Source organism: Anolis carolinensis, chromosome 2 (genome assembly GCF_035594765.1).
Source record: "Anolis carolinensis isolate JA03-04 chromosome 2, rAnoCar3.1.pri, whole genome shotgun sequence".
NCBI classification, from domain to species: Eukaryota; Metazoa; Chordata; class Lepidosauria; order Squamata; family Dactyloidae; genus Anolis; species Anolis carolinensis.
In genome coordinates, this window is record NC_085842.1 from 170,819,114 (window position 1) to 170,946,653 (window position 127,540).

At 41.4% G+C, this 127,540-nt stretch overlaps 6 protein-coding genes and 1 non-coding gene across 11 annotated transcripts; 2 read left to right on the forward strand and 5 right to left on the reverse strand.

Moving 5' to 3' along the window:
• Positions 1–240: 240 nt before the first annotated feature.
• Positions 241–1,342, reverse strand: LOC100559606 (olfactory receptor 1361-like). Its single transcript, XM_008116421.3, is given in 2 exon segments — positions 241–636; positions 638–1,342. Coding segments are annotated over 2 exon segments (927 nt in total). The 5' UTR covers positions 1,169–1,342.
• An 8,459-nt stretch (positions 1,343–9,801) lies between these two features.
• On the reverse strand, positions 9,802–12,412 carry LOC100559409 (olfactory receptor 1361). The gene has a single exon (XM_003224486.4). It carries the CDS (start codon positions 11,775–11,777, stop codon positions 10,830–10,832), a length of 948 nt encoding a protein of 315 aa, XP_003224534.1. The 5' UTR covers positions 11,778–12,412; the 3' UTR covers positions 9,802–10,829.
• An 8,385-nt stretch (positions 12,413–20,797) lies between these two features.
• Positions 20,798–23,997, reverse strand: LOC100559208 (olfactory receptor 1361-like). The gene has a single exon (XM_003224485.4). The coding sequence runs from the start codon at positions 23,769–23,771 to the stop codon at positions 22,731–22,733; it is 1,041 nt and encodes a 346-aa protein (XP_003224533.2). The 5' UTR covers positions 23,772–23,997; the 3' UTR covers positions 20,798–22,730.
• Positions 23,998–31,171: 7,174 nt separating this feature from the next.
• LOC100559013 (olfactory receptor 1L4) lies at positions 31,172–64,050 on the reverse strand. Of its 4 annotated transcripts, XM_062971074.1 has the most exons (5): positions 63,785–64,050; positions 53,379–53,420; positions 50,180–50,259; positions 35,124–35,168; positions 31,172–33,140 (listed from the first exon to the last, which is right to left on the reverse strand). In XM_062971074.1, exon 5 carries the CDS (start codon positions 32,494–32,496, stop codon positions 31,507–31,509), a length of 990 nt encoding a protein of 329 aa, XP_062827144.1. In that variant the 5' UTR covers positions 32,497–33,140; positions 35,124–35,168; positions 50,180–50,259; positions 53,379–53,420; positions 63,785–64,050; the 3' UTR covers positions 31,172–31,506. The 4 variants fall into 4 exon arrangements, with proteins under 4 accessions (XP_062827144.1, XP_062827146.1, XP_062827145.1 ...); XM_062971076.1 differs by lacking the exon at positions 53,379–53,420; XM_062971075.1 differs by lacking the exon at positions 35,124–35,168.
• On the forward strand, positions 47,099–48,141 carry LOC100558816 (olfactory receptor 1J1). The gene has a single exon (XM_003224483.4). The coding sequence runs from the start codon at positions 47,203–47,205 to the stop codon at positions 48,139–48,141; it is 939 nt and encodes a 312-aa protein (XP_003224531.1). The 5' UTR covers positions 47,099–47,202.
• A 39,618-nt stretch (positions 64,051–103,668) lies between the features above and the next one.
• mir5420 (microRNA mir-5420) lies at positions 103,669–103,735 on the forward strand. Its single transcript, NR_130020.1, has one exon. It is a non-coding gene; the product is annotated as a microRNA mir-5420 (primary transcript).
• A 7,390-nt stretch (positions 103,736–111,125) lies between these two features.
• On the reverse strand, positions 111,126–122,974 carry LOC100555286 (sperm acrosome membrane-associated protein 3). Of its 2 annotated transcripts, none has more exons than XM_016995775.2 (5): positions 122,865–122,974; positions 120,326–120,551; positions 117,577–117,735; positions 116,025–116,103; positions 111,126–111,415 (listed from the first exon to the last, which is right to left on the reverse strand). In XM_016995775.2, the coding sequence occupies exons 2-5, from the start codon at positions 120,465–120,467 to the stop codon at positions 111,349–111,351; spliced, it is 447 nt and encodes a 148-aa protein (XP_016851264.1). In that variant the 5' UTR covers positions 120,468–120,551; positions 122,865–122,974; the 3' UTR covers positions 111,126–111,348. The 2 variants fall into 2 exon arrangements, with proteins under 2 accessions (XP_016851264.1, XP_062827147.1); XM_062971077.1 differs by having other exon boundaries at positions 122,751–122,883.
• Positions 122,975–127,540: the final 4,566 nt, after the last annotated feature.

The window sequence follows — 127,540 nt, forward strand, 5'->3', positions numbered from 1 at the left end:
AAAGCAGTGGTTCCCAACCTTTAGGTTTCCAGATGTTAAATCCCAGCCAGTTTACCAATTGTTAGGAGCTGTGGGAGCTGAAGTCCAAAACACCTGGAGGCCCAAAGGTTGGAAACCACAGATATAAAGAATCCACAAATATGCCTTAAGGAAAGACCATGATGCTTGACTGATCACGTTTTCATTCTAGAAGAATTGGCTATCACTAAGGTACAATATCTAAAGTTTTCCCTATTTCCTTCATCTCTTTGTAATCTTCTTCATTGCTCCCATCACATCCTCATTCCTCAGGCTGTAGATGACAGGGTTCAGCATGGGTGTGACCATTGTGTAGAGGACAGCCACAACCCGGTCCTTTGTGATACAGTAGGATGAGGAAGGCCGGATATAGACTGCAATTACAGTACCATAGAACAGGGAGACGACCCCTAAGTGAGAGCCACATGTTGAGAAAGCCTTACGCTTCCCAGTAGCTGATGGCATCTTCAAGATGGCTACCAGGATGAGTATATATGAAACCACAATAAGGAAGAAAGGACCCATAATGATCAAGGAGCCCTCTGTGAAAGCCAGGAGTTCATTGGGCAGAGTAGAGGAACAAGAGAGACGCAAGAGGGGCTGGACATCACAAAAAAAAGTGTGGGATCTCCCTGGAGGCACAAAAGGAGAGCCGGGCCATCAAGAGAACGTGGACCAGTGAGTGGAGATGAGCCAGCAGCCAGGAACTCATTACCAGCATGAGGCAGCGCTTGTTACTCATGAGGACAGAATAACGCAATGGGTGGCAGATGGCTACATAGCGGTCATATGCCATGGAAGCAAGTAGAAAGCTGTCTGTGTGGCCAAGGGCCACAAAGAAGTACATTTGAGTGAGACAGCCCCAGTAGGTGATGGCCTTTGTGGGTGATAATAAGTTCTCCAAAGCTTTGGGCACAGTGGTAGAAGCAAAGCCAAGATCTGCCAGGGAAAGGTGACTGAGAAAGAAGTACATGGGGGTATTGAAGAGGCGAGAGTCAGTTCTGATGAGCAAGATGATAATCAAATTTCCCAGGAGGGTGAGTATATAAATGGAGAGAGAAAAAGCAAAGAGAACCCCTTGATTTCCTGTTTTGGTGGACAATCCAAGGAGGACAAATCCAGATGTTCTGGTTTGGTTCACATTGTCCATGTGTCATCTATAAATCCTGTGAGGAAAAGAAGATAAGTCTGAGATGGTCAGTAGGAACATGACATGGCCTGATTTCATTGAGGCTTCAGAAATTATGGAAAAGTTGATTTGGATCATGTCATCAGCCCTAACTAATACTACTAATAATAATTTTTATTTCTTACCCACCTCTACCCAAGACTCGAAGAGAAATTAGAGCAGATCCTTAGAATCAGTTGCATTTACCTATATGTCAACTCATCACTGAGCAATTGATTCAATAGGTTTTCTCTAACTAATAGAATTTTGTTCTTTGTCTCAGCATAGCACATTAGGAACCTTTGGTCCACTGGATGTTTTAGACATCAGATCTCAGAAACCAACAAGATCTGTGGTAAGAGATTAGGACAGTGGATCTCAACCTGTGAGTCCCCAGATGTTTTAGTCGTTGACTCCCAGAAATCCTAACAGCTGGTAAACTGGCTGGGATTTCTGGGAGTTATGGGCCAAAACACCTGGGGATCCACAGGTTGGGAATCACTGGATTAGAAGAATGGTAGTCTAAAAGAGAGGTGTCAAACTAAACGCAAAATTTAAACCAGAAGCAAACTTGGTGTAGCAGTTTAAATGTTGGACTATATTGGAGACCTGAGTTCGAATCCATACTGGCCTATGGGAATTCATTGTGTGACCTTGGGCAAGTCATATCATATCAACCCCAGAGAAAAGCAAACACAACTCCCTTCTAAATAAATCTTGCCAAGAAAGCCCTGTGATGGGGCCTCCATAAACTGGAAACTACTTTAGGGCATAAAACAACAAAATCAACAGTGCCAATTGGTATTAAGAGATGAATCCAAATCCCTAGTATCACTTTATTTATTAATTAGAACAGTTCTATCCCACCCTGTATCATCAAACCTCACTGAAGAATCATAGAATCATAGAATAGTAGAGTTGGAAGAGACCACATGGGCCGTCTAGTCCAACCCCCTGCTAAGAAGCAGGAAATCGCATTCAAAGCACCCCCGACAGATGGCCATCCAGCCTCTGCTTAAAAGCCTCCAAGGAAGGAGCCTCCACCACGGCCCCGGGGAGAGAGTTCCACTGTCGAACAGCTCTCACAGTGAGGAAGTTCTTCCTGATGTTCAGGTGGAATCTCCTTTCCTGTAGTTTGAAGCCATTGTTCCGTGTCCTAGTCTGCAGGGCAGCAGAAAACAAGCTTGCTCCCTCCTCCCTATGACTTCCCCTCACGTATTTGTACATGGCTATCATGTCTCCTCTCAGCCTTCTCTTCTGCAGGCTAAACATGCCCAGCTCTTTAAGCCGCTCCTCATAGGGCTTGTTCTCCAGACCCTTAATCATTTTAGTCGCCCTCCTCTGGACGCTTTCCAGTTTGTCAACATCTCCCTTCAACTGTGGTGCCCAAAGTTGGACACAGTATTCCAGGTGTGGTCTGACCAAGGCAGAATAGAGGGGGAGCAGGACTTCCCTGGATCTAGACGCTATTCCCCTATTGATGCAGGCCAGAATCCCGTTGGCTTTTTTAGCAGCCGCATCACATTGTTGGCTCATGTTTAACTTGTTGTCCACGAGGACTCCAAGGTCTTTTTCGCACACACTGCTGTCAAGCCAGGCGTCCCCCATTCTGTATCTTTGATTTCCATTTTTTCTGCCGAAGTGAAGTATCTTGCATTTGTCCCTGTTGAACTTCATTTTGTTAGTTTTGGCCCATTTCTCTAGTCTGTCAAGATCGTTTTGAATTCTGCTCCTGTCTTCTGGAGTGTTAGCTATCCCTCCCAGTTTTGTGTCGTCTGCAAACTTGATGATCGTGCCTTCTAACCCTTCGTCTAAGTCGTTAATAAAGATGTTGAACAGAACCGGGCCCAGGACGGAGCCCTGCGGCACTCCACTTGTCACTTCTTTCCATGATGAAGACGACGCATTGGTGAGCACCCTTTGGGTTCGTTCGCTTAGCCAATTACAGATCCACCTAACCGTAGTTTTGTCTAGCCCACATTTTACTAGTTTGTTTGCCAGAAGGTCGTGGGGGACTTTGTCGAAGGCCTTACTGAAATCCAGGTACGCTACATCCACAGCATTCCCTGTATCGACCCAACTCGTAACTCTATCGAAAAAAGAGATCAGATTAGTCTGGCATGACTTGTTTAAACATAAAATCAATTGGGAGTATTTTTCCCCCATTTGAGAGAGAATGGGGAAAAAAATACTCCAAATGGATTTTATCTGTATCTGTAGTCATCCATAGGAGCCAGTTTGTTGTACTTTTTGGACACTCAGAAGGAACTTCTTACAATTTACTGTGAAAAAGCTGTGCAATGTCAATGATCAGGGGTAATATGCCTTAAAATAGCAGTGGCAGGTGTGACAACAGTATAGGAGGGTTGTTAATATTCCTGCTTGTTTTTTGAATATCTTGACAGCCCAGGTTATTTGGATCAGTTGGACCCTGTTTCAATCCTCCTTTTGTTTGTGCCATTTATATTACTATAATCAGGAAGTGACATAATAACCTGAAAGAGACCCAAAACCAACTTAAGATAATAAAGCTTCATAGATAACACTATGCAACAAAATTTGAAAAAAAAAGATGTTCCTATTTTGAAAGTGTTATTCCTGTTTAATTGCATGGTACATACTTTGAAAATAGTTGTTAAACTCCAGAAACTTCGTTTTTGTGGCTGCCCCAAACTATGTTGAATTGGTTGAGACTCGATGAGGTATTCATTGAAAAGCTATAGCAAAATGTGCTGCAGGATTTCCTGCAGAAACAAAGTTTTTGCAGTTTAATAAACTTTTCCCGTGTTTTTATGGTAGCCGCATTAGTAAATGACATTTATAACCCCAGAACAAACATTGTATTACATAGTACAGTAGAGTCTCACTTATCCAAGCCCCGCTTATCCAAGCCTCTGGATAATCCAAGCCATTTTTTTGGTCAATGTTTTCAATATATCGTGATATTTTGGTGCTAAATTTGTAAATACAGTAATTACAACATAACATTACTGTGTATTGAACTACTTTTTTGTCAAATTTGTTGTATAACATGAAGTTTTGGTGCTTAATTTGTAAAATCATAACCTAATTTGATGTTTAATAGGTTTTTCCTTAATCCCTCCTTATTATCCAATATATTCGCTTATCCAAGCTTCTGCCAGCCCATTTAGCTTGGATAAGTGAGACTCTACTGTATAATGAAAGGCAACTCTGAGCATGGGATGAGGAATCATTGGCCCTCCAGATATTTTTTTACCATAGCTCTCTTTAGGTCCACTCAACATAGCCCATGATAAGGGATCGTGGGAGTTGTGGAAGGCCAAAATTTCTCCAATTTTAAAAGGTGAAGTGGAATCTGAGCTCAGAGCACTTTGGAGAAATAAATCACCAAGAACAGATGACACACCAATAGAGCTGCTTCAAACTATAGAATGGGAAATGCCAAGAAATCCAAGCTGAGCTCAAAAAAGAACTGGGATCATATTGCAAACATAGGTTGGATAATGCTGAGCACCAAATAATTTAAGAGGAAAATCAGTCTTTGCTATATAGATTTTACAAAAGCAAAGCTTTTGATATATGATAAAAAAACTATGAATTGCTCTATAAAATGGGTGTTGTCGAATTGCTTTCATGGCCGGAATTACTGGGTTGCTGTGAGTTTTCCAGGCTGTATGGCCATGTTCCAGAAGCATTCTCTTCTGACGTTTCACCCACATCTATGGCAGGTATCCTCAGAGATTGTGAAGTCTGTTAGAAACTAGGCAAGTGGGGTTTATATATCTATGGAATGTTCAGAGTGGGAGAAAGAACTCTTGTCTGTTTGAGGCAAGTGTGAATGTTGTGATTGGCCACCTTGATTAGCATTGAATGGCCTTGCAAAAAATGCCATGTTATTTGATTGTCCTGATGTCTAACTTGCACTCAGGACAAGAGGCTAGTTTTAGGACAGAATACAGAGATGGAATGGTTTACAATTGAAAAGGAGGGCAGGCAAGATTGCATTTTATCTCCTATCTATATAAGCTGTACATTGGACATATCACACATAAGGTAGTATAGATTCAAGAGAAAGGAGTCATGACAATGGTGCTGGAGAAGAGTTCTGTGGAAATCGTGGACTGATAAAAATACCAATAAATGAGTCGTAGAACAAATCAAGCCAAGATGACTAAATTGAGACTATCATTCTTTCACCATATCATGAGAAGACATGACTCACTAGAAAAGATAATCATGATTGCTAAGTTAGATGGCAGTAAGAAAAAAGGAAACCTGCATTCTTGGTGAATAGATGTAATCAAGTAGCCCTAAGTCTGCAAAACATGAGCAGGCTATTGTAGATAGGGTGACTTGGAAGTCACTGGATTGTCATAGGTCTTACATTGATTTGATTTTTTATCATGTTAGAAGCAACTTGAGAACACACTGCAAGTCGCTTCTGGTGTGAAAGAATGGGCCATCTACAGAGACGTTGCCAAGGAGATGCCTGGATGTGTTAGCTAGGAGGCATCTCTCATGTCTCCACAAGCTAGATCTGACCCCGTCTTGAAGATTCGAACCGGCAACCTTCAGGTCAGCAACCCAACCTTGAGGTCAGCAGTTCAGCCAACACAAGGGTTTAACCCATTGCACCACCTCCGCTCCATACATTGATTTGATGGCAGTTAACAAGAACAATAAAGCTCATCCATGCTTAAAGACCCTGTAAACAGATTAAATCTGATTTTGGAAGCTGAACAGGACATTTGAATGGGAAAATTCTATGGAATACTAGAAACTGTAGGCAACAATTCAGAGGAGGGCAACGGCACACCATCTCTGAGTAGTCATTGTCTAAGAAAACCCTATTAAATTCATGGGTTTTATTAAGGCAATGGGTGAAATGAAGGCACATACATACATACAAAAATCCCCACCCTTATGTACACAACGCTTGCTCTATTCTAAATATAATGAAATTGTACCCCACTTTCCTATCCTTCCCAGTTATTTTCAGAACAGTGTCTTTCTGTTCCAATTTACAAGGCTACTAACTACGTACCTGAAAAGAAGATGGTTCCTTTGTCTTTTCTGTCAGTCAAAGCAGATAACTTTCCTCATCCAAAGTGAAGAAAGGAAGAAGACTGGAGCATATCTAAAAGTTCAGCAGAGAGTGGATAGACAAATATCCCAATCTCTGGTGAGATTAAAGGGCAGGAAGCATGGAAAGTAAATAGTGTGTTTTTATGAGGGGAGAGGGCTAAGAGAAGGAACAAACGGCATGATCTTAGTGGATCATTGAAAGAGAATTACATAAAAGAGTCAGAAAATGAGGACCTAATGGAAATACATATGGGGGAGAAATGGATGGGTGGAGGCAGTACAACTTGGTTTTGGGTTGTAAAAAAAGCAGCAAAGGGCTGAACCTTGTGTCGTTCCCGCTACATTCTGGTCTGGTAGAAAGAAATGCAAGAGAGACCTCTGCCTCTCTGGAGCTTACCTGAGACTTGAACCAATGGGATAAGACACCACAGGGATTCCAATAGCTTCAGTCAACAGTTCCAAACTGCTGCAAAGGAGTTCATTACATCAGTACTGCTTTGTTAGCCAGGCAGATTTGCTTTGGGGAAATGAGGTGAAAGAGGCCAGGTTTTGAAGGTAAATATTGTCCTGAATTATTTAAAGTTGCATAGACTGCAGGTGCATCTACAGCTCTACACTGTAGAATTAATGAAGTTTGACACCAATTTGTCTACCACGGCTCAATGCAGTGAAATCCTAGAATTTTGAGAATGGTGAGGCGCCAAACTTTTGCAGAGAAGACTAAGTACCTTGTAAAGCTACAGCTCTCATGATTCCATAGCATTAAACCATGACAGTTAAAGAGGTGTCATGTAGATGGAACATGACTCTCGTTTCAGGGGTGAAAGTTAGGTAGAATTGAAATCAATGATGACTGAGAGCTCTCATGTCAGTGGGTCATTGAATCCATGTCCAGTTTTGACTAGTTTCCTGTAAGAGTTCTCCAATGTTCCTGACCTATTTAGAAGTTTGGTTTAGCACCTTGGGTGCCTCCTTCAAATCCTGGGATGTATTCTCTGACCTGCTAGCACTCAATCACATGAATGAATAATGATTTTTTATATCTGAGGTAGGAATCATGTGGCCCTCCGTATGTTGTAGGATTGCAGCTTTCACCATTCTTCAACATTGGCTACGCTAGCTAAGAAAACTGGAACTTGCAGTCTAAATGCATCTTGAGCATGATTCCCAGTCACGGTTTAAGTATTGCCTTTTAAGACTTGTCACATTTCAATGAGAGCCAAAGCAAGATTCATGGCATTTTCCTCTCAGATGTAGTAGTCCTACCGTGCCTTCCCCAACCCAATGCTCTTTATATGTGCTAGACTTAATCCCCCACTATTCATAGCCAACTGGCTGGAAATGATGGGAATGGTAGTCCAGCATCTCTGCAAGCCACTGTATTGGGTAAGGCTGATCTAGGAACTGTACATATTCAACTTTATGTTTCTTTAATTCAGTGGGATATAGATATCAGTAATCCTTTGGAAATCTACACTGTCAGAAAAACATATTCTGTCCTCATTGGTCAAGATTGGAAAATGTTCCCTCCAAATTCTTCTCCATCTGTTCTGATGCAAGTCAGTTTTCCCTTTCATTTGTTGAGTTGTAGATAGGGTTCAGTACCTTGGAGAGCTCAACTAAAGGTCACAGAGATATGTTTGATGCGGAATATGAAGTATAATAGAGTCTCACTTATCCAACATAAATGGGCTGGAGGAACATTTGATAAACAAATATGTAGGATAATAAGGAGGGATTAAGGAAAAGCCTATTAAACTTCAAATTATGTTATGATTTTACAAATTAAGCACCAAAACATCATGTTTTACAAGTCTGTCACTTGTTTGGGAGCGTTGGCTGCACTTGTGTTGTTGTTGGGCGTGTTGGCCCGCTGTGCATTGCTGCTTAGAGAAACTGCTGTGAATCCAGGCAGGAGACAGACTGCGTTGGATAATACAAAACACTGAATAAGTGAGACTCTACTGTCATAAGTTCTGAATGAATTCTAGTAAAAACAGATTTGATGTTTGTTCCCCATGTGTTGCATGAATGTGGAGTTGTTGATAGAGAAAACATTGAGAAGAATTAAAATAGCATGCATAACATTATGTTTTCTAAGGAAAATCATCTTCTTTTGCTAGTGGCACATAAAAGACAAATGAACCAGTGTTTCTTTAATCCTTTTTGTAATGTTTGAGTGTTGCTACCACAAAATGCCTCCTTGTCTTTCTTCCTTCTTAATTTTAAATAAAGATTCTTTCAGTTACTCACAGATGGATATTTAGGAAGTTTCCATTAGGAATTTATTAGCCTTGAAAATTTTGTCTTTTTGATTTCCTTAATAATTATTTGGATGTGGCACCTTCCATATCTCTTCAAATTTATAATTAGGCAAAATCACATGCTATAGGGGAAGAAAAAGGCACATAATTTTATTTGGAATTCTTCTTGAGTGAACTTGATTCTTATGCTTGTGCTAAATTGACCTTATGGGAGAATTTGGATTTGAAGGTTGGGAAGAAAATGTTTGATGTGGGCAGGTAATAGGATTGCTGCCCAAAATCAAATACTTGAGGGGGAGTGATTAGTTTATGTCCTTCTCAATTCTGCAAGAGCAGTTTAACTTACTTTTATCAGCAAAATGACAATATTTTGAATTAAAACATTTGCTACAATTCAGCACAAAGTACTTCTGAGGTTCTCTTGATGTTGGAAACATTGATACTGACCAAGTATCTAAAGTTTCTAAACCAATATGTGTGTATGTTTATTATCAATCAATCAATACAACAGACATGCAAAGTTTACAACATGAACTGGAATGTACATTTCTAGCTAATTAAAGATTAACTATTTTAACATCTACAGTAGAGTCTCACTTATCCAACCTTCGTTCATCCAATGTTCTGTATTATCCAGCACAGTCTGCCTCCTGCCCAGATCCACAGCTGTTTCTCTAGGCAGCAATGCACAGCGGGCTAACATGCTCAACAACAACACAGGTGCAGCCACACTCCCAAACAAGTGGCAGACTTGTTGTAAAACATAATGTTTTGGTGCTTAATTTGTAGAATCATAACGTAACTTGATGTTTAATAGGCTTCTCCTTAATCCCTCCTTATTATCCAACACTTTTGCTTATCCAACGTTCTGCTGGCTTATTTATGTTGGATAAGGGAGACTTTACTGTATAACCAGTACAGATCTTCAACTTTAAATCTAATCTCAGAATTGATTCTGAAGAAAGCACACATCATTTGATATCCTCAGTATTGTTTTAGTTGCTGCTGTTTTTATAGTCCCTGATTTTGACAATGTTTCTGTACCTTGAACATGTCCTTTCATGCTAGGCCAAACTTGTATGGATTCACAGCCCAATGATAGCACCCTTGAAACTGAGAGAAAAAGAAATGTTGGCATAAGCTTTTGTAGACATCCTCAGATGAATGCAATGCTTAGGAGCAGACCTTTATGGGCTGACTGTATGTATGAATAACAATAAATACAAAACTTGTGGGTATGGTGATGACGTGGCAAGTTCAATTTTAATGATGATCATTAAAAGGCAAGATGTTGCTGAAAGCCATGGAGGGAGTTCTTGGAATGTAGTATGAGGCTGGCTGGGAATCAGAAAGGAGATGCTGTAAACAAGCCAAGAGAATCAACACCCCAACCCCAAGAGGGCTCCCTTGGCCAAGATTTCCTGGACACTGATCCAAACGTACATACTATGTCTTTGAATGTTTTCAGTCTAGCACAATTAATAATTTGAATGCAACAGCAAGAGTAAGAATAGATACAAATGAAACATAAATTGTGATAATTTTAAAGACAGTTAAACTAATGTTAAAACACGAGATGTACAACACATCAATTAAAAAACACAATATTCACCATTTGAAAGTCCTTTTTAATCAGCCAGTCAATTGTCCAAATGTGTGCCTAAATAAAAAGGTCTTTGCCCACCATCAGAAGGAGGACCAAAGAAGAAACCAGCCATTTGTCCTTACAAAGAGAACTCCACAATTTTTATGATGACCAGTCATCAAGAAAGTAACCCCCTCCTTTTCTTCTGCTATCTTTACCAGCACCACCTCTTCACTTTTCTCCATCATCCTCATTCCTCTACAGCAGTGGTTCTCAACCTGTGGGCTGCGGCCCAGCAGTGTGTTGTGAGAATGAAAATCTGGTCTGTGAACCTCCTTCCTCTTTATTTATTTATTTATTTTATTTCCTCTCCTTTCTGCAGAGCTGACCACATTGGATAGACCGCATCAGCTCTAGATTTTCTGTGGGCAAGCAGATGGCGACTACTGGATGGCATATGTTCTGTATCAGAAACTAGAGCGGATGTGGTCTATCCAATGCAGTTCTCTGAATCAGCACCCCAAATAACCAAACCAAATCTAAAGTTGACCAAAAACTGTTTCCTAACCCTTTTGGTACTAATGTTGGAGAGTGGTCCCTGGTCAAAATGGTCCCCAGTCAAGTGGTCCCTGGTCAAAGTGGGCCCTGATCAAGTGGCCCTGGTTCAATTGGACCCTGATCAAGTAGGCCCTGGTCAAAAAAGGTTGTGAACCACTGTACTAGATCATCACTTCCTCAAAACAGCCCTGGACTTGACTAGTAGCCTTGCCATGGAGACCTTGATGTCATTGTTCCTCAGGCTGTAGATGAAGGGGTTAAGGGTCGGGGTGAGCACTGCATACAGGAGAGAGATGAAAGTTCCTTTCTGGGCTGAGTAAGCAGAGGTAGGCTGGAAATAGAGGCAGCTGATAGTGCCGTAGAACAAGACCACGACAGCCAGGTGAGGGCCACAGGTTGAGAAGGCCTTGCGCTGACCACCAGCCATTGGGACTTTCATTATGGTATGAAATATGCATGCATAGGAGATAACAATGAGGGCAAAAGGTCCTAGAATATCCACCATGCCTTCTGTCAGTGCCAGGATCTTAATGAGCCTTGTGTCAGAGCAGGAAATATCCAGGAAGGGGTAGATGTCACAGAAGAGGAATGGAATCTCCGAAGAGTTGCAGAAAGAAAGCCGTGAGATCAGAAGTGTGTAGAGCAAGGAGTGGAGAGACGAAAAGATCCAAGAGCCAGATACTAGAAAGACACAAACCTTGTGACTCATCACTGTGGTATAGTGTAATGGGTGGCAAATAGCCACGTAGCGGTCGTATGCCATGCAAGCCAGGAGGACATTATCTGTATTGCCAAAAGCCACATAGAAATACATTTGGGTCAAACACCCTCTGTAGGAGATGGTCTTAGTCTGGGATATCAAATTTGACAGTATCTTTGGTACAGTGGTGGAAACAAAGAAGGAGTCAACTAGGGAGAGATGACTGAGAAAGAAGTACATTGGAGTATGGAGAAGGTGGTCATCAAAATGAACGAGTACAACAATCAGAAGATTCCCCACAAGGCACAACATGTAGACCAAGAGAAATATTAGGAAAAACAGACCCTGTTGTTCAAACTGGCTGGAGAGGGTTAATAGGACAAAGTCAGGGTGGTGTGTTTGATTCATCCAAACCATTTTGCATCTGTCAAATGAGAGAGAAAAAAGAGATAAAAATGCAATCTACTAGTGAGGTAAACATTTCATTTGTCCACTAGAGGAGAGCAGAAAAAACATAGGTGAAGATAGTTAGTTTATTTCCCACGATAGTTCCAGGAGCTACTTCAAACTCCACAGTTACAGTGTGATCATTACAAGTTAGCTACTAAAGCAATGTTCAGTGGAATCTGGAGATTTTCAGTTTAGGGAGGGCTTTTTAGATTCTCATCCAGAGAGCACCTCCTGAGCAAGCTACAAGCCTAGAATATCACAGTATGGAACCATGGCAGTTAAAGTGGATTAATAATGCTATCATTTGATTGCACAAAATGGCCACAGGTTCATTATTTTTTTCTTATCAGTGGCTCCTATTTTCAGGATTGTTTTGTGCTGAAGGTGGCAGCTGAACAGAGATGTATATGAAGAGAGAAAGAGAGAGAGAGAGAGACAGAGGCAAGGAGACTGAGAGAGAATCACAATATAGCTCCTTTCATGCCCATCTGCAGCAACTCCCTGCTGAGTAAACTAAGTCCAAGATCCATTTGCAGTTCGATTTCACTTGGCAACAATTGAAATAAACATAAGATAAGCAGCCCCCTTATGTCAGGTTAGAAAAAACCTGGTTTACTCATGAATTGGTTAACCAGGTTTTTTTTAATCTGACACATTTCAGGGGGGTTGAACCCTTAACCCCCCCCCCCCCCCCCCCAAGCAATGGGCCTGCAAACAGCTATTCAAACAGCTGAACCCTAGCTCCAGAATAGCCATTTACCTCCATTGATAGTGTTGCCTTGGGTCGCCATAAATTGGAAACAACTTGAAGGCACACAGGAACAAGGTCCATCCATTGTTTTTATAAGTGCCCTTCACCATGAAACTAAACTAGACATATAAGAGAAGAGTTCTATTCTAGCAGTCTACTATATATGCTCCTTTTCCATTGTAATAATAATAAATAATACATCTTTGTTTGTACCTCGCCTCCCTCTCCCCAAGGGGACTCGGGGCGGCTCACAGAAGTACTACAGTGCCGCATCTGAACCACAATATACAGTATACAAATACATAAAAATAAAATATATAACATAGATATAAAAACAACAATGTATGTAAAATCCCATTAAAATATAAGAGTTATATAATTCTAAAATGCAATAAAACCTGTGAATAAGTTTACTATCAGCAATAAAATGCAGAGTGGCACAATCGGGTCATTGGGCTGGCCAGAATTACACAGGCTCAAAGGCGTGTCGGAAGAGCCATGTTTTTAAACTTGTCAGAAATGCTTGAAGAATGGGGGCAAGTCTAATTTCTTTAGGTAGGGAATTCCAGAGCCGGGGAGCCACTATCAAGAAGGCCCTCTCTCTCGTCTCCGTCAACCGTATTTGAGACGGTGGTTGGACCGAGAGAAGGGCCTCTCCAGTAGATCTCAATGCTTGTGCCAGTTCATAGAAGGAGATGCAGTCTCGAAGATAGGTTAGACCTGAAGCATGTACACCCAATCGTGATGATTGTATAGTTAAGTTACAACTTATGTATTTCAGCCTATAGTTTGTAATATTGAGGCTGATGATTTAGTACTTATTTAGTCAAACATGGAGACCAAGCTCTGTTACAAAGCATCTAAATAAAAGGGAGAGTTTGGAGATGGACCTTCTTCTCAAACATTCAATCATCCTCCCTTTGCCTGATCCTAAAGGCAAAAGGCAAAGAGTAGACAAGTGGGCTCTCTGGATATTTTAAGATCCAGTAGATCACTTCCCAAAACCAGCATATAGCATAAAAGTATACGTGTTTATATGGGACATATTACTCCATCTGGGTTTCCAGCTGCATTTATAAGAACATCAAATACTATCTCCAGTTCATCAAGCAGCTGGGACTCACTAGAGCAAGAGGTACCTTTCTTTCCGCACAGCTACAGCCATTGTCAAAACTGGAATTTTTTTTTGGTAATAGGTAATATTTTCAATTCAATCTATGAATGACATATTTTAATTAACTTGGAAACTGATTCAGGGAGATTCTCCTTTCTTTAAGTTCCAGGAGATCTACATTATTTGGATAGAGGACTGAAGCATTACCAGCCTTACCAAGCTGCTGATTTCAAGACACAAGGGACTTTTTCCAGATTGGCAATTCCATCAGTGCCCTTTGCCATTCTGCTTAGTGAAGAAGAATTTCAGGCTGATATGGAATCATTAGTGATGGCGCTACCAGCTTTGTTCTCTAGCCTTTGAAATAACATAAGACATCAGCTGAGCATTTAGAAATAGAGTTTAGGCAAAGGGAAAAGTTCATGGGGAGCAGAATTCTTATTTGGCGAAGCTCTGCCCTGCTTTTCAAGGGACATGCATCTTGTAGCTACATCCCTGGTGGTCACTAAGGAACAAAAAAGCCCCTTAAACTATTTCTCCATATGTATATGCAATAGGAAAGACAGTTTTATCAACACATGTCTGAAAAATGAAACACATTTTCACCAGAAACTATAGAATCATAGATATAAAATGTATTCCAGTAGTCATTTGGATCAATCTTCCGCTATAGCAGGAATCCCCTGTCAAATCAACTTTTAAGAGTGCCAACCTAAGCTCTGTTTGCAAGACTCTAATAATCATATTATCAAAAAGTTTGTTCAATTTCAAAACAGATCTTACCATCAGAAGTTCTTCCTAATGATTATTTGGAATCTCCATCCCTGCCATTTGAATTCATTGCTTTTCAATCATAGCCTCCAACATAGTAGGAAACGAGCTTGCTTCATCTGCCTCATGACATCTTTTCAAATCATAGAATCATAGAATAGTAGAGTTGGAAGAGACCACATGGGCCATCTAGTTCAACCACCTGCTAAGAAGCAGGAAATCGCATTCAAAGCACCCCCGACAGATGGCCATCCAGCCTCTGCTTAAAAGCCTCCAAGGAAGGAGCCTCCACCACAGCCCCGGGTATGTATGAAGATGCCTAACAAGTCACGTCTCTGTTTTCTTTTCCACTGGTGAAACATACCCATCATTTTGAAATAATCGTGAGATCTCTAAGGAGCCAAGAATTCCCTTTAATTGTTGGAAGTTCACCAGGGATGAAGCAGCCACACATAACTGTTGGCACAGAAATGAATTTGCAAAGTTGCATTTGGCTGGGAAATAGACCTCTGGGGAAAAGCTAGTAGTATAGATAGCCCCAGAAGAGCTTGTTAGCTGAAGCCCTGTGCCGTCATCGCCAGCTGCATGCCTTGGTAGATGGTCCATCTGGATCAGCTTGAGGCCCAGAGATCAGAAGAAGAAGCAAAGACATGAAATCTAACCCTTTGGGGATGATCCAAAAGTTTGAATCCTAGAATCACCAAGTTGGGTAGGATGAGCTGCATTTCAGTGGAATAGAGAAGAGGTGGTAATAGCATACTGTAATGAAGTATGAGTTTTGTATTCATGTTTGTTGTGTTTAACTATGTGCTTGTGGTTTGGTTGGGTAGGTGTGAGACAGCGGCAGCCATTTAGTGGCTCTCATCTGAGGCAGTTGCCATGGAGATGTGGGTGGAGCCATCTGCCGAGGGGAGGAGAAGTGAAGAGGTTTTTAAAAGTGAAGCCTCAGTCTGTGCTCTGATGAGGCACAGGGAAGATTGATTCCAGGTTGATGGGATCAAGGAGACTCAATTGTTTATTTTGAGTCAGTTTCAAATAAATTTGGTGGCTTATTTAATGTAGTCTGTGTCCTGGAAAGGCACAGAGAATCTGTGATAGTATATTACAGAGGTGACTGGTTTGAAGTCACTGGATAGTCCAAGTTTCAGACTTTGGGAACCAATCCCAGCTGGACTCACAGAGATCCATTGAAGTAACAGTTTAAAAGGAGCAGAGGAAGAAGTTTTAACTACTTTAAGTAAAAGAAGTGATACTTTAGAGAGTTTGATTCATCTCATTCTAGTATTGTAACTGTTAATAAGAATACCTCTAAGTGAAACATCTTTTGTAGCCACCAAGCTTGTGCCTGAATAAACTTGATATTGTTCTTTTTACATCAAAGCATCTGTCGTCTATAGACTCCCTCAGCACAGTTGCACTACCATTTTAACACCAAATAAAGTAAAAGGCTTCTTCTGAGCTATTGGGTGGTTGAGCACTTTTATAATCTAAAGTGTCTCTCCACACAGTGGTGGCTGCATTTCCACTAATCGGTGGCAGTTACCTTTTATTATTTGGGACATCAATTCATTATTAATTGGGTCTTCTATGCTACCCTCTTTTACACATACCTTTCAACATTTCAGAGGGTCACATGGGGTCACATGGGGTCGTGTTGTTCTTATGCACAGCCTTTCCAGCTCATAACAGAAAGAGCTAGAATTTCAATGGAAGAGATGGGATGGACTTTATTTTGCAGTCTGTGCCCCTGTTCAGAAGATTCCACCTCACTTTCTATTTCTGTGAAAATTGGATTTAGAAAACCTTGGGTTGTTGTGGAAACAAGGATTGGCTATAAAGCTTCAGTGGAGATGCCTTTTCCTATGAAACTCATACAGGGGTAAATTTCTTTTCACCGCAATCCTTCTATAGTGTAGACATAATCTAAAAATATATTAAGCTATTAAACAAGTTAAAACAATGTATGTCCTCAGATTTGGATATAATGATTCAGGCTGAAAGAGCTTAAATAAACAGCCATTTAAAAATGGTGACAGAATGAAGCCAGCATAGGTACCATTCAAGCATCCAAGCAGAGGTCCTTCCAAAACCCAGTGATCCTGGTGAAGAAGATTCCAATCCACATCATCCCATAATGTATTGCTCCCACTGATGGGACATATTAGGACTTCTTCAGATATCAAGTTCCCAAGCCATTTCAGGCTTTAAATACCATCAGACCAGCATCTTGAATTCAGATTAGAAGTACTGTATATTGGTAGCCAACTGGCTACCAATATACAGTACTTCTAATCTGAATTCAAGATGCTGGTGTGATGGTATTGAACTCAATTCCTTTTAATATGATGATTTATGATTTGCATGGAGCCCTCGGTGTCACAGTGGGCAAAACCGCTGAGCTGCTGAACTTCTTGACCATAAGGTCGGCGGTTCAAATCCAGGGAACGGGGTGAGCTCCCGCTATTAGCCCCAGCTTCTGCCAATGCAAATGTGAGTAAATCAATAGGTACCGCTCCAGCAGAAAGGTAACAGCATTCCATGCAGTCATGCTGGCCACATGACCTAGGAGATGTCTTTGGACAATGCCAGATCTTCGGCTTAGAAATGGAGATGAGCACCACCCCCCAGAGTCAGACACGACTTGACTTAATGTCAGGGGAAAACCTTTACCTACCTATGATTTACATATTATATTGTATTCAGATATCTAGCTGTTACAATTTACACTAGCTGAGGCTTCTGAATCATCTTCAAGAGTAGCTCCATATAGTCTAAGCAGCAGGTGAATGAATTATTGTGGTCAAGTTAGGAAATTGACATGAAAAGCCGTAACAGGCTTTGCAATTGATATTGGCCCCAAGGACGCCAAGCCACAAGGTCCTCTTGGAGCTCCAGTGACAGAGATGGATCCAGATGTGCTCCCAAGCTGCACTGTTCATTTCTCAGCAGCCAAGACAGATCATTATACAGCTCTTGGAACCAAAAGCCCCCAGTGCACAGGACTTCTTGCAGGATTTAAATTTGGCTGAAAAGAAATGTCTACTATTAATGGCAGCTTGTGGCATGATTTCTATACTATGTTCCAGTAGCAGTGTAGCTATTCCAGCCAGCAATCTAGCTGCTTTACTTGGAACTAGTTATGACTTTGCAGTCATTTTCAAGGGCAATCCCAGGTACATAGTATTGCAGTAATAAAATCATGAACTATTGAATTGCAATTGAGGTTAGGGATCATCCCGGAAAGGCCTATCCCGCTTACATGGTCACTCCCATGTCATGATTCATCCAGACTGATGGAAAAGACAGAATGCCCTAGATTTTGTTCCTGTTCTGTGCTATTTTATTTTGGAGAACAAAATATGTTTTATTTGTTCCAGATATTCTCTGCTGGCTCTTGGTTCCATAAAAAAAAGTATACCAACTCCCCTGGTCATGAAGAACAGGAACAAAATCTATACTTTTCTATCTATCTGGACATGCCTTCGGTGAGATATTGAACTCACAGTTTTAGCCTGAACCTTAAAGGAGCTATCCAGAGTACTGGATAAGGTTCATGGATAGCTCCTTATTTGAAATAGATTTACACATAAATACACACACATATTGACATTTAAGTTACAATTTATGAGTTTCACATTTATGAATATGACTTTTAATGCAAAACAGTTATGATTATTAACCTCTACATCTAAATGTACTTATTAGCTGATTAAAAAAAAAACTATTGTAAGGTCTGAAGTCTGGAAAAAGGCTAGAGCACAATTGAAAGTTTTCAGAAGCACATGAGCAAAGCTTGAATCAGCTACTTTTTTGGACTTTAAATTCCAGAATCCCCCAACACAGACCTTGCTTTCCCAAGTTTCCCAGGACAGGTTTGAATAAAACAGTTGAGTCTGGATCCATGGGGTACAGCACCTTAGGCTCAAAGGGGAGGAGACATTAAGCATGAGAAGATGAATCTGGAAAGTTTATTAGCATTAGTCCATCATGTCTGCTTCTTCTTTGGATCTGACAATTGACTCACCCACCTGTTCTGTCTCCAGTGTGAGCATTGCTAGACATTTCTCGGCTTGGTAAGAAGGTTCCCCCTTTTCCATAGAGTTTTTGTTGCCATCTCTACGCAGATGACACGCAAATCCACTACTCGTTCCCATCTGACTCCAAGGAAGCCCCTCGGATGCTGAACCAGTGCCTGGCCGCTGTGGCGGACTGGATGAGGAGGAACAAGCTGAGGATCAATCCCGACAAGACAGAGGCCCTCCTGGTCAGTCGCTCGTCGGATCGGGGTATTGGGTGGCAACCTGTGCTGGACGGGGTTGCACTCCCCCTGAAATCACAGGTCCGCAGTTTGGGGGTCCTCCTGGATTCAGCGTTGACGCTTGAGGCTCAGGTGTCGGCGGTGGCCGGGAGGGCTTTTGCACAACTCAAACTTGTGCGCCAACCGCGACCATACCTCGTGAAGTCTGACTTGACCACGGTGGTGCACGCCTTAGTTACCTCTAGACTGGACTACTGTAATGCACTCTACGTGGGGCTTCCCTTGAAGACGGCCCGGAAATTACAACTAGTCCAACGCTCGGCGGCCAGATTAATAACGGGAGCGAGTTTCAGGGAGAGATCTACTCCCTTGTTTAAGGAGCTCCACTGGCTGCCGTTCATTTTCCGGTCCCAATTCAAGGTGCAGACCATCATTTATAAAGCCCTAAACGGTTTGGGACCCGCCTACCTTCGTGACCGCATCTCCTACTATAAACCTGCCCGAGCCCTTCGTTCATCTGGGGAGGCCCTCCTGTCTCCACTGCCTTTATCACAGGCCCGCCTTGTGGGAACAAGGGAGAGGGCCTTTTCTGCTGTGGCCCCCCGTTTGTGGAACTCACTGCCCATTGAGATCAGGCTAGCCCCCACTCTTTTAGCCTTTAGGAAAGTTTTAAAAACATGGCTCTTCCGGTGTGCTTTCGGAGAGTAATTGTATATACCTCCTGTGTTTCTCTCCCCAACATGTATTCTGTAGACCCTGTTCCCATGGTTTTATTCTTATCTCTTCTTACCCCGAGTTTTTAACCTTGTGTCCATGCGGCCCGCCCTTGTTATGTTATGCTACGTTCTGCTTTTTTGTTCTGTATTGTGTAGTGTTATTGTTGCATTGTTTAATTGCATTCTGATATGTTGTTTTTATATTTTGTCTATTGTATTGTCTTGGGCATGGCCCCATGTGAGCCGCCCCGAGTCCCCGTTGGGGAGATGGTGGCGGGGTATAAATAAAGTTTTATTATTATTATTATTATTATTTTGTCTGCCTTAAACTGTATCTTTGAGAATTGGCAAATAGGCGGCCCCTTTGCAAATGCAGGGGAAATAAAATTACAATGAACGTATCTGACACCCATTTGCTGAAAATATTTTTCTTTCTCACCAGGTCACTCATACTATTTCTGATTGTTTAATAGGTAAATAAAGCAGCCTTTATTCAACCCAATCTCTTGAGTCAGATTTCTTTATTCCCATTATGTATTAGCAAAACACACAAAACTACATCAAAACGTCATGTGCTTTCTTTCACCCCCCCCCCACGAAAAATATAGAAGAAAGTGGATGAAAAACAAGTCAATTATATGTCACATAACAACAACAACAACACTTTATTTATATTTGCAACACTTGTATGTTTTTGCTTTATGATGTTTAACTTTGTTGTGTGGTTTCCTTTTGGCAATTAAATGTTTTGCCTTGTTGGAAACCACCCTGAGTCCTTTAGGTGAGATAAGGCGGTATATAAATGAAGTATTTTTATTTTTATTTTTATTAAGCCCTATCTCCCCAAGGGGACTCAGGGCAGATCACAGTACACATGCATGGCAAACATTCACTGTCGTTTGGACAGACAGAACAGAACAGACAAAAAGGACGTATGTTGCATCAGTCCAACTTCAGTGCCTTGGAGGTTATGCTTGGATTCAGCCACAAGGGGTGCTGTTGCTCCATTCACTATGACGAAGAGCCATCAGGACTTGCTCCTTCCTTTTGATCACCAGTATTTCTGGTCTTTTTCTTTTATGGTGTCGTTTATTAGCAGTAACTAATTTCTTTATTTACAGCACTAAGCTGTTTTAGAACTGCTTAAGTAAACAGTGAGCTGGTTTTGACAGTCAGGTGCTCACCCCAACTGGGCTTCGAACTGGCCACCTTTCAATTGGTAAATCTTATTACTGCTGGTGATTTACCAGCTGTGCTAAAGCCCAGCCCATGTTCAAATGATAAGATTTATCCATTTATATTTACAATGGAATATGCTGTTTCAGAGTTACCTTCTCTGGAAGTTTTTAAGTAGAGGCTGGATGGCCATCTGTGGGGAGTGCTTAGATTATGTGTCTTACATGGCAGGAGGTTGGACTGGATATCCTTATAGTCTCTTCCAGCTCTGTGACACTATTCTATAATTCTAGGTAATACAGCATAGAAACCCATTGCTAAAGTGACAGATTTCGTCTTTACGTATGGACTATTAAAACAAAATCTTGATGAAAACAGTGTAAAAGCTAATCGTTTAAAAACCCAACAGTGAAGGGGAGTAGTGCACCTAAACACTTAAACACTCTTCAACATCAGCCAGCTGGCATACATGAAAATGAGTAAAGTTGTGTTAAAATACTCACACAATATAAGAACATACCCTGTAACAAGTTGTAATTTATTGGGTGCAATTCTGTATCTATTCCATATTTCAGAGCAGCTCTGAGAGACCTGACAATTTTAAGTTTAACTGCATTTGACTGCATTACGTAGATCTTCACTGATCATACAATGCAAATTCAAAGTGCATTACATGTCAGTGTAAATCCAGCCACTTACTACTACCAAGTTGTCCATCCACATTTGTGATTTTGACTTTTGTTGATATGATTATGCACTGATTTTATTATAATGTTCTCTCTAGGGATCTCTAACTTCCCCAGTGTAACACTACAGTCACTTCCTCTGGGCATCCTGGAAGATTTATGACCTTATCACATTGAGCTCATGAAGCGTAGGAGACTGTCCTTGTAGCATGAGGAATCAACCCTCTCAATCATTCAGCCTCCATTTGGAGTGCTGTCTCCCCATCACATGTGTCTCCCTTTTCAACTGTTCACTGAATTGCCATCACACAGAGAAGTCTTTTCATTGTTGCCCATGTTCACTTCACTCCATCAACCATAAAAGCCAAGCTTTTGCTAAAAGCCATGGAGGGAGTTATTGGAATGTGGTATGAGGTTGGCTGGGAAGCAGAAAGCAGATGCTGTATTTATTTATTATTTATTTACATCACTTTTACCCCGCCTTTCTCTCCGAGGAGACTCAAAGCGGTTTACAGTAAATGGCAAAAATTCAATGCCTAAAAACAATGTAAAAACAACAATTCATATAAAACAATCTACAAAACAACAGTTTATATAAAACAGATACCATTACAAAATAAAATCACATTATATAAAATTTTAAGAATGTCCAAGATTAAAATCCATTCATCCAGAATCCTCAAGTCTTCGTACAGGTCATGTAAAGTCCATGTTCTCATTCATTAAAAGCTTGTATGCACAACCATGTCTTTAAGGCTTTCCTGAAGCCTAGGAGAGTTGGTATCTGCCGTATGTTGCTGGGGAGGGTGTTCCACAGCCGAGGAGCCACCACCGAGAAGGCCCTGTCCCTCGTTCCCACCAGCCTTACCTGCGAGGCTGGTGGGACCGAGAGCAGGGCCTCCCCCGATGATCTAAGAGTTCTAGAAGGCTCATAGGGGGAGATACGTTCGGACAGGTAAGATGGGCCAGAACCAGCCAAGAGAACCAACACCCCAACTTCAAGAGGGCTCCCTTGGCCAAGATCCCTTGGACATAGATCCAAACGTACATAGCTATGTGTTTGAATTTCTTCAGTCTAGCACAGATGATACTTTAAATGCTACAGCAAGAGTAAGAATAGGTACAGGAAACATAAATGGTGATAATTTTAAAAGACAATGAAACTAATGTTAACACTAAATGTACAACACATCAATTAAAAACACAACATTCATCATTTGAAAGTCCTTTTTAATAAGCCAGGCCATTGTCCAAATGTGTGCCTAAATAAAAAGGTCTTTGCCCATCATCAGAAGGAGGAGCAAAGAAGAAACCAGCCTTTCTTCCTGACGAAGGGGACTATGCAACTTAAGAGCAGTCATCAAGATGGTAACCACCTCTTCCTCTTCTGCTATCTTCGCCAGCACCACCTCTTCTCCTCTCTCCATCATCCTTACTGCTCTAGAGCCTCACTTCCTCAAAACAGCCCTGGACTTGACTAGTAGCCTTGCCATGGAGGCCATGATGTCATTGTTCCTCAGGCTGTAGATGAAGGGGTTAAGGGTCGGGGTGAGCACTGCATACAGGAGAGAGATGAAAGTTCCTTTCTGGGCTGAGTAAGCAGAGGTAGGCTGGAAATAGAGGCAGCTGACAGTGCCATAGAACAAGACCACGACAGCCAGGTGAGGGCCACAGGTTGAGAAGGCTTTGCGCTGACAGCCAGCCATTGGGACTTTCATTGCGGTATGAAATATGCATGCATAGGAGATAACAATGAGGGCAAAAGGTCCTAGAATATCCACCATGCCTTCTGTCAGTGCCAGGATCTTAATGAGCCTTGTGTCAGAGCAGGAAATATCCAGGAGGGGATAAACATCACAGAAGAGGTAGGGAATTTCCCAAGAGTTACAAAAAGAAAGCCGTGAGATCAGAAGTGTGTAGAGCAAGGAGTGGAGAGACGAAAAGATCCAAGAGCCAGATACTAGAAAGACACAAACCTTGTGACTCATCACTGTGGTATAATGTAATGGATGGCAAATAGCCACGTAGCGGTCGTATGCCATACAAGCCAGGAGGAAGTTATCCGTATTGCCCAAAGTCAAAAAGAAATACATTTGGGTCAAACACCCTCTGTAGGAGATGGTCTTAGTCTGGGATATCAAATTTGACAGTATCTTTGGTACAGTGGTGGAAACAAAGAAGGAGTCAACTAGGGAGAGATGACTGAGAAAGAAGTACATTGGAGTATGGAGAAGGTGGTCATCAAAATGAACGAGTACAACAATCAGAAGATTCCCCAGAAGACACAACATGTAGACCAAGAGAAATATTAGGAAAAATAGACCCTGTTGTTCAAACTGGCTGGAGAGGCTTAAAAGGACAATGTCAGGGTGGTTTGTTTGGTTCATCCAGACCATTTTGTACCTGAAAAAGGAGATAGAAAGGCAATCTAACTGGTGAGGACAGCTTCTCATTTGTTCACAGGAGGAGGGCAAAAAAAAAAAAAACATAGGTGAAGAGAGTTAGTTTATTTCCCATGATAGTTCCAGGAGCTATTTCAAACTCCACAATTACAGTGTGATTGTTCCACTTTAACTGCTAAGGCAACATTCAGTAGAATCTGATATGGGGTTTTTTTTAGGCCCTCAGCCAGCGTGCACTTCCTGACAAAACTGCAAGCCTAGAATGCCATAATACACAGCTATTATTATTATTATTACTACTACTACTACTACTACTACTACTACTATTACCGCCATGCTTTATCTCTTCCAACAGAGACTCAAAGATGCTTACAATTAAAAGCATGACGACATAGTTTAAAATATGCAAACATGAAAACAAAATTAAACATAACAGTATTAAAAATCACTTTTAAAATCAATTAAAACATATTCAAAGCTATAGCAGTCAAGGTGGATTAATACTGGTTGCATGAAAGTGCCACAGGTTCATTATTGGGAGGCTTTTCTTAGCAGTGGCTCCCATTTTTAGGATTGTTTCGTGCTGCACACAGAGGCCCCATCCACACTGCTGAATAAAATCCCATATGATCTGCTTTGAACTGGGATATAAATAAATAATAATAAAACTTTATTTATACCCCGCCACCATCTCCCCAATGGGGACTCGGGGCGGCTTACATGGGGCCATGCCCGGGAAAAATACAATATAACACAATATAAAAACAACATATCATAATACAATTACAACAATACAATAAGGATATATGACAGTGTGGACTCAGATATTCCAATTCAAAGCAAACATTGTGGGTTATTCTGCCTTGATATTCTGGGTTGTATGGCTGTGTGGAAGGACCCAGAGAGAGATAAAACTATAATATATGTAGCTCCTTTAATGCTTATCTGCAGCAACCCGCTGCTGAATAAACTAAGTCCAAGATATATTTGTAGTTCAACCTCACTTGGCAACAACTGAAATAAACGAAGGACAAATATGGAGAAAGAAAGAACAAATGGGACATTTAAGAAACAGCGGAAAAATTGGGATGGTCATAGCTACTTGGTACTGTCTCTGCCAAACTGAGACAATTGGGTGTTAAGATAAAAAGTACTTTGGCTGTATCAGGTGACTGAGGGCCTTTCCATACAGGCATATAACCCAGAACATCAAAACAGAAAATCCCACAATATGTGCTTTGAACTGGGTTATTTGAGTCCACACTGCCATATATTCCAGTTCAATGCAGATAATGTGAGATTTTATTCAGCTGTGTGGAAGCGGCTTTATATTGCCAGCCAATGCCTTCCTACCTGCAGGGGAAGCTGGTGGCTCCAGTGGCCTTTGAGCTTTTACTTCAATCAGCTATTCAAAGAGCTGAACTGTGGCTCCAGAATAGCCATTCATCTTCACTGCTTATGACCGTCTTCCACCTCGAAACCTACGTTCTCATTGTGAAAGACCATGTGGAGTCAGAATAGGTCTGTTCAGTCAGTTATGGACCTACTGCCAAGACTCCACCTTTCGAAGACAATCATCCTTGACCACTATAAAATCCTATAGTAAACACCATACAGTAGAGGTGAGCGAAGTGCAACCTTGGGGCTACTAGGATCTCCGTATTCTTTTAATTTTCCTGCCCCTCAGCATCTCAGATTCAGCAGGTGTTAAAAATGATGAGCTGTACTTCCTGGCAGCTTCGAGAGATAGAAAATAACCTTTAAAATACGTTAGAAGACTCCCTTGCACTTTTTAATTTTTCAAAAGCAGAAATGGACTTCTGGACATTTCCAGTTTTGCTATATTTTTGCTATTTTTGCCAACCTCCACAGTCTCCCCACCCCAACAAAAAAAAAAAAAAAAACAGTTCCATGAGCAGAAAATTAGTTCTCTGAATCTGATAGTGTTGTCTTGGGGTCCCCATAAATTGGAAAGTCCTTGAAGGCACAGAAGAACAAGGTCTTTCATTATAGCTAATCTCTGTGGCATAATACAGGGTGTTTGAAAAAGAACTCCCTATTCACCATTTAAATTAAATGGTGAATAGGGAGTTCTTTTTTCAAACACCCTGTATAACACTTAAATGTCCACAAGTGTCCTTCACTGTGAAACTAAACTAGACATGTGAGAGAAGAGCTCTATCCTAGCAGTCTCCTTTATATGCTGCTTTCCTATTTGTGCACCTAACTGTGATGGTTGTATAATTAAGGTACAACTGACATACTACAGTTTACTGTTTGTAAGATTGAGGCTGATGTTCTAGCTCTCCTAGTGGGGATTGTATGGCTCTCCGGATATTCTTGCTTTATAAGTCCCAGAAACTCAGCCCAAATCAGCATGTGTGTCCATGTATGATATATGAAAACGTCTGCATTTCCACCTGCATTTATGGGAACAGCACATGTAATTAATCCCCATTACATCAAGTAGTTGGGACCCACTAGACCAGGAAGGTACTTTCGTTTCTGCATACGTACAGCCATTACAAAAACTGGAATTTTTGTTTTTGGTATTAACTTTTAATTATCTTGGAAACTGCTTCAGAGAGAATCTCCTTTCTTTAAGTTCTAGAAGATTAGATTATTTGTACTGAAGCATTACCAACCTTACCAAGCTGCTGATTTCAAGACACTGTATTGGCAATTCCATCAGTGCTTTTTGTCATTCTGCTCAATGAAGACGAATTTCAGAATATTATGGAGTCATCAGTGACAGCGCTACCAGATTTGCTCTCTAGCCTTTGAAATAATGTAAAACATCAGCTGAGCATTTAGAAATAGAGTTTAGGCAAAGGGAAAAGTTCATGGGGAGCAGAATTCTTCTTTGGTGAGCCACTGCCCTGTTTTTCAAGGGACATACATCTTGTAGTTACAACCATGGTGGTCACCAAGAAACAAAAAGCCCCTTAAATTATTTGTCCATATGGATATGCAATAGGAAATACAGTTTTATCAACACATATCTGAAAGATGAAACACATTTTCACCAGAAACTATAGAATCATTGATATGAAATGTATTCCAGTAGTCATCTGGGTCAATCCTCTGCTATAGCAGGAATTCCCTGCCAAAGCAACTTTTGAGGGTACCAACCTAAGCTCTATTTGAAAGACTCCAGTCACCATCTTATCAGAAAGTTTCTTCAATTTCAAAACAGATCTTACCATTAGAAAGGTCTTCTTAATGATTATTTGGAATCTCCATCCCTGTCATTTGAATTCATTGGTTTGCAATCATAGCCTCCAACAGAGCAGGAAACAAGCTTGCTTCATCTGCCTCATGACATTTTTTCAAATGTATAAAGTTGACTATCAAGTTACGTCTCGGTTTTCTCTTCCACTGGCTAAGCATAGCCATCATTTTGAAATGATTGTGATATTTCTAAGGAGCCAAGAAGTCCCTTTAATTGTTGGAAGTTCACCAGGGATGTAGCAGCCACACATAATTGTTGACACAGAGATGAAATTGCAAAGTTGCATTTGGCTGGGAAATCGACCTCTGGGGCAAAGCTGGTAGTAGAGAGAGCCCCAAAAGAGCTTGTTAGCTGAAGCACTGTGCTGTCATCGCCAGCTGCATGCCTTGGTAGATGGACCATCTGGATCAGCTTGAGGCCCAGAGGTCAGAAGAAGAAGCAAAGACATGAAATGTAACCCTTTGGGGATGATGCAAAAGTTTGAATCCTAGAATCATCAAGTTGGGTAGGATAAGCTGCATTTCAGTGGAATAAAGAAGAGATGGTAATAGCATACCTTTCAACATTTCAGAGATGAAAATGGGGTAACATGGGTTCACGTTGTCCTTATGCACAGCCTTTCTGGCTTACGACAGAAAGAGCTAGAATTTCAATGGAGAGATGGGATGGCAGAGTGTTAGCATATCCACCAACATTTCACAGATGAAAACCAGAGACATAGGTGGCCAAACAACCCAAAAGTGTAGTCAGAATGACCAAAGTTATTAATGAGGAAGAACACATGAGCTATGAGAGGATGCAGCTGTTGGCTTTTCCATGAGACTCCTGAAAAGGGCAAAATTTTGCTCTTCTCTCTATCACCAAACTAAAACTTCTATGATTCCATAGCATTGAGCCATTACTGCTAAAATGATGTTAAACTATAATAATTTGATAGTGAAGAAGTACTCTAAAATATATTAAGCAATTAAACAAGTGAAAACCATGCATGCCCATAGATTTGGATATACAGTAGAGTCTCACTTATCCAACATTTGCTTATCCAACATTGTGGATTATCCAATGCGTTTTTGTAGTCAATGTTTTCAATATATTGTGATTTTTTGGTACTAAATTCATAATTACAGTTATTACTACGTAGCATTACTGCATATCAAACTACTTTTTCTGTCAAATTTGTTGTATAACATGATGTTTTGGTGCTTAATTTGTAAAATCATAACCTAATTTGATGTTTAATAGGCTTCTCCTTAATCTCTCCTTATTATCCAACATATTCGCTTATCCAACATTCTGTTGGCCCATTTATGTTGGATAAGTGAGACTCTACTGTAACAATATAGACTCAAAGAGCTTAAGTAAACAGCCATTTTAAAATGGTGACAGAATGAAGCCAAACATCCAAGCAGAGGTCCTTCCATTACCTAGGGACCCCGGCAAAGAAGACTCCAATCCATATCCTCTCATAATGTATTGTTCCCACGGATGGGACATATAAGGGCTTCTTCGGAAGCTCCCAAGCCATTTCAGGCTTTAAATACCATCACATCAGCATCTTGAATTCAGATAAGAAGTACTTTTTATTTGTAGCCAATTCAATTCCTTAAATATGGTGATTTATGTTTTATATATTACTAGCTTGGATACCCGGCGGTGCCTGAGTTATATGAAAAGGTCATTGTTTGTTTTGAGAAGTTAGGTAATATCAGTTTGGTCCTATGTTGCTGTATTTCTGAGAAAAAATCTCAATCTTTCCTTTTGTTTTTTATGAATGCATAAGTCATCTTCAAGAGTAGCTCCACATGGCGTGTGTTGCATAGTCTAAGCAGCAAGTGAATGAATTACGGTGGTCAGGTTAGGAAATGGCCATGAAAAGCCGTAACATGCTTTGCAATTGATATTGGTCCCAGGAACACCAAGCCACAAGGTCCTCTTGGATCTCCATTGACAGAAATGGATCCAGACGTGTTCCCAAGCTGCACTATTCATTTATCAATAAAGATAAATCATTATCCAGGAACTCTGTCACCTGTTTTGTAGGTGCTCAAGCCAAACTTGGAAGCCTTTAAACACAAAATTCCCAGTAAACAGAAACCTTTTAGATTTGATCCCTCTGAGGATTGTCCCCCAGAAAAAATCCCAAAGGTTTCATTTCTTGGTACCCTCTCAGTTGTTCAAATGGGATGCTCGTAAGGAATTGAGAAAGAGAAAAGAAGGGGTGAGTTCTAAAACCACAAGATTCTCCCCTTTAGTACCCCTACTCTTTATGCAAAGGGACGTTTCCAGCCACTTTCCTGTACTCCTTTCCCAATGTTTGCACTATAGCTTCTATCAACCACCAGTGTGGCAAGTGGCCATGACTTCTGAGAATTAAAATGTATCAATCTGGAGGCTGCCAAGATGTGGAATGCAGAACATAAAAGGTTTTTCTGTTGAGTTCCACTTCTGGACCCTGTTGGAATAAATCACGCACTGAGAGCTGTCCAGGGTCCTGCAGCTCTGGCTTTTTGTATACAATATGCCAGTGCTTTCAAGTCACTTACAGCAACCTGTAAAGCAGTGGTTCTCAACCTGTCCCCAGATGTTTTGGCCTTCAACTCCCAGAAATCCTAACAGCTGGTAAAGTGGCTGGGATTTCTGGAAGTTGAAGGACAAAACACCTGAGGATCCAATATCTAGTATCTATCTGTACTTCTCTCTCCCTTTTTGAAGAGCCATGGTGAGTGCATTTATATAGAGAAATTGGGGCATTCGTTGGAAAGAAAATAACAATGGCAAATTGGGAACCAGGGTGAGTTTCACAATACATGGCACTGAATAACAAGAACGGGATCATGTGGTGAGTGATGGTAGGAGTATGGGGCACAGACAAGGTGCTAGAGGACAAGTTGTGTGTGCCATCAGCTTTCACTGTGTATCTGTCAGAATATAGCAACTGACTTCAGTTGCAGTTGATGTTGTCCTTTCAACAACATGAGAGTCAGATCATTCAGCCATAGGTCATAATAAATAATCACAAGAAACCTGTGAGACTTGGAATAAAATGTTGTACTATAGAATGCTGCACAACAGACTTCCAGACATCTACTCATCCTCTCTTCCAGAATAAGCCATTCCCAACTACCTTCTTCCAACTGTTTAGGGTCACCATCACCAGCACTACCACCACCACCACCAACAACAACAACCCATTTTCTGCATTTTTCCCTAATTTCTGTCACTTTGGGGGGCAATTTGCTTCCTGTGCATAGTTGCTACTGCTTATGCTGCATAAGGATCAGGACTCCATACCCAGATAATGATTTTGCTGTTGGCATGCAAATACAAAGCTGAGCATATATGCAGAATATCATCAATTTATTGCTAGTATCAATGATAACCTGATATTAATGTAATAGTTTCCATTATTGTGAGTGTGGTATTGTTTAGCCTGTTTTGAATCTATGTTCTGAAAAAGTGTTTGTTAGCTACCTTGATTGCAATTTTTAGTGAAAAATTGGGGTGTTAAGGGAATAAGTAAAATAAGAAAAGTGAAGAAGCTTGACTGTTGCTATTACAATTATTTCCTCAAAACTGACAGGATGATTTAAGATAGGCTCCCAGGAAAAATGTAGGCTGGCATTCCGCATTGCAGATATAGATTCATAACCTAAAATTACAGATCTGTAACTGCTCCATGATCAATAAGACTACTTAAATGGTCCCTCTATGAAAGTGGAGCTAGGCAAGCCTGACTGAAGGCCACCAATCACAGCTCAGACAATGGTACGAAGGAGAGGGGTGCTACAGGCAAGAAATGTTATAAAATAGAGGCTTGTCTCTGTTCAAGACCAGATAGGGAAAAACTGGCACAGGGATAGGGTTGGATTTTTACAGAGATGGGATTTTGATTTCTGAACAGAGACAGGAAGGTTTGTAATAGAGACAGGATAGTCAGTCCAAGGGAAAAACTGACTGTCTTGTTGGAGAGCTGTAACCAAATAGAATGTGTCTTACAACTTCATCACATTACTTTTGGGATTTGCTACACATCATGGCAAATCCAATGTGGGATGTGGAAAACCTGTCATCCTATGCCCTGCATCACCCAGCTTCTACTTTATTCAATCACACGGGGGGAAGCGCCTACCATCCGGCTTCTCCCCATTGTTGACTATGAAACATGAGAAACATCCTATGCTGCTGCCACCGCAGTGTACAATGTTCCTATTCTACTTGTGCAATGGAGCCCCACCAGAAGTAGTTTGACATCATATAGAGCAAAGGAGTTGTTTTTGTATGCATGGTGTTAGGAAAGGGCAATGAGCTCATTTAGCTGCAATAGTAAAGAAACACCCGTTTGCTTGTTTATTAATTACTAGTTACATTAATATCCCATCTTTCATCAATGAGCTCAAATGGTGTACATAGATATCCCACACCCTACTTAAACTTCAGAACAAACTATAAGGGAATCAGCTTGAAAGTATAACTAGTCCAACTGAGTCACATGTGGGGACTTGAACCTGAATCTTCTCCCAAGCAATTCACAATTACATCCTACTCACTCCAATATTATTGAGTGCCATGTTTTGGGTTTTCCAAACTGGTTCAGGATTTATTCTGCGATATTCTTAGGTCCCCAATACCCCTTCTTCTCCAAACCCAAAGCCTAAATAACCTTCTCATGGCCTCGTGAATTTTACTGTTTCTTAGGCTGTATATTAATGGGTTGAGCATAGGAGTAACAACAGTGTAGAATATTGATGCAACTCTCAATTTAGAGCCAGAATAAGTGGACGATGGCCGGATGTAGGTGCCTATCAGAGTCCCATAGAACAAGGCCACTGTGGTGAGATGGGCACTGCAAGTGGAGAAGGCCTTGTATTTCCCAGAAGCTGATGGGACCTTCAAAACCTTCCACACAATGAACATATAAGACACAAGAATGAGTATGAGAGGTCCAAACATGGTTGCAGTTCCTTCAAACATCAGCAGCGTTTCAGCAGATGAAGTATCTGAGCAGGAGAGCTGGAGTAAAGGATGGAGATCACAGAAGAAGTGGGGAATCTGCCGAGACCCACAAAAGGAAAGTTTTGAGATGGTAAATACATACAAAAAGCCTTGGGAGAAAGACAGGAACCATGACCCAGCTGCCAAAACTACACAGTGCTTGTAGCTCATTACTGTGGTGTAGTGGAGAGGTCGGCAAATGGCAACGTAGCGGTCATATGCCATGGAGGCCAAGAGGAAGTTGTCTGTCGTGCAAAAGACCACGAAAAAGCACATCTGAGTCATGCAGCCACTGTATGAGATGGTGTTTGTCTGGGACACCAAGATCTGTAGCATTTGTGGTACTATGGTGGAGCTAAACCCCAAGTCAGCTAAGGACAGGTGACTGAGGAAGAAGTACATGGGGGTATGGAAGAGGCTGCTGTTGGAGATGATTAGAAATAAGATCAAGAGGTTTCCAAGGAGACCAAGCAAATACATAGAGAGGAAAATGGGGAAAAGAAACCCCTGGAACTTTGGAGAGGCGGAGAGACCCAAAAGGATGAATCCAGTGAAGTGGGTTTGGTTGTCCTTCTCCTCCCTTTCCATGACTAAGCTGAGAACATGAACAAGGGAACTAGAATCACATTTTCCTTACATTTCCAGGCATTTTCCACAATAACGCAACGCTAGTATAACTCCTCAGTGGTTATGTGGTGCCCTTCATCAAGCTTTTACCATATTCTCTAGACCTCTATTCGTTCTATATTCATAGATTTATACCAAGAATCTTGTAGTATCTAAATAATACTCCATTTAGTCAAGCAAGATTTTCACAGTTTACATTGAAAGTATGAAGTCAATTGTAGCTGATGTCACAGTAATGTAATGGTAGAGTTTAAAGTATTGTGGTTATGTCAATAGACTTCTGGACCATCTCCATACAAGAGGCCAAAATTTTAGACAGTTCTTGTTGTTTCATACCAACATGCCAGATTTAGCTGTTATCATCCTGCTCAATGATGGCTTTTTTCTCATGTATGTGAAGCCAATAGTCTTTAGGTACCCATTCAAACCTAATTCACCACAAAATTATTTTCATTACAAGGATACTTTAAACCAATGTATACTTTCTATGAAGATATATTCCTGTCTTTGCCACTTCAAAATAGCAAAGATGGAACAAAGAAGATTGGGAGATGAGGCCAACATCTCTGCTAGTCAAAAAGGTCCCTGTGACATCATCAGTGAGCCTGTAGAAGAGAGAATGAGTATAAGATTAAACATGAACTGAAATCAGGAAAAGTTAACAAAATGAAAATTTGGAAATCAACACATTCCATTGCAAGAAGGTCATGAAGTTCATAAATGGATTTGTTTTGCCTTGTGCCTTCCAGTTGTTTTTGTTTCAGGATGAGCCTAAAGCTCAAACACAAGGCCTGCGGGCCAAATCCAGCCCAGCATGTCATTTTAGGTGGACTGCAAAGCTTTCAGTGTAACAACTACTTTCAAAGTAAGGACAGCACAATTAACAGGAAATAAAACTTTCAAACCAAGAACAGAAAATTTTTCAAATTTTGTTACATAGTGTTATTTCCAGACATTTATATTACACTTTAATCAAACAATTTTACACACACACACACACACACACATCACAATTTACTTTACTTTTAATAATTGTGTGTAGGACAATGGCTAAAATATTAATATTTTGGTAGTGCTAGCAAGATTATATGACTTGTTTCAATGCTTCAGAAACTAATGTTTCAGAAACCAATTGCCTAGAAAGAGTTAGTACAAAAGTATTTATAATGTTTACTTCTGAAGAGAAAAGACCAAGGCTAGCAAGGCATGAATGTTGATTTCAAAAGCTACAAAACCACATGTATTATTTGAAATTTAAATGAAAAGGTTTAGCATTGACTTTGGATGAAGTCTCAGAGATAATACAAATAGCAATGGAAACAACAGGGAAACAAGTTCTATACTATCAATTATCTTCATGGAAGAGGAAAGTAAGAGATTCAAAATGAGTAAATCCTTTTTTTCTAAAAATTTAAAATATTGGCTAGAATTCACTGTCAGGCTGGCTGTACGCTGCCGTATAATCCAGTTCATGGATCCAGATTTGAACTGGATTATGACTCTACACTGCCATATAATCCAGATCAAAGCAGATAATCTGGATTCAGAAACTGGACTATATGGTAGTGTAAATGAGCCCTCAGATGTGAATGTGTAGCCTACATTTGCAACTGATTCATATTCATGATACCTGTATATTTATTAGTCTGCTTAAAGACCCCAAAGGCATCAAATCCTGTCAGATCCTAGAAGCTAAACAATTAACCCTAGTGAGTACTTGGATGAGAGACTGCCAATGACTACCAGGTGCTGTATTTCAGAGGAAGTAACTAGTAAAACCAACTCTGAGTATTCCATGTCTATGGAAAACTTATAAAATAAATCAGGTCACCATAAATTGGCAGACAACTTGAAGGCATACTCACAAAAGCCACAGTAAATATTTTCTGGAAATATTCTTGCTATTTCCATTCCTGTTGTATCAATATTGTATGCAATAGGTTTATCAATATTGTAAGCAATAGGTTTATCTGCACTGACACTATTAGTAATCTGGAAGAAACAAAATGGAAAAGTGGCATCAAAAATTAATATCATTCGTTCACATGATAACTGCAGGATGATAGCTAAGCTGGAAAGTACAGAACTTCTTCTTTTGGAATGCTTGTATTTGCATATACGTACATAATGAGATATCTTTGTTCAAAACCAGACAAGAAAATAATTTATGTTTCATGTATATCTTACACACAGCCTGAAGATAGTTTCATACAATATTTTAAATAAATTTCTGCATGAAAGAAAGGCTATGTACTTGGCTCATCAGAAAGCAAAAGTGTTACTATCTCAGCCACGCCTGTAAATAATTTTGGAGTTTGAAAGAATTTGGTTTTTGGAATTTCGGCTAAATTGCAATAATAAAACATGAGATTCTGGCATCCTAAAAAAGGTAAGATCATAAACAGTGTATTAAAACGCTCAAGGAGATATGGAAGCTCCAAAAACAACCTTGGTCAGGGAAACCACAGTGTTCATTTCAATTGATAGGGGTAAAAATCCACTAATTTCTGCATAAAGTGTGCATCCTGTTAATTTTAATACTACAACACCAAACCTACATGAAAGAAACTCATAAGGTTCACACTCACCTTGTTGGAGCTCAGCAACTGGACTAAAACAGTTTAGGACTCATCCTGAGAGAATAAAATGGAGTGAAGCATCATACAACTGACATTTTCTGTTTTCCTCTATGGATGCAAAGCAGTTAAAGATTGTGCAGCCAAACTGCCACAAACATAGAGGAAGGTCTCCAATTTTATTTTAAACAATAAAAGAGGAATCAGAGATCGAATGGGAAGAAGAAGTTAAATGACAAGGCAGTCAGTTGTGTGAAGTTCCTGCTGCAGATTTCAAATGGCAAATGCACGATGCACAGAGAAGTGTCAGTTTCAATAAAATATATGACCAGGCACTTACAGAGAAGGGTTTATATCTGTTCTTTCGATGTGGCAAGAATTTCAGAAGCGTGATGATGATGGAGTTGTCAATGAATAAAATAACAGGAATTATAACTCCACTGGGAACTAAGAATGCACCAATTTAGATTGAAATCCCTATGCCCACTGCATGAAATCCCTATGCCCACTGCATGAAATCCCTATGCCCATTATAAAATCAACATGAGATTTTTCAATTCAGTTTCAGATATCTCCATTTTAATAAAGAATGTCAGACAACCACTCTAATACATCCAAAGGATATTTTAGGGGAAATACAATTTTACTTATTTAATTTATTGATCAAAGTTGTCATGACAAACAAACAGCTTTGTTCCACAGTCAAAACAAAATGAATTCTTCCATTATGACTAAAATGTTTAAATTGCCTTTCATGGCCTGAGGGTACATGTGCTGTCTTGAATTTCAAAAATACTCACATTGCATAGTGCTTTGAATGCATGAATCAAATGATCCATGTCCCACTGAAATAGAATGTTCTAGAACTACTGTGCGAATACTATAGACAATGAATGCCATTGGAATGAATTTAAGGAAATTTGAGAATGTCGATTTTTCTTATCTTTCAGATCTATGAGGAGCAGCTTAAAGAGCTGAGCATGTTTAGCCTGCTGAAGAGAAGGCTGAGAGGAGACATCATGAGGGGCAGGGATCAAGATGTGAGGGGAAGTCATAGGGAGGAGGGAGCAAGCTTGTTTTCTGCTGCCCTGGAGACTAGGACGCAATGGAACAATGGCTTCAAACTTCAGGAAAGGAGATTCCACCTGAAAATTAGGAAGAACTTCCTCACTGTGAGGGCTGTTCGGCAGTGGAACTCTCTCCCCAGAACTGTGGTGGAGGCTCCTTCTTTGGAGGCTTTTCAGCAGAGGCTGGATGGCCATCTGTCGGGGGTGCTTTGAATGCAATTTTCCTGCTTCTTGGCAGGGAGTTGGACTGGGTGGCCCACGAGGTCTTCCAACTCTACCATTATATGAGTCTATGATTCTATTTCCCCAAAAACTTCATCACAAATTGTGTTGATGGAGGCTTTCATGGCCAGAATCAAATGGATTATGGGTGTTTTGGCCTACAAGCCTTTGATCATGTTTAGACTCTCCCATAATACATATGAGGACTGTTGATTCTTTTTTTTTAGCATTTTACAATTTGAATACTGCTGTTTTATCTACAGCAATTGCTGTGTTTTATTGTTTTTACCAGAGGTTACTGTGAATTTATGATGTTGTGTTGACTGTTTATTGCCTATGTTTTGTTTTGCACTTGTTGTATTTTCTATTTTGCGCCATACCTTTGTGAACTGCCCCGAAGTCCCTCTGGGAGATGGTGGCAGGATATAAATAAAGTTTTATTATTATTTATTACACTGGGTTATATGTGGCCATACAGCCCGGAAAATTCTCAGCAACTCAGTCATCAGAAATAGTTGAGTTGTACTATGTTTCAGATTGTGATTTATTGATTATTATTTATTTACATCATTTCTATCCTGCCTATCTCACTCGAGGGGACTCAAGGCGGCTTATAAATCGCAAAATTCAATGCCAATAAACAACAATACAATAAAATAAAACATAGAGCAATTAATACAATTAGGCATTAAACAATTAAAAACAATATACAAAACTTTAAATATGTAAAGTGCTTAAATGTGTTCATCCAAAAGCCTTGCGCATAATCCTTGGTCCAGATCCTGTCAAGCCGTAAAAGCTTATTCATTAAACGCTTGCACGCATAGCCATGTCTTTAATTTCTTTCTAAAGCCCAAAAGGGATGGAGCCTGCTAGGTGTCATTGAGGAGGGAGTTCCACAGCCGAGGAGCCACCACTGAGAAGGCCCTGTCTCTCGACCCCACCAGACGCATTTGCGAGGCAGGTGGGACCAAGAGCAGGGCATCCCCAGGTGATCTTAAGGTTCTTGTAGGCTCATAGGAGGAGATACGTTCAGACAGGTAAGTTGGACCAGAACTGTTTAGGGCTTTATAGGTCAAGATCAGCACTTTGAATTGGGCTCGGTAGCATACTGGCAGCCGGTGGAGCTGGCGTAACAGAGGAGTAGTATGCTCTCTGTACGCTACTCTGGGTATAAGTCTGGCTGCCGCCCGTTGTACTACTTGGAGCTTCCAGGCCGTCTTCAAAGGCAACCCCACATAGAGCACATTGCAGTAATCCAAATGGGATGTAACCAGAGTGTGGATTGAAGGGGTTAAGCAATTTTATCATCACAGTATAGACATTCTTAGTGCCAAAGCAGGCAGAGGATGGGAAGACAAACATAATTTGAAAACAAAGAATGAAAACAGCTGCTACATGGGTAAAAAAGGGCTTAGGTTTCCCAACAACTGATGGGATCTTTTGAACCTTGGAGATCTTAAGGACCCAGGAGAGAAGGGTGACTGCAAAAGGACCTACCATGGTCAGAGTCCACTCAATAAGTATCATCCTCTGAACTAGTGGTTCTCAACCTATGGGTCCCCAGGTGTTTTGGCCTACAACTTCCAGAAATCCCAGCCAGTTTACCAGCTGTTAGGATTTCTGGGAATTGAAGGCCAAAACATCTGGGGACCTCAGGTTGAGAACCACTGCTCTAAGTTTTCCTAAGATGTCATAACATGTTTGTGTGTTGGTTATAGCATGGAAATGCATCACATCAACATAACAAGAAGTCTCTATATGAAATAAGCAATACATTATATATATATTAAAATTTAAATGAAATGTTTTCATATGTTGTATCCCCATACATTTTGATATTATTACCATGTATGTATGTGTCCGTATTTCTTATAAGGTGTTGGTTTTACTTCTGGTTTGCTAATAAAGCTGCATTACAGTGTTGCGAAATGATGCATGTCTAAAAAGTGTGTTACCAACATGAAATATTTGGAAAGCTCTGATCTAAAGTCTTGAGATATTTGAGCAGGAGAGCCTGATGAAGGGATGAAGGGGACTCTCCCATGAGGCACAATAAGAGAAGCAAGACATCCTGAGTGTAGAGCAAGGAGTGAAGGTTTCTGAAGAGCCAATACCTCGAAATTAACAGTAGTCTGTGTTTTTTTAATTCATTAGGATAGGATAATGCAGTAGACAACAGATGGCTACATTTCAATCATGAGAAATCTCTCAATGCTTCTGAAGCCAAGAAGAAGGTCATGTGTGCCAGGCATCCATTGCAGAATATATGAGTCAAAAGGTTCTTCAACATCTTGGAGGCAACTGAGGAAGAAAACCTACATCAAAGAACAAGGGATTGCAAAGAAGAAATACATGGACATCATAGTAAATAACAAAAGTTATCGAAAATCATCAGCCGGTACAGAAAGATGAGGAGATGCTGATATCCTGACTGGTTGGATTTGAGACTCGGCAGGATGAATCCACAGGAGTAGGTTGTGTTGTCCTGGTGCATTAATTGTATACATGGAAATAAAGAAATAAAAGATATTGCATTGTGGGCATAATAACACAGTAAAAACATGCTGTATAGGACATGCTATAACATTATGATGATGTATCAGAAACACAGGATGAGATCTGAAAGCAGAACAGAAGGCACCACTTCTACTCTTGATTTATTGATGCAATCTAGAATTGCATTGGTTTCTTAGGCTACTGCACCACACTACTGATTCATGTTTAGCTTGTGGGCCGACCAAGACCCCTAGATCCTTTTGACATATACTACTTTCAAGTGACTAGTCATCTGACCTATATTTGTATATTTCAATTTTCTTGGCTAGATTCATTAAAGGTAGAGGTAAAGGTTTTCCCCTGACATTAAGTCCAGTTGTGTCCGACTCTGGGGGTTGGTGCTCATCTCCATTTCTAAGCCAAAGAGCTGGTGTTATCCATAGACACCTCCATGGTCATGTGGCCAGCATGACTGCATGGAGAGCCCTTACCTCCCCACTGAAGCAGTACCTATTGTTCTACTCACATTTGCATGTTTTTGAACTGCTAGGTTGGCAGAAGCTGGGGCTAAGAGTGGGACCTCAGCCCACTCCCCAGATTCAAACCGGTGACCTTTTGGTCAGCAAGTTCAGCAGCTCAGCGGTTTAATCCGCTGCGCCACCGAGGGCTCCTTACATTTCCTTATACTTATCTCTGTTCATATTCATTTTGTTAATTTTGACTCAGGTTTCTAAACTATTACGATCATTTTGAATTCTGATCTTGACTTCTGGGGTATTACCTATCCCCCGAAGCACCTGGTGGTGCAATGGGTTAAAACTCTGTGCCAGCAGGACTACTGACTGAAAGGTCAGCTGTTCAAATCCAAGGAGCGGGGTGAGCTCCCATCTGTCAGCTCTAGCTTCCCATGTGGGGACATGAAAGAAGCCTCCCACAGGATGGTAAAACATCCATGTGTCCCCTGGGCAATGTCCTTGTGGACAGCCAATTCTCTCACACTGGAAGCAACTTGCAGTTTCTCAAGTCGCTCTTGTCATGACAAAAAAAAGCCGTATCCTCCATTTGACATCATCTGCAAATTTGATAAGCAGGTCTTCTGTTCCATCATCTAAGTTACTGAGAATGGTGTTGAACAATGCTAGGTCCAGGACTAAATCCTGTAGCACCCCACTAATCACTTTTCTTCAGAATGAAAAGGATCCATTGGTGAGCATCCTTTCAGTTTGGTCAGTCAACACAAAATGTACTAGCTTGTTTGCAAGAGTTGACAGTACAAAGTTATACTTTTGCTCAGCAAACTTTTAAGGTTCCCTAAGGTGAAACCTCTCATTTTCACTGTCTATGGCAGGGGTCCTCAAACTTTTTAAGTGGAGGGCCGATTCATGGTCCCTCAGATTGTTGAGGGGCCGAATTATCATTCGAAAAAAAAGTCAAACAGATTCCTATGCTCACCGCACGTCTTATTTCTAGTGCAAAAAAACAACCCAGCAACAATTACTTATTTATTTATTTACTACATTTATACCCTACCCTCTCTCATCCCCAAAGGGGACTCAGAGTGGCTTACAAGTTGTATGTACATACAATATATTATATTATTAGCATAGCACAATATTAGCATTATATATTACTATATTGTACTATACCATTATAACATAATATTATTAGTAATATTGCATTTAATATATAATATATAATTAATATTATTATATTATACAATATTATTATATTGTATTATTATTATTATTAGCCGCCCTGAGTCCCTTGTTAGGTGAGAAGGGTGGGGCAGAAATACTGTAATAAATAAATAAATATTATATTATATTGTATTACATTATAATATTATTATCAATATTCTATGTATACACAATATATTATATTATTACCATATCATTCATTTACAATATTTAATTTACTATATTGGTAAAGGAAAGAACAATACAATATTTAAAAATAAAAATAATTTTAACCAACATACTGTAAACTTATCAGGATTTCAGTGGGAAGGGTGGGCCTGCTTCTGGCCAATGAGATAATCAAGTAGGATTGTTGTTGTTGTGCCTTCAAGTCATTTCAGACTTTGGGTGAGCCTAAGTCTAAAACTGAGGGCGGGGGCCAGGTAAATGGCCTTGGAGGGCCGCATCTGGCCCCCGGGCCTTAGTTTGGGGACCCCTGGTCTATGGGGACCATTCTCTCTTGTCTGAAATGCCTCATTGTCGCATCCCTGGTTCATTTATTAGACTGATTTTCTCCTTAACAGCCACCTAACTAAATTTGTTCTCAAATGAAGGAAAAGGCTAGAACCCAGGAGCACTCTGTCTTCTTCTCAAATGAGCCCTTACAGCAAAAACAAGACAAAACAAAAAGCAACCCAATCAGTTTATTCTTATACCATATCCAGAGTTTCTCATTGATGATTGGCATGGCTTTGATTTACAGAAAAATGAGGACTTCAAGGAAAATGAGAAGCCATCTCCTCCTCTGAAAAGTACTACTGCCTCAAGATTAAGGTATTATAATGACTGTTTTTATTTTCCTGTTGTACATATTTTTGGGCAGCTTATTTCTAAAGATGCCTGATTTGTTTCATGTCAGGAGTGACATGAGAAACTGAAGATGTCTGATAGAAACCTTTTAATGCAATTCAGAATCTGGGGTTTTTGCAATGATGGTAATTTCAACTTCATGCCATAGAAGTCTTCCTCCTGATTTCCTCTAATTATTTAGACAGCTTCCAGACAGCCATATAACCCCGAATATAAAGGCAGAAAATCCCACATTATCTGCTTTAAACTGGATTATCTGAGTCCACACTGCCATCTATTCCAGTTCAAAGCAGATAATGTGGGATTTTATTCAGCTGTGTGGAAGGGGCCTCAGATAGACAGAGTGTATGCTGTAACTATTGGGGTGAGTGAAAAGGAAAGCATCAACTACAAATAAGAATTCTGCCCCCGAAATGAACTTTTCCTGAATTTCTAGCAATGCAAGAATTTAAATTTTAAATGAGCACCTAGGGCCCTTCCACACAGCCCTATATCCCTGAATATCATGGCAGAAATTCCCACAATATCTGCTTTGAACTGGGATATCTGAGTCCACACTCAGATAATGTGGGATTTTCTGCCTTGATATATGGCTGTGTAGAAGGGCCCCCAGAAATAGTTTACTCATCCAAAGAAAAGTAACAAGCAAACTACCAATGGAATGCAAACATGGCATATGTAACATTCCATTTTCAATGGCTCACTCTCTGAAGGAAGATTTCATAGAGGGGAGGGGGAAATTGTTTATTTGTGGGTCCCAATGCCTTTATTTTGTCTCACTGTAGCTGCATCCCTTGCAAAATCCTCCCTATTTGCTAGCTGTGGGACTGGTTTAATAAGAGACGATGTCATCTTATACTTTATAGTAAAGGTAAAGGTTTCCCCTGAAGCTAAGTCCAGTCATGTCTGACTCTAGGGGTTGGTGCTCATCTCCATTTCTAAGCCGAAGAGCCGGCGTTGTCCGTAGACACCTCCAAGGTCATGTGGCCGGCATGACTGCATGGAGCGCCGTTACCTTCCCGCCGGAGCGGTACCTATTGATCTACCCACATTGGCATGTTTTCGAACTGCCAGGTTGGCAGGAGCTGGAGCTAACAGCGGGCGCTCAAGCCACTCCCAGGATTTGAACCTGTGACCTTTTGGTCTGCAAGTTCAGCAACTCAGCGCTTTAACGCACTTTGCCACTGGGGCTCCTCTTATACTTTATAATTTCTGAATTTCTCTGTTCAGTGATTTTTTCTTTCAGCCCCTAACTTACTAATATTGCATGGAGTGCTGCACTGAAAGCACAGGTGTTAAATGTATAGAAGCCCTGTCTGCTTTTTTCAAGCGATCAGCCTTGGTCCAATAAAATATAGATGGCAATACTATCCCAAGGCTTGAGTTAGAATAAGTGTTTGTCAGTGATCCTCAGCCCCAGACCATAATATTCAGGATTTTTTGGCTGTGACAGCCATGACAGTGATGTCAATATGGACTTAATGCAGGTTTGTAGTGCAAAGGTAAACTGCATAAATAACTTGAGGGCATCAGATCCTGTCTGATCTCAGAAACAAAGCAGGGTCAGGATTTGGACAGAGGATACCAAGGAGTGCCATAGGAAGGCAATAGGGAACCTCCTTTGAATAAATCCTGCCCACAAAACTCTGTAAGTCAAAATTGATTTGAAGGTACAAAACAACAAGAATGCAAAGGTATCCTCGGGCTCACTTAACAGCTGCAGAGCTTGGGGATTCTCTGAGTTGTCATCCAAAAGGCAGAAACAGTTTACATTGCTGTGCATTATTCTCTACTATAGCCTGAAAGAGTATACTTAAAGCAAGAATAAAAGAAATTTTATAGACAAGTTTTATTCAGACTGAGGTTTAAATTCCTTTTTAGGAAACAGGAAGAATTTCAGTCCACCATGTATCTGAAGAACCAGATATTCCTCAACCTTGTCTTAGGGCCATAAAAGCAAAAGCAGATTTTTAAGGGGTTTCAATTAAAAGCACTCATATACAATGGTGAAAATATTTTCCTAAACCTCTAGTTTTATAATAGGGAAGTCTGGCACAGGGTGGGTCAGGGGCACCAAAGGAATTCTAGCTATTGTTGCCCCTGATGCCTTCTCCATAAAAGCCATTTAAATCCACAAACATGTGGACAATTTTAACAGAAAGGAGGAAAACATGAAAATAAACAAAATCTGGTTAGCACTATTTGAAAAATCTAAAATCAGGACAGTAAATAAAGAACAACATGCAGAAGACAGGGGAATTCCATACATGAAACAATCAGGGCTAGTTAACACCTCCCAAGAAAGGATTCTCTCAGGCAGGAAACAGCCAGGCTTTGAAGCTGCAAGGCCATTCAATGCTAATCAAGATGATTAATTGCAACGTTCATGCTTGCCTCAGGCAGACAAAAGTTCTTTCTCCCACTCTGAACATTCTACAGATATATAAACACCAATTGCCTCTGAGGCTGCCTGCCATAGATGTGAGCGAAATGTCAGGAGAGAATGCTTCTGGAACATGGTCATACAGCTCAGAAAACTCACAGCAACCCAGTGTTACTGAATTGTTTGAAATGAATTTTTGTAATCTAGTATAGTGCTTATTTCCACGGACTTCCAATTATGGGAAAGCTGGAACCCAGAGGTTCAAATTTGGGGTGGTCTTAGATTTCCAATTTTACTACATGATATGTTTGCCTATGAAGTCACCAGTGGCACAGCGGGTTAAACCTCTGAGCTGCTGAATTTGCTGACTGAAAGGTCAGTGGTTCGAATCCGGAGAGTGGGGTGAGCTCTCGCCGTTAGCCCCAGCTTCTGCCAAACTAGCAGTTCAAGAACATGCAAATGTAAGTAGATCAATAGGTACCGCTTCAGCGGAAAGGTAACGACTCTCCATATGTCGTGCCGGCCACATGACCTTGGAGATGTCTTCGGCTTAGAAATTGAGATGAGCACCAACCCCCAGAATCAGACACAACTAGACTAGATCCCTCCTCCCCTCCCCGGGCAGCGAAAGAGAGAGGCTTTGCCGCCCGGGGACGGGAGGAGGGGATCCCTCCTCCCCTCCCCGGGCGGCGAAAGAGAGAGGCTTTGCCGCTCGGGGAGAGGAGGATGGGATCCCTCCTCCCCTTCCCGGGCGGCGAAAGAGGGAGGCTTTGCCGCCCGGGGAGGGGAGGAGGGGATCCCTCCTCCCCTCCCCGGGTGGCGAAAGAGAGAGGCTTCGCCGCCCGGGGAGGGGAGGATGGGATCCCTCCTCCCCTTCCCGGGCGGCGAAAGAGGGAGACTTTGCCACCCGGGGATGGGAGGAGGGGATCCCTCCTCCCCTCCCCGGGCGGCGAAAGAGAGAGGCTTTGCCGCCCGGGGACGGGAGGAGGGGATCCCTCCTCCCCTCCCCGGGCGGTGAAAGAGGGAGGCTTCGCCACCCGGGGAGGGGAGGATGGGATCCCTCCTCCCCTTCCCGGGCGGCGAAAGAGGGAACCATAAGGCCAGGGCGCGGTGGTCGGGCGGCGGGGCACCCTCAGAGCGGTGCCCTGCCTCCCGCCCAGCCTGACGGCGCCCCCCGGGACCTGCGCCCGAGGCGGCGGCGTCACGTGGCCTCTATGGTGGGGCCGGCCCTGGCAATGTATAAGAATTACCCAAATAGCTGTTGGAAATGTAAGTCACAGGAGGGATCTTTTTATCATCTATGGTGGTCGTGCCCGAAAATACAGAAATTTTGGACAATTATTCATGATGAAATCCAAAAAATATTAAATATAAAGTTCCTTATGAAACCGGAATCCTATCTACTAGGGATCTTAGATCCGGCACTAAATTGGGAATTAAACGATGACAAATTATTCATATATACAACAACTGCTACCAGAATAGTACTGGCCAAAAAATGGAAACTTGAACAGATTCCTAACTTAGATCTTTGGTTAGAGAAGGTGAAAGAAATCAGGTACATGGACCAACTAACTTTTTATATGAAAGAACTAAGAGACAAACCTGTCAAGAGGACAAATTGGGAAAAAGTGGACATGTACCTCAAAACAAAAGTATAAACCAAATCAATAGGAGGACCCGGTCACAAATTATAACTTACTTAAAATGAATTAATTTGAGGAATTGCTGTCTGTATCTATGTACTTCTACTCCCCTTCCCTCCCCCCCCACCCCTTATTCCTTCCCTTCCCCTTTTCCCCGCCCCTTCACTGCTTCCCCAATGTATTCCTTTCCCCTGTTTTTATCCATAAGTTTTTATGGTTGCATCACAAAAACATTAATAAAAATATTTTTAAAAAATAAAAAAATAAAAAAATAAACTGGATTTCATGAGTCTCCACTGCCAGATAATCTGGGATAAACAGATAATCTGGGATCAGATCCTGGGATATAGGGGCAGGAAGAGGCCTTATTTATTTACAGTATTTATATTCCGCCCTTCTCACCCCGAAGGGGACTCAGGGCGGATCACATTGCACATATAAGGCAAACATTCAATGCCATAACACAGAACAGAGACAGAGACAGACGCAGGCACGGGCTGGCCTCGAACTCATGACCTCTTGGTCAGAGTGATTTGTTTTCTCTGGCTGCTAACCAGCCTGCACCACAGCCCGGACTTAGACTACATCTTCCATCCTGCTTGTCCATTAGTTGAGGATTATAGGGGATAGTCTCTCTAAAGGTGCCAGATAAGCCAGCTGTGATCTAAAGCAGGACATCTAAAACTTTTCCTCTTATGACCCCTTCTGCCCTTGAAATGTTTACACAACTGGTATATAAAAACTGGTATAAAATCAAACATTTACTGATAATAAATCAGTATTCACAAGGCTTGCTAAACTGGCTGATTTTCCCTTTTATCAAGTACAACTGAAACATTTTCTTCTGTAAAGACTACACATGATACTAAGTGGTGCTCAGAAACTTTTTGCTGTTTTTAATTTTTTTTTTGTGACCCCCAGCATTAAGTGAAGGGGACCTCATTTGGGGTCAGGACACACAGTTTATGAAACAGTGATCTAAAATATCTTAGAAATCTGTCCTGGATTTCTAAAATATAAAAAAAAACATGCCTATTGTCCTCAAACCTAACACATGCCCTTTACCCTCATTTATGTGGCTTACTGGACAATGTAAAAACTGAGGATTTTACCACACAAGGTTGATACATGGCAGTTACAGCAGCATAATGGCATATTTGGCTTGCCCTTATCAGACAACACTATGTCTTTCTTGTTGCTGCTTTGCATTTCAATCATTAGTAGTGTACTTCTTTTAACTGCGGAGAAAACTCATCCATGCCTCCCAGTATCACTGCTGTCCCAATACTGCCTCTGGTATGAAAGGTTCCTTCCACTGAAGTTGCAATATCCTGGCATGACAGGAATGGGCATGATTCACCTCATTCCTATTCCTAAGCAAAATAATGTAGCTTTTGCTCAGATTTTCTTTTCTGCTATATTTCTTTTCTTTTTTAAAAAAATGCATTGATTTGTGCAATTGCAGCAGAAGTAAATAAAATTTAACAGTGTGCATGTCCTGGGAAGGGCAAACATGGAAGATAAGGTTAGCAGGGGAGTACGGAAGAGCGATAGTGGAAACAAGCTTTGTCAAAGCATGATTGCAGAGAAGAGTATTTTCAATACCAGTATGTTTTCATCCATCTCAGCAATACAATTGCTACAAGACAACAAGTGGGTGTAATAAAGTCCGGAGAAATGAGTAATAATGATACTCTGCCTCTTTTGTTCTCCTCCTCCAGCTGAGCCATGGGACAGTTCTTGAATGACAGCACCACCTCTGGGTTCCTTCTCCTGGCCATCAGCATCCATCCAGAGCTCCAGTACCTCCTCACCGTGTTCTTCCTCTCCGCCTATATGATGACCCTCCTAGGAAACCTCCTCATTGTCCTGCTAATCCACTTGGACCCAAATCTCCTCCATGCCCCCATGTACTTCTTCCTCAAACACCTTTTGCTAGCTGATGTTGGCTACACATCTGCCATAGTTCCCAAGATGTTGCAGACCTTGCTCTCCAAGTCAATGGCCATCTCGTACGGTGGCTGTTTTGCTCAGATGTACTTCTTCATAGCCTTTGCCAACACAGATAGTTTCCTGTTGGCATCCATGGCTTATGACCGCTATGTGGCCATTTGCTACCCTTTGCACTATGCAACCGTGATGAGCCACAAGAGATGCCTCCTGATGGCAGTCATTTCATGGGCTGTCTCTCTCATCCTGTCCCTGATGTACACTGTGTTGGCATCCCAGCTCTCCTTCTGTGTCACCAAGCAAGTCCCCCATTTCTTCTGTGACATCCAGCCTCTCATGAGAATCTCCTGCTCTGACACAAAGCCCCTCCAGACTCTACTGATGACTCAAGGTCTGGTAGATGTCTCCACCCCATTTCTGTTAATTGTGGTCTCTTATGCTTGCATTTTCTATGTGGTGATGAAGGTCCCCTCAACAGCTAGGAAGCTAAAGGCTCTCTCTACATGTGGCTCCCACCTAACTGTGGTATTCTTGTTCTACAGCACCCTCATTTGGGTCTACTTCCAGCCGCCCTCCAAGAAAGCGGGCAGGAAGGACACTGTGGCTGCCATCCTGTACACTGTAGTCACCCCACTGTTGAATCCGTTCATCTATGCTCTCAGGAATGATGAGATTAAAGGAGCATTGAGAAGAGTCCTTAGGAGAAGGAAGCACTAGGGTAAAAGTTCAATTAAGATAACACATACACATACACTGTAGTCCCTGAAATATTTACCATAATAGTGGGAAAATGTGTGTGTTATATGAGGTAGGTCTGTCTTACAAGTCTGGATGTCACTACATATTTGACTATTTGATTATCAAACATACTCAAACCACTACACCTACTTTTGTGGTGGATGTGTTTGTGCCTTCAAGTCAGTTGTGCAAGCCTGCATTCCTTTTTGTTCTCTGTGTTTGCGTCAGATTTTGAATGCCTTTGGGTAGATCTGCCATAAGACTGAATGAGGAAGTCACCTCAGGCACCAAAATGTAGGTGCCTTGATGTCAACTGTTGGCTTAGGGAGGCCCCATGAATGATCATAGGCCTTTCTTACTCAAGGAATACTGAGAGGAGGTTTTCTCCTTTCCTTTAATTGAAATATAGCCTACAAAACCTTATATTAGTTGGTGGTGCCCCACTCAAATACTAACCCTGTTTAGTTTTCAAGATCAGATGGTTTTTTGTTTGTTTGTTTGTTTTAGAGCAGTGGTTCTCAACCTGTGGGTCCCCAGATGTTTTGGCCTTCAACTCTCAGAAATCCTAATAGCTAGTAAACTGGTTGGGATTTCTGGGAATTGCAGGCCAAAACACCCTGGGACCCACAGGTTGAGAACCACTGTTTTAGAATATTTAGACCTACCCTTGACATACCTAGAAATCCCAATGTTCCTAGGAGAGAATGTCATTTCACTCTTTATAACCTGAAAGAATAGGGGGGGGGGGGGGTAAAATTTAGATTACTTCATGATCACCCCTTTCCTAGTGATAAATGGTAAGCTTCCCCAGGTTACTTTCATCCTGAGAGAAGAACACAGGTGATTTAGGATTTCTTTTGCACATATCCAAAATAAACAATTCTATTGATCAGCTATGAATCAGGTAAAGAAGTGATTTTCTCATATCCTCCTATCCTCCCAATTTGGCAGGGACAGCCCAATTAATCTTCTGTCATTCTGCTCTCAGACACTTTTAATATATCCCAGTTTCTCTTTCTTTCTCCCACTTCCTATTGATTATATCCATTAAAAACTGAGTTTAAAGTTCAGAAGTTGTTTGCACTCAATTAACTCAATGAGGGAAACAACTGATGAGCAGAGCCTTACTCTTCCCAGTAGGTTCAGGCAAAAAACAAAGCACTCTCATAAACTGTCTCTTCTTCCTCATTAATAACTTTAGCTATCTTGACCTCATTCTGATTTTGCTTCGCCATGTGTGTCCCAGTTTTCAGCTGTGAAGTGTTGGTGGGTATACTCTGTCTGCAACTCTCTGAGTTTAAATTATTTACTTTTGCATGCATTTCAGCTATAAAGTACTGTCCTCTGTTGCTCATTGGTTGCTCAATAAACTTGATAGCATACATTATAAAAAAATCTAAGTTCTTTTTGTCTGATTTATGGAGAAATCTAAAATTTTCTGATCAAGGCTAAGCAGTTTCTCATCCATTCCAAACCCTGGCCTGAGACCTGTGATGCCCCAACAAGATTCATAATAAATAGACTTTTATGGCTTCCAGGTATCAAACTACAGGAAAAGAGATTCCATCTGAACATTAGGAAGAACTTCCTCACTGTGAGAGCTGTTCAGCAGTGGAACTCTCTGCCCTGGAGTGCAATGGAGGCTCCTTCTTTGGAGGCTTTTAAGCAGAGGCTGGATGGCCATCTGTAGGGGGTGCTTTAAATGCAATTTTCCTTATTCTTGGCAGAATGGGGTTGGACAGGATGGCCCATGAGGTCTCTTCCAGCTCTATGATTCTATGATTTTATTGACGGTTTCAGTGGCCAAGGCTATTGAAAGTCCAACTATACCAGCAAGGCTGCAAGATTTTTACCTTCAAACTAAAGGTTAACACCCAGTAAAGGAAGAAACTCTTCCCTAACCATCATTGCCACATAGCAGTATGGTATCAGGAATAGTCCATTCATCACTGATATACCTTTATGATGAAGGTTCCTTCAACAGCTCTTAAAGACTCTCTCTACATGTGGCTCTTACCTGACAATGGCGATCTTTTCCTACAGTGTCCTCATTTGGGTCCACTTCCAGCTGCCCTCAAAGACCACAGGTGGGACATACTGAAAACAGAAAAAGTTAAATCCAGATGGGTGACCCTTTGTGCCTCCCATCATGAGACATTTTAAAGTTAAGAGGGGACAACTATCGCATATTAAAGGGGGTAATTGGCCTCCATTTAGTAGATCTTCAAGAGAGACATAAGAACACACAAACACATATACTTTACACATTTTTTAAAAAAAAATCAAAAAACATTTTGGTTTTCAAATGCCCTCCCAAGAAAAGTGAGCATTGTTGCCACTACTTGCTCCCTCCTCCCACAGGCCATTTGTATGTATATTTTTATTAAATACTAGCTTGAGTACCCAGCAGTGCCCAAGTTATTTGAAAAGGAACTTGTTTGTTTTGGGATGTTAGGTAATATCAATTTGGTCATATGTTACACTATGTCTGAAAAAAAGCAGTCTTTCCTGTTGTTTTTAAAGAATGCTCCCATTAGAAAATGGATATGGGTGTGGGTGAACTACAATCCTCAAAAATCTTGAGTCAATCCACCCCAAACTAGGCCTGTATTCCCAGTTGGCCATGTTGAATTTGTCTGCATTAGTTGCAGGTCCATCGATGGTGGGGTTCAGAATGCTCTTAGATTGCAGGTGAACTATACATCCCAGTCTGTACAACGCCTATAAATCAAGGTCAGTTCCCTCCAAACCTGGTCCTGGGGGCTCTGTGTGCTAAATGTGGTTCAGGCCCATTGTTGGTGGGGGTCACAGTGCTGTGACTTGATGCAGGATGAACTACAACTTCCATCCTGTCGAGGCAGTCCCCCAAACCTCTGTTCAGTTGCTGATCAAATCCTCTGTTTGCTGTGTGCCATAGGAAAGGGTAGGAAAGGGTTAAGGGAGAGGCAGTGGGTGGAGTCATGCAAATTCCAAACCAAAGGAGAGAGAAAGGAACCCTAGGATGTGACTCACTGTAACCTGCAATGTCCTTGGAAGGAGTGACTTGCTGGCTCCTCAGCAATGGGAACTATAGCCTGTTTGTGGAGGCTGTCTGTGTAAGTGGACACCTCCGCCACATACACATAAACATTTTTCACTTTTATTATGTGTATAGATAGATAGATGTATAGATAGATTAAAAACAAAGAATACCAATAGGGGGTTGGACTGTATGGCCCATGAGGTCTCTTCCAACTCTACTATTCTATGATTCTATGAATAATAATACTACTAAAGCAGGTAAGAATTGAAGGCAATGTCAAAGTAATAAATAAAATATTATTCAATTGTTGGAAGCATAAAATTAATATATTAAGAAGAAAATACAGTGGGCCCTTGGCATCCACTGGAGTTTGGTTCCAGCACTCCCCCATAAAAACCAAAATCCATGGATGTTCAGGTCCTATTACATGCAGGTTTTTTTTTTCATGTCAGGAGTGACTTGAGAATGATGTAGTACAATGGTGTGTCTTATATTAAAAAGGCAAAATCAAGATGCCTTTCCGGAAAAAATATAGATATGTGTGTGTGTGTGTGTGTGAGAGAGAGAGAGAAGATTTTCAACTCCTGGATGGTTGACTCTGTGTCAATTGGATCTAAGACCCAGGGTCCATTTAGGCCAGGATTTCTCAACCTGGGGTTTGGGACCCCTGGGGTGGTCACCAGGGGGGTTCAGAGTAGTTGCCAAAGACCAGTATTTTCTGTGGTCATGAGGGTTCTGTGTGGGAAGTTTGGCACAATTTGATTGTTGGTGGGATTCAAGGGGCTCTTTGATTGTAGGTGAACTATAAATCCCAGCAACTACAACTCCCAAATGTCAAGGTCTATTTTCCACAAACTCCACCAGTGTTCACATTTGGGCATATTGAGTAATACTGCCAAGTTTGGTCCAGATCCATCATCGTTTGAATCCACAGTGCTCTCTGGATGTAAGTGAACTACAACTCCCAAACTCAAGGTCAATACCCACCAAACCATTCCAGTATTTTCTGTTGGCAGTGGGAGTTCTGTGTGCCAAGTTTGATTCAATTCAATTCCATTGGTGGAGTTCTGAATGCTCTTTGATTTTCAGTGAACTATAATCATAGAATCATAGAATAGTAGAGTTGGAAGAGACCTCATGGGCCATCCAGTCCAACTCCCTGCCAAGAAGCAGGAAAATTGCATTCAAAGCACCCCCAACAGATGGCCATCCAGCCTCTGCTTAAAAGCCTCCAAAGAAGGAGCCTCCACCACACTCCGGGGCAAAGAGTTCCGCTGCTGAACAGTTTTCACAGTGAGGAAGTTCTTCCTGATGTTCAGGTGGAATCTCCTTTCTTGTAGTTTGAAGCCATTGTTCCGTGTCCTAGTCTGCAGGGCAGCAGAAAACAAGCTTGCTCCCTCCTCCCTTCCAGCAACTACAATTCCCAAATGACAAAATCAATCCTCCCCAACCCCACCAGTATTCAAATTTGGGCGTATCGGGTATCTGTGCAAAATTTGGTCCAATGAATGAAAATACACCCTGCATATCAGATATTTACATTATGATTCATAACAGTAGCAAAATGACAGCTATGAAGTAGCAACAAAAATAGTTTTATGGTTGGAGGTCACAACATGAGGAACTGTATCAAGGGGTCACGGCATTAGGAAGGTTGAGAACCACTGATTTAGGCCTTAGAGAGCCTTGCCAACCTGAGGACGCATTTATGACAAATTTTCAGGAGAAAAAATAGTAATCTGGCTAGTAAGTTTTCAAGGAAGCATTCTGACCAAGCCGCCTGAGGCTAATTCCAGCAGCACTCATCCCCAGGGGTAAATTATTCCATGCCCAATCACCCCAGAGTCTGATCCATTGTGAACAGGTTCTCTGACAGCTCATTTTTTTCTGCCTTCTATATAGAGTCGGAAATGGGAGCTCATTGTCCAAAGCTAAGAGCGTGGCTGGGAGGGCATCTATCTGACAACTGGGGTGTTCAGCCGGGAAGAATCCTGCCATTGTTCTCCTTCACCCACTTCCTTGGCAGAGGTCACTTGAGGGATTTAAGGGCCCATTGTCCGTTGGGAAGACAGACCATTAGAGTTAATCATCAATGCTTGAAATTCCAAGGAAGCCATTTCCTACATTTGACTTTAGCTTTGAATATCAAAGGATTTATAAGTCACTCATCTGAAGAAGAGGAGAAAGATTTCACCTCCATTTCTTGCTTGGCTGTTGCAGCAAAACTTGACAGCCTCTGGGTAAAAGAGGAGACAAAATGACTATATTTGTTACCTTCAATAATATCCAGAATTGCAAAGGATGGTAACAGACAGAATAATCTAAAAACCAAACCAGAGTAGGGAAAACAATGTTGAGACAAAGTACAACATAAAATACAAAGCAGTAGAATAAAGAAATCAGTGCTACAGTCCAATAGAGATTAAGATATCCTATAAGGCACCAGATCCCAGCTAATTTTGGAAGTTAAACTGGTCCTGTCCTGGTGAGTACAGTACTCTGATGGGAGATCACCATGAGTCCAAGATGTGGAAGGGATCTGCGATTCCTTGCCTTTCAGGCCCCTTCTATATTGTCATATAGTCCGGTTCAAAGCACATAATCTGGATTTTAAATGGCATAGAAGGGGTCTCATATGAAGGAATCGGCAAAGGAGGATTCCTTGCTTAAGAAAACCCTATGAAATCCATGGGGCCACCATAAATGCACAGACAACTTGAAGGCATACCCACACTATTGTCTACGAAACTCTGTCTCTTTTCCTCTGTTATTTTTTTTAATCGTGTCAGACATGACTTGAGAACATACTGCAAGTCTCTTTTGGTGTGCAAGAATTGCCCGTCTACAGAGACGTTGCCCAAGGGACGCCCGGATGTGTTAGCTAGGAGGCTTCTAGAGTTGACAGATGGGAGCTTGCTCCGTCTCACAGATTCGAACTGGTAACTTTCAGGTGAGCAACCCAACCTTCAGGTTAGCAGTTCAACCAGCACAAGGGTTTAACCCATTGCCCCACTGAGGCTCCTCTTTTCCTCCTCTGACAAAAGGGTATCAATAAATGGGCAAGGATGAGTCATCTTATGTAGGGAGTTCCAAAAACATGGGCGCAGCCATTGGGAAGGCTCTCTCTTTAGGACCTGTCAAATGCACATCAGGTATGGACTAAAGGGAGAAGAAGGTCTTCAGCAGACGATTTTCATAGCTGCAATGACAGTTAGGCAGGCAGGGAATCTATTCCTCATTTTAGTCTGAATTTTAAAGGTGTTGCCTCTGTTTTGGGGAACTAGGTTCAATCCCTTTGGTAGCTTCATTCCAGTTCATGCTTAAACCCAGAATGAATTCACAACCCCATTGAAATGGAAACCACAAGAAGGAGAAAGGATCTTCTTCAGATATATGTCTCTGAAATTATTTAGGGATTTATAAATCATAAACAACATTTCAGAGACTGGGCTACACAAAGGACTCCTGTAATTATTTGCTTCCTATAACTGGCTCTAATCAACCTGCTTCAGTATGCTGAACCATTTGAATTTCCAAAGAATTTTGGAAACGAACACTGTTTTATTGTTTATACTTTGTTTATACTTTGTCATTCTTACTGAATCTGGAGACAACTGCTGTTTCCAGGTAACCATTATCTCTATCAAGGATGATGGGAGCTGCAGTCCAGATTCATTTTGTAAAAACCTACATTCTAACTTCTAAAATATATATTGAAGACATAAAAACGCAAAAAGGGAAAGTTAATTCAATAAAGGAATGTCTTACTTAAACATGGAAAACAAAAAGGATCACAAACTTGTCTATTTGTATAGTTTAACTCTTTGTTCAGGTTTGTATATTTGTATATTTTAAATTGTATTCTCGGCAGTTTAACCCGCTGCACCACCGGGGGCTCCTAAATATAATCATCATCATCATCATCATCATCATCATCTTGTTGAAGGCTTTCATGGCCAGATTCACTGGGTTGCTATGAGTTTTCTGGGCTGTATAGCCATGTTCCAGAAGTATTCTCTCCTGATGTTTCACCCACATCTATGGCAGGCATCGTCAGAAGTTGTGAGGTCTGTTGGAAACTAAGCAAGTGGGGTTTATATAACTGTGGAAGGTCCAGGGTGGAAGTAAAAACTCTTGTCCGTTGAAGGCAAGGGTGAATGTTGCAATTGTTCAGCTTCTGGAACATGGCCTTACAGCCCGGAAAACTTACAGCAACCCAATAATAATCTTGCATAAAAGAAAATAAGTTGGACAATCAAATATGAAAAAAATTAGAGGAACAATATTGATAAATCACACCAAGACACCCCCCATAAACAATCAAAAGCAGAAAAGTTGTTCTGATTTTGGCAGAGAATGTGTTTCAAAGGAGGACAAGGAGAGCGCAAATATATAAGCCGAATGACTTCATCCAAGGAAATGGCCTTACAAAAAAGAAAGGTGGTTCTAGATTTAATCTTAAATGGATTTAACCAGCCCTAGTGTCAGACATAACTGTTAATGGACAGCTGGAAACAGTAACTGTAGTGCTGTGAAATGCCATTTATGTGCCAGAGGGGGAAAAATAAGAAACTGCAGTAAGACATCTCTGACTTTTAAAATGGAGGAAATGGTAAAATAAAGTTTGAAGTTGCAAATAACATTTCTCCTGACTGCTTCTCAAAGTGACAATGATGGAGACTTCACTAGGAACATATATCAAAGATAAGGAAATGAAGGACACAGTCCAAAAGGACACTATCATGGTTAGTAAGCAGCTCAAGGTTTCTTAGTAAATTTGGAGGCAAAGCTTTGCCCTAACAATACTTCTTAATTGTGGGTCCTGACGCCAAATGGGGTCCCCTTCGTTCCATGTTGGGGTCACAAAAAATGGCAACAGTAAAAGGTTTCTGAATGCCACTCAGACATCTACACAAATCTGTTGGCAACAACGTGCTGTATTTACAGTGGACTCTGCAGAATTTGCTTTAGCTGTACTAAAAAAGAAAATAAGCCTATTTAGCAAGCCTTGCTAATGCTGATTTATTATCAGTAAACGCTTGATTTCTATACCTATTTTACATCCCTGAATACTTGGGGTCATGTAAAAATTTCTCAGATGGAAAGAAGTCACAGGTGGGAAAAGTGTAAGAAGCCTTGGTATAAACTATCAATGTGAGGAAAAGCGTATATGACTAGCCAAGTTTGTGTGTACTTTTCTACAAACCCTCAATGGGGCTCAGGCATACAGAGATTCTTTCTAGGGCTTTTTTTTTTTACTGTTTGAGGCATCAGAACATTGGAGAGCACTATTAAACTCAGGGATGAAATCCATAGAGCGGTGGCTCTCAACCTTCCTAATGCCGCAACCCCTTAATACAGTTCATTATGTTGTGGTGACCCCCAACCATAAAATTATTTTTGTTACTACTTCATAACTGTCATTTTGCTACTGTTATGAATCATAATGTAAATATCTGAAATGCAGGGTGCATTTTCATTCACTGGACCAAATTTGGCACAAATACCCGATATGCCCAAATCTGAATACATGTGGGGTTGGGCGGGGGATTGATTTTGTCATTTGAGAGTTGTAGTTGCTGGGATTTATAGTTAATCTACAATCAGAGCATTCTGAATACTAATGATGGAATTGAATCAAACTTGGCACACAGAACTCCCATGACCAACAGAAAATACTAGAAGAGTTTGGTGGGTATTGACCTTGAGCTCCCCTACATCCAGAGAGCACTGTGAACTCACACAATGATGGATCTGGACCAAACTTAGCACAAATAATCAATATGCCAAATGTGAACACTGGAGTTTGCGGAAAATAGACCTTGACATTTGGGAATTGTAGTTACTGGGATTTATAGTTCACCTACAATCAAAGGGCCCCTTGAACCCCACCAACAATCAATTTGGGCAAATTGGTGGGAGGATTCGCCATTGGTTTCCAAAAAGGAAGATAAGAGAAGGACAGGCAAAGAGATATTCCATCTTCTCTGCCAAAGGGGTTCCTAAGACCATCAGAAATACAACCAACCCTTTTTTACCCATAACTCCAATTCCCCCCTTTTTTTCTCTTTCTCATCCCCCTATCCTCACCCCTCTGACGCTTTTTCTTCTTTTTATCAGTTTTTTATTATTATTTACCCCTTTTGGAAATATTTCAATTAAAATTATTTTTAAAAAATAAATATGTGTTTTCTTATGGTCTTTGGTGACCCCTCTGACACTCGCTTCACCATCCCCCAGGGGTCCCGACCCCCAGGTTGATAAATGCTTCCATAGAGGATTTACCACTCTGCCAATACAGACACCATCACCAAGCTTTGTCCTACCTAACAAAAAGGAAGGTTTTTACTATGAAATCACTTGATGTGACAAAATTAATGTTGAATGTGTCTTGTTTTATGGATTTAAGGCCTACTGGTCACAAAAGATATGTAATGTTCAGTATTGTCTAAATATCCCAAGGCACCAGATTTTGTTTGATCTTGGAAGCTAAGCAGGGTCAGCCCTGATTAGTATTTGGATGGGAGGTCATCAATTAATGCCAAGACCTGGACGTTGTACTTCAGAGGAAGTAACTGGAAAAACCACCTTTGAGTATTCCTTGCTGAAAAAAACCCTGCTGAACACCTTACATTTACAGGCTACTTGAAGGCACATACACAGAGGGACAGATATTAGAGGCAATGTATTCCCATATATCGGTAGCTAAAGAACCTGAATGTTTTGTCCTAACCAGTGACTGTCATTCTTCACTTAATTGGTTCTGCCATAAATGTATTCACTGAAAATCACACTTTAGTCTCATGCAAAACTATCACAACAGCCAAAGTTCCATCCACCGATCTTGGCACCACAAGAGAATGCTTCTTAATGAGTCCCTGAAGGGCTTACGCCTCTAATAAATCACATTTTGACCAGTTTCCTTCAGGGAATAGGGTCTCCTGCTAAATAATTATGACAGCAAAACAAATAACATATTAACAAGGAAACTTTGGAAAGTAAATTGACAACAGCTTTGTAATCAGGGAGTGAGAGCAATTTAAGTAGCCTAGAGGGATGCTGGCCCAAGTGCCTGATCAGAGCAAAATGGAAATCCTGCTATTCTAATGAAAGGAGGCTAGAAAAGCTTGTTTGGTGGGGAGACTAGTTCAGGAAACTTTTTAATAAAGACACACCTTTCATCTGCATACCACATTTTGGTGCTTGAGTGTAAATAATAATCTGATCACCCAGGGGAGGCCTTCTTGTTTGGGTAGGGTAAAGGTAAAGGTTTCCTTTGACATAAAGTCCAGTCGTGCCCGACTCTGGGGGTTGGTGTTCATCTCCATTTCTAAGCCGAAGAGCCGGTGTTGTCCATAGACACCTCCAAGATCATGTGGCCGGCATGACTGCATGGAGCGCCGTTAGCTTCCCGCCGGAGTGGTACCTATTGATCTACTCACATTTGCATGTTTTCGAACTGCTAGGTTGGCAGGAGCTGGGGCTAACAGCGGGTGCTCATTCCGCTCCTGGGATTTGAACCTGGCACCTTTCGGTCTGCAAGTTCAGCAGCTCAGCGCTTTAACACACTGTTTGGGTACTTTCCACAAAATCAACACATCATCATTGGGAGAATATGAACTGGGTGGGAAAGATCCATGTGACTGGCCTTGTCCATTTGGCTGTGATATTCGCACACGCCTGTGTAGGGCCCAGGGGGATAGATATGCATGTGTGTGTGCCTATGCATTTATGATGACCAACCAATTTTTTTTGTAGTTTTCTCAGGAAGGATAATAGTCATATATAGTTTGATCAGTTTCTTCCTCTGAAATATAGCATAGAGCAGTGGTTCTCAACTTGTGGGTCCTCGGGTGTTTTGGCCTACAACTCCCAGAAATCCCAGCCAGTTTACCAGCTGTTAGGATTTCTGAGAGTTTGTGATGCCTCATGGGCCTTGTAGTCCTGCTCCTAGTGCCATCGTGGCAGATGAAGACGAAAACATGGGGTTTTCGCCGGTTCAGCAAAAGCTTTCACCTGCCGGATGTTGATGTTTGTACCCAAGAATTCAGTAAAACAGACCTTGGGCATTCCTCGCCTCCGTTCCCTAGAAAAGAATCCTACTGTGCTGACAGAGGAGTCAGGGAACAAAATCGCAGGAGTTTACGGATTGCTGCCAAACAGCAGGCTGATTAGACCTGCTTCCCTTGGGAAATTCTAAGGAGTCTTGCATCTGGACAAAGTTGGGTTTCGCTTCCCGTTCTCTAGGGAAAGAGATTGTTGGCGGGAAAACGAGACCCCAATATAGGTGCCTGACGCGGGAGAATCTTTGCGGAGTCAACAGAGCAGCTTCAGGAGTAAGATCGTGTGTGGACTTCGTAACCCCAGTTCCTTGTTTCCCGGATTAAGTATTCAAGACTTGCCTCGCTTTGCTTTCAACCACGGACCTTGTTCTAAGAATCACTGTTTGCCTTGTATCCAGCCTTGTTTCCAGCCTTGTTGTCAAGCTACCTAGGACTCCTGAGACTCAGACATTTCCCTACACTATTGCTTGGCAATAGTGTGTGTTTCGGTATTGGATAAAGAACTTTGAACTCTAATATCATTTATTGGACAATACATTTTTGGACTATATTTGACCTCATTTGAAAGGTCTGCTTCTGAACTATATTCTTCACTTGTTTTTATTGTTTTTATATAATTCCTTAATAAAGATATTAGAAAGAGATTGGCCTCCGTGTATGGTTCTTGGTGCCCTGCTGCCAGGGGTCTGACAGAGTTAAAGGCCAAAAACATCTGGGAACCCACAGGTTCAGAACCTTTGGCCTAGAGTAAGACTTCTTAAACTTTTTCCACTCACAACCGCTTTCTGCCTGAGGAATTTTTACGTGACTCAAAGTATATAAAATGGGTATCAGAATCAAACATTTACTGATAATAAACCAGCATTTTCAAGGCTTGCTATATAGGCTGGTTTTCTTTTTTGTGGAGTACAGCTGAAGCATTTTCTGCGGAGTCCACTGTAAAAACTGCATGTTGTTGCTAACAGATTGGTTGGTGCTCAAAAATGTTTTAATGTTGCCAAATATTTCGGGACCCTGGCATCGAGCTAAGGAGACCCCATTTGGGGTCAGGACCCACAGTTTAAGAAGCAGTGGCTTGCAGCACCTGGTATTCATTGGCAATCTGTCCTTGTTTAGCTTCTATCATCAGCCAAATGAAGGCAGTGCCCCTTTCTATTCTCATCAAATTTCTAACATTGCAAAGAGAGATTCGCTAAACTTGATTCATCCCTGGAACTTATCCACGTGTTTTGTTCACATTGCTTTGGTCACTGCCTGATCCCTTTTCTTTGGATGCCTACATGATATTTCTAAATGCTCAACTGAAGTTTTAACTTACTGCTCACAATGCAAGATTTGTCTGACCTGTTTATTTAATTTCACATATGCATCTTGTGGTTCTAATTGTAAAAAAGATGCTTGACTAGCTCTCCTCTTTTGTGTTGTAGGAATTTCTTGCTAAAGAAGTCATGCCCAAGATAATTTCTACTTCTTTAAGCAAGATATCTCTGTTGTCGCAGGCTTTCATGGCCAGAATCACCAGGGGCCCTTCCATACAGCCCTATATCCCAGAATCTCAAGTTAGAAAATCCCAAATTATTTCAGTCTGGATTCAGATAACCCACCTCAAAGCAGATATTGTGGGTTTTTCTGCCTTGATATTCTGGGATATAGGGCTGTGAGGAAGGGCCCTGGGTTGATGTAGGTTTTCTGGGCTGTATGGCCATGTTCCAGAAGCATTCTCTCCTGACATTTCATCCACATCTATGGCAAGCATCCTCAGAGGTTGTGAGGTCTCTTGGGAACTAGGCAAGTGGAGTTTATATATCTGTAGAATAATGTTCAGAGTGGGAGAAAGAACTCTTGTCTGTTTGAGACAAGTGTGAATGTTGCAATTGGCCACCTTGATTAGCATTGAATGGCCTTTCAGCTTCAAGGTCTGGCTGCTTCCTATCTAGGGGTAATATGGAAGCTCATCACATTTACAACATAATACAATTTTAACAACTAAAATGCATTAAAATTATAGAATGGTTGTCAAAGGCTTTCATGGCTGGCATCACTGGGCTGCTATGAGTTTTCCAGGCTGTTTGGCCATGTTCCAGAAGCATTCTCTCTTAACGTTTCACCCACATCTATGGCAGGCATCCTCAGAAGTTGTGAGGTCTGTGGAAACTAGTCATGCTTGGTTTATATATCTGTGGAAGGTCCAGGGTGGGAAAAGAACTCTTGTCTGTTGGAGTCCAGTGTGAATGTTACAATTAATTACCTTGATTAGCATTGAAAAGCCTTGCAGCTTCAAGGCCTGGCTGATTCCTGTCTGGGAGAATCCTTTATTGGGAGGTGTTAGCTGGCCCTGATTGTTTCATGTCTGGAATTCCTGTTTTCAGAGTGCTCTTCTTTATTTACTGTCCTGATTTTAGAGTTTTTAAATATTGGTAGGCAGATTTTGTTCATACTGGTAGGAACCACCAAACGCAGCATTACCCAAACACGAATCAAGGAACATGAAAGGCACTGCAGACTATTTCAACCAGAGAAGTCAGCCATAGCAGAGCACTTGATGATATTATTTGAGAACACAGAAACGCTGGACCACTCGAAGAACCACCATGTCAGACTACACAGAGAAGCCATTGAGATCCACAAGCATGTGGACAATTTCAGCAGAAAGGAGGAAACCATGAAAATGAACACAATCTGGATACCAGTACAGTAGTCTCACTTATCCAACATAAACGGGCCGGCAGAATATTGGATAAGTGAATATGTTGGATAATAAGGAGGGATTAAGGAAAAGCCTATTAAACATCAAATTGGGTTATGATTTTACAAATGAAGCACCATGTTATACAACAAATTTGACTGAAAAGGTAGTTCAATACGCAGTAATGCTATGTAGTAATTACTGTATTTACGAATTTAGCACCAAAATATCACGATGTATTGAAAACATTGACTACAAAAATGCGTTGGATAATCCAGAACATTGGATAAGTGAATGTTGGATAAGTGAGACTCTATGTATTTTTTTAAAAAAAACCCTCTAAAATCAGGACTGCAAATAAAGAACAACACTCTGAAAACAGGGGAATTCCAGACATGAAACAATCAGGGCCAGCTAACACCTCCCAACAATGGATTCACCCAGGGAGGAAGTAGCCAGGCCTTGAACTTACAAGGCCATTCAATACTAATCAAGGTGATTTATTGCAACATTCACACTTGCCTCCTACAGGCAAGAGTGCTTTCTCCCACCCTGGATATTCCACAGATATAGAAACTTCACTTCCCTAGTTTCCAATATACCTACAACCTCTGAGGATGCCTGCCATAGATGTGGGCGAAATGTCAGGAGAGAATGCTTCTGGAACATGGCTATACAGCCCGGAAAACTCACAGCAACTCAAAATATTCCTGTCCTCGTGGAGTATTGTATGCCTTCCCCCTTGTAGGAGGCTGTTGTTCCAAAATGAACCACAAGGGGGAGAAGCTGCTCTGCAGCCTGAAGACATGCTATTAAACCCTCAGGAATCAAATTGTCCATTGACTTGAGTCCCAGATTTTGGTTCCTTCCTTCTCTCTTCTTCGGAGCAGACCACACAGGCACTGGAAACCACATGGGATCACCCAACCTTGGTTGTGAATACAAATGCTTCATCTTGCCTCCTGTGACACCATCTAAGAGGATTCACAGCAGGTCTTTGGAAGGGGAGGATGAGACTGAGACATTTTGGAGCCTTGGGCAAAATGTCAAAATGTGCTTCAAACTGCTTTCCTGTCATTGTCATTATTTATTTTATTTTCAATTATTTTGTCTTATTTCATTGCATTTATTATTTGCCACGTTTCTTCCCCAGAATGGGACTCAAGGCCCGCTTCCAAAATAATTAAAAATAATCACAATAGAAATTACAAAACAAATAAAAGCAAATAAAACAAAATAAAGCTTTTAAAAAAACATACACAAGTTTAAAAGGAATGAAATACAGTAGAGTCTCACTTACCCAACATAAACAGGCCGGCAGAACGTTGGATAAGCAAAAATGTTGGATAATAAGGAGGGATTAAGGAAAAGCCTATTAAATATCAAATTACATTATGATTTTACAAATTAAGAACCAAAATGTCATGTTTTACAACAAATTGGTAGAAAAAGCAATTTTATACAGAGTAATGTTATATAGTAATTACTGTACTTTAGCACCAAAACATTGCAATGTATTGAAAACATTGGCTACAAAAACATTGGCTACTAAAAGGCAAACTGCGTTGGATAATACAGAACGTTGGATAAGTGGAAGTTGGATAAGTGAGACTCTACTGTATACCCCAAAATGCTTTCCTACTTAGCGATTAAAATGTCTTCTTAAAGATTATAGAAGCTCAGTCTTTGCTCTTTCAAACTGACTATCTGCTAGAGAAAGGGTTGGAAACGGTACTTTTTGGGGACTGCAACCATGCCTATGCTGACTGGGATGTTTTGGGAGATGTTCACAAGAGTAAGACCTCAAAGTTCTGTATTTCACTTTTCTTCATGAATGCCCGTAATACTCACAACCTAGAATATTCCGTCCTTAAAAGGTGAGCAGAAAGTGATCTTCGGTGCTTGGTAGTAGATCAGTAAGTATTTCTGACTCTCCACTGTTTTTCACATTACACAAATACAGCATTATGACTCCATTTTGGCTGCCATGGCAACATCCTATGCAAAATTTGCTATTTTGTTAGTGTTATGTGCCTTCAAGTCACACTCCAACTTACATTATAATGGGATTTTCTTGGCAAGATTTCTTCACAGGAGCTTTCCTCTCACCTTTCTCTAAAACAGTGATTCTCAACCTGTGGGTCCCCTGATGTTTTAGCCTTCAATTCCCAGAAATCCTAACTTACTTAAGCCAACCCTGACCAGGACCGCCTTCCACCTGGAAGCCGATGTCCTCACTGCGGGAGAACATGCAGACCAAGAATAGGTCTCTTCAGCCACCTAAGAACCGATCCTCAAGACCCCACAACTGGAAGACCATCATCTTCGAACTACGAGGGATCGCCTAAGTAGGTTCTCAGCCCGTGGGTCCCCTGATGTTTTAGCCTTCAACTCCCAGAAATCCTAACAGCTGGTAACTGGCTGGGGTTTTTGGGAGTTGTGGGCCAAAACACCTGGGGACTCACAGGTTGAGAACCACTTCTCTAAAACTAAAAGAGTGTGACTCGTCCAGGGTCAACATCTGGGTTTCTGTGGCTGAGTAGAGATTTGAACCCTGGTTGTCTATAATCCCTAGTCCAATACATACACCGCCACATCATGCTGGTTCTCTAGATTTGCAAATTAGGGAAGGATATTTCAAATTCTCAGCTAAAGAGCTAGTGCCTTACCAAACTACAAATCCTAGGATTCCATAAACTGTTGCTATAACAGTTTAAGTGCTTCAGTAGTTTAAAGGCTTTGTATATATGTAAAAGAACTATGGATCCCATTATTTAGGGTTGTTGTTGTTGTTAATTGCAGTCAACTGTTGCCCTGGAGACTAAGATGCGGAACAAGGGCTTCAAGCTCCGGGAAAGGAGATTCCACCTGAACATCAGGAAGAACTTCCTCACTGTGAGAGCTGTTCAGCAGTGGAACTCTCTGCCTCGGAGTGTGGTGGTGGCTCCTTCTTTGGAGACTTTTAAGCAGAGGCTGAGTGGCCGTCTGTCGGGGGTGCTTTGAATGCGATTTCCTGTTTCTTGGCAGAATGTGGTTGGACTGGATGGCCCACAAGCTCTCTTCCAACTCTGATTCTATGATTCTACGGTAACTCTATGAATGCGAGACTCCAAGTCTTGCCTGTCATTAACAGCTCTTGCAGTCTCAGGACATCCGTGGCTTCCATGACTGAGTCCCCTATAATATAGTCTTCCTCTTTTTTTACTTCTCCCTCACCAAGCACGGTTTTATTTTTCAATGAGACATGTCTTCCCACAATATGTCCAAGGTACGACTGTCTCAACTTAAGTTATCTCAGCTGCTTGGGAGAGTTCAGCCTTGATTTGTTCTTGAATCCATGGTAACAGAAAGAAAAAAACTCCCCCTTCCCCCGCACCATATTTCTGATACTGTACTAAAAATAAATTTCAGCTTTTTCTAAATTCTGGATGTAGCTCTTGGAATGGTGCTACTAAGAAGTAGTATTGTTCTCAAAACTCTACATCAGGCATGGGCAAACTTTAGCCCTCTGGGTGTTTTGGACTTCAACTCCCACAATTCCCAACAGCCTACCAGCTCTTAGGAATTGTGGGAGTTTAAGTCCAAAACACCTAGAAGGCTGAAGTGCAGCCCCCGGTGATGCAATGGGTTAAACCCTTGTGCTAGCAGGACTGCTGACTGAAAGGTTGGCGGTTCGAATCAGGGGAGTGGGGTGAGCTCCCGTCTGTCAGCTCCAGCTTCCCATGTGGGGACATGAGAGAAGGCTCCCACAGGATGGTAAAACATCTCGGCGTCCCCTGGGCAATGTCCTTACAGACGGCCAATTCCCTCACAGCAGAAGCGACTTACAGTTTCTCAAGTCGCTCCTGACATGAAAAAAAAATCCTAAGATATTTTGCCAGTTGAGGCAAAGCAGCAAATGACATTTAAACCAAGACCAGGCAAAGCTGGGCAAATGATATTGCCTTACAAGACAGAGAGCATAGCCCTCAACATTTCCAAGCAAAATCACAATGTGATCAAGAGGAGAAATGTTATTAAAGGGAAGGGACCATGTAAGCACCAGCATCTAAGGTTTGCTCTGACATAAGCCTAGTAGGAATTGAATGACTCCATCCCCACCTCCCTGTTCCCCTCTGGTGAGATGAGCCAAAAAAAAATACTTTTATACTTTGAGCTCAGTTTAGAGCAGTTAAAGGAAGCTGAGGAAAAGTGGGGGGTAGAATGGGGGAAGGAGAGAAAAACTAGGATATTTTAAGGGTAGCTTTAAAAAATGAGATAACATGAGATTATTTGGGACTGTCCTGGCCAAACTGGGACAATGAAAGAGTATGAAAAAGTCAACAATAATATTGATTATAGTGATGAATTCAATATCTTATCAAGTTGTTGCCATTTCCTGAAACTCCAAATCTGCTGCTCGAGACAGCCTATCTCACGGAAAGATGGACTCTGCCCTGTCCATTCCCCCATTGTATTACAAGGCCATGGGATGTTGCCGGTATCGGTTAATGTTATTTGAGTGCTTACAGTGCAAGTCCCCCTTTTAATTTTTTTTCCATGTCAGGAGTGACTTGAGAATCTGCAAGTTGCTTTTAATGTGAGAGATTTGGCCGTCTGCAAGGACATTGCCCAGAGGATGCCCGGATGTTGGATGTTTTACCATCCTTGTGGAAGGCTTCTCTCATGTCCTCACATGGGGAGCTGGAGCTGACAGAGGGAGCTCACCTGCTCTCCCTGGATTTAAACAGCCAACCTGTTGGTCATTTGGACAATGTGGTTGGTAGAAAGATTCTTGAAAAGTAGCAGCCAATTGATAGCTATTACTTTGCTGTGGTTGGGTTGGATCCAGACCTCAGTTATCACATATTTTAAGTCCAATGTACTTCACTACGTCTAATCCAATATTTAGGCCTATGTCCATGATATTTAATGTTGACTACCAAGGAAGAGAAAAGGTGCTTGTTGGATATTCTATTTCAGTAGCTAGTCTGTATTTTGAGTGTTTGACTAAAACATCAGTGAGGCCAGACTCAAATCCCGGCTCAGCCATGGAAATGCACTCATGGCCCTTGGACAATTCGCACCCTCTCAGCCATAGAAGAAGGCGAAGGCAACCCCCCTCTGAACAAATTTTGGCAAGAAATGGCTGTGATAGATTCACCTTGGGATTGCTTGATGTCGGAAATGACCTGAAGGCAAACAACAGAAACAACAATGCCCTAAAAGCTTCTCATCACAATGGGGAATTGAATCAGGTTCGCAAATGCTTAAGCGGCATTAATGTTGAGAAGACAAGGAAGTACTGATGGGCTTTGGTTGATTTTTTACAAGCTCAAAGGTAATATTACTCAGTTATGTTAATATTACTAAAAATAAGCATCCTTCCCATCCTCATATGAGCACAGAAGTGGTGGTGCTGGAGGAAAATTACACACTAAAATATAAAAGAAGAAAGAGGGAAAAATGCTCAGGACCAGGCCTAATAACTACATAGCATTGTGCAAATGTTTTGCAGAAACTCTGGATTCACAGAAGTGTTGATGTTATCAAATCTTGCTTTTTTGTTTAAAAATAAAAAGGGGGAAATAAAGGAGGTGTGTTTACTTTACAGTAAAGTCAATCTTTAAACTGTTGCTCCTCAAGGCACATCGACTTGAGTTCCCTGATGAATAAGTATAAATATTGCTTAGCTGGGCATAAACAATACCACCAAACCCAGTGACAATTGCTTCTAAGTAAATACATAGAGATCTATTTCTGTAACAGAATGTTGTCCCTTCTCATGTGTTCAGTTTAGTTTTATTGTATCTTAACAATAACAATTTTTTTTGTGTCAGGAACAACTTGAGAAACTGCAAGTCACTTCTGGTGTGAGAGAATTGGCCGTCTGCAAGGATATTGCCCAGGAGACACATGCTTGTTTTGATGTTTTACCATCCTTGTGAAAGGTTTCTCTCATGTTCCCACATGGGGAGCTGGAGCTGATAGAGGGAGCTCATCCGCGCTCTCCCTAGGTTGGATTCAAACCAGCAACCTTCAGGTCAGCAACCCAACCTTCACGTCATCAGTCCTGTCAGCACAAGGGTTTAACCCACTGCGCCATCAGGGGCTCCTAACAAATAACAATAACAAATGCAAATATTACAATAAAACAAAAAGAAACATACAAAAAAGACCCAAACTCAAAACTCCAACCAAAACAATCATTACTCCATGTTGTCAAAGGCTTTAATGGCCAGAATCACTGGGGTGCTGTGAGTTTTCCAGGCTGTTTGACCATGTTCCAGAAGCATTCTCTCCTGACGTTTCGCCCACATCTATGGCAGGCATCCATACATGTGGGCAAACGGAAAACAGTATTCTTACAGTTTGAGCATAAAGCAGAGTTACTGCTAAAATCATGCAATTGAACACTTTACAATGCACCTCTTGGTTATTTGGAAGACTCAATAAAAATAGTTCTGGATTTAGGTAAATTCCAATTTTGACAACAGTATCAGCTTCCAGTCCTTCACTTTTCACAAACTAACCACAAGTGATAAAAAGTGCTTTCATGGGTTTCACATTCCCAACACATGTTATTGACCCCCTAATACATTTTTGATAATTCTGTTGAATGAGGTGAAATCCCATCTAAACATCATTTTATTACAGTTTTCCTTTAAAACAAAGGACAATATACATTTAAATCTCTTACATTCCTTCTCAAGGTTCCAATTCAATAATATAATCAAAGACCCCCATCTACACTGCCATATAATTCAGTTTGAAATTACATTATGTGGTTAATGCAGACTCATGAAATACTATTTAACTGCATTGAACTGCACCATATGAGTCTACACCATGAGCAAACTTCAGCCTCCAGATTGGGAGCCACTGGTCTACACTGGTCTACACTGACCATATAATGCAAGTAAGGTAAGTAAAGGTTTCCCCTGACGTTAAGTCCAGTCGTGACTGACTCTGGGGGTTGGTGCTCATCTCCATTTCTAAGCCGAAGAGCCGGCGTTGTCCATAGACATCTCCAGGTCATGTGACCGGCATGACTGCATGGAGCGCCATTACCTTCCTGCTGGAGCGGTACCTATTGATCTACTCACATTTGCATGTTTTAGAACTGCTAGGTTGGCAGGAGCTGGGGCTAACAGCGGGCGCTCACTCCGCTTCTGGGATTTGAACCTGGGACCTTTTGGTCCACAAGTTCAGCAGCTCATCGCTTTAACACACTGTGCCACCAGGGCCCATAATGCAAGTAGAAGGGGCCAAAGTTTTTCAGGGTGCATCTACACTGTAAAATCAATGTGGCTTGATACTCCTTTAATTGACATGGGCCCCTTCCACACAGCTGAATAAAATCCCACATTTTCTGCTTTGAACTGGAATATATGGCAGTGTGGACTTTGATAACCCAATTCAAAGCAGATATTGTGGTATTTTCTGCCTTGATATTCTGGGTTATATGGCTGTGTGGAAGGGAAGTTTTTCAAGCTCTTACCAAAAGTGATGGTGCCCCACCAAACTATAAATCTCAGGATTCCATAGCCATGGCAGTTAAAGAGAAGTATATCACTTTGTGCAGCCTTTGCTGGATTATTAAGATTATGAGTATGCCTTCATATCACCTATCTGTGATTCTGTGGATTCCGTCATGGTTTTTTTTTTTTTTGGTTTTTTTTTTTTGGGGGGGGGGGGCAAAGAAAGCTCAGAAGTCATTTTGCCAGTTCCTTTCTCTGAAATCCAGCCTAGGTGTTCATTGGTGGCCTCCCATCCAGGTAGTAACCATAGCTGACCTTGCTTAGCTTCCAACCTCATCTGGAATTTGGCACCTTTAGTGTTGATCCTGCCTTGCCTCAGGAGAGCCAAAGGTGTCACTTTAATGGTTATCATAGATGGGATGGAAGTCTCCCCAGAAAACTTGGGTGGAACCCAGAAACTGGATTGAAACAGACTTTGCAGGAATGTTAGTCTGGTCACACATCCTTTTTGCTCTCTCCCCTTTCATCAGCACTAATTGGCTCTTCTGAACTAATCTAGGCTGAATGTTAATGAGAAGCCAGCAGGGGTCCAGGAGCTTACAGTTCTGCCTGCCACCCCACACAATGGCCCATCTCCTGCCCCTCCGATTGTCCTTTGATATGCAGAGGGTTGGAGCCCAACTCCTGTTGAGAGCCACAGACGGAGAGACAATGGAGGCGGCCTCCAAGAGGAAGAGGAGCCCTTGGCAAGCCACTGCAGCTCCCAGAATCCTCCAGCCTTGGGCCCAGAAGGGTCACTTGCCCAAGGTTTGCCTACCTCCCCTGGCACCAGGATGGCTTCAAAGTTCACCCCTAGAAGAAGAGATTCAGGGCCATAGTAGCCATATGGCCAGGGTCATGGTTCCCCAGAGAACTCTGCCCCCACAAAATCTTCCTTCATTTCTTCAGGATCTAGGGACAGCGTTGTGTGATGGTCTTAGCATTGGACTAGGGATTTATCAATCTACATGACAAAATTAATGCAGTTTGGCATCACTTTAACTATCTTAGTTCAATTTAATCATGAGAGTTGTCGTTTTACAAGGCCTTTTCTGCTTAATCAAACTACACATCTCACTATTCCATAGCATTGAACCATGGCAGTTCAAGTGATGCCAAATGACATTAATTCAGGATCCTAGCACTGGAAAGACCAGGCTTTATTATTATTATTATTATTATTATTATTATTTTATTTTTATACCCCGCCCCATCTCCCCAAAGGGACTCGGGGCGGCTTACATGGGGCCAAGCCCAGGCTAAACAGACAATGTAAAAACACAACAGTAAAACAAATCAATCAACAATAAAATAAATCATAAAACTAATAAAGTTGCATAAAATAGACATACTTGATAAAATCCTGTGATGGCTCCTAAAAGCAACTGGGCCAAGGAAACCTCAGAAGGCAAACACTTCTGAACAAATCATGCCAAGAAAACCCTGCGTCATAAATGGATAATGACTTGAATGCACACAACAAGTACCCCAATGTCTAGAACTGCAGAAAGTTGAGATGTTCCAAATCTAGGATTTTCACATCCAGAACTCATACATTTGCTGTCTTTGCCTTTCATCTTTGGTCACTTTGCCTGACTTTTTCTTTGGGTGCCAAAACACTATTTTTGATTGATTTGAAGAAAGGTTACATGATTGGAATTGGCAGAAAGTTTGGGAAGTCAGAGAGAGAATTTATTTGGAGCAGGCAGAAGAATTGGGAAAATACCATACTTATTTTGCCCCTTTCTCCCTATAACTGCAATCTTGGAATTTATAGATGGAGAATTGGATGAGATTTTGTGGAGTAATGAAGGGCATTTTGACTCAAGCGGGAAGGGCAGTCCTCAATTGGTAAGGAGAGATTATTTTAAAAATGTAAAGCCAAAAAAAGTTAGAATGTAAAAAAAGTATTCTGTAACAATGTGTTGTCGAAGGCTTTCATGGCCGGAATAACTGGGTTGCTGTGAGTTTTCCAGGCTGTATGGCCATGTTCCAGAAGCATTCTCTACTGACGTTTTGCCCACATCTATGGCAGGCATCCTCAGAGGTTCTAGGGTCTTTTGGAAACTAGGCAAGTGGGGTTTATATATCTGGGCAATGTTCAGGGTGGGAGAAATAACTCTTGTCTGTTGGAGGTAAATGTGAATGTTCCAATTGATCAGCTTGATTAACAATGAATGGCCTTGCAGCTTCAAAGCCTGGCTGTTTCCTGCCTGTGACAATTCACGCTAAAACTGAAATGTATCCAAAGAAGAAATACAGTAGAGTCTCACTTATCCAACATAAACGGGCTGGCAGAATGTTGGATAAGCGAATATGTTGGATAATAAGGAGGGATTAAGGAAAAGCCTATTAAACATCAAATTCGGTTATGATTTTACTAATTAAGCACCAAAACATCAGGTTATACAACAAATTTGGCAGAAAAAGTAGTTCAATATGCAGTAATGCTATGTAGTAATTACTGTATTTACAAATTTAGCACCAAAATATCACGATGTATTGAAAACATTGACTACAAAAATGCGTTGGATAATCCAGAACATTGGATAAGCGAGTGTTGGATAAGTGAGACTCTATTGTAACTTCAAAAGAAGGACCTAAATCTGTTCTGGAAAAAAAGGTAACAAAATGACCGGAAGCAGCTTGAAAAAACTAACCCATCGGTTGGCATAATAAACAGTATTAATTCAAATATGAATGTTGACATTTTTCTTTTGGAAAAAAAAGGTCTTTAAAGATAGACATCTTCTTTACCGCTATATTTATTTATGAGGGAGAATCAGACTGAGGATAGCATTGTAATATATCATGCTAACCTCCATGGACTTCAGTCTACAAAACACCAAAAATATAATAATGTTTAAGGTGCTGCAAAGTGGATGGTGCTGGGTGTGAGAAGGAAGAGCATTAAAAGTAGAATACAGCCCAGAAAACTCACAGTGACCCAAAAGTAGAAAATATAAGCCCAAAAGTAAAATATATTCAGAACAGGTGTAGAAAATCTAGCCAAATGTAAGTCTCAGCAGTCTTAACCAGCAGAACCCTTAGGGAAGGATGATGGCAGCTGCAATCCAGCAACACATAGAAAGCCACAAAGCCCCCCAGATCTTAGGTAAACATTTCCTCTGATCCAGCAAAGTTTTTCTTTTATACAGTAGAGTCTCACTTATCCAACACTCGCTTATCCAATGTTCTGGATTATCCAACGCATTTTTGTAGTCAATGTTTTCAATACATCATGATATTTTGGTGCTAAATTCATAAATACAGTAATTACTACATAGCATCACTGTGTATTGAACTACTTTTTCTGTCAAATTTGTTGTATAACATGATGTTTTGGTGCTTAATTTGTAAAATCATAACCTAATTAAATGTTTAATAGGCTTTTCCGTAATCTCTCCTTATTATCCAACATATTCGCTTATCCAATGTTCTGTCAGCCCGTTTATGTTGGATAAGCGAGACTCTACTGTACTTAATAATTTATGTTTATGGTGCGGTCCTACTCTCTCTCTCTTTCTCTCTCTCTCTCTCTCTCTCTCTATATATATATATATATATATATTGTTTGTGCCTTTAGGTTGCCTGATTTATGCTGATCCCATTTTTTTTATTTACAGTATATAGTTTTCTTAAGCATGGAATATTCAGAGGTGATTTTTCAGGTTCCTGCACCTGAAATATATCTTCTAGCATCAGACCTCACAACTTCTGAGGATGTCTGCTGTAGATGTGAGCAAAACATCAGGACAGAATGCTTCTAAAACATAGCCATACAGCCCGGAAAACTCACAGCAACCCACCTGGTATTCAATTGAGATCTCTCATCCAAGTACTAACTTGGATTGACCCTGCTTAGACTCCAAGGTCAGACAGAATTTTGTATAAGTAAATGATATTGAAATAAAATAGAGCTTACTTCCATGTAGACATGTCTAGGACTCAACTAGTGTTTTTAATGCTGTGTTTATATTCATTTGGGGATTGCTGAGGGAAAGGATGTCTACAGACAAAATGCATAATTTGGCTGCAGGGCTGCATTCTCTTTCTTAATGGCAGCATTTAAAGTCAAAAGCAACCATCTAGGCAGCTTCCATCAATTCCTTACTTTAAAAGGAGAATGGAAGTAAGTGCTAACAATCCCTCTGAGTGTCCATAATCTGGGTGGATAGGTGCAGGAAAGGGAGGGGTTGAAATTCCTGTGGTATGCCTTCAAGTTATTTCTGAGTTATGGTTCCCCTAAAGCCAAGCTGTTATTGGGCTTTCCTTAGCAGGATTTATTCAGAGGGCATTTGCCACTGTCTTTCTCTGAGACTGAGGGCGAGTGTGGCTTGCCCAAGATCATCAATAAGTTTCCAAGGCTGAGCAGAGTGCAAAACCTGGTCTCTGGGAGTCCAGTGCTCAAACAACTATTTTACATTGGATTTTTTTTTAAATAGTAGATATTGTTTTGCTTATGGATTGCAAATCTCTTCCTTAGGAAATAATAGGGACATTGAGAAAAGCTACAGTTCAATAAATAAGTAAATGCTATTTGTGTTTAGGTCCATAGTGTACAATTTGTTAACTGAGCTAGTTACCTTAAAGATTGCATCTGCTCTTATAGAAGCTAACTGTTTGGTTGGTACTTCGATGGGAGACCACCAACAAATCCCAAGTGCTTAAGGCTGCATTCTAGGGGAAGGAGGGGACCACCTCTGAGTTTTCCTTGCCTAGGAAAAGCCTATGAAATGAAAGGGATTGCCACAGGTTGACAGACGAAGATGCATATGTGTTGTCGAAGGCTTTCATGGCCAGAATCACTGGGTTGCTGTGAATTTTCTGGGCTGTATGGCCATGTACCAGAAGCATTTTTTTCCTGACATTTTGCCTGAATCTGTGGAAGGCATCCTCAGAGGTAATGAGGTCCGTTGGAAACTAGTAAAGTGAGGTTAATATATCTGTGGAAAGTCCAGGGTGGGAGAAAGAACTCCTGTCTGTTGTCGAAGGCGTTCATGGTCGGGATCACAGGGTTGTTGTATGTTTTCCAGGCTGTATGGCCATGTTCTAGAAATATTCTCTCCTGACGTTTCACCCACATCTATGGCAGGCATCCTCAGAGGTTGTAAGGTATGGAGAAACTCAGTCCTGGACTTACCACAGATATATATAAACCTTCCTTGCTGAGGAAAACATACAACAACCCTGAACTCTTGTCTGTTGTGAATGGTGCAATTGGCCACCTTGATTAGCACTGAATGGCCTTTCAGTTTCAAAGCCTACCTGCTTACTGCCTGCGGGATCCTTTGTTGGGAGGTGTTAGAAGGCCCTGTTTGTTTCCTGGCTGGAATTCCCTTGTTTTCTGAGTGTTGTTCTTTATTTATAAATGTATATTCTTACCATACATCAAGAGAACCACTAACCACATCGAGAAGCTGATGAAGAAACACAATCAACAAACTATCTATAGACCCACTAAGAAAATCCAACAAATGCTGTGTCCGGCAAAGAACAAGAGGGATCCTCTCACCCCTGCAGGAGTCTACCGTATACCATGCAGCTGTGGACAAGTCTTCATAAGGTAAAGGTTTCCCCTGATGTTAAGTGCAGTATGTCTGACTCTTGGGGTTGGTGCTCATCTCCATTTCTAAGCCGAAGAGCCGGCGTTGTCTGTAGACACCTCCAAGGTCATGTGGCTGGCATGACTGCATGGAGCGCCGTTACCTTCCCGCCAGAGTGGTACCTATTGATTTACTCACATTGGCATGTTTTCGAACTGCTAGGTTGGCAGGAGCTGGAGCTAACAGCGGTCGCTCATGCCGCTCCCGGGGTTTGAACCTAGGACCAAGTCTACATAGGGACACCAAATGCAACATCATTGCCCAGACATGAATCAAGGAACATGAAAGGCACTGCAAACTCATTCAACCAGAGAAGTCAGATATAGCAGAGCACCTGATGAGCCAACCTGGAAACAGTATATTATTTGAGAACACAGAATTGCTGGACCACTCTAACAACCACTATGTCAGACTACACAGAGAAGCCACTGAAATCCACAAGCATGTGGACCAGGGGTCCCCAAACTAAGGCCCGGGGGCCGGATGCGGCCCTCCGAGGTCATTTACCTGGCCCCCGCCCTCAGTTTTATAATATAATCTATTGTATATACATATAATATTGATAATAATATTATAATGTAATACAATATAACACTAATAATAATACCATATAATAATATTAATTATATATTCTATATTACATATAATATTACTAATAATATTACAGTATAGTGGTATAGTTCAATATAGTAATATATAATGCTAATATTGTGCTATGCTAATAATATAATATATTGTATGTACATATAATTTGTAAGCCACTCTGAGTCCCCTTTGGGGTGAGAAGGGTGTGATACAAATGTAGTAAATAAATGCAGTAAATAAATAAATACATTTTAGACTTGGGCTCACCCAAAGTCTGAAATGACTTGAAGGCACACAACAACAACAACAACAACAACAACAACCCTAATTAACTTGACTATCTCATTGGCCAGAAGCAGGACCACACTTCCCATTGAAATCCTGATAAATGTATGTTGGTTAAAATTGTTTTTATTTTTAAATATTGTATTGTTCTTTCATTGTTCTTGTTGTTGTTGTTGTTGTTTTTGCACTACAAATAAGACATATGCAGTGTGCATCGGAATTTGTTTGTATTTTTTTCAAATGATAATCCGGCCCCTCAACAGTCTGAAGGATTGTGGACCGGCCCTCGGCTTAAAAAGTTTGAGGACCCCTGATGTGGACTATTTCAACTGAAAGGAGGAAACCATCAAAATGAACCAAATCTGGCTGGCAGTACTAAAAACTCTAAAATCAGGACAGTAAATAAAGAACACCACCCAGAAGACAGGGTATTTCCAGACAGGAAACAATCACGGCCAGCTAACACCTTCCAACAAAGGATTCCCCCCAGACAGGAAGCAGCCAGACATTGAAGCTGCAAGGCTATTCTGTGCTAATCAAGGTGATCAATTGCACCATTCACACTTGCCTCAAATAGACAAGAGTTCTTTCTCCCACCCTGGACCTTCCACAGATATATAAACCTCATTCATCTAGTTTCCAACATATCTCACAACCTCTGAGGATGCCTATCATAGATCTTGGCAAAACGTCAGGAGAGAATGCTTCTGGAACATGGCCATACAGCCCGGAAAACTCACAGCAACCTGAAAATGTATATGCTCACACATTTCCAGTAAATTCTTGCAAGGACAAGGAAAGGATCATGTGGTCCTCGCAAATCAGCATGCCCAGATAAATTCTCATGATAAATACCAGGATGAAAGCAGTCCAGAATATAACAACAAACATCTCAGATGTATTTATTTATTTTCTAGACTCTTTTTTTCTACAAAGAGCTTAGAGTGGATTAGTTCTGTTTCCGGGAGTGTTTAGTGTGTTAGAAAACATGGGCAACAAAAGCGCCCAATGCAACTTCCAGAAGAACAAATTTATTATCACTTCAGCTTCCTGTGGCTGCGAGCTTGTCCAATGAAGTGGGCAATAATCCGCCAAAGCTTACGCTATAATAAATCTTTCAAGTATCCTTGTGGAAATCTTTGTTGTTTCTGTTTCCTTCTACTCCGGGGACTTAAAAGGCCACATCTGCTTAGTTTCAGTAGTAGAACTCTATGGTGTGTCTTTAGGGAATGATACAGAGTTTCCATCCAGTACAATTTAACTGGATGAGCTGGAGTTGGAAATCATGTGGTTCTCCAGACAGGGTTTGAATCAAATCCCAACAGTCCTAATCAGCCTTGTCAATGGCGAAAAAAGCTGAGAATTTCAATCCAATCAAACCTGCAAAGGCAAAATCCATGGAGAGTCAACTATATCACACACATCACCCCAAAATACCATTTATTTCATTAAGGAGCCTCCGGTGGTCTAGGGGATAAAAGCCTTGTGACTTGAAGGTTGGGTTGCTGACCTGAAGGCTGCCAGGTTCGAATCCCACCCGGGGAGAGCTCCCTCTATCAGCTCCAGCTCCATGCGGAGACATGAGAGAAGCCTCCCACAAGGATGGTAAAACATCAAAACATTTGGGCTTTCCCTGGGCAACGTCCTTGCAGAAGGCCAATTCTCTCACTCCAGAAGCAACTCTGGTTGCTCCTGACATGAAAAAAAAAGCTGCCTTAAGGTGCTTGGGAGGGCATAGTTGGGGTCCTTCAGCTTTTCCCCTAATGACTCCTGGCCTAAACCATTACCCCCAAATGTTTATGTTCTAATAAGAGTAATGGCTCTTCATTTTGATTCTTATGGTTAAATCCTTGTGCCAGCTGAACTGCTGACCTGCGGGTTGGGTTGCTGACCTGAAAGTTGCCAGTTCAAATCCGTGAGACAGGGTGAGCTTCCATCTGTCAGCTCTAGCTTGCGGGGACATGAGAGAAGCCGCCCAGCTAACACATCTGGAAGTCCCCTGGGCAACGTCTCTGTAGATGGCCAATTCTCTCACACCAGAAGGGACTTATTTATTTATTTATTGCTACATTTATATCCCGCTCTTCTCACCCCATAGGGGACTCAAAGCGGCTTACAAATCAAATGCACATACAAAATGTATTATTAGAATAGCACAATATAAGCATCAAATTACTATGCTCTCAAGATTCTTTATTAGTTTCTATATAAAAAACTGAGCCAAAGTACTGTAGTAGTTTAAGTGCTGGACACTGAGAGATGAGAATTCGAATTCTTGCTCAGCTATAGATGCCCACTAGATGAACTTGGATAGGTTACACTCTCTTGTCCTCAGAGAAAGGCGAGAGCAAATTCTTTGAATATGTTTTTAATCAATGTGTTGTCAAAGACTTTCATGGCTGGAATCACTGGGTTGTTGTGAGTTTTCTGGGCTGTACAGATGTTCCAGAAGCGGGGTATAAATAAACATCATCATCATAATTCTCCCCTGTCCCAAAGCCATAGGTTCTCCCCTGACTTAGGGGCACACAACAATAACAATGTGAAACACCATTCACCTAGAAATAGTGTCATTTTATGGTTTCTGTAAGGGCCATAAATTATCCAAGTATGGGAGAAGAAAAAGTATGTCGTAGAAAAAAATGTACTAATCCACAAGCATGTGGACAATTTCAACAGAAAGGAGGAAACCATGAAAATAAACAAAATCTGGCTACCAGTATTTTAAAAAACTCTAAAACCAGGACAGTAAATAAAGAACAGAGCCGGCCCTAGGTATTTTTCAAGTGTAGGCGAACAGAATTTTGGCACCCCACCCCCAAACCAATCACTGAAAAAGAAAAGCATTGGATAAGCGAAAATGTTGGATAATAAGGAGGGATTAAGGAAAAGCCTATTAAACATCAAATGACATTAAGATTTTACAAATTAAGCACCAAATCATCATGTTTTACAAGAAATCAACAGAAAAAGCAGTCTCGACTGCGTCCCCGTATGTTTTGCACCCGAAGCGACCGCTTAATTCGCCTCATTGTTGGACCGGCTCTGATAAAGAACAACACTCAGAAGACAGGGGAATTCCAGACATGAAACAATCAGGACCAGCTACCACTTCCCAACAAAGGATTCCCCCAGGCAGGAAGTAGCCAGGCCTTGAAGCTGAAAGGCCATTCAGTGCTAATCAAGGTGGTCAGTTGCAACCTCTGAGGATGCCTGCCATAGATGTGGGCAAAACCTCAGGAGAGAATGCTTCTGAAACATGGCCATACAGCCCGGAAAACCCACAGCAACCCAATGTACTAATATGTTAAAAGAAAAAGAAGCCATTTCAGATGATTGGATATGAATATTAGAAAACTAGTTCCAGATTCCATCTTATCTACTAATAGCAGACATGCCTTAATGAGCTTGTAATAGTATCCTAAACATCTTAGGAAAAAACTGTGTGTGTTCAAATGTGAAACAGAAATTAATCAGAGAAACCTGGGGTGCAGCTACACTCTAAAATTAATGCAGTTTGACACCACTTTAATTTCCACCACTCAATGCTATGGAATCCTGGAATTTGTAGTTTAGTGAGGCACCAGCACTCTTTGGCAGAGAAGGCTGAAGACCTTCTAAAACTCTCATAATTCCATAGCACTGAGCTCTGGCAGTTAAAGTGGTGTCAAACTGCATTAATTCTACAGTGTAGATGCACCCTATTGGTTTTTTAACTGGTTTGCCAACAGGATCTTGAAAGAATTGGGGGCTAATCCTGTTGAGTTCCTACCTACTCTAAAAAAAATTCCTTCAGTCCTCACATCACTAGCATAGCAGTAATTGAAAAGCTCAATTGAGCATTTGGAAGTATAGTGTAGGCATCTAAAGAGCAATAGTAGGCAAAGTGACTACCAAAGAAAATGCAAACCTTGCAAATATAAATGTTTTAAAGGGAAATTATTTTCAACATCTCACTCTCTGGAGTGTTAGAAATTTTGGGAATGAAGGAATATTTCATAGAGGAGGGCAAAATACTTTTTGGGAGACCATGCCCACATAACTAAACTCCAGAGTTGACTGGTTATTTTTAAGAAAGATGAATATAAAGATATATATTTTTTCATGTCAAGAGCGACTTGAGAAACTACAAGTCACTTCTGGTGTGAGAGAATTGGCCATCTTCAAGGACATTGCCCAGGGGATGTCCAGATATTTGATGTTTTTCCATCCTGTGGGAGGCTTCTCTCATGTCCCCACATGGGGAGCTAGAGCTGACAGACGGGAGCTCACTCCGCTCCCTGGATTCAAACCGCTGCCCTTTTGGTTAACAGTCCTGCCGGCAAATGTGCTTAACTCATTCCACAACTGGGAGCTCCTAATATAAAGATATACTAATTGAGGAGTGACTGGAAAATCCTCTGGGGCTGACAACATCATGCTACTTCTGCTCAATTCTTCACATTTATATTTCTAAAAATTAACTTTGTAAGCTGTCCATGAAAGAGTCATGATGTAATCTCTGATCATTGACAGTCTCAGATGTTCGAACTAGAGATTTGGGGATCAGGGTTCAGCCACAGAAACCCACTGGGTGACCTTAGGGAAGTCACACTCTCTCGGCCCCAGAGGAAGGCAATGGCAAACCTCCTCTAAAGACATCTGGCCAAGAAGCCCCTGGCATAGGGTCACCAGAAGTGGAAGCTGACTTGAAACAACAACAATATAAATCCCTGTGTTGCTTACTTTGTGTGGTATTGACATTCATGTAAAGATGTTTAGAATTTTCTGCATTTCTTCCATCATCTTGAAGTGAAGTTTCCCCTTTCTTCCCCCTATTTTAGAATGAAAAAACATCAGACCGAGCCTGATAAAGGTTGCTTTTACTACATAGGATGAGACAGATGACCAAAGCACTCCAGGGCAAGATTGCTCATGCTATAGTAGCTTGTTCTGGGCTCAGCATGGGACAAGCAATACCTGGGGATATGTTGTTGCATTTCTAGGAATGGAATGCAATTGTTGTAAATGTCTGTCACACTTATTCATGGCTAAATTTAGCACGATACCTGCTCTACCTGCAGATGATTCATTAGGTCTGCAATCTCAATTTTTTGCATTCCATGTAACAGCCCGTCTCATGGTTATAAAGGAGCCGTGGTAGCGCAGTGGGTTAAACCTTTGTGCCGGCTGAATTGCTGACCAGAAGGTTGGGTTGCTGACCAGAAGGTTGCCAGTTTGAATCCACGAGATGGGGTGAGCTCCCGTCTGTCAGCTCTAGTTTGCAGGGACCCACAGGACAGGGTCAATGGATTAAACCCTTGTGCTGGCAGGACTGCTGACCTGAAGGTTGGGTTCCTGACCTAAAGGTTGCTGGTTCGCATCTGTGGCAAGCGCGGATGAGCTCCCTCTGTCAGCTCCAGCTTCCCATGCAGGGACATTAGAGAAGCCTCCCAGCAGGATTGTAACACATCCAGGAGTCCCCTGGGCAACGTCTCTGTAGATGGCCAATTCTTTCACACCAGAAACGACTTGCAGTATGTTGTCAAGTTGCTTCTGACACAATAAAAATGGTTATTAAATGTGTCCTTGTTTTTAACCATTTCCCTTCCTTCCTCCAACTCCTATAATTTTATATACAGTGGGCCTTTGATATCCAATGGGTGTGGTTCCAAAGCCATCCCCTGATACCAAAATCCGTGGATTAAAGTTCCATTATATACAATGGTATAACAAAATGGTGTTTCTTATATGAAATGGCAAAACCAAGGTTTTCTTTTGGGTTATTTTTAACACCATAGGTACTGAATCTATGGATGAAGAATCCACAGATCTGGAGGACTCACTGAATCTATGGATGAAGAATCCACAGATCTGGAGGACTCACTATATATATAACTCTTATCTTGATAAAGTGATGAGATGTACCCAGAAACATAACATATTTCTGTGATATTGGTTGTCATAAATGTATTATCCAGTGTAAAGACTTGCATTGCTATTTTTTTAAGCCAGTGGTGTTTATTTCTGAATTTATCCAATTAAGAAGTTACGAAGAGTCGGAAGCAACAGAACAAATAAACAACAAAATTGCTGATCTTTCTAGATATAGGGCATTGTCCACATGTATTCATTATGCAGTTGACTATTGACTATTTGGAATAGTGATCTTGGCTGACAATAAACTAGCTAGTTGCTTGTTCTCCACTTTTTCAGGTTCAGAATGCGAGTTTAGTTGATTGAGTTTACACTAAGGTTGTAATCTCTCTTTGTAGGAGTTACTTCAGAGTAAACAAGCAAAAGCTCCAGCTGTAAATCATTTGCCACCAAGTCTTTTGCTTGCACCATCCTTCTCCCCGCTCCGTCTCCCATATACCATGGCTTCCCTTCCAGACTAATGGTGTGGCTTCACTTTTCTTGCCAGCACACCCTGAAGAAGGCTTATGGGAGACCTGCACCCCTTAAAAAGAGCAAAGAGCAACAAACAGGGGATCTGGATCAGCTTTGAGACAGACAACCCCATCCTTCCTTATGACTACCCCCACTCCACTTCACAGCCCCTTTGTTTCTGTTTGCTTCCCACCTTCCCACCCTTCCTCAATTTGCAAATGAATTTTCGCCTTGAAGGCCAAATTCCTGCATATCAGATGGGAGAGACTGCCGGGATGTGAGAAAAGAAAGTATCTCCTTGCATTGAGACAACATCCCTTCCAACCCCACTCCAGTCACTCTAGTCACTTTCTGGGGGGATGGAATAAGGGGAGACCCTTAAAGTTTCTGGGATGATCCCAACTGAAAGTGGCATCCCCATCTTCACTAATTTGGGAGTAAGTCACAAGGGACTTTCTCATTTAACTCTTAAGATCCAGCTTTGGTTGAAAGAAAAGTATTACAGCATACTATTTGAGAACAATAAATGCTGGACCACTCTAACAACTACCATGTCAAATGACACAGAGAGGCCCTTGAAATCCACAAGTATGTGGACAATTTCAACAGAAAGGAGGAGACCATGAAAATGAACAATATCTGGCTACCAATATTAAAAAAAAAATGCTAAAATCAGGACAGTAAATAAAGAACAACACTAAAAAAACAACAAAGGAATTCCAGACAGGAAACAATCAGGGCCAGTAGACCTCCCAACAAAGGATTCCCCCAGGCAGGAAGCAGCCAGGCTTTGAAGCTAAAAGACAATTCAAAGCTAATCAAGGGGGCCAATTGCAATATTCACACATGTCTCAGGCAGACAAGAGTTCTTTCTCTCGTCCTGTACCTTCCACAGATTTATAAACCCCACTTGCCTAGTTTCTAACAGACCTAACAACCTCTGAGGATGCCTGCCATAAATGTGGGCGAAACGTCAGGAGAGAATACGTGTGGAACATGGCCATACAGCCCCGAAAGCTCACAGCAACCCAAAAGTATTACACTCTACTCCCATTTATGTGTGTAGCTTCCTTCAAGTCACCTGGTGACTAATGGTAATTCCATGCATTTCATAAAGTTTTCTTAGGAAAGCAACACTATGAGATGATTTTGCCAGTTTCCTTCCCCTGAAATATAACTATAGTATCTGGGGTTCATTGGCACTAATCAGAGCTGACCATGTTTAGCCTCCAAGATCTGCTGGCTTTTGGGAAGTGAGAATGTAGTTTCTACTGGATATTTGCAAAAGACAAAGGGATGTGATGGCTTTAGTGTTGGGTAGAAGTCTGGGAGACACTTTCATCCATGGAAACCTTCCGCAAAGACACTGTCTCAGCCTCAAAAGAAGACAAGCCCTACCCAAAAAAAAATCCTTGCCAAGCAAATTCTGACAGGATTGCCATAAATCAGAAATGATTTGAAGGAACACAAAACCACAGGTTCCATACCTCTGAAGCAGAGTGTGCCTGTATGTTGGCATTTCAATTTTCTGTCTTGACTGTATTTAGCCAAACATTAGTAGACACACTCATTAAAACAGAAGGAAACAAAATGTAATCTACTCTTGAATCACTTTAGAACAAATTGCCCAGCCATCAGATGATGTCAATGGCCTTTTAAAAATAATTGAAACTGTTTTGAATCACTAACAAAGCAATGCGCCTGTATATCTACTGAAAGTATTGCTACCTTTTATAAGAGATAATGTAGGGTTTCTCATCAATCGCATCCCTATTGTTTTGTGGAATTTCTCCTGAGTACCTCTCTTTGAGCTTGCCTACAAGTAAAGAGAACAATTATATGCAACATCAAGTGAAAGACATTGTTCTTGTAACCCATGCTTGCTGGTTACATTCAAAGATATACATCCATTCTGTGCAAATAATACAGAAATATCAATCTCCAAAGATGCATTAGCTCTTGAAAGGTTGTTGCTGTGTGCTTGCAAGCCATTTCTAAATTATGGTGACCCTTAAAAGAACCTATCCTGGAGTTTTCTTGGCAAGATTTATTTTCCAAAAGGGGTTTGTCTTTGCTTTTCTTTGATGCTGAGACAGGATAACTTGCCCACAATTACCCAATGGGTTTCCATTCCTGAGCCAGCATTTGAACCCTGGTCACTAAAGCAGTGTTTCTCAACCTGAGGTTGGGACCGGGGGGGGGGGGGGGGGGGGAGGGGTCACAAGAGGGTGTCAAAGAGGTCATCAAAGACCATCAGAAAACATATTTCTGATGGTCTTAGGAATCCCTTTGGCAGAGAAGGCTGGATGTAGATGAACTACACCTCCAGAACTCAAAGTCAATGCCCACCATTCCAATATTTCTGTTGGTCATGGGAGTTCTGTGTGAGGAGTTTGGCCCAATTCTATCGTTGGTGGGGTTCAAGGGGCTCTTTGATTGTAGGTGAACGATAAATCCCAGCAATTACAACTCCCAAATCTCAAGGTCTATTTTCCACAAACTCCACCAGTGTTCACATTTGGGCATATTGAGTATTCCTGCCAAGTTTGGTCCAAGTCCATCATTGTTTGAATCCACTGTGCTGTCTGGATGTAGGGGAACTATAACTCCAAAAATCATGGTCAATGCCCACCAAACCCATCCAGTATTTTCTGTTGGTAATGGGAGTTTGTTGTGCCAAGTTTGGTTCAAGTCCATTGTTGGTAGAGCTCAGAATGCACTTTGATTGTAGGTGAACTATAAATCCCAGCAATGACAACTCCCAAATGACAAAATCAATCCTCCCCAACCCCAACAGTATTCAAATTTGAGTGTATCGGGTATAACTGTCTCCTCAATTCGCTTCTGACAAAAATAATACTAGGGTAAATAGGGTTATAGTCCTATAACTGCCCCATGCTGTCTCTCCTCCTGAAATATATATACAGTAGAGTCTCACTTATCCAACACTCAATTATCCAACGTTCTGGATTATCCAACACATTTTTGTAGTCAGTGTTTTCAATACATCGTAATATTTTGGTGCTAAATTCGTAAATGCAGTAATTACTACATAGCGTTACTGCGTATTGAACTACTTTTTCTGTCAAATTTGTTGTATAACATGATGATTTGGTGCTTAATTTGTAAAATCATAACCTAATTTGATGTTTAATAGGCTTTTCCTTAATACCTCCTTATTATCCAACATATTCGCTTATCCAATGTTCTGCCGGCCCATTTATGTTGGATAAGTGAGACTCTACTGTAGTTCCTTAAAAGGCTCTCTGAATATGTGGAAAAGTCAAGTTCTGATTGCAGTGTGCCCTGGAATGTTTTTCTCTCCTTAATTCTTAGAATACCAAATGGCAAACAGGTTTCACTTGTAGTCACGTTATCTTTCCTGCCATCCTGATCAAAGATCCAGTGCCTCAGGGCATAGCAGCCCACTCTCAGATATCTTTCCATTGATAAATATAGCTCCTTGGCTTGTATCAATTGGAGTTCCATCTAAAAGAGCCAGTATGATGCTGTGCCAGTTGTATTCAAGGAGTCCCCAGTGGCGCAATGGGTTAAACCCTTGTGCTGACAGGACTGATGACTTGAAGGTTGGGTTGCTGACCTGAAGGTTGCTGGTTCGAATCCAACCCGGGGAGAGCATTATTGAGCTCCCTCTGTCAGCTCCAGCTCCCCCTGTGGGGACATGTGAGAAGCCTCCCACAAGGATGGTAAAACATCAAAACATCTTGCCATCCCCTGGGCAATATCCTTACAGACAGCCAATACTCTCACACCAGAAGCGACTTGCAATTTCACAAGTCGCTCCTGACATAAAAAAAAGTTGTAGTCAAGAAATATTGACTTTTGATTCAGGCTGTATAGTGGTTGTGGCCTTTGCTTTCCTTATCCATCTAAATGCTACCAGTTGTGTTTATCTGTTGTGGTACATGGGAGAGACAAAGTGGTGTTGTGGTTTGAGCATTGGACTACACTTTTAGAGACCTGAATTCAAAACCCATGTTTGGCCATCAAACACAATGGGTGATTTAGGGCAAATCACACACTCTCAGCCTCAAGAAAAGCAATAGTAAATCTCATTTGAATAAATCTTGCCAAGAAGAACCCATGAAAGGGTCTCCATAGGTCAGAAATGACTTGAAGGTAAGCGTCAACACATTTGCTGTTGTTGCATGTCTTCAAGTCAGCTCTGATTAACAGTGACTCTCCTAGGATTTTCTTGACAATATTATTTTCCCATCTCCTTCCTCTAAGGCTGAGAGAGTTAGACTCTCCAAAGATTACCTCATGGGTTTCCAAGGATGAGATAGGATTCCAATCCAGGCTTCTCAGTTATAGTCCAACACTCAAACCGCTCCACCATGCTAACTCCGGTGGCCTAGGGGATAAAAGCCTCATGACTTGAAGGTTGGGTTGCTAACCTAAAAGCTGCCAGGTTCGAATCCCACCCGGGGAGAGCGCGGATGAGCTCCCTCTATCAGCTCCAGCTCCATGCGGGGACATGAGAGAAGCCTCCCACAAGGAAGGTAAAACATCAAAACATCCGGGCGTCCCCTGGGCAACGTCCTTGCAGAGGGCCAATTCTCTCACTCCAGAAGCAAACTCTGGTTGCTCCTGACACGGAAAAAAAACCTCCAATTTATTTTATTCGTTACCTTTGGTATTATTTTATACCATACCTTAGGTATTCTGTTACTCACATCTGTTGGGTCATTCAGAAATATTGTAAAACAAAAAATGAAATTACTACTAAGTGTAATTTTATAAAGCAACTATATGAAAAATACAAAGTGATTCATGTTACATTTTGAAAGCAGCAACACAGGTACCCAAAGCATCAGTTGTTAATTCAGTTGTTATTTATTTCTTTATTAGCACATTTATACCCCATCCTTCTCACACCGAAGGGGACTCAGAGTGGCCTTACAAAGGCAACAATTCAATGCCACACATATACATTACATATTGATAAATAAACAATGCATTAAAATCCAACATTAACATTAAAATGTCAACATAAGTCATGGTCATGGGCGATCACATTATAACCAAGAAAGAGTGTCTTCCAAAGACGGAGTCTTGGCAGTGGATCCATAAATAACTGTGAAGACTTATTCTGGATTCGCATAGTCTTTCACAATGAGGACATACGTTTCCAGATGGAAGGCAATCACGAAAGTATTTGATGTGCCTTCTTCCTCTTGGCACGTAATCCCTGAGGATGCCTGCCACAGATGTGGGTGAAACGTTAGGAGAGAATGCTTCTGAAACATGGCCATACAGGCCGGAAAACTCACAGCAGCCCAGTGATGCCAGCCATTATAGCTTTTGACAACTATCCTATACTTTTAATGCATTTTAGATTCTCATATTTTATTATGTTGTAAATGTGTTTGATGAGCTTCCATATTCCCCCAGGTAGGAAGCAGCCAGACCTTGAAGATGAAATGCTATTCAATGCTAATCAAGGTGGCCAATTGCAACATTCACACTTGCCTCAAACAGACAAAAGAATTTTTTCTCCCACCTGGACAGGATATATAAACTCCACTTGCCTAGTTCCCAATAGACCTCACAAACTCTGAGGATGCCTGCCATAGATGTGGGTGAAATGTCAGGAGAGACTGCTTCTGGAACATGGCCATACACCTCGGAAAACTCACAGCAACCCAGTGATTCCGGCCATGAAAGCCTTCAACAACAAATCAGAGTACTATCAGACTTTCTTTGTATCTGATATGAGATGTACTGAGAAAAAGACAGTTCTAGCATAAGCATTTATGGACTCCTGTCTACTTGCTCATGGCATCCCTATTAATAATTCTTCACTCTATAAATTCAGCATAGTGTAGTCATCTGAGGATTGAACTAGGACTCCAGAGACCAGGGTTCAAATTTCCACTTTGGCCTTGGAAACCCCCTCAGAACAAATGTTGCCAAGAAAACCCAACAGTACGTTCAAGTCAGAACCGACTGTTAAGAAGAGATTCAAGATCCTGAAGTTCATCAACATGGTATAATGCAGACTATGGACCTTGCAGATCTCCACGTCATTTTGAATTTCCTGCCAGAAAGACCTATGGTAAGGGATAGTGGGGGGCAGAGGAATATACCCTAAGCCTGTTGTAGTAATTATGGTGTGGTACAATGAACAAAAGCAGGCCTGGGTTCATATGTTTCCTTTTAGCCATAATTCCCACTACTAATTTCACAGTATTGTTAGAAGAACAAAACAGAAAAGGAGAAAGATAAACCATATATGCTGTGGAGATCTGCTGAGCTCCTTGGAAGAATGGTAGGATGAACATGCAATGAATTAACACAGACTTTGGGTCAAGGTTAGTGTCAGAGCTGCCATTATCATGAAGAGCTTATATGGAAAGTTGAAAAGCACTCGATACAGTCATCCCAACATGAATCTCACGCTTTTAGAAACTGCACAAAGAACCAAATAAATCATTGGATTGTTGTGAGTTTTCTGGGCTGTATGGCCATGTTCCAGAAGCATTCTCTCCTGACGTTTCACCCATATCTGTGGCAGAGGTGGTGCGGTATGTCAGGAGAAAAAGCTTCTGAAACATGGCCATATAGCAGAAAGACTCACAGCAACCCAGTGATTCTGGCCATGAAAGCCTTCGATCATCGCTTTCCCCATCTATGTTGCTGCAGCTGCTGTTGTTGTTGTGTACCTTCCAGATGATTTAGAGTTATGTCAACTCTCTCCTAGAGTTTTCTCAGCAATATTTAGTTTGAAGCAGTTTGTCTTTTTCTTCTTTTAAGATTTAGAAATAGTGTCTTTGCCAAAGCCACATACTGAGCTCCAATGAGTGGACAGGAATTCTAACCCTAGACAGTTGGAAACACAGTTCAAATTCAGATAACTTTACCATGCTCTTCTTCCAACCTAGCAGTTCAAAAACATGCAAATGTGAGTAGATCAATAGGTACTGCTCTGGTTGAAAGGTAACGGTGCTCCATGCAGTCTTGCCAGCCACATGACCTTGGAGGTGATTATGGACAACGCCGTCTCTTCGGCTTAGAAATTGAGATGAGCACCAACCCCCAGAGTCTGACATGACTGGACTTAATGTCAGGGGAAAACCTTTACCTTTACCTTACCATGCTAGCTTGCTTTAGGGTTGGAACCAATCAAATGTGAAGAGGAATCTCTTAGATTTTTGTATGGTAAGGATGGGAGGGATTATGGGATATTAGGGGAGGGGGGGGTTATATTTGTTGCTTTTTAAAATTTACTGTGAATGTAATTTTAAAAATTTGAGAGCTGATAATTAGTCCCCCATCCCCGACCACCCCATCCCCAAAAGTTTGTCCAAGCACATTCCCAAAACTGCCTGCATACAATGCATCATGTGTAGGAAAGTGTGGCCAAGTCTTGGGTCATGTGCTTCTCTGGGAATTTTCGGAAGTTACTTTAGAAGCAGAGGGGGAGAAAAAACAAAACCCTCTGAAGATGATTGGATTTAGATGGCTTTTTGTGAGTCACCATCACCTCTGCCCGGTATTGTTGAGATAGCATTTACACAAAGATGGCTGATAATAGCTTGAGTCACTCCCCAGAGCTTTTGAGGTGCCACCTTAGGCTAACAACTTGAATCATGTCCTATCTATTCTAAGGTTGAGGAAATTCCATCGATCTCAATCTATTTAAACATTGAAGGCATATGTGGCAAGACATTGAATATGATGTGATTCGCTGGGCACAAAGCATATGACTATCAATTTTCCAAGGAGTCTAAAGAAACCGGCAACTAAAAACACACAATATCACAGGATTCTAAAGAGAGGGGCCTTTATAATCCTCAGACAGGGAGCTCCTCTAAGGCTTCTGATCAAACTACAAACCCCAGTTTTCCATAGGGCACAGCCATGACAATTAAAATGGAACCATAATGCTACAATGTGTACTGTGAAAGATCCCTTGAGTTTGAGCCCATCTACTTTCAGACCCAAATGTCTTGTCTGGAAACATATACGGCATCTTTCTGCAACCTGGAGTAAAATACCTATCATCCTTGGTCCAGATTTGGGGATTACTGGAGTTGCAGTGTCCCCCATGCAAAAGTGGTTGCATTAAGATAAGGGAAAAGAGAGTGTTTTTCAGCATTTTAACAGCATTTCTTTTCAGAAGCAGCCAAGCTTTGAAGCTGCAAGGCGGTTCAATCTAATCAAGCTGGCCAATTGCAACATTCACACTTGCTTCAGATACACAACAGTTCTTTTTTCCACTCTGGACATTCCATAGATATATCAACCCCATTCCCTAGTTTCCAACACTCCACAACCTCTGAGGATGGCTGCTATAGATGTGGGCAAAATGTCAGGAGAGAATGCTTCTGACATTTCACAGCAACCCAGCATTTCTTTTCGTCATATGCTGCCTTCAAGCAGCCACCTCTCTTATGCACCTCTGAGGATGGCTGCCATAGATGTGGGCGAAATGTCAGGAGAGAATGCTTCTGACATTTCACAGCAACCCAGCATTTCTTTTCCTCATATGCTGCCCTCAAGCAGCCACCTCTCTTATGCATAGGAGGCAGGTGGAAACAGCTATAAATGATTACTAGTCCTTGAACCCAGTGGCACCTTTGAATATATCTGGAAGAAATAATAAAGTCAGTTAATCTCAAAACAACTGGATTCCTTTATGTTATTTTATATCAATCCTTATGATAATGATGTACTACTTTCAGAATAAAGTAAGTGTTGCAGTGGAACATGAGCTATTGCACTCCTGTCCTATTGGTTGCCCTCCTATTGGGGCAACTGGTCAGCCACTGGGAAAGCAAAACACTGAGATAAATCAATCTGTCATTGCTCTCATTCAGCTGGGCAATGGTTGTGTTCTTATGCCTACATCTCAGCCTTTTGCCAAGGAGATGATGGACAGAGTAAATCCTACTCAAGTCAGGATGAACATTAGGATTTAGACCACTATAAGACTTCATAGCATTAAGCCATGAAAGTTAAAATTGTGTGCCTTGAATTGAGAAGCGATACTGCCCAAGGTTATCCAGCAACTCCATGGCTGAGTCGCAGTTTGAACCCATGTCCTAGTCTACCTATGAGGCTGCACTATCTCTCTTGAAATTTATTCTGTAGCATCACAGAAGTGAGAGGCAATGCTGGCTGAGTAGTAATTCATTCCTTGAAAGGCATGCTGGTTGACTCAGTTGGTAAATGTCATCTTTGGAATAAAGTGCTGCTTCTCTGACAATGTTCAGTTCAGTTGTGGCCCTCGTATAGATTCAGTTCATAAATCAAATAATAAATCCACCAACACTGCAGATGAAGGGAACTGTAAAAAAAAATGAGTCTTATTGGGTTGCTGTGAGTTTTCCGGGCTCTATGGCCATGTTCCAGAAGCATTCTCTCTTGACGTTTTGCCCACATCTATGCCAGGCATCCTCAGAGGTTGTGATGTCTAATGTGTTGTTGAAGGCTTTCATGACCAGGATCACAGGGTTGTTGTATGTTTTCCGGGCTGCATGGCCATGTTCTAGAAGTATTCTCTCCTGACATTTCGCCCACATCTATGCCAGGCATCCTCAGAGGTTGTGATGTCTAATGTGTTGCCGAAGGCTTTCATGGCCGGGATCACAGGGTTGTTGTATGTTTTCCGGGCTGTATGGCCATGTTCTAGAAGTATTCTCTCCTGACATTTCGCCCACATCTATGGCAGGCATCCTCAGAGGTTGTGAGGTTTGTGATGTCTGTTTGGAAATTAGGCAAACGGGGTTTGTATATCTGTGGAATGTCCAGGGTGGGAGAAAGAACTCTTGTCTGCCTGAGATATGTGTGAATGTTATAACTGGCCACCTTGATTAGCACTGAATGACTTTTCAGCTTCAAAGCCTGGCTGCTTCTTGCCTGGGGGAATCCTTTGTTGGGAGGTGTTAACTGGCCCTGATTATTTCATGCCTGGAATTAGTCTTATCTTTCAAATCTCAGAAAATGGGAAAGAAGAACACTGCAGTATTAGAGCAAAAGTCTGGTCTACTATTCTGGACAGTGATCTACCATGGGCACCATTGGAAGACATGCTGACAACTGGCTTCACAAATCAGAGACCGTTCTTTGGCCAGCAGTGCCTGGTGCTGGGTGGGCGGGAGCAAGTTGGACCCAGCCAGTGTTCAAATCGCCAATCTGCCATAGAAACTCTATAGGGATTTTGGAGAAGTCACACTCTCTGCCTCAGAGGATAGCAACCTGACTACAGCTTGCAAAAAAAAATATCCTATAATAGCATTGCCACAAGTTGGGAACAACTTGAAGCACACAACACTTACTGCTAGAATTCTCCCAGCCAGCATGATTTTCTGCCAAAGGTTCAGAAAGGATTTTTTCCCCAGCTTTTAATTCTTTGAGCCATTTAAAACAGGAGTCAAATTCCAGGCCCTGGTTGTTGCCCATGAACACTTAGTGGGTCCCAAGTTGTTCAAGCCTGGCAAGAAGTGAGTGAGTTGGACATCGATAGAGTTCCTTCTACAGAATGTGGAAGCAACCATGCTTGGAATGGAGGAAGCCTTGGAAAAATCATACTTGTTCTTTTTCTTTGGTATCCATTCCCTTTCCAATGGAAGGCTGAGAATAAAATGCTTTTGCAAGTCAACCCCATCTCCAGAAAATTCTTAGGACTGGGGCAGAGAAGAGATATGTGGGGGGGGGGATTGTTGGGATCCTTGTTGGCAAAGTACTTAATCTTCCCATCACAAAGCCCCTCTGTCTATTCAGCTTGCATTCAAATGCAAGCCATTCCCTACACTCACTCACACACACAGACATACAGCAACCCCCTATGGGCCAAAGATTTCCTGCCTTTTCCCTCCTCCAGGGACTCTTCCCTAAAACTATTGATATGCAGGAATCTTCACTAAGGGAGGGTCAAATAGTCTTTCCCCAGCCCAGCCCAGCCCCCTCCATCTCCTTGCTTCAAGCCATCATCAACCATCAGAAGTGGAAGCCGGATCCTTTTCAGTCCCCAAATGCTTCCCCAACCAAAAGACACACACAGAGAGACACACACACACTGACAATATCCTCCTGATAACAGTTAACTCCTTCATTTCTAGGGCTAAGATGCTTTTTTCACCCCCAGTAAACATCCCCTGTTTTATGGATTCAGTAAAAAGAAGGGGCTGCTGATAGGTTCATCTTAGGGTTGCCAGAAGTCTTTAAAAAAACAAAGCCCTGTGTGAGAGTCAGAAAGAGTCAGAATGCAGTAGTAGTTGTGGCATTCAACCCTAGAGACCATGGTTTGAATCTCCGCAGGCCATGGAAACCCACAGGTTGACTTAGAATAAAGCATACACTTTCAGCCTCCATGCAAGCCAAAGGTAACCCCTATCTGAACAAATCTTACCAAGACAACATCCATGACCCATTCTCCTTAAGGTTGTCATAAGTCAGAAATGACTTGAAGGTCCACATCAGCCTATTTTTAGATATTGGAATCTCTGAAAGTCCCGTCAATAGCAGACTAAATAAATCAATGGAGTTTCCATAGGAGCTGATTTGTCACTCCACAATCAATTCATAGATTGTACTCTGACTAGGGACTTAGCAATTGGACTTTGGCTTTACAGTCCGTTGGTATTCAGCAGGAAGACATTTGTAGTAACTGCAAAGCATTGAAAACCTAACTCAGTTCATCATCAAACTACCGTAGAGCATGAATCCACTTTAAGTCTGGTTTCTGCCTCCTGCAGAATTCTGGAATTTGTAGTTTGGTGACGCCCAGGACCTGTCTGGATGAACTGTTTAAAGCCCGTTCCCTAAAAGTGGATTTAAAATGAATCCAAGCTCTAGTGTGACGAAGTGGTGATTCTACTCTGTCATACATCCCTCTGAGTTTAATACAGTTTACTCACTGGTTGATGGGCATCAGATTCCCACCTACATGTGTTTAAATGTTGGTTGAAAATTGTGACCGGTTTCTAGTGAAAGTTTCATAGTAAATGACCAACACATAAAGATATTGATATATTGAGTTTACCCCCAGATAATAAAACACTCAAAATTTAATAAACGTGAACTCTTTCTCCCACTATTTCTTATTTGTTTAACTTGCAAACCTCTCCAATTTGGTCTTTCCACCCAGTATGAGTCAGGAAAGGGAATTACCATTAATGTCCATTCATAGCAGCTCACAATTTCTACAAATCAGAAAAGCACATTCTCTACTAAGTTTTTTCTCATTAATTTATTTTGGTTTCCCTGAGATTTTTATAACAACCTAAAAGGATTAAAACATTGCACTGACTGCTGTTTGATAATTGAGTAAATTGCTGGAGCTTTACAAGGAATTAAAGAATGAATGAATCAAACAAGCTGAACTGAACTGAATTAAACTGAATGCAGGATTAAATGCTGCATGTAAGGAGTATGAAGATCTTTAACCCAAATTTTCATGGCTTGGGAAAGAGAGCAGTTAATTCTGAATCCATAGTCTTTTATTTAATATTTTAATACTGTTTCCCAATGGGCTGGAAACATGGGATTACCAGATGACTGAGCCCAATTAAGTCTTTTGCATTGATAACCCTGAAATGGCAGGTTGACTTGGAGAGACAGCATTGACAGTAAACCAACAGTAATATGGGGACAGGTGGGTCTGAAAAGAATGCTGTAAAATACATTTTGGACAGAGAAGCCAGTGAAATCCATAAGCATGTGGACAAATTCAACAGAAAATGAACAAAATCTGGCTACCAGTATTTTTTAAAAAAAATCTAAAATGAGGACAGTAAGAAAGAACACTACTCAGAAAACAGAGGAATTCCAGACATGAATCGATCATAACCAGCTAACACTTCCCAATAAAGGATTCCCCCAGGCAGTAAGCAGCCAGACCTTGAAGCTGCAAGACTATTCAGTGCTAATCAAGGTGCTTAATTGCAACATTCACACTTGTCTCCAACAAGAGTTCTTTCTCCCACCCTGAACATTCCACAGATATATAAACCCCACTTGCCTAGTTTCCAACAGACCTCATAACGTCTGAGGATGTCCGCCATAGATGCAGGCAAAACGTCAGGAAAGAGTGCTTCTGGAACAAGGCCATACAGCCCGGGAAACTCACAGCAACCCAGTTTATAATAGTTCAAAACATTATCTTGTAATTATTACAAGCCCTCTATAATAGAAATTAATATTGTTACCTGCATATTTTGGGTTATAAACCATTCCGTTTTCTGTTGCAAATGAATAATGTGTACATATAGTAATTTGTTTCCATCCCATTGATACAAACTAGACTTTAACGCTACTTTCAAAATGTTAACATGTTTGGAAGAGAAAATGAATGAAATGCTTTGCAAGGGTTGAAAGCACTTGAGTTACACCTTCCATTATTGAACTTTACATATATGCTTGCATTTAAAAACTGAAATCATTTAAAAATGTGACAGTGGGCATGTTGCATGGTGAGGGATCAGAGCCAGGACTGTGGAGACCTGAATTTCATGTCCTCATGATGAACTTGGGACAATCATTATATCTTTGCTTAACCAGCTTTATAGAGTTGGAGCAAAAGATAAAACAGGAAAAAGAAATGAATGAATATGTTTGCTCTATCAGACCTGCTTGGAATTGTATGGGATAAAAACATAGTAAATAAAATTAACATTTTTATGTACTATAGGAGAACTGGTATGGTGTAGTGGTTTGGGTGCCGGACAAGCAGTGCTGTCTTCTGAATGAATGTTGCCAATAGAACTTGGTGAGAGGTTGACCTTAGGATTGCCATGAATTAGAAATTACTTGAAAGCACATGCCAATAAGAACAAAATTAAACATGCCTAAGTCTCCACTAATTTTGGCATGCACTTGGTGAGTCTTTGTCCTTTTGTGTGTGTATGTGTGTCAGGAGTGACCTGAGCGACTGGTGTGAGAGAATTGGCCTTCTACAAGAACGTTGCCCAGGAGATGCCTGGATGACTGATGTTTTACCATCCTTGTGGGAGGCTTCTCTAATGTCCCTGCATGGGAAGCTGGAGCTGACAGAGGGAGCTCATCCACACTCACCAGAGATTCGAACCAGCAACCTTTAGGTCAGCAACCCAACCTTCAGGTCAGCAGTCCTGCCAGCACAAGGGTTTAATCCATTGCACCACCGGGTGGACCCTGTCCTGTGGGTATTCCTCCTCCCCATATGGGAAGAAACTACTGGGAATCTGGGGGAAAACCAAAGAGAAACTGAATGTATTTCCTTTCTGTATACTAATACTTTATCTGCGCTACAACCACATGTGATGTATTTTCCCTGCTCCAAACACTACAGCGCCAGGTATACTTCAGCAAGGAATGGATTCAGAAGTAACTTTGCAAAGTGAGCCAACATAGTCCAATTGTTTGAGTGTTGGACTAGGACACTAGGAGACCAGGATTCAATTTCCAGCCATGCCATGGAAACCACAAGGTGACCCTGGGAAAGTCACACTCTCACAACCTCAGAGGACAGTATGGGCAAACCTTCTCTGAAGAAGTTCTTCCAAGAAAACCCCATGATAGATTTGTCTTAGGGTGACCATTAATCAGGGATGGCTAGAAGGCACACAACAACCACCTTGCAAAAGATCGGACTAAAGTATTTATAATATCCTCTCTCAACCCAGCACAGATTCTACAATTCCCATTGCCCTCAGCATGGTCTGAAGACTGAGAAAAATGTGATATGTTTTTTTTCCTTGCTAAATTGTACACATAGCCAGCTTTCAGGTTTTGGGGATGTAGGGAAGACTTCCAACCTATTCAGCTGAGTAGGCTGGATCTACACTGTCCTATATCCCAGGATCTGATCCCAGATTGTCTGCTTTGAACTGGATTATATGAATCTACACTGCTATATAATCCATTTCAAAGCAGATAATCTGGATTTTATATGGCAGTGTAAAAGGGGCGCCAGTTTTCTGTCTTAATGTCCTAAATGTTTCTAACTCTCAATGAAGTGTGCCTAAACATGTACAGTAGAGTCTCAGTTATCCAACATTCACTTATCCAACATTCTGGATTATCCAGCGCAGTCTGCCTCCTGCCCGGATCTACAGCTGCTTCTCTAGGCAGCAAGGAGTGAACTTTTTACACATTTAATTTCTGACAATGTTGTTACTATAAGTTAATTTTATGCAATTCTATCTTTATTTGTAATCAAGTTGTTAGTAGCCAATGTTTTCGTAGCCAATGTTTTCAATACACTGCTATGTTTTGGTGTTAAATTCGTAAATACAGTAATTACTATGTAACATGGAACTCTCTCCCCCGGACTGTGGTGGAGGCTCCTTCTTTGGAGGCTATTAAGCAGAGGCTGGATGGCCATCTGTCGGGTGTGCTTTGAATGCGATTTCCTGCTTCTTGGCAGGGGGTTGGACTGGATGGCCCATGGGGTCTCTTCCAACTCTACTATTCTATGATTCTATTAACGTTACCGTGTATTGAACTGCTTTTTCTGTCAATTTGTTGTAAAACATGATGTTCTGGTGCTTAATTTGTAAAATCATAATGTAATTTGACATTTAATAGGATTTTCCTTAGTCCCTCATTATCCAGCATTTTTGCTTATCCAATGTTCTGCTGGCCCATTTATGTTGGATAAGTGAGACGCTACTGTAATCAAACATGGCTTGGAGATCCTCATGCATCTGTTCTGTGCACCTTTCAAATTCAACTTTATTGGCTGATCAATCAACAATCTCCTGCATTTCTGCCAGATCTGGGACCTAACTTGGCACATTGCAGAATTGTGGAGGGGGATCTATCTTCGAATGTCAGGTTTACAATCAAAGGAGAGAAAATGCAAAATGAAAGAAATTCTCTCTCTCTCTGATACACACGGACACGGACAAACAGAAGGAGAAAAAGAGAGGAATGCACACATGTGCTAAAGCAGTGTATAAGCTAGCCTTGTCTTTCTACCCAATGAGGAAGCAAACAAAAAAGTGTCACAATCCACAGGAAGTCGAATTGAAGCCCTGGTCTTGCAGAGCTTCCAGTCATTTCAGTGGGGTTTGTGCAAGAGAATTATATTATAGAATTATTACATTCTGTGTAATATCGTAAGGCATTTTGGTATGCTGATTAATGGTGCAAGTGGTTAGGAGAGATGGAAGTGAGGTAATGTGGGAGAGTAGTGAAGAATATGAACCACAAAATCACTGGTTCATTTTATCTCCCATTTGCACTTCCAGACCACGGTTTGGAATAAACTGGTGTACCTTATCAGGCGATATCAGGAAACTGACATCACAAGATTTGTGCGTTTAAGAAGACATGGCCCTTATCATGTCTCCTCTCAGCCTTCTCTTCTGCAGGCTAAACATGCCCAGCTCTTTAAGCTGCTCCTCATAGGGCTTGTTCTCCAGACCCATGATCATTTTAGTCGCCTTCTTCTGGACACATTCCAGCTTGTCAACAACTCCCTTAAACTGCGGTGCCCAGAATTGGACTCAGTATTCCAGGTGTGGTCTAACCAAGGTAAAATAGAGGGGGTATTCTGGTGCCTCAAATGTTTTTGTGTATATTTGATCTGTTGACTCCAAAAATGGCACCAGTTTTCCCCTATCAGCTCTATTATTTGATATATAGAACATATACCACATATCAGTTTTCATCTGCTCACTCATATGACCATATTAGAGCAGATGCAGTCTATCCAATGCAATTTTCTGAATCAGTGCTCCAAATAACACCAGGAACAGACCTAAAAACCAAAACACCCAAGAATGTTTTTATTGGGTTTCTGTGAGTTTTACAGGATGTATGGCCATGTTCCAGAAGCATTCTCTCCTGACATTTTGCCCACATCTATGGCAGGCATCCTCAGAGGTTATGAGGTCTGTTGGAAACTAGACAAGTGGGGTTATATATCTGTGGAAGGTCCATCACTCACATCAACCCAGTGATTCCGGCCATGAAAGACTTCGACAACACATGTTTTGTTGGTTGGGCTGTATTATTATTAGTATTGACACATAGTATGACATAGCAAATTAGATATATATATGCTGGATTTCGTATCACAAAATCACAAGTTTAACACTTCTCAAGTGTTTAGGACTGTGTGATGTACAGTAGAGTCTCACTCATCCATGCCTCACTTATCCAAGCTTCTGGATTATCCAAGCCATTTTTGTAGATCCTTGAATTCAACTCATGATTTTAACATTTTATTTGGTATGTTGACTTTTTATGGCTGTTTTTTATCGATGCTGATGTTTTATTGCTGATTGATTTGTTTATTGTTTTGTTTTTGCTTTTATACTGTTGTGTCCGGGCATGGCCCCATGTAAGCCGCCCCGAGTCCCTTCGGGGAGATGGGGCGGGGTATAAGAATAAAGTTATTATTATTATTATTATTATTATTATTATTATAGTCAATGTTTTCAATATATCGTGATATTTTGGTGCTAAATTGGTAAATACAGTAATTACAACATAACATTACTGCGTACTGAACAACTTTTTCTGTCAAATTTGTTGTATAACATGATGCTTTGGTGCTTAATTTGTAAAATCATAACCTACTTTGATGTTTAATAGGCTTTTCCTTAATCCCTCCTTATTATCCAAGATATTCGCTTATCCAAGCTTCTGCCGGCCCGTTTAGCTTGGATAAGTGAGACTCTACTGTATTTTATTATTATTATTATTGGGGTGTTCTGTGTTTTCCGGGCAGTATGGCCATGTTCCAGAAGTATTATTTATTATTATTATTATTTTATTGTATGACACAGAAAAAAATAGACATGCTGGATTTCATATTATTATTATTATTATTTCATGATTATGATTATGGTGATGATGATTATTTTGCATAGGGATGGTTGAAACTAATGGAGATGGCTGGTCTATTATAACAAGAAATATAATGTGGCTTAGCTCTCCAGTCTGAACAGGTCCAATGGAGAAGTCTTCCCCAACTTGGACTGGGATTCTTCATCTTGATTAGAAATGATTGGATTTGGCCTGATGGTCACCTTGGGTTTTCTCTTGAAACAAAGGGTGGCACAGAATGGCTGTCCTATTTGCATGCCTAAAGCCCTTCCCCACCAGCCTTCCTAGGCCAGGCCTGGGGGGATGAAAGGGAGGCGGTGGGCCATTGTGCCCAAGGATTGAGTTATCTCCTTCCCCATCCAGCCCTTTCCTTGATTGTTTCACCTTCTGGCCCGACCCAACCCCTTGATCCACTCAAGGGCTCAAGGAGGGGAGGGGCTTGTGGGTGGGGAGAGGAGCCCCCAGCTCTTGAACTTGATTGGAGGAACCGGGCCAGAGGAGGGAAGGGGCCAGCCAATGGCGCCCCAGAGGCCACAGGCTTTATAAAGCGCCTGGTCTAGGGCTGTGGACACCATCGCCTCCTTGGCCTTAAGGAGGAAAGAATCAAGCAAAGAAGGAAGGAAGATGGGATAGGGAAGCCAAGGTAAACCTTATGGATGCGGAGGGATGGCAAGGGTTGGGCCAGTGTCTTAGGGAAGGGGCTCCGGGCTGGGAGAAGGTGGAGGAGGAGGACCACGTGGAGTTACATTCTTGACATTCTTGGATGGTCCTGGCGTTGCCTTGCTGTTGAATGGCTGTTGAGCTTAGGGCCCTTCCACACAGCCATATAACCCAAATTATCCAGGCAGAAAATCACACAATATCTGCTTTGAATTGGATTATCTGGGTCCACACTGCCATATATTCCAATTCAAAGCAGATAGTGCGAGATTTTATTTAGCTGCGTGGAAGAGGCCTTAGCTTCCCCTTTTCTTTCACTTTCACCCCTGATCCGATCTCCCCAAGACACGTGAGACCTACTCAATGGCCCTATCTCTTGACCTTCCAAAACTATTTATGGGTCCTGGCGGGGAATTGTGTTGGGAGGCGGAAATGTAGCCTTTTTTGTTCTTTTTGCTATGTTTGGGACTGGCTTTAAGATCTAGGATTTCTTCCGGGGTGGGTTTTTTCCCTGGGTGGTCCTGCATCACATGGGCATCTTCAGGTGGAGAGTTGAAAAGGAAAGGAGTCGCTTTATGTTCCTGGATCTTTTTTTCTGCCTCGACGCCACCAATACGTTGGCACTGCCTTGTGATGTTGACAAAGTGAGAAAGTGCTTCCTTGTATTGGCGACGTCTTGGACAGGCATCTTCCGAGGGGAAGGCGGCTTTTTGAGCGAACTGCCTCCATCGCATCTCTGGTATAAAGGGGGGAATTCCTTTTGCCTCTCAAAGGTAAAGGTTTTTCCCTGACTTGCCTTCCATAATTTCCCGTAAAATTTCCTGCCTGGCCAGGTAAACGCGGCGAGGATGGGCCAAAAAGCCTGCTCGGCAGCGCCTCTAGTGGCACCGGCGAGAATTGCATGGCTTCAAAAATTTTCGGGAAATTTCCTGTACTGTATTTCTAATTTAATTAACTTTATTTTTGCGTCTAGTTTGCTTTTTCCACTCTAATGTATATTCCTTTTTTCCATCTTGTGTAGTGCTTTTTTCTTTTCTGAAGAGGCAACCAAGGACTGGCCTTTTCCCCCCTCTCCTTTTCTGCCATGTGCTCCCAACTTGGTCTGGCAAGGGCTGCGCTTCCTCTAGGATCACAGCCATAAAATAGCCGGGCAAACGAAAAACGTAGGCGCTTCATCTCAAGGCCTTTCCACACAGCTGAACTGAGCTTTGAGCTGGGGGCCACACAGCCCAATATTCCAGATCACCCACAATATCTGCTTTGAAGTGGGTTATCCACACTGCCATATATCCCAGTTCAAAGCAGATAATGTGGGATTTTATTCAGCTGTGTGAATGGGGCCTGGGATACATGGCAGTGTGGACCCAGGGCCCTGTCACACAGCCACATAACCCAGAATATCAAGGCAGAAAATCTATATCTTTGAATTGCTTTTGAGTCCACACAGCCATATATTCCAGTTCGAAGCAGATAATGTGGGATTTTCTGCCTTGATATTCTGGGTTATGTGGCTGTGTTGAAGACCCTTCATATTTCCCGGTTCAAAGCAGATATTGTGGGATTTTCTGCCTTGATATTCTGGGTTATATGATTGTGTGGAAGGGCCCTCAGTGGGAAGGACATTTCCGCAAAATGCCTCTTTTTTTGCTTGTAGTTGATATTCCACAAAAGACCCTTTACTTTTGGCTGCCTTTACTGCCTCCTTGTTGGGTCTACATAGGTTGTCCTTGTGTTTAAAATAGCTTTTTTGTCTTCTAACACTTTTCTTGAACTTGCCGGTTTCTTCATGCTTCTTAGGTTCCAATATTTCCTTAGGAAAATGAACTGCTTGAATCCAACACAGACATTGGCACTTTCTTGTAATAATGGATTCAATTAAGTGCTATATTGTTTGTGTAGGTTTCAAGCCTGGCTGAGCAGCAAGACCTGGAAGACTTCCCATTTTCCCCCCCAGCAGGAATTGATGTATGTTTCAGGAAAAAAGTTGAGATGAGTTTGGATTACAATTCCCAGATTCTCCTGCCCAGCATGGTCCGTGACTGCTGGATAGGTGGGAGTTTGTGCATTGTAAGCTCCAGAAATTATTTATGGGTTTGGCTGTATCTGTTCTGAATTTAAATTGATTATTTTTAACCAGGCTTCTCTTTTATGTCTTTGTCAGGTAACAAAGCAAAAGCTGGTTCATCTGTAAAATGGAAGTTGGCCAACTTTTTAACCAGTCTGGAGAGAGCTTCGCATTGCGGTGCATGCAGAAAGAAGATCTTCAATCTTGCCTAGTAATATGTTATGCCTTGGCATTCTACTATGCAACAATTTTTGTTCCAAGATTTTATAATTGTCATTTCCTAAATTGGTTCTATCATAAAAAGATGGAAAATTTATTAAGCTGCAGAAACTTGTTTTTTGCTGGACATCCTGCCACACATTTTGCTAGTTTTTCAATGAATTATCTTAACCAATTCAACATAGTTTTGTGGCAACCACAAAAACAATAACACTTTCAAACCAGGAACAGATTTTTTGAAATTTTGTTACACAGTGTTAAATTGAAGCCTGCCTTAAGGTGCTTGCAAAGTAAATGCATGTCAGTATATTAAACATCTACATTGTAGACTTTCAAATCCTTTCCTGGCTGAATGTTGCCCAGACATTGGCACTTTCTACTGTGTACTTCTAACCAGGAAAGTGCTTCTTTGTTTGGGTGATATCTGGCTCAGGGTTGCTCTTGGAAAACACCTTGAATGTTGTATATAAATATATTTTACTGATACCCTCCAAGCATTCCCATTTAACTTCCTGCATCAGGATGTCTTTTCCTTCTGGAGGCAACTTCACCACCAGAGCACTTCTGTGTTTTATAGTAATACTCTCAAGTGCTCTGTGATGAAGTGACTTCTAGAAGGGGTTATCAACTTTCTCTCCAGTGCAAAACCTATTTCTGGCTAGATACTGCTCAAACAGTAGCACTCTCCTCTTATGGCATTTTGGGAAAGTGCTACATTGTTTGGGTACTTTTCAGCCAGAATGCTCAGCGCTTGTAAAAATGTAATTTTGCATTTGTGGATTCATTTCTTTCTCTGCTGGGAATTCAGAAAAAACCTTGGGATTATAATCATTTATAAATTGGCTAAATTAAATTGAATCTCCAGTTCCCATAAGAGGGACAACTACTTTATTTTGTGGAATTAAGTGAAATGGGATGTTTAATTTGCTATGATTTATTCCACTATGCTTTTCTATTTGACTTTCTTTGTAATTCTTATCCATGGATTTTCTATATCCAGCTCTTTCAGTGGAAAGCTGGTCTACTTCTACAAATTCTTTTAAAATAACTGTTTTTATTGCTGCTGGATTATGTAGTTTAACACTGCTTTCACTTCAGTGGTTCAATGTAATGGAATCATGGAAACTGGTTTTACAAGGTCTTTAACCTTCTTTGCCAAATAGTGCCTGTGCCTCACCAAACTGGGTACAACTCACCAGGATACCTTTGCATTGAACCATGGCATTTAAAGCTGTCTCAAACTGCATCCATTCTATATTATCAATGCTACCTATTTCACAGTTATAATTCTCCATTTCACTTGCTTGTCTATGCATAACCTGATGTTATGGATGTAGACATTTTAAGTGTAGTGTGGGTTGCTTTGTAGTTCTATGCATGTAACACAAATATATGTAACGTAAATGTATACAGATTATGTATTGTCTTAAGTTTTGTGTATTTTGTTACAAGAAATAAATAAAAATCTCACTGCTACTCATCTTGTTATTGCATCAAAGTAACAAAGTTGCTATTTCTGAAGAGGAATTGGCAAAGAGGAAAATCTGTATTTTCTGCTTTGAACTGGAATACATGGCAGTGTGGACTCCCTAGTTAAAGCAGATATTGTGGGATTTTCTGCCTTGATATTCTGAGTTATATAGCTGTGTGGAAGGGACCTTTGTGGGGATTTACTACTGCATTGCATTGGCTGTCTTAGAAAAAGCCCAATATTGAAATAATTTCTGATTCTTTTATTTGGATTACTTGGGCAAATCCATAAAGCAATTTCAGTCTATTTCTACACGAATAGGGCCATCTTTGTCCACATATCCAGCTATATTTTAGTTTTTAGTTGTTTGTGATGTGGTGGTTCCCATTGTTTGGACATCAGTGTAATGGTATAAAGCATTTTCCCCAAACTAGTGATCTTTGTGCTGAGCTAAAGTAAAATTGATGTAAACGAGGTTGAAATATTTTAATTGTCTGAACTTGTCTGTAGTTGGATCAGTTGAAGCAGTGAGTGAAATCATGACAAAATCATGACAAAATCCTACCCCTACAGTTTTGGAAGTTAATAGTGTTGCTATTTGAAAAGAGGTATGTGCCATTCTCCCAAATCTGAAAGCTATAGAGGTGGAGGAGGCAAGGATGAAATACCAGAGGCAGAGTTCAAATAACTTCTACTTCCTAGCTGTTATATATAGAGTTTGAAACTTAAAAATGCTATTTTCTTGCTGTACAGCTCATGTGAGTCTTATTCCCAATGATGAAACTGTCTGCAACATTTGTGCTACAACCAAACTTAAGTCCAGTACCAGATTTAGGACAAATGAGACCCTGTGCTAGTTAGGTTATGAGGCCCCTTCCTTGGGCCCTGAAGGAAAAAGTCCTAGTAGGCCTACACTACCTGCTTTGTGGCACACCCATAGACTTACCAACTATTACATCTGGAATCTCAACAGCACCTTCAGATTTAGAATTGCACCACATAGGCAATTTTTTTTAAAAAAATTGTGGACAGGAAGGTGCCTCCCACCCCCTGCCTACAGGGCCCTGTGCTTTAAGCAGATTACATACACTAACAAAATTTGAAAAACGTCCTGGTTTGAAAGTGCTATTTCCTACTTAACTGCAGTAGTTACTTAGCAGGCCCCCCTGTAAGCTCCTGCTGTTAGCTCCAGCTTCTGCCAATCTAGCAGTTTGAAAACATGCAAATGGGAGTAGATCAATAGATACTGCTCTGGCAGGAAGGTAACTGTGCTGACCACATGACCTTAGAGGTGTCTACGGACAAGCTGGCTCTCCTCCTTAGAAATGGAGGTGAGCAACCCCCGGATTCTGACTTAATGTCAAGGGGAAACCTCTACCTTAGTTACTTTGCAAAACTATAGCAAAATGTGCTGCAGGGTGTCCTGAAAAGTTTTTGTAGTTTAATAAACTTTTCCCATGTTTTTATGATAGAACTAATTGGGAACTGACATTTATAACCCAAGAACAAAAATTGTGTTAAATAGTGTTCTTGTTCTATATGACACTGCATGGTGTAGTGTTTTTAGCTTTGATCTAAGACTAGATCAAGATTTGGTCAGCCTTAGAAATCCATTGGGTGACTTTAAATCACACTCTTTGCACCACAAGAAAGCAAAGGCAAAGGTGGGAATGCAAGATGCGTTCCTTGCACAGCATAGTCACCAGGTGAAGAATTACTGGGTGGGGCAGCCACTCCTATGTTTGTTTTTATTCTCATGGGAAGTAAATAATAAACCCTACCTGAAAAAAACTTGCAAATCTTATTAAGTCATCTTAGAACCTGGAGTAGAACACCTGAGTGGTTAAACATTTCCACATTCGTACTGAGAAAGGATAATTTCAGCTGTTGATTCCTTGAATTTGATGGGATTTCAGACTATTTTGGAGACCATGTGGCTTCTTACCAGTTTACTCATGGGCACACCACCCTTTTCTTTGACTCTGGCCAGATTCTCCATCTATTTTCCCCATTGATATGTGGCTGTAGGATGGCTCACCCAACCCGGCACTGTCCACAAATGTAGTATCAGATGCTTGTACCCATTTAGCTGTTGTACTGTATCTCCCATCAGTTCAAGCCAGCATAGCCTAAGGTGAGGGTTGAGGTCCAACATCTGGAGTAGCACAGCTCCCGCTGTTGTGGTTAACTACCATCAAGTTGACTTCCAAATCACTTTCAACTACAGCCCTGTTAAGGTCTTGTGATATTCTTGTGTGGCAATTTCTGCCAAAGGTCTCTTCTGGGCAAGTCCAAGAATCCTCCATTTTTCAAAGCTAGAGATGCCTAGAATTGGATTAGGTGTGTGTATGTGTGTCCAACTATGATACATGAAAAAGGTTTGCATCACAAGAGGTAGAAATAAGCATAGAAACAACAGGAGGTATGGTAGCACTGTGAGGGCTTGACAAATGTATCCATTCCCTCACAATAAATGTATTGATAAGAATTGGAATGAGATATTGTGTGATTACTAGGTTGTATGGCCATGTTCTAGCAGCATTTTCTCCTGATGTTTTGCCTGCATCTGTGGCTGGCATCTGAGTCTCCAGTGGCGCAGTGGGTTAAAGCTTTCTGCCGGCAGGACTGCTGGCCTGAAGGTTGCCAGTTTGAATCTGGGGAAAGCGTGATGAGCTCCCTCTGTCAGCTCCAGCTCTCCATGCAGGGACATGAAAGAAGCTTCCCACAAGGATGGTAAAAACGTCAAACATCTGTGCGTCCCCTGGGCAATGTCTTTGTAGACAGCCAATTCTATCACACCAGAAGTGACTTGCAGTTTCTCAAGTCTCTCCTGACATGAAAAAAAAAAATCTGATTCTCAGAAGATGCCAGCCACAGATGCAGGCAAAACATCAGGAGAAAATGCTGCTAGAACACAGCCATACAGCCTGGAAACCACACAACTCTCCAGTGATTCCAGTGATTCATTAATACAAATAATGGAATGTTGGAGATGAACCAATGGGAAGGGTTGGTATCTAGTGCTGCTCTGTCAACCTGGACGATGACTTCCCTTAAATCTCAGTCAGTATAATATAATATGGAGTCAAGGTATTTGCAATTCAAGCGTGCATCAGCACTACACAAAGATAGTGGCTCGATACACAACTGCCATGCCTGCATCCTATGAAATCTTGACCCTTGTAGTTTGGTAAGATCCTTAGAATTTTTTGCTAGATTGATCTCATCTAGACAACTACAGTTGTCAAAGTACCCTGAAAAGGGAGGCATTAAGGTATATGGGTGAAATGGGAGCCATCATGGAGTAGTGGTTTGGGCATTGGACTATGACTCTGGGAAACAGGAGTTGAATCCCTGATCAGCCATGAAGACCCACTGGGTGACTTTGAATGAGTCACATTCTCTCAGCATTGGAGGAAGGCAAGGGCAACCCCATTGAATAAATCTTGGCAAGAAAATCATGTGATGGAGTTGCTATAATCAAAAACTACTTAAGATATAGCAACTACAACATTTGGAGAAAGGTAGTTTATGCAGTAGAGCTCTCTGCAGCAGAAAATTCTAAATATCTCATCATACTAAAAGTCCCAGGACTGCAGATGATAGTGTCATATCAGTTATGGCATCATATTGCTACAATTCTGTAATACAGATACTCACCAAGACATCAGGATAGTTTCAATGGTGAGATTGCTGTGGGTTTCAGTACAAGTAATGCTATATTTGAGGAACCCTGGTGGTGAAGTGTGTTAAAGCACTGAGCTGCTGAACTTGCAGACCAAAAGGTCCCAGGTTCAAATCCTGGGAGTGGAGTGAGCGCCTGCTGTTAGCTCCAGCTTCTGCCAACCTAGCAGTTCGAAAACATGCCAATGTGATTAGATCAATAGGTACCGCTCCAGGGGGAAGGTAACAGCGCTCCATGCAGTCATGCCAGCCACATGACCTTGGAGGCGTCTACGGGCAACGCTGGCTCTTCGGCTTAGAAATGGAGATGAGCACCAGCCCCCAGAGTCAGATATGACTGGACTTAACGTCAGGGGGAAACCTTTACCTTTTTAATGCTATATTTAACCACAGGTGAAACCCTTGTGCCAGCAGGACTGCTGACCTTAAGGTTGGGTTGCTGACCTTAAGGTTGGGTTGCTGACCTGAAGGTTGCTGGTTCGAATCCAGGGAGAGTGCGGATGAGCTCCCTCTGTCAGGGACGTGAGAGAAGCCTCCCACAAGAATGGTAAAACATCAAAAACATCCAGGCATCCTCTGGGCAATGTCCTTGCAGACGGCCAATTCTCTCACACCAGAAGCGACTTGCAGTTTCTCAAGTCGCTCCTGATATGGAAAAAAAAAACACAGGAAGAAACTGTTTAGCCTGGTTCCACCCCTTGTGCTAATAGCAGATTTTGAAGTAAAAACTGATGGATTGATAGTATATTCAGGATAGAAAGATAACTGGAAGCCCTCCATCACATGGCAAGCAGTTGGCTTATTGGATTTGCCATTTGTAGTGACAATCACTGACTTAGGGTGCATCTACGCTGTAGAATTAATGGCGTTTGACACTATTTAAAATGCTGAGGAATCCCAGGAGTGGTATTTTGGGGGTGTAACAGCACTCTCAGGCAGAAATAGCTAAAGAGCTTGTAAAACTACAGCTTCCACAATTCCATAGCATTGAGCCATGGCAAGTAGAGTATTATCAAACTCCACTAATGCTACAGTATAGATGCTGCCTTATAAGGCAGTTTAATATATTTCACAAGGTATTCTTAGGCAAGGTATGTTCAAAAGTAGTTTTGACAGTTCCCAAACAAAATGTCACTAAAAAGTTAAGCTTTCTAATTCTATTTCTTTTCAATTTTTTGGCTGGTGAGTTCCGAAGGCTTGTACACTTTTTGTGGCATTTTGTTTGATCCTAATTGCTTAGTTCTAAATGTATGCATTTTATTAATTTTTTCTAGCAAAGCAACATGAAAAATTTTAATTTTTAACTGAGAGATTGCACAGCGTGACAAAACTATTCCTAGTGTCTTGGTTTTTAGGTAGGCCTATTCTTGGGGTTTTTTCGGTCACCGATTTAGAAAACTGCATTCAATAGACTGCATCAGCACGGGTTTCTTTAGATTATCATTGTTTTCCATGGGTAAGCAGATGATGATTTGTAGATGGTATATATATATCTCAAAAACTAGAGCTGATAGAAGAAAACTGGTGCAATTTTTAGAACCAGCAGGTCAAATATATCCAGAAACAGGTCTAATATTTGAGGCACCAAAATGTGTGTTGGCCAGTGTCATCTGACTAGATGGAGCCTCCGGTGGCCTAGGGGATAAAAGCCTTGTGACTTGAAGGTTGGGTTGCTGACCTGAAGGCTGCCAGGTTCAAATCCTACCCGGGGAGAGTGTGGATGAGCTCCCTCTATCAGCTCCAGCTCCATGCGGGGACATGAGAGAAGCCTCCCACAAGGATGGTAAAACATCAAAAACATCCGGGCGTCCCCTGGGCAACGTCCTTGCAGACGGCCAATTCTCTCACTCCAGAAGCGACTCAAGTTGCTCCTGACACACACACACAAAAATCTGACTAGATATATTTCCTATTACATCTAAAGAATTCAGAGCCTCTGTACATAAATTCAGAATATATGAGTCCACTGTTAGGAAAGGGTTGTAGCTTTCATGCCTTAGTTTGTTCATCATGTAAGTACTTCTTCAAATCAGACAGAAGTTATTTTCTCAAAGATGGGAATAGAAACTACCCACCAAGGCAGTAAATTTTTAGCCTGGTATTGAACTCTCTTTTCTTGTAATTGAATCCATTGAGTTGTGTCCCAGTCTCTGTAGCAGCAGAAAAGAAGCACAGTCAACCTCCCATGTGGCATCTCTTCAGGGTTTTTTTTTTTAAAAGATGACCATTATGCCACATCTTAGTCTTTTCTTCTCCAAGCATACCCAACCCTCTAAATTGTTCTTCACACATCCTGCTTGTTAATATCCTTCTTCGACACAATATTCCAATTGAAATGTAACAAAAGAAGAATTGAGTGACACTATTATCAAAACATCCGGGCGTCCCCTGGGCAACGTCCTTGCAGACGGCCAATTCTCTCACTCCAGAAGCAACTCCGGTTGCTCCTGACATGAAAATAAAAAAGTTTTCCAAGCTATTTTACACTCCTGTGAAGCTGCACATTGTAAAATGCTGTCTTTCACAAAAGCCTCTCTGACAGGGCAGTAAGGTAAAGGTAAAGGTTTTCCCCTGGCATTAAGTCTAGTTGTGTCCTACTCTGGGGGTTGGTGCTATCTTCATTTCTAAGCCGAAGAGACACCATAGACACCTCCAAGGTCATGTGGCTGGCATGCCTGCATGGAGCGCTGTTACCTTCCCACCGGAGCAGTACCTATTGATCTACCCCCATTTGCATGTTTTTGAACTCCTAGGTTGGCAGAAGCTGGGGCTAACAGTGGGAGTTCACCCCACTCCCCGGATTTACACTGCCAACCTTTTGATCAGCAGCTCAGCAGTACTGATTTTCATATATAGAGGGAGCTGTAATATGCATCTGAAAGACATATTCGAATATAACTATTTGAACACTGTGAACATTACAGAGATCAGCATGTGTATGAGTTATATATAGCATCTCAGTAAAAAAGTTTGAACACATATTTTTATACCAAAAAGGGGTGTCTCAAGTCCAAGTTACAATTTCTCTTCTAGCTCCGAAGGCCAGAGCTGCAAAAGAGTTCATTCAGCTAGTGCTATTTAGTGCCAAAAATAGCAACAGTCTACGGGTGTTTGTTGTGTTATTGGTGCCAAACACTCCAATAGCCTTCTCTTCCCTTATTTTTGGAGTTTGGATTCTCTTTGTCTTTTCACAGCTCACATCCTTTCAACCAGATATCCACATCTTCACCTTCACAATTTTTCTTCCACATTTTCCTGAAAGAGGGGAGTCAGAAGCAAAAAAAAATTAGTCCGGGGAAACAGAAGACATATATGCAAAAGATGTAATCATTTTAAACATTCAGTGGCACAATTCCCCATTGAAACATACAAAAGATGGGCGAGAACTCTGCCAAACTTGCCCAAGACATTTGATTGCCAGAGCAACAAACAAAATGGTATTGTGTGCCTTTCTGTCATTCTATTTTTATTTCGTGTCAAAAGCATTGTATAAGTAAGTATAAAACTGATAAAATAGAGGAAGCACAAGCAGGTAAATAATTTTAGACCAAAAATGGGCAACAGCAACCACACTGTCTGTATCCATTGTCTATATGAATGGCCAATCCGACTGGCATTTGAAATGCTCTTCAATACTAAGATAAAAGAGAAGCTTATAACCATACTTGAAGGCAATAAGCTAGTCTAGGGGACAGAAAACAAACCACATGAGTCTCACCTCTAGCACATTTTGCTGCCACCTCTCAGCATCTGCTGTCAGAGTGACTGCTTCATTCTATGTAAACATAGGGCACCACTAAACCACTAGACTTGCAGGAGATACTAATTTTTTTTTCTGTGTCAGGAGTGACCTGAGAAACTGCAAGTTGCTTCTGGTGTGAGAGAACTGGCCATCTGCATTGATGTTGTCCAGGGGACACCCGGATGTTTTGATGTTTTTACCATCCTTGTGGGAGGCTTCTCTAATGTCCCCGCATCGGGAGCTAGAGCTGTCAGAGGGAGCTCACCTGCACTCTCCCCAGGTTGGATTTGAACGAGTAACCTTCAGGTCAGCAACCCAACCTTCAAGTCATCAGTCCTGCCGGCACAAGGATTTAACCCACTGTGCCACAGGGGCTCCGGTGATGTAATGATTTACAGGAAACCCTAAATATGATGATTATGAGGTCAGAACATCCTAGGTCCTGAGATTTCGTGGCCAAAACATGAGAAAGAGAAAACTCTCCAATGGTCACCACTTGATAGAGACAGCCCCAATTAATTTTCTATTTTCCCACTTTTTTAAACTACTTTTAAAATATTTGTTTCTCTCTTCCCTCATACTTTCCGCTTTTTTGTTCAGCTTACTTCAATAGCTGTAAACTGAGTTCAAAGTGCAAAAGGAGTTTGCACTCAATTCGCTATGCAGCAGGGAGGGAAAGCATAGGGAGTCCAGAATCTTGTCGTTGCCAGTAGGCTCAGGCAAAAACAAACAGCTGCAGCCACTCTTAAGACATCATCACATTGACGAAATCAAGCATCCTAGGATGCTTCCAGTCTGCTTCAGGGATGGAGTCTCATGCCTGCCATCACACAATGTCATGTGATTTCTGGGGTCACGCTTCCCTTCAAACACAGGAATTTTCCTGTGTTGTGCTGTCTCAGCACACCTCTGCATATTCCTTACCTGAAAACCCCCATGAAATTCAAGGGGACGCTATAAGTTGACAGGCAAATTGAAGGCACGCACACACATAGATGCTATGCAAAAGAGCCTCAATAAACTTTGAAAACACTGGGTCTGATCTTTTATGCTTAGCAAGGCCAGTAGTACTTGGGGAAATGCCAATGAATACCTGGTACTGGAGGCTCTGTTTCAGAGGAAGGAACTAGTAGAACTTTCTCAGAGAATTCCTTATCAAAGAAACCCTGTGAAATTCATGGGATCTCTAAAAATCAGCTGGTGACTTGAAGGCACATATACAAACATGCATATGTTATACTTGTTAGACTGTCCCTGTGTTTTGACCATAAGTATTTATTAATTGAAAATTCCAGTCCCATAGGTTCCTCCAATCAGCTTTTATTTTCATGTCAGGAGCGACTTGAGAAACTGCAAGTCGCTTCTGGTGTGAGAGAATTGGCCATCTGCAAGGATGTTGCCCAGGGGACGCCTGGATGTTTTGATGTTTTTACCATCCTTGTGGGAGGCTTCTCTCATGTCCCTGCATGGAGCTGGAGCAGATAGAGAGAGCTTATCTATGTTCTCCCCAGTTGGATTCGAACTGGCAACCTTCAGGTCAGCAACCCAACCTTCAAGTCATCAGTCCTATCGGCACAAGGTTTTAACCCATTGCGCCACTGGGGGCTCCCTCCAATGAACTCATGTATATACGGCTCTCCTCCTCCTCTTTGCTACAATCTCAGAAGAATCGTGCTGTTGTGTGTTTTTAATTGTATGAGCCTGACATATAAAATGAGGAGCCTGAACATGGAAAGCACATTAAAGGCCACTTGGTACAGATAGTATGAGGTCCGGGATGTGGCCACAAAGCCAATGGCTATGTGTAGCCTTGCTTTCTTCTTCCATAGAACCATCATTATATGGCCCAAACAGCATTCAAGCCATATGCACCCACTGTTGTCTTTAAACTCCCAGCTAATGGTGCTATTCAGTCAGTCATTCCCTTTGAGCCTGTATCTGGGGAGGCCCTGCTCTCGGTCCTGTCTGCTTTGCAAGCGCGGCTGGTGGGGACGAGAGACAGGGCCTTTTCGGTGGTGGCCTCTCGGCTGTGGAACTCTCTCCCCGGCAATATAAGATCAGCCTCCTCTCTCCTAGCCTTCAGAAGGAAAGCGAAATCCTGGCTCTGGGATCAAGCTTTTGGATGACTGCGCAGTGCAATAATAGATGTCTAATATGGATAATGACCTTGGAACGGCTTTAGACTACGATTTTTTGGATGGCATGATTCTAACTGTTTGTAAGGTTTTAATTGTTTACGTTTTAAATGTTAAAATATTTAATAATTTGAGCTTTATTTTATATGTGTTTTGGGGCATCGAATTGTGCCATGTGTAAGCCGCCTTGAGTCCTCTTCGAGGTGAGAAATGTGGGGTATAAATAGGGGAGATAAATAAATAAATAAATAAAAATAGCCTGATTTGTGCAACAACCATGAAGGAAAAATGATGGGAAGGAAGATGAGCTAAAATTCTTAGAATCAGTAGTTGGCTTTGCATGATCAGAGGAGGAATAAGGAAGGACAGGTTTGTGGAAAGAACTGGAGAAAATGTACAAATCAACAACATAAATGCAGGAGAAATAATAATAAAAATAGGGGGAAAACAGTTATTTGAATGATGATTCTTGAAAGCATTTGGTTTAAATGCTGAAATTCAAATTCTCCATGAATTGTGTAGCAATAGACATATTTTTAAAATGACCACTAAGTGGCAGTACAACATGAAAAGTAATATTTGTAGCAGCATATAGACTTTCAAGATAGGATATGGCTATAAAATCAGAGCTATTACCATAAACTGATGAATCTCCTGTAACATTTTTGCAACTCAATTAAGAAGTCAAAGGATGTGTCAGATTATTTTTTCCGTTGCAGGTGGTTGAGTTATCTATAAAATATCTTCTATAGAAACTATGGACTCTGCTAGGAACTGGGTATAAATATACATAGAATTGGGTTGCTGTGAGTTTTCCAGTCTGTATGGCCATGTTCCAGAAGCATTCTCTCCTGACGTTTTGCCCACATTTATGACAGGCATCCTCAGAAATTGTGGGGTGTTGGAAACTAGGAAAGTGAGGTTTACATATCTGTGGAATGTTCAGGGTGGGAGAAAGAACTCTTGTCTGGCCAAGGTAAGTGTGAATGTTGCAAACTGACCAGCTTGATTAGCATTGAATAGCCTGGCAGCTTCAAAGTCTGGCTGTTTGTTGGGAGGTGTTAGCTAGCTCTAATTTATTCATGTCTAAAATTCCCTTTGCCTAGTTTCCAATACCTCACAACCTCTGAGGATGCCTGCTATAGATGTGGGTGACAAAGGCGACCATAAAAATCCCATTCTCTAATTTTGGCCTAGAAATATTAGGACCTGGGGAAATCCTTTACTAGGAAACCTATTCATGTATCCTTCTGTGGATGCAATGAGGGACATTTCAATGGGGAATACAGTGTGCCCTTGGTGTCCAATGTTTTTTGAGTTCCAGGACCCCCTATGTTTACCAAGGGCTTTGGATGCTCAGGTAACATTATATACAACAAATATATAATATAACATGACAAAAACAAGTTTGCTTTTTGTGGAATTCCCCCCAACCAAATATGGTTGGTTGAATCCGTGGATATGGATGACACAGTACATAAATAAACTAATAAATATTTTGACTCCCAGAAACTCAGAGCGCTAGGAGTAACAGCACTGGTTAGGTATTACTCCCATGTCCTATCAACAAAATTCCTTGTGATTGCTGACCATATCCAGAAAAATATTTCGGGGGGAGGGGGGAGGTTTGAATTTTTTTTAGCGAATTATGAAGAGTAGTTCCATAAGACAAAGTAATTTAGAAAGCAGGCTCCATCAATAAAATTCCGTAGACACTCAAGACATATAAACTTCAGTGGACACTCACGGGGATTTGGTTAATGAGTTAAAATTCATGAGTACACCAGTTTTTTAAAAAAAACCTGAAACATTTCAGGGGAGGTTTGAACCCCTACCCCCACCCCCCACCCATCCACTACAGCCCTGTTCCAGAGCACCAGCCACTATGGAAAAGTTTTGCTCAGGAGTGCAAGGACACAGATAGATATCTGCCTTCCTGTCCACCCCCACCCCGTCCAGGCTATATGACCCTTATACATTCCTTTACCAGGCCCCAAGTCCTTTGGGTCCTTGTACAATCCGCATGGCACATGCAACGTCGTCCCTGATGTAGCTGGTCAGCAGATCTGCCAGGAAAGAGGAAGCAGGGCATGAGGGCCAAGCCAACATTAATCCTATGCAGTTAACTCACATGTTACACCACCCCTGCTAAGTGTCTTCGAATTTTATAATATTGGGATATAATCCATTTATATCAGTACACATCTTGCATTATTTAGGACTGGATCACATACTGCATTGAAATGGGATGCAAAATCTCCCGATCACGCCAAATTATTACAATTCTTATGATCTGAAGATATGACACTTTGACTCATCATACCACTGAACGCTGGCTCCTCCTAGTCCATTCAAATGCCTCCCTACATCACTTTTTGAATGTTTCTAATATTGCACAGTGATGTAGCCTGGAAGTTGCAAATTACAATTCTCATGAGATTTTAGCTGACAGAATGCATACTGATTGTCCAATCATACATAAAAACAGTGCCCCAGACAACATATACAATTATAGGCAAAGGTAAAGGTTTTCCCTTGACGTTAAGTCTAGTCGTGTCCGACTGGGGGTTGGTGCTCATCTCCATTTCTAAGTTGAAGAGCCGGCATTGTCCATAGACACCTCCAAGGTCATTTGGCTGGCATGACTGCATGGAGCGCCTTTACCTTCCCCCCAGAGCAGTACCTATTGATCTACTCACATTTGCATGTTTTCGCACTGCTAGGTTGACAGAAGCTGGGGCTAACAGTGGGAGTTCAAACCGCCAACCTTTCGGACAGTAAGTTCAGCAGCTCAGTAGTTTAACCCGCTTTATTTAATCGCTTCTTCTTTAAAAGACAGTTACTTCTCAAGCTCTCTTACCTGGTACCTGTGCATCAGCATATTTCCCCCTCCTCCAAGTGTGATAGACATGCAAGCCAGAGCTCCAGAGATGACAATACTTGTTCGAACTCCATGCCCTCAATTCCCCCAGACAGAATGGACACCGGACACACTGCTGAAGGGAATTCTGCTGTGGCCCAAAAAGTAATCTTTCCATCCAAGCTCACCCAGTGGATTTCCATAACTGATCATGGATTCAAACCCTGTTCTCCAGAGTCGTAATCCAACTTAATTCTACAGTGCAGATGCACCCTTCAGGATGGAGAGATCTGTGTCTCCAGAGACACAGACCTCTTAGGTCCCTTCCACACAGCTAAATAAAATCCCACATTTTCTGCTTTGAACTGGTAGTGTGGACTCAGATAACCCACTTCAAAGCAGATATTGTGGGATTTTCTGCTTTGATATTCTGGGTTATATGGCTGTATGGAAAGGCCCTTACACACAGTACTTTGATACCACTTTGTACCAAAGTGCTGTGTGAAAAAGATCTGCATTGAATGTGCTTGCATATGGAGGATAGATTGCACCCTTACATTTGCATTCTTAACACTAAGGGAAGGGGTTCGTTCTCCTTTCACTATGTCCTTTGCTCATCTTTTTGCAGTACAGCACACCCCACTGTAGATGAGAAGTTAACCCACTTCAGAGAGCTCACCGCTGCAGTGCATTTGGCATATGTTCGGCGTGTAGTGCTTGTAATCTTCACACCAGAGGTAACTGTTGATCTGGAAGATGCCGTTGCTGGTGCTGCCATTGTCTTGTGGTCTCACCATCTTGGTATCAAAGCCGCTCTCGTAGAAAGCCATGCAGACCCCTGTCACAGAGGAGAAGGAGAATGATGCAGGAATTCAGCACATACATTCTGCTTTAGGGGCAACAAAAGTTTTTTTGGTAGCCCTTGTCTGTGTGATGCAAATCAAGAATACAGTCAGCCCTCCAAATTTTCTGGGGTTAGGGGCACAGAACACTCTGTGAAAGTGAAATGAAAAAATGTGTTGTTTTTAACATGAGAAAACATTTCTCTAGGGCTTTCTCTAGTATGATTCTATGGTCAATCTCCACATTTTCAATGTCAGGAGCGACTTAAGAAACTGCAAGTCGCTTCTGGTGTGAGAGAATTGGCTGTCTGCAAGGATGTTGCCAAGGGGACGCCCGGATGTTTGATGTGGGAAGCTTCTCTCATGTCCCCACATGGGGAGCTGGAGCTGACAGAGGGAGCTCACCCTGCTCTTTCCGGATTCAAACCGCTGACGGGTGAGTCTCAGCAGTCCTGCCGGCACAAGGGTTTAACCCAATGATGGGCAAGCTTTTGCGCTTGGTGTGTCAAAATTCACCAAAAAACCTAGCATGACTTGGGTGGTGTGTCACTTCGAGAAAAAAAACAAAAACATAATTTTGCAATATGTATAGTTTAAATAACAAAAATGTATAATTGTAATATATAACTGTATTTAATAAATCAAAAACTATTTACTACCCTTATTTCCATGTACAACGATATATGGTACCTCTTGCAATTTCCACGCTGATTTCTCTGTATTCTAGTTTCAATGTAGTCATGAATAATGAATAATATATAGTAAAAATATAACAATAAACTACAATAATAATAGATATATATATATATATATATATATATATATATATATATATATAGAGAGAGAGAGAGAGAGAGAGATTGAGAGAGAGAGAGAGAGAGAGAGAGAGAGAGAGAGAGAGAGAGAGAGATGTAATGTGCATAATTCCCATGGAGTAAACAACAAAACCACTGGACCAAATCATACCAAATTTGGCCACAAAAAACATAGTCATCCATTCAATCCAATCAGTGTGTCAGCAAAAATGGCTAGGCGTGTCAGTGCTGACACGTGTGTCATAGGTTGGCCATCACTGGTTTAACCCATTTCGCCACCGGAGAAAACCTCCACTGAAATTTGGCCATAGAATAGCACTGGAGGGCCAACAGATCCTTAGAGAAGTGTAATTGGCTTACAAAACTGAAAGCAAATGCCATCTGCCTTTCGTATCTATGGTTTTCGCATCCATGAATCCCACTATCCACAGCTTGAAAAGATTTTTTGAAAATACAAAGTGCAAACCTTGATTTGCCATTGTATACAAGGGACACCATTTTACTATGACTTGAGCATCAATGGATTTTGGTATCCACTGCAGTTCTGAAACCAAACCCCAGCCAATACCAAGCACCCACTGGACAGATGAAATATTCAGAGATATCAGCAAGAGCAAGAACATGTTACTTTTAAAAATTAAACAATCTAGGGAATTAAAATCATTTTTCAAAAATCCTTTAAAAGACAAGAAGATTTTAAAATTTGACAGAATAGTGTATCATTAAAAGCCTCTTGAAGTCACTGGCTAAAACCTGTTAGATCAAGTTTAGAAATTTACAGTACTTCAGATATTGTTGGATGACAGCTCCCAATATCCTTGAACACTGACCAACCATGCCTGCCAAGGGAGATAAAATTCAACAATATCTAACAGGTTCCCCATTCAGGCCTGGCTCTTTCAAATATATTATCAAACACAAGAAAAATGTTTCTTCTCTTCCAGCAACTTTTTCTGAGTTTACACAAAGCTGTGGTACAGTCTCGGCACAAATTATGAAAGGAGGACATCCCAACATGCAGATCCTAAATATATGGGAGAGGAGACATACTCCCTACAGCAGAGCTTTCCAAATTGTGTATTGCACACAATAGTGTGCCGGCTGCAGTGTGTAGGTGTGTCACTCAAACGTAACAAGAAACATGTGAGCCTATGTTAGATATGCAATAAAAAACTAAAATGAAAGGTTTTCATGAGATATGTTGTGTCCACAAAGATTCCATGATTGCAATTTATGAATGTGTCTGCATCTCTTCTAAGGGGTTGGTATAACCCCTGGTTTGCTAGTAAAACTGAGAGACCAATGCCTTGGGCCATACATTACTCACAAAAAAACACTGGGACCCACATATTAAAATTTCATTTTTGTTGCCTGGCCAGAATCCTAAAATAACACATAAAACAGCCCTTTTCCTATTCAAAGCAACACAGCCAAGAATTGCATATTTGGAATCAATTGGGGTAAACTGTGGAGGTGATGCAGATATTTGACCTGAACGGGATCTTGTTAACAGCTTGCTTATTTTAACTTCTTTTTTACCGCGGGTTGTATGTTGTATGTATGTCTATGTGTTAAATGTTTTGATACGGCCGATGGGCTAATCAATAAAACGTGATTTGATTTGATTTGAAACTGAGTTACTGTGTCATGAAATGATGCCTGTCTAAAAAGATTGTATCCAACATGAAATTTTGGAAAGTCGTGCTCTACGGAAAGACTGGTCTCACTCAGTGGAGAGAGATGAAGAGGAGACGGATCAGAGGAGACTCACAGTTTGCCAAGGAGTACCCACGGTATCCATCCAAGCCATAATTCTTCAACATCTTGGCCAGTTCACAGCGTTCGAAGACCTTCGCCCCAGTTCTGGATGCAAAGCACAGCAGGAATTGCAGAAGCAGTGGAAGACACTTCATCCCTAAAAAAGTACTGAGGGAATGCAGAAAAGTCTATCTGCGATCAACAGCAGGTGGGGTAGAAGAAGGAGGTGACAATGTGACCTTCACAGAAAGAGGAAAAAAAGCATTGTGAGACCCTTTTATCCGCATATCTAAGTTCAATATTGATATATTTATTACACTAATATCCCACTTTTTTCCAGTGAGCTCAAGGTGGTGTACATGTCATGCCCTCCAACTGGCAGGAACAATCTTGATTCATCCTCAGCTCTTTTTAAAAGATCCAAATGTCTTTGTTCCCCTCCCACGTCAACTCAACACAGGAGCAGGGAGAGCATAATATACCACAGAATCTTGTCCTTCTCTGTAGGCATGAACAAGAGCAAACTGCTGCAGCCTCTCCTACACTTTTGCCATCTTAACCACACTCTGATGTTGCTTAGGCATATGAGTCATGTTTTTTGTCTGTGAAATGTTGGAGGGTATGATACAGCTCTCTTTCTCCTCACTTTACCTGTGGAAAAGGCTAAATTAAGAAAAAGAGAATAAGTGTCCCAATACATAACACCAGGTGAGTTTCATGCGTGGTGGGACCTGCCAAGTTTCACCATAGGACAGTACTCAAACAGCTGCATCATATTGTTCTCTACAGCATACTAGCTTTCCCAGGAATTTATTTGTCCTTTTCCATGCCTGAGGATTTTTTTGTGAACTGCCATTGGCTAACCACATAACCACGCCACACTGGAAGGATTGATATTTGTCCTTGGCTGTATCTACAATACATAAGTAATGTAGTTTTGATGCCACTGTATCACTTAGGCGATCCCTCGTAGTTCGAGGATGATGGTCCTCCATTTCTTGGAAGATGCCGGTGCGTGATTTTTTTTAATGTGTGGAGGTTGGTGCACGGCCGTCTTCACAGATTGAGGTCCCAGCAGTGGTGTGGTTAACACAACGAGAGTGGCTTCTCAGTCTGTTGCAGCCTTCTTCCACCTTCACAGCCGTTGTAACATGTATCATGTTATCCTCCGCCTGCTCCGCTGTTGAGGTCTTTGGGTCTTCGGATTGTTCTTGGTCTGGATCCTCCCCTGTGGTCACTCCTGGGAGTGTGTGACTCCCGTGGTTGTGCCTGCAGGTTCATTGGAACACGCAAGCCCCCTCACCACGTTAAGGTGACAATCCATCGAGGGGGGATATGCCACTGTATGTTCCATGGCTCAATGCAATAATCCTGGGAGTTGTATCTTGGTCATAGCACCATCACTCTTTGTTAGATAACACTAAAGACCTTTCAAAAACTACAACTTCCACAATTCCATAACATTGAAACAATTAAATGTTGTTAAACTGCATTAATTCTACAGTGTAGATGCATCCCTCTAATGAAATTAACTTACATTTCTGATTTACAGGTATTTTAGGTAAAGGTAAAGGTTTCCCCTGACATTAAGTCCAGTCGTGTCCGACTCTGGGGGCTGGTGCTCATCTCCATTTCTAAGCCAAAGAGCCAGCGCTGTCCGTAGACACCTCCAAGGTCATGTGGCTGGCATGACTGCATGGAGCGCTGTTACCTTCCCGCTGGAGCGGTACCTATTGATCTACTCACATTTGCATGTTTTCGAACTGCTAGGTTGGCAGAATCTGGAGCTAACAGCGGGCGCTCACTCCGCTCCCCGGATTTGAACCTGGGACCTTTCTGTCTTCAAGTTCAGCAGCTCAGCGCTTTAAGACACTGAGCCCTTATTCTACACTTCCCATTAACTTGTTTAATAAATTGCTCCCCTTAGGAAGCCCCACACTTTCTTGCCTCCTTTGACTGTTAGTGAGAGGCTTTGACTGTTAGTGAGAGGCTTCAACTCAATTCAGAAAGGTGCCAGCTATTCTCTTTCCTACCCCAATGCTTGGATAGACAAATGTAAAGCATAGCAACCCAAATTTCCAAAATCCTTCCGTTGTGACCCCACTATTGTCACTTCAGAATACCCCCATTTTAATTCAAATGACAAATGAATCCTGTATGAGCTTGTCACAAGTTGTCACAGTTGGTTCTCAGTATCCACAGATTTTCTCTCCTTGGGTTCAATGGCCCTTTGAAGGCAACCACGAGGCTGTTGTGAAAATGAGTTTGACACCCCTGGTTTCAGAGAATCTTCACTGTTCCAGTGATCAGGCTGGTTGGTGAGTTTGGGGAGCTAATGTCCAAAACAGTAACTTTCTGTGCCTCAGACACATGACAAAACAGATGGGGCCCACTTCCCTCACAGATCATCTAGAACTCTGGAATATAGCTTCATGCACCTGTTCTCCTCTGTTTTCCTCAGAAGACCAGACTTCCATCCCAAAGCAGTAGATTAGGTCTGTATCTCACTCAGCTTAAGTCCTCTATTCCCACCCTCCTGGAGGCTCACTTACTGAAGAGACATGAGGTATATTAGAGGAGTATTAGGATCCTTCTGGGATTGGAGACAGAGGCTCACAAGATGGAGGGGCTTCTGGAATCCAACAAGGTTCCTGTGACATCATGACATCTTGACTTCTAGAACAGTCCCTGTTTCTGTCACAGCATACAGTAGGCCAGTCTCATTGACCCTGCTTCAAGTAGTGTTGCTGTAGATCCCCTTAGCCCTTGAAGGAGATAAATTGGCTCCAAAGACATTGTGGGCACCATTCCATCATCTCTAACACAGTGACCTCCCCAGGCAGTGGGAGGACTGGTCATGTGTTATCAATTGATCAATAGTTCAGGATAAGATAAGCTAGGACATCTTGAAGGGCGCCTTCTCTTGGTGTGTGTATTATAGAGATCAATGGCCAAAATAAAATTTTAAAAAACCTAAGAACAAAAAAATCTGTCCTGCTTCCAAAATGCATAGTGGCTTGCACAGTCTGGTTTTCTCAGTGTGTCCTGCCAACAGGCAGCTTCAGCTTTCCTGCTCTCTTGTTGTCCACACAGCCTTTCAAAGATGGGACATCTTCAGCCAAAGAGTTGTCTTTTTCTGTAATTTAGGATATGTGACTAGTGGCCACCTTACTTGGCCACAGCATGAAAATAATAATAATAATAATAATAATAATAATAATAATAATAATAACAACAACAACAACTTTATTCTTATACCCCGCCCCATCTCCCCAAAGGGACTCGGGGCGGCTTACATGGGGCATTGCCCAGACACAACAATATAGAAGCAAAAGCAAAACAATAAAGCAAATTACTCAACAATAAAACATCAACATCAATAAAAACAGTCATAAAAGGTCAGCATACAAAATAAAATATTAAAACAAGAGATGAATTCACGGATCTGGGCCAAAGTGCAAAATATGTCAAAGTCATCAGGGAGAGGTATGCTAACTGGAAAGGAGGGAGGCAAATGTGCTGGGAGTTGTCAAAATATTTTTCCCAGCTTTCACTTGAGATTGTCCTTCCAGACCAGGCATGGGCAAACTTTGGCCCTCCAGGCATTTTGGACTTCACGTTGAAGTCCAAAACCCCTGAAGGACTGAAGTTTGCCCATGCCTGTTCCAGGCCCATCCCACTCTCTTCTTTTCTTCCCCTGGATCCTATAGCTACCGCCTTCTGTAACAGCGATGGGACTCATGTAACCCTCCAGACGTTGTTGGGTTTCATCTTCCACCAGCTCTGGCCAGCATAGCCAATGGTGAGGAAGTCAGGGACTTTCAGTCCAGTTACATTATGCCTGTATCTGCTCTGAGAAGAAAATCACAACTTTGAATCTAACTCATTTGTCAAATTATGTTTAGGAACTCCTCCCCTCATATACTGTTTAATTTCTTCCATATTCAGCTAGCCACCTGTCCAACTGGGTTAACAAGATCTGGTTAGTTTAGACAGTGCAATAAATTCCTTCTCCTGCCACCAAGTGACCTAGAAGTAATGAAACAACCTCTAGCTTTTGAAGACTGCAGTGTGAACATGGGTGGATCTACACTGTGTGATTATATTATTTTCATATCTCTTTAACTGTCTTGGTTCAATCCTATTGGATTCTAAAGTTTACTATACCAGGAATTCTAATACTGTATTCTTATTAGGGAATATTGAATTCCTTACCAGACCACAAATCCCACAAATCCATAGAATGGAGTTGTGCTAGTGACAGTGGAGTCAAAGTGTGAAAGCATCCAAAATTTACACTAAGAAATTGTCTGTAACTTCATACAATTTACTCGTCTGAATAGAGGTGCAGAGAATGACATTGTAAAAAGGAGTAAAGAACTGAGATAAACAGGGAGGAAGGTATGATTGGCTTAAACATGTACCAAAACCATTGAAGTATCTTGTTAAGTATGTTGTCAAAGACTTTCATGGCCAGAATCACTGGACTGCTGGGATTTTTCCGGGTTGTATGGCCATGTTTCTGGAACATGGCCATACTGTCCGGAAAACTCACAGCAACCCAGTCTCTTGTTAAGGATGGGCCCAGAAATAAGGAGAATGGACCAAACAAGATAGGGTTTCCATTGCCTTTCTGTAATGCTGAGATCATCCAATGGGTTCCAGTGATTGAGCAGGGGTTTGACCCAGGTCTTCCAGAGTCCTAAACCAATGTCCAAAACACAACACTTTGGTTCCTGTATGTTACTTGGCAAGAAAATCACACTGAGTTCAACCAGAGACTTCCAGGTATTTCTGTATCAGATTGGAACTTCAAAGTGTTGGGGTTGTCTGGACTATGCCAACATTGCTTTAGGAAACTGAAGTTTCTGTAGTTGAAGAATCCATCTGCAGCAACACACTGCTTTAGACCACATTGGTGCCCTTCCCAACAAGAAAGCTGTATTTTGTAACAAAATGTCAACATGAGCCACAGAAGACTCAGTGAATGCTTTCAGAAAGAACCATAGGCTATTTTTTTTTCCAATGGTCTTGGGATAACCAACAAGAACACATGGGCATCATATGCTTCGCTGTTTATTTTTGGTTCAGAAGATAAGATACGATACGATAAGATAAAATAAACCTGTGAAAGTTTTTCAGACTAAGTAGTGCAATTATAAAAGGCAACTATAAAGGGCAACAAATGAAGTTTCAAGCTGGTAAAGTTCAACAACATATAACCTTGAATGCATGCAGCACTTGGCTCAGGATCTCCTTCTTTGTTTACATTTAAAATAAGTCTGGCAGCCCAAGTGGGGCAACAGTGGCAGCCAGACTAATGGGGTAAACCTTCCTCTAAAACAGTTTCTATCTCAAAATGTACCCATGCCTCAATCTTGTATTCACTGATATTCCAGATTTCCCAAAAACAGTTCTGATGGGCTTCAATTATCCCAATTTTAGAAATTCCCAGTTTCTCTCTCCTTGCCCCCTTTTGTCATCAGCAAGACCTGGCATATACCTGATAATTGCTGAAAACAGATAAAAGCAAAAATGTAGTTTGCACTCAACTAACTCAGCAGTTTGGACAGGAGAGAGATGGGGATAAGCACTTATCCTCCCCAGGAGGCTCAGGCAAAAGTAAACTGATGCAGCCGCACCTAGCTTACATGTGAAGCTTGTTTCTAAAAGATATCAATTGATCTGAACAACTTTTGCAGGAACAGAAAAAATAAGCTGAGGCTATGCATTCTTTTGCTATACAATGCAATTTTCCAAGCCTTGTACCAACATAATTTGATACATTTTGATAGTTTTGATCTGCACATAACATTCTACTCCAAGTCAACAATGTGCTGCCAGCTATAACTCATTTTTCTTTTCTTTTTTTCATTTGGTACCTTTTAGTAACAGCGCTCCATGTAGTCATGCCGGCCACATGAACTTGGCGGTGTCTTGGACAATGCCAGCTCTTTGGCTGAGAAATGGAGATGAGCACCAACCCTCATTGTTGGACACGACTGGACTTAATGTCAGGGAAAAACCTTTACCTTTGCCTTTTACCTTTTGGAAACTAATATATTCTTCCTGATTAATATATTTTTTCTTTCACGTTATCTGATTATGACACTATGGTGAAACCTACATTGCTGTGGTTCAATCCTGTGAAAACCTGGGATGTGGACTGTAAAGAACTCAGGCAGGGGGGAATTTTTGACTATTCTAGGTTGTAGAAAAGTCAAAAATAATCTTTATGGGTTGGGAGGTGTAAAGAAGTATGAATTTTAGTTTACAGATGCCATGTTTAACTGTGTTTTAAAAAGGGTTAATATTTCAGTTACTCTGCACCATGAGTTGGTTGCCATGGAGAAGGGGGTGGAGCCAACTGTGTTAGCTGAAGAGAGAATAGAATTTGGAGGGAAAGTCAGTCAGTCAGTCAGTCAGTCAGTGTCTGTGGTCAGTGAACCACAGGGAAGTGTGATTCTCAGTTGGAGGATCAGGGTGGCTCAAATGTGGGATTTGAGTCAATTCTAAAATAAGTTTGGTGACTTATTTTAGGTAGTCTGTGCCCTGATAAGGTACAGGGAAGTCTGATTCTCAGTTGAGAGAATCAGGGAGGCTCAAGTGCTGATTTGAGTCAGTTTAAAATAAGTTTGGTGACTTATTTTAAGGTAACCTGTTTCCAGATAAGGAACAGATAGTCTGTGACTGAAATTCACAGGGCAACTGCAGGTTTAGGCTGTAGAGAAAGAAGTGACATTTTAGGAAGTTTGGAACACCTCAATATAGTTTTGCAAGTGTTCAGTAATGTGCCTCAAACAAGAAGAAAAGTTATTGTAGCCATCAAGCTTGTGCCTAAATAAATGTTATTGTTCCTTCAAACATCTTAGTCTCTGTCATACATACATACATCAAGAATGGACAAGAAGAAAGAAGAAAAATAAAAGTCTCATCTCTAAGTAGCTAGTGGCTAAATCTTCCAATAGTGGTGGCAAGAGTTGATAATCCCCTTGACATCTGGTGCCCGCATTATAAACATCTTTTGGCAGTGGCAGCGTTTAAATAAAACATATTTATATTGGTGGCAGTGGATATATATAAAATATACAATAATAACCTCTTCACAAATTGGTGGCAGCGGTGGGATTTAAAAAGTCCCCCCTCTGCCTGAGATCTCCACAAATTGGTGGCAGCGGTGGGATAAAAAGATTCCCCCCTGCCTGAGTTCTTTACATGGACAAGGAGG

What these genes read in the sequence shown, in the direction of transcription:
- LOC100559013 (XM_008116420.3), bottom strand. Translation starts at nt 32,496, where the DNA reads ATGGAAAGGGAGGAGAAGGACAACCAAACCCACTTCACTGGATTCATC.
- LOC100559208 (XM_003224485.4), bottom strand. Translation starts at nt 23,771, where the DNA reads ATGTTTTTTTTTTTTTTGCCCTCCTCCTGTGAACAAATGAGAAGCTGT.
- LOC100559409 (XM_003224486.4), bottom strand. Translation starts at nt 11,777, where the DNA reads ATGGTTTGGATGAATCAAACACACCACCCTGACTTTGTCCTATTAACC.
- LOC100558816 (XM_003224483.4), top strand. Translation starts at nt 47,203, where the DNA reads ATGGGACAGTTCTTGAATGACAGCACCACCTCTGGGTTCCTTCTCCTG.
- LOC100555286 (XM_016995775.2), bottom strand. Translation starts at nt 120,467, where the DNA reads ATGAAGTGTCTTCCACTGCTTCTGCAATTCCTGCTGTGCTTTGCATCC. An exon ending in TGGGTACTCCTTGGCAAACT is followed by an intron (nt 117,736 to 120,325) that starts GTGAGTCTCCTC and finishes CCTCTGTGACAG; the next exon opens with GGGTCTGCATGGCTTTCTAC. An exon ending in ATGCCAAATGCACTGCAGCG is followed by an intron (nt 116,104 to 117,576) that starts GTGAGCTCTCTG and finishes CTTTCCTGGCAG; the next exon opens with ATCTGCTGACCAGCTACATC.